General features: G+C 38.0%; 1 protein-coding gene across 1 annotated transcript; it reads right to left on the reverse strand.

The window, feature by feature from the left end:
* Window positions 1–11,090: 11,090 nt before the first annotated feature.
* Window positions 11,091–103,552, reverse strand: LOC131067542 (uncharacterized). Its single transcript, XM_058002599.2, has 7 exons — window positions 103,314–103,552; window positions 103,114–103,230; window positions 98,196–98,410; window positions 97,592–97,735; window positions 33,685–33,902; window positions 33,309–33,567; window positions 11,091–11,569 (listed from the first exon to the last, which is right to left on the reverse strand). The coding sequence occupies exons 1-7, from the start codon at window positions 103,396–103,398 to the stop codon at window positions 11,438–11,440; spliced, it is 1,170 nt and encodes a 389-aa protein (XP_057858582.2). The 5' UTR covers window positions 103,399–103,552; the 3' UTR covers window positions 11,091–11,437.
* Window positions 103,553–144,179: the final 40,627 nt, after the last annotated feature.

Here is a 144,179-nt window from a genome sequence, read left to right on the forward strand (position 1 = left end):
TGGGGTTGCGTGATATATCCAGCATATCTATAAATGATCGGCTGTCCTGGCTCCCTGCTATCTGTCACTATCGACCGACACACGGGAAGGTGCTCCCAAGCCCACACCTGCAAAATGTACACCCCAGCAGCCATGCTCTGCCCCTCTCTATAAACAATCTCATGCATCTCTCGATACATGTGGGCCAGTAAGCAAGAACCCCAGCCAAGTCTCTGAGGGGACTCTATCAATCGCTCAAGCATCCGGCCCCATCCGCTTTGGAAACCCTGCTGCCCTCGGTCTGGCATCAAAAAGCACCCAATAAACCTTGCTAAGACACATGCCAACGGATACTCCTCACTGTACCTACTCATCAGTATATCCCAACTCATGGAATGAGTCAAGATATCTGGATCCCTGAATACATTCCTCAGTGCCTGCAGTCCAGGTAACAATGCGGTATCATAGTCCACCTTATCCCCAACAAAAGGGATACGAAGAATCCTGTACATATTCTTAGGAGTGATGGTCAACTCCCCAACTGGCAAATGAAAGGTATTATGCTCCGAATGAAATCATTCTACTAACGCCATGAGTATCCCGTGGTTCACACGGATATCAAGTAACCTCATCAAATGAGCCAAGCCGCATAAATCAACATGAGCCTGCTCAACCTCAGAAAAATCCCGAACTAAAGCCATCGTGGGCGGATATACACATCTGAAGAGCACAGGAGGTAAAGAAACCTACAAAACCCAACAACGAACATCAGAAAACATTCCAAATTAGCCTACAAGAGAAATTAAACATCACGCAAATCCAAATAAGTTAAATACAAAACCAAAATTTCATGTTTACACTGTCAAAAATTGTCACTATTTTCCAAACGACAAAACATAGTTAAACAGAATCTCGTACGAGTCAGAAATGGCTATTGTACGAGAAAACAGCCTCAAACGACAAATTTTTATACATCGCACGACAAAATGGTCTTTTAACCGGCCTATCGTACGAAACAAGGGTTGCTTTCGTACAATAATTCTTATGGGTTGAAACGATAAAACACAATTTGCCAATTCCTCATACGAGACAGGATCCTATCTCGCACGATAAACCGAGAAACCCGACTTCAAACCCGTCAAAAATGTGAAAAATACACAAAAAAATTCAAATTTGGAAACATACAGAGGCTAAAAATTGATCACTTACCACTGGCTCGTAGTTTTGGGGTCGATTATGTCGTCTCTGCCGCTCGAATCGATGCTGACGAGTAGGGACCACCATTTTTCTTCGTAGAAGGTTTTTTGAATTTTCAAACTTGGAGGGTTAAAATGAATTGAAAATGACACTTTTGTCCTATATATAGCCTAAAACCTAATTTTTCAACTTGCTCCGATGGACACGAAAATTGTACCCTTGGCTAATGTGCTGCTCTGATTCCATTTTCGGGATCGAAATCGAACTTCGAGATCGTCTTGCTAGTCAATTTCACAATTTTGACCACTTAGCGCTTTTTTTCATTAATGCTCATTCTTTCTTCAAATTGTGCTCAATTTCAACGCTGAATCTTAATTCAATTTCAATTCTACACATCCACATTTCAATTCTACCTATCAACTCTATGCTCAATTTCTCATCAATCATTGCCAAATCTTCAGAAAAATCCTCAAAATCAATTTGTGCTTAAATCACTTATTTTCGCCAAACAATTGCCTATAATCAACTACCCTCGCTATCTTTTGATTTCACTCCCGAGGGGGCATACTTATGACCTTATGACTTTACAGTCGAGAATTTTTTTTCAAATCTTCATCAAAAGTCGAGCAAAATCTTTCTAATTAAAATCCTTATCGTTAAGGGGCATCTCAACTTCATCGCTTCACATCAAGTTGAAATCTCTCGATCATCTGAATCAATCAATCGCTAGGGGCATATCAGTTTCATCGCTTCAAATCAAGCTGATATTTGTCTTTCATCTGAATTAATCTCTTAACATTAATCAGTTTCATCGCTTCAAATCAAACTGATTATTCGTTTAAACTCAATCAAAAGTTTAAAGAGTTTCTTTGGTCATTCTAAATCTAAGCGGGTGTTCAGTATTCGTTTCTTGATCAAGCTGGACGGTTTATTCTTCGCTCATCGTGTCTTGATCAATCAAGTTCAAGATCGATTTTTATCATTATTCACTGTATCTAAGATCAATCAAGTTCTAGATCAGTAAGATCTGCTTCTTGATCAATCAAGTTCAAGTTCGGTATCTTTGTTTTCTATCGTTCCTCAGTTCAATCAAGCTCGAGATCGGTATCACTTTAGTCAGACCTCATTTAGCTTTGTCACTTCGAATCAAGCTAACACCTCGCTTTTTATCTAGTTCGTGATCAATCAAGTTCAGAACTGGCATCTCCTGGACATCACACATTCTTTGAATCAAAGCACTGCTCGCACATTAATTCAAAGAGGGGCAAATGTAATACCCTAAAATTGGTCATCTAAACCATGGGCCCCTAATCTCGACAACATCACCAAGGTCTTAACCAAAGGCAATTAAATCAATCTTGAGCACATTATTAATTCCTTAATTATCAAAAATCACATGGCAAATCAACCACTCAATATTAATTAAATATTTATTTAATTAATTGAATTATTTCAAGAATAATCATTTTGATCAATTATCCCATTTTAATTTATTAAATATCTTTGCATATTTAATTAATTAATAAATTTGCCATTCAATCATGCGAAAGGATTAATTTATTACAAAGAGTTGAATTGAAACAAAACAAAAGTCAAAAAAAAAAAAAAGAATTGAAGAGAGAGAAATCAAACTTGAGATATTATTTCTTTTTCTAAATTTAGAACTTGAAATCAGAAAAGCAATTTAATTAAATTGTTGAATTATTCTCTAAAATTGGAACTCAAATCTTTTCAAAAAAAGAAGTTCAGTTGCATTAAGGAAACTCTTTTCTTAATTAAATTGAAGAATTATCTATTTTTATCAGATGTGCATGGAATTAATTTATTATTATGCAACTTGGACTTCTAATTTGAATGTATTTCAATTAAACTTATAATTGGAATCTATCTCAAGGTTAACTCAACCTGATTTCTCAATTATTTTTCAATTAATCCTAAATTGAGCTTTTTGTAATTCTCTATAAATTCAGTCTTCAGCTCTCATTCCAATTCACCCTAGAGATTTTGGAGAACACGCTTGGAAATTATTATCACGCTAATTTCACTCTAGAGTCATTGAAATCATTGTGCTTTTTTAGATTACTTGCATCCATTTTACATTCATTATTGCTTGCATGCATTGTTGCTTGAATTTGCTTGAATTACTCATCCATCTTGCATCCATATAGCTTAATATCATATAGATTAAATCCTTCGTCTTGGTGTAGTCTAGTCACTGGTATTGCTTATAAAAATCTGAGAGCAATTTTATACTCGTATCTTTTAGAAGGCAATTAGTCGCTTTGCTATGGTTTATTTCTTATTGCTTATTGATTACTAACCATGCATATAATGACTTAATTGAAGTATTGTGCTTGCAGCTACAGGTTCACTTTTTCACACACACATTTCTTAGCCCACAACTTGGTACCCTGTCAGCTCACACAGCTTTGTCACCCCCTAAAGGGCGCCCGTGTTTTTGCCTTTGTGAGAGCTAGTGGAGTCTCGTTATGAGCCTAGCAATAAGGTCTCAAAAGGGGAGTTTGCACATACGCTCAAGAGGGACATATGGTGAGTATCTTAAGGAGAGATTCTTCCCCCTCCATGCACTAAGAATTTAATAATGTTCGGAGGTAAACCGGGTAGCTTCTAATTTACTTGGAACTAGTAAGGGATCCATTCGGTGCGTCGGGGTATAAACTCAATTAAGAGGTCTCCCAGCCTTGAAAACCAAGGTTTGATATACCCAAAGGTACGGAGGAGAGCTATTCCCGAGCACTGTCGTTGCTTTGATTTTTATCAAAAACATTTATTTTATAGTGGGTTGGAGTACTTGGCGTTAGCCGTTCCCACTTAGGTCGTTCCCCTCTCACCGGCCTTAAGGGCTAAGAGTTAATAACTCTTCGAGAGGGCAGGCCTACTAAAGAAATGCACTATTGAAAGCAAAGGATGAGTCTAGTTTTCTGATCACCTAAGAAAGGTGAGAGCATACTCGCCTATCATCAAAACACATAAGACACGTTTGTTCATTTCCATTGTAATTTGTCTATGTGCCTAATTTAACAAATATAAGTGCAAAATCTTGCGACTGCAAACAAAGTTAGTAGTTTGTGTTGCATTCTTTGATGGCGAAATAGTTTATGACTCTGGTCTTTCACAGCGAAATAAGTACCTGCAAAACCAACAATCTACGAATTAGGTTCAGGAAAATGATAGTCCAGAAGTAGAAATGAGGAATGCAACATACAATATTTGCATAATTAATAAAAAACTGAAAACACCATCAAATTGACCAAGAACGCCATCATATATGCCAAGAACGCTGCTCTGCACACCTGAAACGCTGAACTGCACACCTGAAACGTTGTTCTGCACACCAGAAACGTTGTTAAATAGACTGAAAACGCTGACAAGTGTACCAAAAACGCCACCATACATACCAAAAAATGCTAAAGTACAGACTGAAAGTGCTAAAGTACAACAAAACATAAAAATAGAGTTGAGGAATCTCCCATAAAATCCATTTGAGGTGTCAAAACGCCACAATAGAGACCAAGAACGCGACTCAAGAGGCCAAGAGAGCTAATCTACACTTTGAAAAAGCTAATCAACCTGTCAATGAAATTTCCTGCAAGCAAACTTGTTAAAGATCAAAGGGGCTAGGCCCCACAGTGGGCGCCAATTAATGTGATGCTAAAAATGTGGTATATAAGAGGCATACACATATAATGAGACAATAAAAACACAATTGAAAAGCTTAATTGAAAACTAGATTAGAAATGCAAACCATAAGCCTTCCTTGAAATGTCCCATTTTCCTCTATTCTTGAAGACCTTGAAGGTGTTGGATTGATGGGCTCTCAGCGGAGCAATGACCTCCAAAATGACAACTCAAGAGTTGAGTAGCTATTTGATCATGATTGACTATGGAGATGATATGAAATGCATGATTTAAGAAACTAGATTAACATGTTATGATTAATCCAAAATCTAATTACTAGATAATTGAAATGCAAATTGCCTATAGTAATGATGCCTAAATTGATATGAGATGGGATCCATATTGCTCCAAAATGAGGGATATTTATAGGAATTCCAAGGCCAAAGCTGAGGTGACAGGAATCGATGGTCCAGATTTGATCTGAAGATATCAAGGGCCAAGATTGAGGAAGTTGGAGAAGAGGATGGAGGAAGAGACACTTGTCATCTATGTGGTGACAAGTGTCGAGGAGCTTTGCTCACGAGAGGGCAAGTGTCCAAGGGAGGAGACATGTGGCAAAAGTGTCATGTGTCTCAAGGAGAGAATATCCACACCATGGGAGGTTAGGATAAGGAGGTTAGAATGTGCAAGATTGGATAGGGTTAGTTAGACCCAAGATTAGATTGAATGGGTTAAGTTAGGGGATTGTTAGGTTGGGTGGTTAAAGTTAGGAGCCATGTGCTCATTTGAATTTGGAAATTCAAATAATTGGAAAATGACAATTAATCTCAACAAACTTGAGTTTGTTAATCTTAATTAGGGATTAGAAGAATTGATTAATATGGAGAGACATTAATTAATTTAGAATTAATTAACCAAAGGGGGATATGAGATGAACTATATAAATAAATCATTTAGATTTATTTACTAGTAGATGAATAGAGAAATTAATTAAATTGCTTGTGAATTCAATTAATTAGGAAGGGGAATTAATCAAATAATTGTGTATTTAATTAACTATTTTCAGACCATTTTTAGGTGTATACAGTCTCCTTATTCTATTACTTATTTTCAACAATTGTCTAATGCTTTCATTAAACAATTTCAAAATAATATTGGTCCTAAGATTGCCTTGACTGATTTGATTCATTGTAAGCAAGGATTTAAAGAAAAAGTGACTGATTTTATTAGTAGGTATAAACATTTGCATTCACAAATTGCTTATCATGTCCCTGATTATGATGTTCAAAGAATTTTTATTGTTGATTTACAAAAAGATATTAGAGATAAGCTCTATTTTCAAAGTTTACTTCTTTTATGCAATTGTGTGTAGTATTCATAATTATCAACTTCAAGTGAGTCAATTTGAATCATCATCTTCAGTGGCTTTGGTTGATAAGAATGAGAGTGCTCAACAATCGTTATGAAGTTCAAACAAAACAAAAATTTCATCAAGATAAATGACAACATCAACACTCAAGTGGCAACAACAGCATCGGGTGTGATCCCTTTATCCAAATACTTTAGAAAAGAAATAACTCCTCGTTTTGAGTCTTTGCATAGTATAATGATGATGTTGATTAATGCTAATGTGAAGCAACTTCCTCCCATCAAACCAATTGATGATTCTAAACCATTGTCAGCTTACCATGATCCTAAAGCTTTTTGTCAATATCATCATTAACCTAGTCATGAAACTAAGAAATGATACGAGTTGAGATATAAGATCCAATACTTTATTGATAACAATACTATATATTGTAGCTAGTGTTAATGACAAAGGGAATGAATTTGTAGCTCCTCCTAATCAAAACCTCCAAATCTTTACCAATCCATTTTCTTCTCATTCTACCAATGTTGTTGAGCATGAGTCTCTTGCTTTTTCTCCTAATGACCTTGGCATAGAATCTAATAATGTTGTGAATCTTGTTGACAAACCTAAATCTCCAAAAGACCTATGCATTACTTTTGATCCTAGTGAGACTATTGTTGCACTTGATGACCCATTATATGTTACCGCAAAGATCAAAGACAAACTCTCACGAGGAGTGATCATTGATCTAGTGTGTATGGTGAATGTGATTACTAAAGAACATCTTTATACTCAACAATTGCATCAAGTAACATATGAAAAATCTGATGTTATGGTTAAGGTGTATGATGGTTTCTCATGCCCTACTATTGGTTCTATCACCCTTCTTGTTGAGGTTGGTACTAAGTGCTTAGATATCACCTTTGCTATTATTCCTATATCGGATCAATTTCGTGTGAAGGTGGGACATCCTTGGCTCTCTTCCATGAAATCTATCCCTGTTACAATTCATAAATGTTTTAAATTCCCTAATAATTGCATTATTATAACAATTAATCATATCCTTTACCAACCCACTACGAAGCATGCAAATTTAACTCTTGATTACTTTTGGCTTAAACAACTTGAGCCTTTTAAGCCTCAAAATGACATCCTTTTCTTATCATTTGAAAAATGGAAAAATGAGATGACCATGGTCTTGAGTAAATCTAGAGACGCTACACCCATGGATATTCCTCCTCATAATGGACTTGGTATTCTTCCTACTCCTATTCCTCTTATATATGCCGTAGTCTTGCCTCCTACATCCTACAATGGAAAGTGCTTGGCATCAAGTATCTCTCAACCTATTGGGGTTTCTTTCGTTCCTCCTCCTATAAGAGAAGAAAAGACGCCTATGTCCATTGATCCTAAACTTTCACAAGTCTCGCCTAAAACTAAAAGGAATCATTGTGCGAGAGAACGTCGATGAAGACGTCATGTTAGGGCTCACGAGCTTGCTTTGCAAACCATTTCCTCCCTGAAGACACCAAATGTTGACTTGGTCCCGTTTGTCCAACCTTCGCCTATCCCTAAGGAGGAAGTTCAACTCAAATCACCTAAATTAAAAATGCTTAAGAAAAATGATGGTTCAACTTCTTTTCATGTTATGTATCCTATTTATATTAATCTAGATTATGATATGGATGATGATAATGTTGTTTATGCTAACAATGTTGATTCTAATGATTCTAATGATATGTATGAGCTTGTTGAAATTAATCATAAGTTATCTTCACATTTTTTTAAAGCATTAATCCTAGCTCCTAGTGACAAACAAAGTGCTTCATCCTTAGAGCATGGTCCTTGTTTGGAGCTTGCAGTTGCTCCATCTATTGTGATCAAAATGGCTCCTCTTGCATCTTGTCCGCCGTCTCTAGATGATGTTAAGCAAGATTAGGAGGCGAATGATTTGCTTGACTAGCTTCATTCATGTTATGGATTGTTTTTTTATGTGTTTGATGGTTTGTAATGTGCCTCCCCCGTGATATGATGCTTGACATGTTTTTGTGGTATGTTAGGTTCTCTTTGGACGACCCTTATTACACCATCAAGACAATAAGGAGCTCAAATCTATTGTGACATTCCTCTATTTGTATCTCAGTTCTTCTATATGTTGTATCTATGTTATGTTGTTCATGTGCTAGTGTTTGTAAATGTGTCTTGTGTTGTCTACTTGAGGACAATGCAAAGCGTTGAGATCTTATTTTTGGTCTCTTCCATGTTGACTCAAAAAGACATTTGTTTTCTATTTATTTTGCTCTTCTTCCATTGCATTCGTAGTTCCACTACCTTTGGGAGATGAGGTCAATTCAATACGAAAAATTCTTGATATGCATTATATATCATAAGAGCATACTAACCCCAGTTAGTGGATCCCTTATGTGCTTTTTCCTATATGTTTTGTGGCCATTTTCCTTTGATTTGTCATTTCTTGGGAGGATCTCATTGTGATAACATGCTTGTCTTTCGGATGCATGCCACCTTAAAGCAATTGCTCCCGATAAGGCATATGCAATCGCTTTAACGTAGGGGTATACACTTCGCTTAATGTTACACTTTATGTACACACCATGACATGTTTTTGATACTCAAGTTATTTTGCAAACTGAGTCTTTTGCTTTGTAATTTAGTATTTTTCTTTTTCATGGTTCATAATAAGCAAATCTTACTAGGCCAGCATAGTCATGCTCTCTATTTCCTTATCATGTGTTGTCCCTTTTATCTTGATATTAGAGTAGTAAGATCCTAAAGTCCCTAGGAGCTTGGTTTGTCTTGTCTCTTTGATATCTTGGTGAATTTTTTTCAATGCGGCTTTATACTTTACAGTGAGAATGTTTAGTCTCATACTCTCGCTAAAGTGGAGGCTAAATGTAGCATCATACATTGTATCCACACACAATTTCATCCTCACCTAGACCTCACCTTGGTGCTTCATCTTTCGATGCCCGATGTTTTTTTTAATTCTACTCACACCACCTTACAAACCTGCAATGTCACCATCTTCCCTACCTTCTCCCCAAATCTGAAACCTAAAATCTCAAGACTAAGGCACCCAGCACCCTAGTCCTCTCAATCAAACAAAAATTTGGTCCTCACAATGTTCAGATCAAGTGAGAAAAAAATTGGATCTCGTGTCAACCTATTTAGAAAATTCAAATAATTTTCGAGCAGTCAAATATAAAAAGAGGTATACCCCTCTCATTTTAAGACCTAACCTAATCTAATTTAAGAGCTTCTAAGAGTCTCATTCAAGATTTGAAATTCAAGTGAGCAAGCAATCGAACATTCATCAAGCATTCGAGAAGAAGTAAAGTCAAATTCAAGCATTCAAAATGCCATCTATAATCAACTTTCTATAGACATTCTACAAAACATCCTAAAACCCTTGCATGAATTTTCAAGCAAACCTCATCAAGATATACATTTCAATTACAAGCATTTCATTTGAGATCCAACATTTCCCTTAAAAAGAAAGCATGTTGTTGCAATTTTCCATTAAAATTATCGTTCCAATTTCAAAATTAATTCCCAAACCAAGGTTTGGCCCAACACAAACCCCTATCCACAACATTTTTCCTCTCTATGTGCAAGGAATTGACTCGAGAGCTATACTCAACGATTCCAACAAAGTTAACGATAACGAACAGGTTCAACTTTTTACAGAGCGAAAATTAGAGGACCAAGGCAAATCTCTACTACCTGGTCTTGAAAAATCAACCCAATTTTTCAAGAGCAAGTTCTAATTCTCTTCTTTTGCCCAGATCCCTATCTATGACTCTATTGGATATCTACAATATCTTGTTTTCATCAATTTACTTCAATAGTTTCCCTAGATTCTACTATACAAATTCAATTGCATTTTCAACTCAAACAAATGAGGAACAAAACTTCAATCAACATTCAACCGTCTTCCTAATAGAATTGAAGTTGAATCTATTGTGTTTATCCTCTTTTTAATGTTATGCATGTTAAAGTTAGTTCATTTCCTAGTTTACAAAACATAACTTGTGAAACCCTAATTTTCCATCCAACACACCACCATAAATTAAGCCAGAATAAGTGTGAGTTTGAAAATTGATGGAAAGCATTAAACATTGTAAAATAAATATAAGAAATCAAGGAGGAGAAATTTAAAAAAAGTCTCCTTTACAAAGATATGTTTTAAGCATAAACAAAGATGAACTCCTCCCATCTCATCAAAAGTAGAGAATATACAATCCATGTTAAAATGTGAATTAAAGATGCTCACATATGACTTGGACATTCAAACACTGATAGATATTTTACAAAACACCATTTACATATCAAAGAGGATATAGCTCATAAATTTAAATTATACAGTCAAGTAGAACTAGATTGATAAAAACTGGAAGCTAAGTTTTTATTAGGGAGTCCAACCTATCCTAAAAAATATTAAATTTGCTTTTTGATTTTATGCAGTGCCAATTTTTTATTTATTATAAAAACAACAATTATTTTGCAAAGAATGGAAAGTTTCTCAAAACACAGTAAGGGAGTTAAATACATTTCTCATTAGTTGCCCAGCCTAGCTGAATATCTGATCAAATCTTTACACTTCAAATATTTCCAAACTCTTTACTTTTGAGTATCAAAGAATACTTGGAAACCTTCTTTCTGGCCTCTTCAGTAGCAAAAATATAATGATAAACATTGGTGATCTAAATAATTCATAATTGGCATTATCAGTGGTCCTAAAACCTCCCTTTCTTGTAAGTGCAGATTTGAAAGGAAAATACCTTGGCAATCTTATGCTTGCATCTTATAAAGTTTGATCAATAATGAAATTCAACGCAGAAGAGTAGACCAAAAAGAATGTTTGTAAAAAGCCAACTTGTACCCCTCGTAAGTTGCAAATTCATAATTGAAATAAAAGTGCAATTTTACTTTTAGCATTTGTTACACCTTAACATAAGTATTACAAATTGTATTATTGTTATAGGACATGCAACTTCTATAGAATCAAGCCATTTTTCATCATTTCTATAATATCCATAACAAGATTCGAAGGACTCATTTCCAATTATTATAAAAAGAATTTGAAGGACTTGGATTCCATATGCTTCAACAAGATATACATATTACATATAGATCAATGCATGGAATGGACTCCTTAATTCTTTCATCTGTTTTGATCAAGACAATTAATAAATCAACTGTAGCTTCTATATGAAGAAGACCATTGTCAAGGCTCAAACAATTATTAGCTAATTAGAAATCATACTTTGTCCTTCCACTTTTTAAAATCAGACACATCATGTCTGAAAAATCAACAGGATGAGACTTGAAAAAATTCCAGGATTCTAACATAAGTCGTTTCCTTGATCCCTTGAAATGGATAACCTGCAAGAACATCTGAAATGATCAAATTGATAAACTCACTTTAAATCTTGACCAAAAAAAATGCAAATTTGATGAAAGAATAACAGATCCTCTTTTTTGGAGAATGTCTTCAATCTGCAGAAGTTGATGAAAGTGAAATGGACAAGTAAATAACTGACAAAAAAATATACTAAAAAGATCTGCCAAAAATGGAAGTTCTAACTAATAAATAAGTCATTTCAAACAAGTTGACAGGATTCGCAAAGGGGAATTATTGCTATGATCAATTTTCTGGCTACAAAGTTTGGTTGTTTAAGCAACCACATGCATAACTGTTTTCTAGCTACTAGGCTTCAATATTTGAGCAACCACTGAGTATTTAAAAGAGATGTCATCTCTTTTCATTTTCTTCATTATCATATTTTGTTCTATTCAATACTTGAACATTGCTTGTTTAGTTTTGCTTCTGAAATCAATCACATTCAATAAGTCTTTGCCAAATTTCCACTTCTTGTAAAGATGCTTGCCTTGCCAATATAAAAAGTCGTATAATAGAACATAGTTCAGGTATCTGTTAGCACAAAAAATTGTAACTTGAAACCCTTATAAAACTTGTGATCTGGAATTGATATTTTAGATTTTTACAAATTTATAATAAATTGCACAAAACCTCTCATTTTTTTATCACCGAGATCCTGATGTGAGGTGAGAGCATATAGTGACTGGGTCACTAACTACATAGCTTTAACATGAATGCAATTGTTTGATATGAAATAGATAAACAATTGTCAAAGCGGCATAGCCATCAAGATTTACATATTCAAACTAATCTAATGATGAACCACACAAATGGTTACAATATTGAAAGATAAACAATTATTACTCTTCAATAATCAGATCCAAGAATTATGACAAAAAATTGAACAACACTTCAAAAGTAAAAATTTTGTCCAACAGTTGGAATGTAAATAGAAAACATGAAAACACAATTAATATTCAGCATATGAAGCAAGGCCAATGTAGATGTAGCAACTTCAAAGTTGATCACCAACAATCCTAGCAAACTCTTCAACTAGTAAAAAGTTGGAAACATCTGACAATAAAGATAATAAATCCCTGACTTCTGATATGGTTGTGGCTGATACAGATATAATAAATCAGCATACTAGATAAAATTATTAAATTATTCCCTCAAATACTGTGACTCACTGTGTTTCCTCTTGAATATAACATTCAAAAAATGATAGTATTGTTGTGGTTGTGCCTGATAAAGATTTAATAAATCAGCATACTAGATAAACTATTCCCTCAAAGACTGCAACTCACTGTTTCCTCTAGAATATAATATTAAAAAAAGTAAACATTGCGTCGAACAGTAGGAAAACTTGGAATGTAATTTGAAAACATGAAAACACAAATCAATATTTGGCATAAGAAGCAAGGCCAATGTAGATGTAGCAACTTCAAAGTTGATCACCAACAATCCTAGCAAACTCTTCAACTAGAAAAAGTTGGACACATCTGACAATAAAGATAATACCCCGACTTCTGATATGGTTGTGGCTCATACAGATATAATAAATCAGCTCACTAGATAAATTATTCCCTCAAAGACTGCGACTCATTGTGTTTCCTCTTGAATATAATATTCAAAAATGATAAAATTGTAGCCTCTTGTAGCTGAGTTGATTGGCACGGTAGGCTGACTTACAGACATTGAATCTCTATAAGCTGCAATTGGACAGCAGCATACTTTCTTGGGTTCCGTTCCACTTAAACTAGCTGTCACTACTGGCAGCTATTCCAAATACCATAAAATAACTATAATTACAGCAGCCAAAGAATTGGGCTTCTTTCCATGCTATGGCCTCTCCTCAAAAAGGTACGATAACTTCAAAATAATATTAATTCTTACATTCACCAAAATACATAGTGGTCAAACATACCGATATCAATATTTTATTTGTCTCCAAAGTGAACCGGCTGACCAACTTTGTCTTGGAATGTCATTGCAATCAACAAGCTCCGGCATAGGTAATCAATCACAACAAATAGCTGCTAACGAAAATTATTGATAAACATACCTTCAATGATTTTTAGGTGTGGGTTACTCCCACATAATAAAGCTACTCCAAAGGTACAGATTAAATAAATAAAGAATATACAGCTATCCACAAGATATGTGATATGGGAACCTTGGACCAAGAATCGCCCACCAAACTAGTTGACAAAGTTCACAAACTGGCTGCAACTCAGACATAATCAACTTGTAATATTTATCGATATTAAATATAAACAATCAGCATGAAATGGTCAAGATATTATCTTCCAGTATCTCATAACAGCAAAAATTGTTTGGGGGAAGCAAACCAAAAGTATAAGATTTTTAGAAAAAATGGGAAAAAATTTGGAAAAATATCAGATTTAGAAAAAACGTAAAAATTTGTAGAAAAAGGACAAAAACTACCTTTTTAAAAAATTTAAGGGCATTTCTATAGCATAGAGATATAGAGAGCAAATAAAATAGAGAGTTTAACCCATGAATTGAAGAAAATAGGATTTTGTTGTTTATATTCATACTGCTGATTACACTGCATTGCACAAAGCATATTTCATAGAGCGTAAATAATAACTAGATGGTTACAATTGACAAAATTTAAATTACCATATAGTTTGTACTTACATCATAAATTACAAAACAAAACTACTAGTTCATATTTGTGATTTAATAGTACTTGCAATTTCTAGAACAGTGTGAAAGAGAACTATATTAAGAGTGTGAAAGGGAAATTATATGACAAAGGAAGCAATTACAAAGTAGGTTCTGAATGAAATAACTCAGGATAGAGTAATAGAAAATGCTTTCCAAACAGAATTGTACATCTCAAAAGACAAGAAATGATATTGAAATGTTCTCATTGATAACTATTTTAGCAGATTTGTAAAACAGTAAAAGTGTTAAATATTTTGGTTCTGTTTGTTAGATATTGAGTTTGAAGATTTATTGGCATTGAGAATAAAGTCGGGTCTCTGAATATTCAAATCGTGGTTTTGTTAGCCGATTTATTCTTCTATCTTGAAATATTATATTAGCGTGGTTTTCTATTTTTCATTTGGCTGATTCTTTTAAAGTTGGTGTATGAAGTCTTTTTAATACAAATAATATTGCCATAGTTTTCTTTTGAGCATGACTTCCACTATCGTGAGTTTTTTAATTTGGTGTGGCTTCCAAATTTGAGGGACGAACTCCCTATATGCATAGTCAGGGTACAATTGTATTTGGCATTAGACTCAATAAATGACTGATAAATAAAATGGGTATCCAAATTTCTTTTTGTCGCAAGATTCAAAAAGGTTTGTTCTTAATCTTCTTCAAAGACAACAAGATGCAAGTCTTTGTTACTAATAAACAGTATTGGAATATCGGAAATTGTATTTTAGAGCCCTAAAATGGACTCTCGACAATGTTAGTGATGAAGTCATGGCTTTATCTTGCGCTAGATAGATTGTAGTAAAAAATGTTCCCCCATTCCTTTGGGCTTTTTTGCCACAAATGCTTGCTTCTTTGGGAAGAATCGTGAGATAGGATGAGGCAAAGGTTACCCTTCCTCATTTGGATGCTAGGGTTTTTTAATCTCTCAACCAATTTCTATTGAAATTAATATCAATAACAAGATCTTTACTTGCAATATTGGAGTTTTTGAAGGCATTAACGCTTGTTATCTTTGCAGGAAGGGCATATTCAAAGAAATTGCCCTGTCATCTCTAGTAAATCTGGTATGCCAGTAATAAACCTAAGTGGGATTCTGCTAAAGATCCCTCTCCGACCGATGCTGTTATCACAACAATGGTTTCCAAACCTAACCCTAGCCAGCCAAACTTGGGTAATGACCAGTTCAATGATAATTGAACTAGAGGGGATAAGAGTAGCATTGTTGTTAACCTTGGTTCTTTTACCAATGCCATTCGCCAGGCCTTGAAAGGCCCAGTGGATAAACCAGGCTCTAGAGTCTCTGGAATGGGCAAATTCAATGCTGATCTTCTTCCATATTTTGCCATCTTTGTGTCTCTTTCCTAGATTCGAGAACCCTCGAAAGCAAAAATGAGTTGTATGGCCTTAAGGACTATGCCAAACACAATAGGCCCAGAAGAAAAATGCTCAACAAATTGTTCTAGACAAGATTAAAAATAATATTGAGCTAAAGAAGGTTGATATAAAAGATAATATGGAGTCATATACTCCATCTGATGATGACAATACTAAGGAGATGTTTAACACTAAGGAGGGTCAACTTATTAAAACATGATCTCTGGTTATGTCCATTGTGTTGGAATTAGAAAGCAAAAGCCAATCTGGCTTGAGTTTGTAGAAACATTGTAGTCTATTACCCTCCAAGACACTATATGACTTGAGTTTGTCCAATAGGTTTAATATCCTCTCTGACCAAGTGGCTAATGAGGCCATAAATGGTGAGGAAAGTTCTGCTAATGGCTTCCCTATTGGGCAGCGCTCTGAGGTTTCTCATGTCTGTGAGGATGGCCAGACTACCATGCTTGTGCAAACCCCAAACCAATAGTCTTTAGGCTGTTCTATTTTGAGCAATGGAGGGAGTGACAAGCCCCTCTCTGAGACAGAAGCTAAGGAGGATCTTCTCATGAACAAGGCAGGAGATGGGGTACTAAAGGATCCCAACAACCAGATTGAGAACTCCCTTAACCCTAACTGTCAAGCTTTGATTCCATATGATAGTGCCCCTAGCATTAGGCCTAGTGGGAATACTAGTGTGGATCCTGTCGGGACAACCACTAAGAACCCTAGCCTAGAAGGCATTAATAGGAAGAAGAAATTCAGACCAAAGGATGAATCCAACAATAAGTTGATACCAGCAGGATATGGCTTTTTCAATGTGGTAAAACATAAAAGAAAGAACAGGAGCAAAGAGCCTACTTCTCCCATTCATAAAAGAAAAGAAACAGATAATAGATTACCTAAGTGTTTTGAGGGCTTTAGGAAGCCAATGGACACCCTTGAATAAGTTATCATATGAATATAAACTGCATATCATGGAATGTAAGGGGGTTGGAATCCCCACATAGAAAATATGTAGTGAAGATATTCCTTAACTTAGTCAAGAATAAAGATGCAGATTTCTTCAAGAGGTCAAGGCCACACAATTTACACTTGATGTAAATCTGACATGTTGGAAGGATGCCACACAATTTACTACTAAGAATGATAGAGGTAACGGTGGAGCAGTCATCCTATTGTCCAATAAATGGATCAACTATGTCATTGATCATGGATCATCCCCATGTAATAGAGCTGCATGGATTATCATTGAAAAATATGACAAGAAAATGGAACTGTGTTCTGTATACGCCCCTAATGAGTACAAAAACATAATAGAACTTTGGAAGTGGGTGTATACCTTGCCTAATGTGCATTGGATTGTAGGTGGGGATATCAATATGGCAAAACACTAGGAGGACAAAAGTGGTGGTAAAAAATTTGAATGGAAGAGCAATGAGAAACACTTTTGGTCAAAGTTGAAAGACAAGCCAAAGTTGTTTGACCCACTGTATGGAAGGAAACAAGAGCATAAGACTATCTAGTATACATGGTGTAATTTTTAGTAAGGTAAGAGAAAAATCTACTGCAGACTTGACAGATTCTATGTGAACAAAGTTATGTTCAGTTTCAATAAAGATGAGCATGGGAGTAGCATTAAGTTCTTCCCTTATACCCTCTCTGATCATCACCCTATCCAAGCTGAAATAGTGTATAAAGATGACTTGAGGACCTTGAAGAGTAGAGATTGCAACTTTCTCCTCAATACTAATATGCTAAAAGATGAAGATTGCAATTGTGCCATATAGACAATTAAACAAATGGAGTATTAAGGACAAGATGGCTATAGATAGATGGGGACAAAACATCAATAGTTGGAAAACCCTATTCCAGACTATTGGTCAAAAGAAAGCAAGAGATTATGTGAGGATTGAGGATCAACTCAATGAGGAGCTCTTCCTTGCAAAGGCTCGAGATACGGGATAACCCCCAACAAAAGGATCTAAATGATAAATTAACCATGGTTAAAAATGATCTCAGAAGAGTACAGTCTAGAGGAATCCAAGGACTAAGAGTTAGATCCAAAATGAATTGGTTACAGAATGGAGATAAAGGGTCTAATTTTTTCTTCAAAATGTTAAAACAAAAAGAATTTAGGGAAAGAACAGACAAAATTTGGGAAAATGGCCGAACCATACTAGAGCAAGAGGATATCAAAAAGGTATTGTTCCAATTTTATAAAGGGCTGTTAGCTACAGAAACCAACAACAGTAAGTGTCAAGAGGCTAGGGAAATATGTAAGAATCTCATTCCTAGAAATTTTTTTGATTTTGATGGGGATAGTCAAATGCTGGATAAAGAAATCACACTTGAAGAAGTCTAGATGGCAATCAATGTCCTAAATAATGACAAATCACCTAGGCCTCATGGATTACCCATTGAATTCTACAAGCAAAACAGCAAATGAATATGTGAAGATTTACTACAAGTATACAGGGAAGCCTTCTCTAGGGATAGAAATTAATAGAGTAATCAAAATCCTTCCAAAGGTCCTAAATGTTTCGTATAAGATCCTAGATAAAATCATTGCTCTAAGGCTAGTGGACATATTACCCAAGTTTGTGAGTAATACTCAAATTGGTTTTATCAAAGGAAGATATATCTTGGAAAACTTGTTAACAAGCTATAAAGCTATGAATTGGGCTAAGGAGACCAACCAAAATACAACAATTTTTCTCTTGGATTTTGAGAAAGCCTATGACAATTGAATGGCCTTTTCTTTTAATTGTGCTGGAAGCCTTTGGGTTTCCTAATTCATTTTGCCATCTAGTACAAACTCTGATGAAAGATGCTTCTGCTCAAGTACATATTAATGGTTCACCAAAAAAGAGTTTCCCTTTGGAGAGATCAATTAGGCAGAGATGCTCTTTGGCCCCTGCCTTATTTGTCATTGCTTCATATGCTCTCTATTGTTTACTCAGAGAACCATTCATGTCTCCTAGGGTAAAAGGTATTATTTTAATGTCCCCACTTTGAAATAGAATTTAATAATAAATAATAATATTAAAATTAAATTAAAAAAAAATTAAAAAAAAATTAAATTAAAATAAAAAAAAATATAATTAAAGATAATTAAAATTTGATTAAAATTAATGAATGGTCAAAAGGCATGAAATGATAAGTTGTGACTCCCCCAAATATGAGATATAAAAGGGAGAAGAGAACCTCATTTAAGAGGAGGATAATTTGGGAATCGGAAGTACAGATCTTATTTAAATAAGAAGTGCAGATCTGATCATGAAAGGTTGTGTCCCTTTCAAAGGGCAGATATGATGACTGCCAAAGGGCATACATGATGAAGAGGTGTGACCTCTCCCTCACATTGAGAGACAAACAAAAGGAATCAAAGCATCTAGTGAATCACCATCGATCAGATCAGATCAAATCTGTTATTAAGTTACAGGCTATAACATCCTTGTTCTTGGTGGTATGCATGTGGATGTGCTGAATATGTATGCTTAATATATCAAGCCTAATAATGTTCTTTGTAATGTCCCCTTTCTAGCACATGTTGTTTGAGGTTGTCGTTAGCCTATTTCTCCATGGTCCCGTAGGCCAACCAAGACATTTAAGGGATATTGAGGATATTTGGCCTAGGCAGTTTTAGTTGCAAGCGATTCTGAGGTGTTTGATGTGTTTTGGGGATACTTAATAATTATAGTAAATCAGTTGGGCCAGGTCAGGATCATCAGTGGTTCATGAATAATATCCCGTCAATGGTTATTGATGATATGGAATTGAGATTTTAATAATCATTTGCGATTATTAATTTATCAATAAAGTTAAGTTAAAAACTTAAACTAAAATATTTAACTTTATTGATGTGGGAACTGAAATTAAAAGGGAAAGTAATTCAAATATTAAGAGTTCCCTTTATTAAAGTATGTGGAGACATGAATGTTAAAGGGAAAGGGTATATCTTTTATCCCACATTGGCTGAAAAGTGTGTGAGCTCTCCTAGGAAAGTTATAAAAGGTTCTTAAGAGCTCATTTATGGAAACCCTTGAGCTTGGAGGCAGTGCACAGAAACCCATTGTCAGTTGGAGATATTATCCGAGTATCTCACTTGTGTTTCATATTTCTGGAAATAAAGGTGCTGCTGTTGTAGGGTACTTTTTATGTTTCTACTAATCATTTTGCTAGGGTTTGAATATTGTGGAGTTTGGTTGCCAGATTCATTGAGCTGCATGTTGGACATTGCTGGTTGCTACAATGACATGAAGAGTGCATGAACAGTGACATGGATGTGTGCTTTATTATAAGACTAATTAGTAAACTCTTGGTGCTCAGCGTGATTGTAGCTGACTGCTATGCATGGAGATCTTTAGTCTCCTAAATGTAGCTATTATGCTGGGCAAAGAGAACAATACATTTCCGGTGCTTATTCCTTGGCTTAATACTTGGATGTGGGCAGAAGTAGCAGAGAATGTCTGAGATTAATAAGTTATTGCCGTATGAATGTTGGGTATTGCAATCTCATTGCAGATTGCAGATCGTTACATGTAATTTCTAAGCAATGTCTACGTTTTAGCAATCTGGTATTTGCAAATAAGGTATTTTTTGGTGTGAGCTTGCATATTCAAGGCAGAACTACAGTTTTGGTTACTTGCTGGGTCAATCTAGAGGGGCAGAGGAAGTCGTAGCAGATATAAAGAGGCCACAACAGTCCTCAGAAAAACAATTGTGTATCCTAAACATGACCTTGGAGGGTGTAAAGAAGTTACAGCAGTACTCAGAAAACAATTGCAGACCCTGAACATGTTCTTGAAGGGTGTAAAGAAGCCACATAAGTGCTCAGAAAACAATTGCAGGCCATGAATGTGACTTGGGAAGGTGTGAAGGGAATTGTGGAACTTGTAGAAGTAGTCTATATTGTTGAAAGATCAATATGAGTAACAATGCTAGCATATTGCCTGTGTTTTGGCTGCCTTAAGAGGTCAGAAATTCTCATTTACAGTTCGTAGTTTGCAAGTAATAAGAGTTCAGTCCCATATCCTTCAATATAAATGTTCTTCCTTTATACTCTGTGAGGGTCTTAGTGTTCACATGCAATTTGAAGTTTGTTGATAGTGGACAGCATAGTATTTATTTCTACTATGTAATGTTTGACATTGTTCATGTGCAATCCTACAATAAACCTCAAACAAACAAACATTGTCCTCTTGCAACTGAAAACAATAGCTAAATACACTTGCAAGCAAACTGTTTGATATAATGTCTTAATGCTGAGTGGTGATAGAAATGGGAAAAAAGAAAATTAATATCAAAACAGGGGTAGCCTCTTACATTCTTATACAGAATTTAGTAGTAATATTAATATAGACTACAATATGTATGACAGCCATAATTTCATATTTAACCATGATACATGAGAAGTTAGTATACTCATAGCCTAATCCTTGCTTTTCTGCTAATGCCTACGCTAGGATTGGATGTGGAATTGTTAGGGAAAAGCGGTATCAATACCTTGCAAGGTAGATAAGACCTGCAGTGGAATGGGCATGTGCTACATCATACAAAGGCAATGGATAAGGCCTGCGATGGAATGGGCATATGTTACATCATACAAAGGCACTACTTGTGGAGGAAGGTTTGCTGGCGCCCTAACAAAGATACTTCCCAATCTCCACTAAGATTTATTAGGGATTAGACTTGGCTATGTTGATTATCCCTTGTACGATGTACTCTAATTGTTCCCTAGAGTTAACAAACAAATAATAAAATATAATAAGTATGATGAGATGTGTTTAACTATTGGAAAATAAACTATCTCCTAATAGGGGACATTACAATTGGTATCAAAGCTTTGATCCTACCATCCTGCAGGGTAAACACAAATCAATGAATCATTCTAGTCAATAAGGAATCTAACAATACATGTATTTGTGTGTATGATCCGTGTTTGCATATATCCATATGCATGCTCAATGTTTTTATGTGTATGCTCCATGTTTGGTTCATGCCTGATATGCTTCCAGCATGTTTATTGCATGTGTATTTACAATGGGAGTCATGTTGAACACTTCATGATCATTGCTTGAGGACCAGCAATCTTGGGTGGGGCGGATTGTAATGTCCTCACTTTGAAATAGAATTTAATAATAAATAATAATAAAATTAAAATACAAAAGAATACAAATAAAAATTTGAAATATAAAAAAATATAATTGAATATAATTAAAATTTGATTAAAGTTAATGAATGGTCAAAATGCATGAAATGATAAGTTGTGACTCCCCTAAACATGAGATATAAAAGGGAGAAGAGAACCTCATATAAGGGGGGGGCGGGAATTTGGGAATCGAAAGTGTAGATCTGATATAAATAAGAAGTGCAGATCTCATCATGAAAGGTTGTGTCCCTTTCAAAGGGCAGATATAATAAAGAGATGCACACTTTTAAAGAGTGCTAACGGTGGAAAGGGTGTGTCTCTTGCCAAAGGGCATACATGATGAAGAGGTGTGACCTCTCCCTCACATTGAGAGATATAAAGGAAAGGAATCAAAGCATCCAGTGAATCGCCATCAATCAGATCAGATCAGATCTGTTATCAAGTTACAAGCAATAACATCCTTGTTCTTGGTCGTATGCATGGGGATGTGCTGAATATGTATGCTTAATATATGAAGCCTGATAATGTTCTTATGCAGAATTTAGTAGTAATATTAATATAGACTGCAATATGTATGACAGTCATACTTAATTTCATATATATTCATTATACATGAGAAGTTAGTATACTCATGGCCTAATCCATGCTTTTCTGCTATTGCCTACGCTAGGATTGGAGGTGGAATTGTTAGGGAAAGGCGATATTAATACCTTGCAAGGTAGATAAGACCTGCGGTGGAATGGACATGTGCTACATCATACAAAGACAATGGATAAGGCTTGCGGTGGAATGGGCATGTGCTACATCATACAAAGGCAATGGATAAGGCCTGCAGTGGAAGCAGAATTTAGTAGTAATATTAATATAGACTGCAATATGTATGACAGTCATACTTAATTTCATATATATTCATTATACATGAGACGTTAGTATACTCATAGCCTAATCCATTCTTTTCTGCTATTGCCTACACTAGGATTGGATGTGGAATCGTTAGGGAAAGGCGATATTAATACCTTGCAAGGTAGATATGACCTGCGGTGGAATGGACGTGCTACATCATACAAAGACAATGGATAAGGCTTGCAGTGGAATGGGCATGTGCTACATCATACAAAGGCAATGGATAAGGCCTGCAGTGGAATGGCATATGTTACATCATACAAAGGCCTTAACAAAGATACTTCCCACTCTCCGCTAAGATTGATCATTAGGATTGATTAGGGATTAGACCCGGCTATGTTGATTATCTCTTGTATGATGCATTCTAATTGTTCCCTAGAGCTAACAAATGCATAATAAAATATAATAAGTATGATGAGATGTGTTTAACTATTGGAAAATAGGCTATCTCCTAATAGGGGACATTACAATTACCCTTCCTAACAAAGAGGATCTCCTAAATATTCGATTTGCAGATGATATTGTATTGTTTATTGTTATGGAAGAAAACAACATGTATTCACTCGTTAAAAAGCTTGATATATTTTGTGATGCTTCTAGTGCTAAAATCTCTAATACCAAATCTATTATGTTAGGAAGGGGGGAACATCCCCCACCCTGGTTTGCCAAATATGGTTTCCAATGGGGTGGTCCCACCAAATAGGTGAGATACCTTGGCATCCCATTTGCAATTAATCCTTATCTGAAGGAGATGTCATTATGGATCAAAGGTAAAATTGATAACAAACTTAATAGAAGGAACAAACAGTTTTTCTCCCTTACAGGCAAATTACAAATTTGCCAAAAAGTTCTATCATCTTACAATATTTATTACTCCTCTGTTTGGCTGTTTTGTTGTTACCAGATTAATGATATTCAAAAGCAAATTAGGAGGTTCCTGTGGTTAGATGGCAAAGGGAATAAGAAAGCTCACTTAGTTAAATGGCAATGGTGTTGTTTAGACAAGAAGAGAGGAGTCTTGGTCTGAAAGATCTCAAACTCCAAGGTGTTGCCTTGGCAGCAAAGTGGATCTTCAAAGCACTGGATGGAGAGGAACCATGGAAAGTGCCGATTAGGAATAATATCAGATTGTTTGCTCCCAAACAAGCCAAAGCTTGGAAACTTCTTTTTTTTCATGACCTCCTAGCTAGTAGTTTCCCTGTTGCCCCTGTAGGATCCATAGTATTTAAAACTATATGGAAAGCTTGGGAGAGTATTAGGGGCCTCATCACACATAATGGGGTCATTGCTGAAGATGGCAGTATATGTGGGGAAAGGTCTATCTGGTTGAATCTATTTCATAAAGATAAGCATCTTGCCCTTTCGCAATGGTACTCTACTAGGAAATGGTATTTTAAGGGCATTAGATGCTTTAAACAAATTCTTGTTGATAGAGAGCTTAAGTCCTGGGCCTTTTCAAATTTGGAATGACCTCCCTAGTTCAAGTTGGAGGACATATTCTGTCCTTAGGGAATCATGCACCCATTTTTGCCTTTCGAGGACCTGTTCTCGGGATAAGAAGAGGTTTTTGGACTATAGATGGATTGATGGTAATGCCTTAATGAAGACTAATGCTAAATTGATTTATAATGCACTATACAGTAATGTTGATCTTATTGAGCATCTTAATAATGCTTGGCAAGTTAATCTTACCAGCAAGGAATGGAATGATGTTTTTGTTAAGAATTGGAATACCGATGTTAAGCCTAAGAAAGCATGCTTTAAATGGTTGTTCCTTCTGTAGAAACTACCTTATAAGGATTTTGTAAACATTAATGATCTATGTTCTGTATGGAAGGAACCAGAGAGTATTAAGCATATATTTCTTGATTGTTTTGTTCCCAAAGAAATTTGGAAACTTTTTTTTGCTAACATGAAAGGATGGAATGATAATATTATTTATTCTGAAATTGTTTTTGGATATATTAATAATATGAAAAAGGAGTTTAATTTCTTCTTGATCCTTCTTTTTATTGAAATATTATGGCAAATCTAGAAAAAAAGGAATGAGGATAAGTTTCAAGGGGTTAGACAGGCACTTACTAATTCTTACAAGAGACTCATCACATTCAATGCTGCATTGCAGGTATCTGTTACATTGAATATCTCAAAGTTCAAGTTTGAAGAGCTGTTGGAGGATGGTATAATAAGGGTTAACATATCTGAGGTGTCATATAGACATACATGGGTGAACACCAAAGAAGATTCCAGGCCATTTGTGAAGGAGCTCCAAGAATTTCTCAAAGAATATAATGAGGAACTTAAGAACAAGGAGAAGGCCAAAGGAAAGGAACCAAGAAACATATTCCTATTGCAGATTTATTTGGTGAAGGAGCTCCAAGAAACATGGGTGATAAAAGGGATCTGATGTAATGTCCCCTTCCGAGGAGTAGTAGATAATACCACTTGGCCTACTAAAGTCTGGCAATGTTTTTATTTAAATTAATTATTTAATGTTATCCTATAAAGTACATTTTAAGGGTAATGTTATTTAATTAATTTGATAAAGTGACTAAAGTGCAAAATAAAAAGAAATATTAAAAAGGGTCACTTTGTTATTGGAGCTTAATGAAATAATAAAAGGCAGTAATTTGAAAAGTCTTTCGAGAAGTTTCCTGGGGTTACCATAAAAGGTGATTTTGGAGCTCATTTCTTAATGCTTGATTTTCTTTCATCTATTTGGAATTTGGATAGCTTCATAAGGAGCAAAAACCAAAAGGGATACTTGAGGCCTGGAATCAACCGATGGCTCTGGCTTACGGGCAGCTTGGTACATCTCCAAGGACTAGTCTCGCCTCAGCTCGCCCCATAATGCGAAACCTGTATCTCTGGGCTGAGTCGCAGGGATACCCTGGACTAACAAAAAACAATAAACCAAAAGGGATACTGATTTTAGTAGTAAAAAATTCTACCATAGCTGGTTGCAGGAGAGATCACTCAGATTTCTCGCTTGGGATTCAACAATTATGGTTTATAGAAATTTATGGAATCTTTGACAAAGACAGATTTCAGAGTTTAATGTTATTTGGAGACTTGGACACCACTATTATTCATTGCATTTGCTGGGCAGTTAAGAATATATGCTAGTCATGGGATTTTCTAAGAGTTTTGAAAGCATTTACATCCCTCATTCTAGCTGGGTGATTAGTCTTCTGTAGCTGCCGTGGACTTTAAGATATCATTGGTTTGTGTCTGGCACCAAAATTGCTGCCTGAGATTGGGTGACTTCATCCAAACAATTGGACACCATTGTTGTAGGAGTAATTTCTGTGATAAAGTGATTTTGTCCATGGTCATGGACATGCATTAGGATTTGAAGCTGCTGGTTGTCATTGCTGGGGGGAGTTCGAACTGATCTGTGGTTAGATAATCATTCAAGAAGGGTCAATTGGCACTGTTGAGGGTTCACTTAGCCATATTGTATTTATCTGGCAGATATCTGGGTGTCAGACTTGATGTTAAAGACTAAAGGAAATAATTTCTGGTCGTTTTGCTTCAGCAGAGGTCTAAGGTCAGAAATTGGACCTTCAGTTAATTATTACAGACTTCTAAAGCTTCCAGGCAGCTGCAAATTGTCTCAGACATATAATAGGAAGTAAGAACTCTGCAAACAATTGTTATGAGTCTAGGACTGCACATAAAGGTCAGAAATCAGATTACTTCTGTAATTTGTTATGACGGTTATTCCAGTAAAAACATCTTGAATCTGGTTTTTATCAGCAGTATTTCCTATTGTTAGTTGTTATCTATCAAATGCAATTACTGTATTATTTCATCCTATGCTTCAATGCTGTTACAAACTTGAAAACATAACCTGCAAGCAAAACTCAAAACTCACCAAAGCATACAAACTGTTTGATAAAATGGGCATTGGGAAAGGTACATGCTTTTGGTGAAAAAAAATGAGGGGATTTTACATCTGAATGAAGGTAGCACAAAGCAAATTTTGAATGATCTTGCTAGGGGACAGCAGCAGTCAGTGCAGTTGATGACACAAATGATGCAGAATATGAAAATAAATCAAAATAATGGATGTAATAATAGTAATCAAGGAAACAATGGTGAGGCTAATAACACAAATATACCAACTAACAATCAGTCTAGCGCAACTACTAGAGAAACATCTAGACCCCTGATGCCCACATTTCTTCAGAATGAACTACAATAGGAGAAAATCATCAAAATGAAGAAGAGGGATATGTGGATTGGTTACATGAATACCAATCATTAGGTGATGAATTCCATGCAGCCATGTCTACCAGATATTTTTTAGCTTAAGTTGAGGAATAGACCTAGGAGAAATAGAGGTCCCCGAAGCTAGGATTTACAGAGGAGGTTGGGTGAGATGTCTATTCCCACTTTTGATGGTTCGAGCAAATGCACCACCAGATTGAGGATCCAGAAATTGGATACCTACCTGTCTTTATATCCCATGTTCGAGAACAAAGCCATCGAGTATGCCACATTGCACTTGGAAGTAGAGGCTCATGAATGGTGGTATCCCAATCTAATGACACTGGAACATAATCTCATTAACTCCTATTCTGAGTTCAGCCAAAAACTCAGACAAATTTGATAAAAAAATCCAAAGATGCATTTTTGGGAGTTAGCATAGCTAACATAGAGCGGCACCATTGATGTATGCATTTCAGAGTTCTAGAGACTAGTTGTTATGGTTCCGGATGTATCTAAGAGGAGGTTGATATTTCTCTTCGTTGAGGAAAACTGGTCAAGGAACTAGCACATATAACCAAGAATGGGGAACAAGAACCCCAAAGAGCAAACATTGAGGAAAACTGGAAAGTTTTCACGACATTTTTCAATTCTTATACCATTGTTTTGGCATTATATCAGCAATTTTAAAAATCAATATCAGCATATGAGATGGTCATATAGGAGTTTCCAGAATTATAAGTCTTCGTGGTTTTTCATTCATCACAAGAACAAATCATCAGGAGATATCATTCCTTTACCATTCATAAAAAGTGTTTAACGGTTAATTGTTTCATTTTCAGAAAGGAGTGTAACACTATTTTGCCCTAAGTATAAAAATGAAGAGATTTAAATTATCGAAATTAGAATCAAATTTGTAGCTATATCAATATAGATGTAAATAGTCAATTTAAATTACAACATCAATTCAATAAATTTTCATTAAAAAAATGAATATCAATATTATAAAACAAATTAAAAACTTTTTTCCAAAGAATTCAACTAGACTAACTCAACTCACATACATACATATACACGCACACAAACATACCCCTATCCATAGTTAGCATACATATACACGCACGCACACATACCCCTATCCATAGTTAGTGCTCGAGAGGATCATTACTCAAAAAAGGATAGAGAGCATTTCCTACCTATAACCTATCTAATTATTATCACTGAGAATTTAATGTCTATCAATCTTTCTCTATTCCTTCTGGTGGGGCCTTGTCCTAGGCATAGGAGAGTGGGACCTTGCCTTACACATTAAACTAATTCCTAGAATACCATAAGTACATTACGATTAGTACCAAGCCCACAATGTCGGTTAAATGCATTTACTCGCCCTATTGATGGAAATTTCATAAACCCCTAGTGTGTACACTCTATTTGAAACTAATTGAACTAACTTGTGAATTTATTGGACTTGACAGGGATGTATACGTGAGTTATGCAAGTTCAGAAAATGTGTGGGTGAAAAATGGCACGGAATGACAAGAATGTGTTTGGGAAAACAAACTATATATTATTATGAATATCTTTCAATAACAATATTTCAAATAAATCAAATCACTGGAATGACTACTTCCACCCAAAAGGATCTTAGTGGTCTTAGCTCTCTTCACTATAGCACATTCAAGAAGGAAACTATTCAATTCGGAACATTGCATGTAAAATATGCAGAGTAGAACAATCACTCAACACAAAGCCCTAGCTAGAACAATCCTAGTTGTAACTTCAACCTTGTTCTCTGTTGGCCATACCTTGTAAACAAAGTTGTTGCCTTGTGTTCTTTCAAAAAACTCATATATTTCATCACATGAAAGTCATAGGAAGTTAGGAACAATCTATCACTATATACTTTCCTTTCTTCAATGCATAGATCAAGACCCTTTTGAATTTACTTGACATTAATGTCCTGCATGCTTACTATCACATTGGCTTTTTCCTTTTCTATTGCTTGAATATCTTCCTTGCTACAAAAACTTGAGAAGAGGGAAATTTGAATTTGACCACTTTGTGCAGGTCTTGAAGTGGGTGGGTCTCTATTAGCTTTGTTTGCACATCCACTTCATAATCAGCAGGTTCCACCTAGGGCACGCAGTGAAAGAAAAGAAAAATCCTCTGGTGTCCAAAGCATAATTGGTTTTTATTAAAAACCTGATTTTTTTCTATATGATTTTACAACGAATTAAAACAATTTTAAAAAAAAATTAAGTTTCTCTGATTTCAACTTTTTTTGTTTGAAGTTTGGTGAACCTCGTGAAATGGTTTATATCTATACATGTGGTTGTACCTAGCCATGCCAAATCTAGGAAAACATAACCTACCATATCCAAACCCTTACCCAAACTCAAGTTGGTAACTTAGCCCTTTAATGAAGAGTGAAAGAAATGATAAAACTCTCAGTCTTATGTTTTTCTCTTGCAGTGACTGAAACTCCATTTAGATTGAGATCTGCCAGAAATGAAGAAAAATGATGGAAAATAGAGGCCAAAGAACAACATGTAATACTGAACCTACAACAAACCAATGGACGAGCCCTCTCCTATAACTTCTTGCAAACTAAGACTGCTGAAAGACCTCTTCCTGATAAAACTTGAAGACCCTGCTGTTTATGACTAAAACTTGGCAAAGTTGTTAAAGACAAAGGTCATCGATGAGGCAATCTTCAAAGACTTTTCTGTTTTGGATGACAAGGGAATGCTGAAAGACCTGTAAAGAAGTTTAAAACCTCTTGCAACTGCTCATAATAAAAGTATGAAATGAGAAGATGCATCAAACAAGCTTGTATCGAATGCAAGCCCCCACTTTGTACTTTCCTATTTTTTCTAAAAACGTGATCAAACACTGCTGGGCACACACCCAGGATGGACATGTCATTTTTTTTGTCTCCAAATCTTGTTCATGCATTTAAATTTAACCAAAATCCTGCTAAACGCATTTAGGGTAATCTTGGCCTTTTAGCTTGTTTGTACTCATGGGCAAAGTGATAAAACATGCACACTCAGCTATTGGATCTTCCTTTCTTTTTCAGCGTTATAAATTATCCAAAGCAAAACCCCTTTATGGCACATGCCTGGGGTATTTTGCCCACTTTTTCAACTTTTGAAAAAAAATTCTCATACAGTTGCTTAGTGCATGCTCTGGGTCGTTCTGGCATTTTTCACTTTATGGAATTTTGGACAGACACTATACTGTTGTGCACTTGAAGACTCGGAATTTGTTTTTTTTTTCTGAAACTTCAAGTTATGGCAGCATACCTTATCACGCATGCTCAGCAGTATTAGGTCCAATTTCTTGCCTGAGTGGGCTCTTCACAAAAAGAGAACCACTTTTTCCTCCTACAAACTTTGACCACATTCATCTTAGCATGCTTAGCTTAGCAGTCGCTTTTCATTTAATAACTACTTTTCATACTTTATCACAAACTCAACAATGATATGACTGAGCGCATGCCTCAATACTTTTTTTCTCCTTTTTGAATGTTAAAAAACCAGACATCCTTTAAAAAGCACTTCAAGGGTATGGAGTGTCATTTCAACATTTTAAAACTGTATTTCCTTGTGTCAAAGCACTTTAGGGCATTGCTCTAGCCACCTTGAAATTTTTGACAAACTTTGGGCCAATCTTTGAATAAGAATGCTCCACTGGACCAATAATACCCTTCATGTATGTTTTTATCAGTGTTCCACAAGGACACCTCCCCCCCAAAAAACCCACGTTTCTAAGACAAGGACATCTCTAAGATGCGGGAATTCGGCAGAAACATTCCCCAGCTGCACCACCAACCCTACTCAACTCTCAGGGGCATTTCCAAGACGTCCCCTAGTTTGGGGACTCCAAGACATCCCAAAGAGATTTGGGAGACTTCAAGGAGTCTCCCAATTATCCCACGAACTGCCCCTTGACCCCAAAACTCCACCCACAATTGTTAATGTTCAATGCAATCATTGCCATGTTTTTAAAATTTATTATATTAAATTTTACGTAGTATACCAAAGTTTCATTTTCTATTCTTATACTTATTCCTAATTTGCCCCCAAACCTATACCCACCATTGTTAATGTTCAGTGCAATCATTGCCATGTTTTTGATGTTTATTAATTTAAACTTAGTATGCCAAAGTTTCATTTGCAATTATTATACTTATTCCTTAAACGTCTTATTATGACTAATTTATCAAGTAATATATGTATTTACACCACCCCCCACCTTGCCTTGCCGCCATCCCCCAACCTAGGCCCTTGGTTCCACTTCCCCAAAACCAATCCCCCCACCCCTCTATCAGTAAACTCTGTGGCACTATGGCTTTTACTTTTTACACAATTTTGTGCCTCTTCACATTGGCACATGCCAAGAGTCTTCAAGGTTAATTTTGTGTTTGATAGCTTTCAACATGTCTCTCTCCTAAGCTCCATTCATCACCTCATCTGCTGGGTTCAAAGGGTCTGACATTACCCATTACAACTCATAATCACGAGTGACAAAGATTCATCAATGACTCACTAAGTTGTAAACAATAGTGTTTTGGCTTGAAAATGACTCCATATGAAAAAACTTGTATCTGTACAACATCTACAAAAGACCACAATATGATACTCTCATTTCACAACTGTTTTACATGGTCTCTCATCTATTAAAGCACAAAATGGGCTTACAAAACGTAATCTTCTGTCTACAAGACACATGGTTTCCCTCAATTGTTGGACTTCAACATGGTCTTCAAGCCATGGTCTAACATTTCATGAGACCATAGAATTCTCTCATATGCTACAACACAAGTTTTCATGTGAAAACGAGAACTTTTTTCATTCTGAGCCATTCCAGAACAAATCTAGGCTGTGAAAGCATGCTCTACATGTTAATCTACAGGATCACGTTGCTCTGCCAAGGATGCTCCTGCATCAAAAACAATGTCCTCAAACGTCTAATTCTACTAATGGTACATTTTGTTGGATTAAATTGCCATTGATGTCAAAGGTTTTCTGTCTACATGGGCCGACCCATGTTAAGAATGTTAAGTGGAGAAAATGTGAAATATCACGTAGTTGCCGTTTAGGCCAACTTCCTTAGGCAAGCAAAACAAGATTAATAAATATCACATACTTGCCGTTTGGGCCGACTTCTTTAGGCAAGGAAATAAATTAAACAAAAATAAATATTTGCCTAAGAAGGCCAACCTCCTTGAAAAAATATGACAGTTGGCGAATGGGCATCTAAATTAATTGGTGCCCCCTCCTATTGGGATTTCATAGGGTGAAGCCCCTAGGTTTGGGCAAAGAGAATTAATTAATGAAAATATATGCTGCTGGCCAGCCTTGTTAAGGAAAATAAATATTAATGCTGGCCAACCTAATCAAAGGGAGGTGACCATTGGATAAAGAGGCATGTTTGAGGGGTATGTAAAAATGTCTTTTGGTGGGCATTAGAACAACCATTCGTTGAATATCATTCCTAATTTCAGAGCAGATTAAAACTAGAGAAGAGCAGGTTTATGTGAGCAGAATTTATGAGATCAATTAGTCACATGTTTGTGAAGTCTCTATGGTGAAATTATGCAAGATTCATAAATATATGTTATGAAGATTTGGAGCAGATATCATGCAGAATTGTGTGACGATATACTTCAGATTTGAGAGCAACCATTGAAAATCTTATTGCAAATCTGAGTGGAGGTGTATTGCAGATTTAAGAGCAAATTTTATTGATGTCATGAGCAGATTTTGAAGATCATCTAGAGCAGATCCAAAAGACAATTATTACTTTGCATCTCGAAGACTAGTGCCTTCTACTTTGTGAGATCAAGAGGTTGGAGCCTCTAACTCAAGAGATTGGTATCTCTAGCTGAGTTAGTGCTCAGTGGAGGGGATTGATGTCTCTTGTGGGTTGGTGCCTACAAAGATTGTAAGAAATTTCATATATAAGCAATATTTTGCTGTGATTTTCTCCTGCAAGGTTTGCCACGTAAATCATGTGTCCACAAATGTTCTTACTTGTTCTTACTTGCATGTGTGGTTGATTAAGCTTTTTGGAGTATTGCCATTGCATCTAATCAATTTTTCAAAAATAAAAGTTTGTTGATAGACTCATTCACCCCCCCTCTCTCAGTATAATTGTGTGCTCTTCACATTCTCTGTAAATGGATTGTCACTGTGAAATCTTTTTTCAGCTCGTGACTAGGACTCTATACCAGAAAAAATTGGACCCCAGCAAATGTCTACTCCTCAAAAAGCACCCAAGACATATATAGAGGAACATCTCTAATGCTGTAATGCTATGGAATCACCATAACCATCAGTTACCTGGATTTGGCATGTCAAAAAACTCATGTACACAAAAAAAAATAACCATGAACTTACCTTCACATCCTCAGGCATGCCATGAAATTGTCCTGCACCTTCAGGAGGAGTCCAGTTGAAGATAGAACATGGTAAAAATAAGACTCGAGTCCTATGAACTTCAGCAACAAAAGCTTTAGGAGCCCTAAACCTTTTGACATCAAATAGAGGCTGGCTTTTAACAATCCAATTCAAAGCCAGCTGATCTCCCAACATACGAGCAGCTTTCATGAACATAGATTTGTAAGCTTCCAAAACTTCCTCCAAAAATGCTTTTGCTCTGTGACAGATGTAGAATTTAATGGAAATTAAATCTGAAGAAATCGGGTTAAAAGAACTAAATACAAAATAGTAAAACATAAAGCAGAATAAACATTCAAAAAATGATTATACGGACTTTGAAACACCTTCCACAGTTCCTCTAACAAAGATCACGCCTGAGTTTAGAGGCTGATGCTTATTATTTCGAAAAGTGAGAGCTATGTGAAAGTCTCGGTAGTCTTCATAGATATGGCTAAGATCATCAACCACTGCTATGTCTGAATCAGTGAAAATGAAATGTTCAACCTGATTTTGCTTCCATATATTCCCTGATAACCTTGCTTCCAAGAAGTCCTGCAATCATCAAAGATTAGATTTCTAAGAATCCAGATCATTAAAAAATCTGAACATCATTAATACTGAAAATAGGCCCCTTTCATCTGGGGTAAGTATTATGCAGCAATGTTGATAAATGATGCATAAAAAATCAAAATAGTGCAGCCCTCTACAAAATGCTAACTGAATGCAAGGTTACACCACATCAAATATGTCTGATTCTTAACAAATTGCAATGCATGAAACCGTTAATGAGTCTAGCTTAAAATCCTCATAAGGAAACAGACAAATAAGTTATATACTAGTATTTCTTCATAAATTTTCAGATGTAAAAAAACCTAAAGCTGCAGGATTGAGCATGGGATGAAACAAAACACAGTGACTCCAAGAATCACTCATTTGATAACATACACTACCTGCGATTAATTAAGTACTACTAATGAAATGAGCTTGCTCTAGCTAGCATGCATAAAAATTAATCACTTCAAACAAATTTTGTATATGTGTTCCTATAAACTGAAACCTGAGAAGATATATGATTTGAAAACAGGAAATGTCAGATGCCAAATATCTAAAACTGTAGCTGCTGGACAAACTGAAAGAACTGAAATCTTTGAAAGCTAAACTACAGGAAACAGCTGTAGGGCTACAGATATGAGAACCAAAACATGCAATTGTTTAAATTGCCATGCATCTGAACATAGCTGCTGAAAAATATGTATCAAAATTCATTTTTCTTTCCCTCTAAAGCTGCAAATTTGCAAACAAAGGATGGGTACCAGAAACTAACTGATGTTGAATAGTACTTCAATATGCTGATACTGGAAATGAAACCAAGATGACGATATTACTAAACAAAGATGAGGAGGCACAGGAAATAGAAGAAAAACTTTCCTCAAAAGGTGTGTGTCATGACCCCTTCTCAAGAATGAAGGAATTAAATGAACACTCATAGCCTATTTTTATTTCCCATAGGCTAAGAGCCAAAATAAGGGAAAAAAATTGATTATAGCATTTTAAGTTGGACCCAATCATCTTTTCAAAAGGACAAGTTAAGTAACATTATTAGAGCAGCTGTTCAAATGAGACAATATAAGGTCTATGTAATACTTTATTTTAAAAGCATTTTTTTAAACAGAGGGAAAAAGCGAAATTAATAAGGGGCCCAAAAAGGGTACCTATAAAGGAAAGACAAGTGCTCTAAGCAAATTCTCCAATTGCCATTGTATTGAATTCTATTTTCAAATTTGGGCATTCAAGAATGAAAACCCTCGATGTGTGAGATTTGAAGGATGGAAACTCTCTTAGTTTTCACTGTGGATTTGAAAAGGAAAACCCTCTTGTCCAAGTGGAAACAATTCTATTTGAGGATTGTATTTGAGCCTATTGTTGCAATTTATTCTAGCTAGAACAATTCATATTTGCAAGCAAATCATCAATATTGTTGAGGATTTAAGGTCTTCTATAGTTATGCCTTGTTTGTGGAAAAATTAAGCAAAACCCTTCCAGTACAAAACCCCTAATTTTCTACTGTAGCTTTCATTGGAGGTTTGCACAAAGCTTTACATTATCGGCCCTTAGAGTGGTTCTCCGAACCGTTTCGGGGGCCGTCAGTGGTTCCAAAACCACTTCCAAATGTTGAAAGTATTCTTCGCTTTTCTTTTAATTTTGATGAGTGTACAACATGGTGTCAGAGATATAGAGAGGTTTTAGAACCTCTTTTGGGTTCCACAATGAGTTCCACAACTTTAAGAAAAACTGATGTCTTTACCTTCTCTCTCCTTTACATGCAAAAATAACACGTCGGCTCCTTGGGTGGTTATGGAAACCAAGGCAGGTGCAGATGGAAGTTATCGAACCTTCTGCAAACTCCAACACCAATATTTATTCTTTCTTTCTTTAGCTTTTTCATAGGCTGTCAGGAAAATTGAAGGTTGTGACAACCTTGTCGAGATTTGACAAGGTTGTCACAACATCATCGGAATCCAACACCGAAGGCATAACTTTATGCAACTTCAAAATCTTTTTTGTTGGCGGTAATATTGTACGGGAATAAAATAGTAGTTAATTAAGTAGTACTTGTCTTTGTTAGTATGGTAACCAAGGGATGGTAGTTACGAGTGCGACGGTTGTCCCTCGCACCCCCTCGGTTCCTTTATATACCTTGGAAGGTCACTTGTAAAGAGACGCATGATTATGAAAGGAATAATATCTCTTATGTTTGCTTGATCTTATCTGGTATCTATGGCATTATTGTTTTGCATGGAGTATTCTATTTGTATCTTCTGCAGTAGCACAGACAGCCACACCTCCACCTCTCTCAGTTGTGCCAGCAGCAGCCACACGACCCTTGGGTGAGCTACCCGAGCAGACGATGTCAGCAAGTACCACTCGGCCTCTTTCTGGAGCGGCATTATTGGCAGTGCCGGTTCTTGGTTTTGGGCAGGGCAGGACACCCGTGATTATGGCCCCCCCACAGGCAGTTGCGACATTGGTCGCCTTACCAGAGCATCACGTGGTCGATGACAGGAGTCCCACGGTAGCAGTAGAGGTTGGGGACAGTAGCGAGAAGGTAGATAGGGAGGCCATACGAGCAGAGCAACTTGGAGGGAGTGGTACGCCTTCCAAATGGATACGCCTTCCCAGATATATATGCCTTCCCAGATGGACATGAGTGTGTAGCTGAGTCGGTACAAAATGACGCCACTAGCACCCGTTGGAGTAGCGGTCCTCTCCCCACGGCGGGAGCCGAGCCCGCACAAGATTGTGGACTTGGTCGGAGACAGTCCACCAAAGACAGCACGGATTGTGCAGAGCGACCACTCACCCATTTGTGAGTTGGTGCTGAGTCCCAGACAAGAGGAGGAGTTGATTTCGAGCCCCCCGCACGACGAGCCATTCCAGAGTCCTCACAGAGATGGTGTCCCAGCATCTCCGAGAGTGGAGGGCGATAGGGAGTTGGAGCAGTTCCTTGCTGATATGGCTGTGGAAGCCTGACGGATGGTAGCCTCTGCGCGGTCTCAAGGAGATGCTCGAACAGAGGAGGAGCTGGAGCAGCTACTCGGGTTTATGAGGGGAAGGTGCACAGCACACTTTGCGTAGTGTTTTGAGTCTGGTGGATGGCCTGCTACGGAAACCTTACAGATGTTGGAGGATTGGGGCCTTCACGAATAGGTTGGTGAGACCAGTAGACAGTCCTTGTTGCGGAGGATAGAGCAGGTTTTCTGAGAGACCTACTATGAGTTGTGGAGGACGCAGTTTATTGCTGAGAGTACCGAGACCCAGCGCCAAGAGACTTTGTTGGCACGAGACGAGTTGGTTGCTCGACTCCAACAGATGGAGGAGTCGCATAGAGAGCAATTGGCTCGGGAGAAGGCCTCATGGGATGCAGAGTGCGCTACCTTGAACTCAGTGTTAGCCGAGGAGAGGTCGGCGAAGGGTGCCTTGAAGGTAGAGTTGGCGGACGCCCACGAGGACAGGGCTACGTTGGAGAGTCGCTTGGGTAGTACCTTGGAGATGGTAGAGCAGAAAGATAAAGAGGTCTTGGAGGCGGCAATGATGGTGAAGATAGCGATGGAGCGCCAGATGGTTGCGGAGCGAGACCTCAAGCTGCGGACTGAGCAGGTCTATGAGTTACGGGCTCACTTGGCGGCCGCACCCCACGCATCGGCACCCTCTTCATCAGGGACGCCCTTTGCACCCCCTTAGTTTTTGCTTTTGGGTTCGGTTGTAGCAATGCATTCCCCATTTTGTTTGTAAGTCGTCCGAAGATGACCTTGTTTTTTGGGGGGGATGATGTTGGCGGTAATATTGTATGGGAATAAAACAGTAGTTAAATTAAGTAGTACTTGTCTTTGTTAGTATGGTAACCGAGGGATGGTAGTTATGGGTGCGACGATTGTCCCTTGCACCCCCTCAGTTCCTTTATATACCATGGAAGGTCACTTGTAAAGAGATGCATGATTATGAATGGAATAGTATCTCTTATATTTGCTTGATCTTATCTGGTATCTATGGCATTATTGTTTTGCATGGAGTATTCTATCTGTATGTTCTAAACTGTTCCCCCGGAGGGTAAACATTTTTAATTTTTGAAATGCCAATATAATTTTTAAGGACTTAAATGACCTTTAGAATTCGGTCCAAGAAATTTCAAATTGGCCAAGTTAAAAAATAGGACAACAATGTGACACCCAAATAATGAAGTGACTGTAAGGAAATAGACAAAGCTATTGAAAGAGGGTTTAGTGATGAAAGACATGGTTTAGTAAAGGACAGATTCCTCCTATGTGACAATGCTAAAGACAAGTCAAAGATGCAAGACAATGATGTGATGGAGACAAAGACCTGTCCATGAAGGGTTAGTGAAAAGTATGTGACAGGGCTAAACAATCATGGTCTTGTGGCGAATGCATGTTCTCATATCAAAAGGTGTCAAGTACTCATAAACAGACCACTGATCTCCCTTTCACATGTATCTTGCATGAAACTTGTAAAAACTTTGTTACTGTCAATTTTTGCTTAAACCCTATTAGGATTGTTAAAGCCCTTGTCAAAAGCAATCTATGAAGTGTCAAGTTGTGAAGCTCCTATATGTTGTTTGCCCTCTCGGGTGAATAACTTAAAGCACACAGATAAAACACGTAATGCAGAATAATAATGCCATAGAGATCAGATGCAATATAAGAGATGTTATTCCATTCATCAGTGTCCTACACAAGTTACATTCGGAAGTATATAAAGATGTCGAGGGGGTGCAAGCGCCAGCCGTCGCACCGCAACTACCACCCCTTGGTTGCCAACTAACCAACACAATTACAACTTAATTAACTAGTTTTATTTCCGTGTACAATATTGCCGCCAACATCATCCCCCCCAAAAGAAAAGTCGTCTCTAGGCGACGGACAACAAAATGGAGAATACAAAACCCAAAATCAGAAAAAAAAAAAACTAAGGGGGTGCAGAGGGCGTCCCTGATGAAGAAGGCGCTGGTGGTGGTGTAGCGGTGGACGCCAAGCGCCCACGGAGCTCATACACTTGCTCCGTCCTCCTCTTTAGATCCCGTTCCGCTACCATCTGCCGCTCCATAGCGGTCTTTACCATATAGGCTGCCTCCAGCACCTCCTTATCCTTCTTGTCCACACTCTCCAGTGCACTGACCAATCGAGTCTCCAACAGCTCTGTGGATGCCCTTTCCTCTTCTAACTGTATCAGCAAGGCAGACTTCTCTGCTACTAAAGTGTCCATCGTTGTCTAGGTCTGTGCCATGGTAGCCTCCAGCTCCCGAAACCTGATAGTCAACTCCTCCCGAGCTGACACTGCTGCTACGCGCAAGGCTTCAACTGTGGTTGTCGTCTGTTGTGTCCTCCGAAGCTCAAGATAACCTTCGCAGAAGGTCTGCTCCACCTCCCGCAACAACGACAGCAGCCGAGTCTCGCCAACCCCTTCGGTGAGGCTCCAAGCCTCCAGCATTGCTTGGTTCTCTCTCTTAGGCCACCCAGCACACTCAAAACACCTCTCGAACTCCTCTCTGCATCTGGTGCGGGCAAAGTTCAACAGCCCATCGATCCGCTCAACCATGGCGGCATCCGCCTGGAGTGTGGCAAATGAAACAAGCCGCTGTGCTCTCAGAGTCATCTCGCCAATGAACTGCTCCAACTCTCCTGTACCCTACTGTACTCCCCCAGGCACCTCCTCTCTGTAGGGACTGGTGACTACAACTGCAGGGGGTGACGCAACCCTCTGAAGCGCCCTACTGCTCGGAGAACTCCCTTCCTCCAGATCAATGATATCCAAGGACTGCATGGTCCTGCTTGGAGATAGAGCGGCCTCTCCTGCTGGTGCCACAGGTGTAAGCTGGTAGCGGCTCAACCAGGCAGCGAGGTCATCATGAAGAGCGCCTGCTTCCGTCATTGCCTCCTGCATATAGCCCGGCAACCTTGGCACATCCTGTCCTGTCACATCCGGCACATCATGCACCCTGGAAGCCTCTGGCACATCGTGCACCATGGAAGCCTCTGCACTCGCCAAGGTCTCCACCCGTGGTGGTGTCATCGCTATCATCACCTGAGGCTGCCCAAAACTAGGAACTGGCACTGTGGTGACTACGCTCACTGTCCCGAATGACCGCGGTACCACCAGATAACAAGTCTCCGGTAAGCGGGTTGGTGTAAAGTGGACCTGCACCTGCGATGCTAAAACAGACCCTTTTGTACCCGTCGATTCCACTACTTCCTCTTCAGGCCACTGGTCACCTCTTCTTCCTGCCAATCGGAAGCTCCCTCAACTCACCTGGGAGGTGTCTGCAGATTCCTCCTTGCCGCTATCGGCATGCTCCTCTGCATCGGACTCATCTGTGTCAGACATGGCGGCCTTCTTTCTTTTTGTGCCCAGACGTGCCTCAGTGCCATGTGCCAAGACGTCTAAGTGAGACCAATAGAAGATGGGCGGCTAGTCTGGTGCAACCCTTCCTTGCAGCTCCAATGGCTATGAGCCCAGGGTGATTAGTGTGCGAACTGCATCCAGGAATAACCCAATGGCGTGGTGCGGCATGTAGAACTTCTTGTATTGCAGCGTCATGAACTCGTCCATCCTATCCGCCAATAGAGATGCCCAATCATACACCACCCCGTTATGCAGCCCATTCATCAACGCTATCTGTGCGATGGCTATGTTCGACGAGCAGCTGGCACCTGTGAGGCTACTCTTCACCACGGATAACAGGCATCGCCATACTCCCTTGGCGAAAAATGTTTTCTTTACCCCTCGACTCTTACCTGCACTCTTGAGGCTATCTTTTTCTCCCTGGGTTAGGTTATCGTGCAATATCAACTGCAGCAATGTGGCACGATTTTCTGGAGATATTTTCTGTGAAGTGTCTATTTTTTTCCCTTTCACCCCCGGTATGCCAAACACCCTAGTGAACTCGCCTGCCGTGAATGACACCGTTATCCTCTGGTGTTGATAATCAAATACCGACTGGTGGCGATGTCTGTCATAGCTACCAATCATGGCACGCAAAACCACCTCAAAGTCCTTTATACAAAAAACTGGCATCTGAACGGCCCAGTGTACCTTGTGCCTGGCGAAGGTTTTTCTTTATCAGATCATCGTGAGGTGTCTTCGCCCACCAGTTCCGACAGTCTATTCCATTCAGACCTTCGAACATAATATTATCTGCTGTTACTTCATCCCTGTCCTTTGTCGCCAAGGGTTTGGGACGATGCTTCTTGTTTTTTTGACTGCTGCTCATCCCGAGGCTGCCTGCAATACGCACCCCATATGGCAAAACCCGTTTGCCTATGTCTACACTCGCTTCTTTTTGCCCTCCCTGCAACTTGTCTTCTAATGGCTGCAACCGTTTTCGCCAATCTGCCTTGTTCTTATTTGTGTCCATTAGTCTCAAATTAATTCTTTAATTCTGCTTTTATAACCTTTTAAAAACCAAAACCCGTCTGCCACTTTTCTAAAAAGAATAGGGTTAAATTAATAACCACGTGCCTCTTTCCCGGATTGCTGTAGGCGTACGGTGTTACCATACGGTGCTTCCTTGTGCGGTTGTCTGCTATGCTGGGTCGGGCTGCGTGTGTGGACTGGGCCAGGCTGCGTGGTTTTCCTTATGCTGGTGCAGGGTTGTGCGGCTTGTGCGGGGCTGTGCGGGGCTTTGTTTTTATTTCTTTTTTTTTACTTTGTGCGGCCTTGTGCGGCTTTAACCCGCGGCGGTGTCCACCGCATGACGGTGGTGTCCACCGTTGGTGTTGCCACCGCACGGTGGTCCCACCGCCGGTGGTCGCACCGTCGGTGTTACCACCGCACGGTGGTTCCACCGCCGGTGGTCGCACCGTCGGTGTTGCCACCGTACGGTGGTTCCGCCGTGACTTTTAACTTTCTTTTTTTTTTCTTTTTTTCTTTGTTTTTTTTTTTACCGTACGGTCCGCTGTACGACCGTACTTTTTTCTTTTCTTTTTTTTTTTTCTAATAGACTGTCAAACATCCTGACTAGAGGGTCTTGGTTCCCTCCGTTCGTGATAAACCTTTAATTTTGACCCATTGACGGCGTCTGGTATCTCCTTCCCGTCCAGCGTCCACAACTTGATCGCCCCGTTGGCATTGACCTGGTGTACCTTGAAGGGCCCTAGCCATCGCACTTTAAATTTTCCTGGTTTGATTTCGTTCTTCTCGTTGAATTTCAACACTAATTGCCTAGGAGTAAACTTCATTCGTCGAAGATCCTTGTCGTACCAGACCTTCCGTCTTTGCTGGGCTACCTCTGTGGCCCATTGTGCCATCATTCTTTTTTTGTCCAACTTGCTTAAGGCATACAGTCTCTCCCTCAGGCTCTCCATATCCCCGAGTCTGTTCTCTACCGCAATGCAAAGGCTTGGCACCATGAATTCCGCTGGCACCACAGCTTCCTGCCCGTACATGAGTTGGAACGGAGTCTGACCCGTGGTCACCTTGTAAGTCGTTCTGTAGGCCCATAGTACAAAGGGTAACTTCTCCTCCCAATCTTCCTTTTCTACTCCGCAGGACTTGTAAATTACCGATACCAATATTTTGTTTGTGGCCTCGGCCTGGCCATTTGCACGTGGGTAGTACGGGCTCGATAATGAGTGAAAAATCTTGAACTCTGAGGTCAATAGCCGTATGACATGGTTCACAAAGTGGCCCCCCCGGTCACTGGTCAACTGAATAGGTATACCATATCGCGTAATGATTTGTTCGTAAATAAATTTAGCCGTGCTTACTGCAGAGTTATCCGAGAGAGCCCTCGCCTCCACCCACTTAGTCAAGTATTTCGTCGCAACCACAATGTACCGGCACCGTCGTGTGCGGCTAGCCTTAAGAGGCCCTACAAAGTCGAGTCCCCATCGTTCGAAGAGTTCCTATGCGTGCGACGGGTTGAGGGGCATGAAGTCCCACTTCAGAGGTTTGCCTGCCCGTTGGCAAGTGTCGCACCCCACGACCCACTCCCTGGCGTCGTGATGTACGGTTGGCCACCACAGTCCTGCCAGAAGCACCTTGCGGGCTATAGTGTCTGGGCCCATATGTCCACCTGCAGGTCCTTCGTGTGCCTCCCTTAATACGTTCGAGACTTCTTCCTCCATGACACAACGCCTTAATACCTGGTCCGGCCCCATTTTGTAGAGTAACTCGTTGATGAGAAAAAAAGTCTTGCTCCTTAATACGAGCTTTCTCCGTTACCCTGGAGGCATACCCTCCGGAAATCGGGACGTCAACAGGTACTCTCCAATCTTCTTGTACCACGAAGGAAGTACTGCTATTTGGAACAAGTGCGCATCCGGAAAATCATCATTTACTCCCTTTGGAGGTTCCCCCGACTTAATCCCGGACAGTTGATCGGCTATGACATGACTTCGCCCTGGTCTTACCACAATTAAAAATGTGAACTCCTATAGTAGCAATAGCCAACGGCTTATCCTCCAAGGATAATAGGCTTCTTTACCAAGTACATGAGTGCCTAATGGTCTACGTAAAATGTGAATGGTGTCACCAGTAGGTAATGACGGAATTTCTGTACGCAATAGACCATGCCAAGGGCTTCGCGTTCTGTGGTACTGTAGTTATTTTCAGCCTTCGAGAGCAACCTGCTAGCAAAATAAATGAGGTGGTCCAACCCGTGTCCTCCTACCTGGGCTAATGTAGCCCCGATGGCATAGTTTGAGGCATCCACGTGAACGTGGAATTCCTTATCCCAATTCGGGTATGCCAGTATGGGTGCTCCCATCAATCTTGTCTTCAGCTCTTCAAAGGCCTTGCTTTGTGGCTCTGTCCAGATGTATGGTTCCCCTTTCTGTGTCAACTTATCCAACGGGTGGGACACCTGAGCGAAGTTCTTGATGAACCTCCTCTAGTACCCCACATGAACAAGGAAGGACTTTATCCCCGTGACGTCCGTAGGAGGTTCCATTTCTAAAATTACCCGAATCTTGTCCGGGTTCGTTTTCAATCCTTCTTTACACACAATGTGTCCAAGCAATCTTCCCTATGGTACCATGAATCTACATTTCTTCGGATTGAGGGCCAACCATGCCCTCCGACATCTCTCTAGGCACTCCCCGAGGGTTTTTAGGTGGATGTCTTGTCCGCTGTAAATAGACCAATCGTCCAGGAAGGCTTTGAAGTTCCTCACCGACATCTTGTCGAAGATGTGCAAGTGATGCGCTGAAAGGTGGCAGGTGCATTGCATAGACCGAAGGGCATTCGGTTGTATGCATACACACCGTCCTCCACCACGAAGGTTGTTTTCAACTTATCTTCCTCCGCGATGGATATCTGGTTGTACCCAGAGAACCCATCCATGAAGGAATAGATTTCATGTCCAGCTACTTCCTCCAAGATGCTGTCGGTGAAGGGTATGGGAAACGAGTCTTTAATAATGACAGTGTTCAGACACTGGAAGTCTACACAGATCTGAATCTGATTGGCCTCTTTCTTGAGGGAAATCACAATGGGAGACACCCATTCGCTTGTCTGAACTTTGAAGATTATGCCCGCTTCCAACATCCGCTCAATTTCGTTGTTCACCCGTGCAGCATAATTCTTGTTCATACGGTAAGGCCGCTTCCTTACCGGCTGGGCTCCTGGTACCAATGTTATTCGGTGTACACATAACTCTGGGGGCACGCCCTTCAGGTCCTTGTACGTCCATGCAAAGACATCCTTGTATTCCAGGAAAATTTTGAAGGCTGCCGCTTTCAGCACTGGATTCCAATCATCTCTGACAAGGATGATCTTGGGGTCACTCGTCCCCCCGAGATTTGTCTCCTTTAAATTGGCTTCCTCATATTTAATGGGCTCCCCCTTCGGGAATTGGTGTGCCGGCGTCTCATTCACCGAGGCCTCCCCTTCCTTGTACTCGCCATATTCTGGGGGAAATATATCTGGTTCTTCCTCGATGCTCAATACATTGCACGAGGGTGTAAATAATTCATTATCTCCCATTTGCCAATGGAAGAGGCCATTCAAGGAGTCCCCGTCGTCCCCTGAGCATGCCTCCAGTTCTAACACCCCTTCGTCACTAGGCTCCATGCGACATCCGTCTCCGCCCTCCCCCAACTGGTCTCCCTCAGATTCCGAGTCGGAGGAGGATGCCAACTCATCACTCACCATCTGCGTACGGAGATCGATCACATACTTCCTCCCCACCTTTTCCAAGGAAAGAGTATTCCGCTTCCAGTTATGGTTTGCTTTTGCTGCAATGAGCCACCCACGCCTGAGAATGGCGTCATACCCTTTCTGCTTCAAGGGAATTACTACAAAATCCAGCACGAATGGCTGCGTGCCAATCATCACTTGCTGGCCCATGAGGGTACCAAGGGGTTTAATCCCATGTTGATCTGCCCCTAGTAGGTTGAACGTGGGGGGCCACAACGTAGGCTTTCCCAATTTTTTCCATGTGGCTTCTAGGAGCACATTTACTCTTGACCCTCCGTCCACAATAGTGTCTGTCAAGGTAGTCCCCAGTATGCCCATTTCTACCACCGTCAGTTGGCGTCCGCTGTTGACTACCAACAACATGGGGTCGACCATGGGGCTTAGGACCTCCCTTAACGCAGGGTCGGCTGTGGGGCTCACGACCTCCCTCATTTTCACTTGTGAGGGTACAGAGTTTAAGATAGCCGTTTTTAACTGCGGCATGGTCTCCAAGAGGTCTTGTATTCTCACGAGTACCTCCATCTGCAATATTTGCCGTAAGATTTCCTCTTCTCCCCTCGTTCGTGGCGGATTTGAGGTCTGGTGGCTATTCTGTCCTTGTGTGGCCATTTCCTTTGTGATCTCTTCTCTTGCTTCCCTCACTCTCGCTGTCTCCGTGTGGGGATTTGGGTATGCACCCTTTTTGGCATGCGCCCTTGTGATTGCCAACACTTCTACTTTCGTGGGTTCTATGTTTAGGAGGTTTACACCAGGTTTCGGGCAATTTGCGTCCTCATGGTTGCTTGGCCCGCACCATCAGCAGAGGTGCTGAGGGTTGGCTTCCTTTGTGCAATCGCGGGCAAAGTGTCCCCACTGATTGCAGGCCCTACACTGGATCATTGGCCGGCCCTTGGCGTCATACTGGATCCGGTTTCTGTTATTGTTATTGTTGTTATTTCTTTCGCCGCCGCGTCTGTTATCCCGGTATCCTCCAGATGATGCCGTTGTGTTAGTTTGTTGGCCCGTACCTGCTGGTGTGGATGTCGTGGCCTGCTCCGTGAACAGCACCTGGTTCATTTGTGTACTTTGGGTTTTCATGTTGTATGGGCACTCCTTGGTGGAGTGTCCCATCACTTGGCAAATCTCGCAGAATGCTTTCTTCGGGCAAGTACCCTTTGTATGCCCCTCCTCTTTGCACTCAGTGCACCATATGTCCCCTTCAGTCCGACCGGTGCTTCTCATTGTTTTGAACTCCCTCCTCATTCGCTCCATGTCTTTTTGGAGTGTTTGCACCCGCTTGCCAACCTCGCCATCGCTGCTGCTTTCCTGTGAAGAGTCATCCTCCTCGGACGAGCTATCCTCCTTTTTTTTCTTCGATGTCTTGGTCTCGCTCTCGAGATACATCGCTCTATTGTATGCGTCTTCGTACGATGTCGATGGGACAATTTTCATCTTGTTTCGGAGGGAGTGTTTCAGTCCCTCCACAAACCATCTCTTTTTCAACCCATCCGCTGGTTGACTCTCCATTTTTCCCAACAGTTCCTTCAGCCGCCGACTATAGGCTCGGACAATCTCGTTCTTGTTTTGCTTTGTTCCATAGATTTCGGCAACTATTTCGTTGTCATCTCTCAGGAGGAGGAACTCTATCCCAAACTCCTTCTTCAAGTCGAACCATGTGCTGACTTTGGCCTTATCCATATCTGAGTACCAGTCTATGGCCACTCCCCTCAAGGTTGCTAGAATTATGTTACCCATTCGTCTTGATCGGTAACACTGTTTGCTAACCATATGGTTTCGCACGTTCGACAATGGCGGACGGGATCTTCCTTCCCGTCGCCGTTGAACTTCGGTAGTTTCTGTTTGCTCGCCATTGATGGGGGTCGTCTCCCCTGAGGTGGCTGTGGCTATGTCTGAGCCCCTGCGCCGCTCCCTCCGACGCTGGTGGTGTGTCCTACGTGGGTGAATGGGGGTACAGTGTTTTGCCTGCCGTGTGTAGCACCTACAACCATACGGTTGTCTTCCCCTTCATTCTCACCCGCGCCACTCCTAGCTCACTTTGGTGATCCTCACTCTGTGGTGTAAGGGATAAGTTTCTAAACTGATCCCGAGTCTCCTCGACTAGATTCCGCCATAACCTTGTTTCCTCCAGAAACTCTTCGTGGCTCCGCACCCTACAGTGTTTTGGCAACGCGTAGAAATTTCCGTCGGCTTCTGCACCCTCTGTGACACCTCCTTGGTTCCCCTCGGGCCACCCTTCGGTAGGTCATCCTTCGGCAAGTTGCCTCAGCCTCCGTCTACGTTCTACTTGCTGCTCCAGAATCAAGGCCCTCTGCACGGCCTCCCACTCGTCCATTTCTGCTTTTTTATTTCTATCTTTATTCAATAGGTTGGGCATTAAGTGTCGTACATTTCCATAATTCACAATACATAAACCAAAACACGTCTTTATTAATTCATTTCGTCAAATACAACTTGTGTCAATGACACTTTTATTTGAATATAGAAGATTCAAGGTTCAATTCCTTCCCGGTCTGGCGCCATCCTGTTCTGCTTCCCGTCGGCTACTATCTTCGTACTGCTAAAGGATCTGTTGGCGTCGCTCTTCCTGGGCAATCTCCTCCAGGCGAGCTTGTTGTGCCAGCAATGCCTGTGCAAGCAACTGGGGAAGATGGTTCATCAACCAGTTTACTGTCGGGCTCACCTCCAACGCTGTACACACAGCACTTGGTGGGATTTCCGCCTCCGTCGCCTCTCGTCGGATGTAGGTCTGGATGGCTACCTGGAGCAGAATTGAAAATTCTCTTGTTGCGGTGTCTTCTCCTGTGTAAAGTTTTGTTCACGCGTCGTCGGCCTCTGGGTTTATCTCACCAACGGGTAGGCCCATCGTGTCCGTGCGCCATCCGCGTCTTCCGTTCCCGAGTATGTCTAGGCAACGGCGCCAAATGTTTGCCCTCTCGGGTGAATAACTTAAAGCACACAGATAAAACACGTAATGCAGAATAATAATGCCATAGATATCATATGCAATATAAGAGATGTTAATCCATTCATCAGTGTCCTACACAAGTTACATTCGGAAGTATATAAAGCTGCCGAGGGGGTGCGAGCGCCAACCGTCACACCACAACTGCCACCCCTCGGTTGCCAACTAACCAACACAATTACAACTTAATTAACTAGTTTTATTTCCATGTACAATATTGCCGCCAACATATGTTGCCCGTGAAATTGATTGAGAATTAAAGGTTTGTCTTATTACTGTTTTCAAAGGTAAATGTTGCTTGAAAACTTTGTAAAAAAAAAATGGAAAAGGGAAAAAGGAAGTTCATTACACCCTCATCATAGTCCAAATATGCAACGAAGACTTTGAATGTGACAACGAGCAGGGTGTAGAAGAACAGGGTACAGTGCTTTGACAAAGTGAGGGGACAAGATGCATGACTGTAATGAAGGATGAAGACAATGCAAAAGGCAGTCCGTGATATGGCAACGCTTTGAGGAACATAAAATGAACAAGGTCATGAAGATTGAAAGGACAGGGATAACAAAAGGATGAATATTTGGATGTCGCTAGATTGAAGGCCATAAAATGAACATGTTCCTTTCATTAGAAGCAAATCAATAACATCAATGAGAAAAAGACAATCAAGAAAATAATACTGATGATTCACTATTGGAGTTAGGTGTATGGCAGTTTAGTAAGATGATAGTTGAGAAGACAGTGGGAATGATAGTGCACAATCACATGGAAAGACCATGACAGTCATCAAGCTGAGTAGACAGTGATGTTGTAGAGAAAATAGAGCATGATAAGAATACAATGAAAGTGATGTTTACTATCATGAAAAGGCATCTAATGACTAAGTTGCAGACCTTCATGACAGAGAATACAGTGCTAAGACATTCCTAACAATCTCAAGGTATTCAAAGTGAAGAAGGAGAGGACAATTGGATATTTATACAGCAAGGAAAAGAAAGTTGGTTACTGTCAAGAAGTATTGAGCAAAGTGGAAAGAGGAAGATTAAGAGGGTTGTGGTAAGAGAATGCACTCAGAAAACAAATTGTTGTCAAAAGAACATGGTATCACAAACTTCCAAAACTGTCCAAACAGAGTTGAAAGGGAAGACATGGTCAGGATAGTAGAGGGTATGACACGATGAGACAAATACAGGTTATGAAATCATGCATGGATGATGAAGAGACCAAGTGACCATTCCTGTGAGTGTTCACAAGAAAGTAAGTATGAATATAGGCATAAGACTAAAGGCAGGAAAAAAGACAGTCTCAGCATCAAGAGGTCAGTATCAATCAGAAGGTGAAATGAGTCATGAGTATACAGTCCATAAAAGGTAGAAATGAAGGACAGGATACAGAACAGGGAGGGATGAAGTCTGTAAATGACATAAGACAGATGATAGTTATATAATTGTTGGCAGTCTAATTTTTCAAGAACAGAGCCTATAAGTCTTTTTTGAAAGCACAAGAAACCATTTTAAGTACACTTAAACCAGGCAACCTTCTCAATGTTACCCATAAGACAGCTATGGAAGCAATTCAAGGAGATGGCCCTGAACTTTTGCTTCATCTTATGAAGCACACAGGAGGATAGGGGTAATAAGAGATTTGAATCAATGCTAGCATACAATATCAAGAATGAGTCATGAACTGTGATAATGGAAAAGATATGATTATGACAGAAATAAGAAAAACTGAGAGTAGAAGTGACATTTGAAATCTCAAAGAAAAATCCAGTGAGCATCATTAGACAGTGATGCCAAACATAGTTGGACTGACGGGGTAGATTATGGAGTTGGTTCTTTAAGCATGCTTGAAGAAGACAGTGCTCCATAGTGATGACAAAGGGCAGCATTGCCCCAGTGATACTTAAAAAGCTTCAAGAAAAGACATCAAAGCCCCAAACTTAAGTGGTTAGTTACAGTATCTTAAAGGCTCAGAAGGATGTAAGGCAGTTCCAAAGGCATACGTGGCAGGCAGGCTTGTTAGGAGGATGAGCATTGCAGTTGAATAGAAAACTGTGTTGATAACTTGATAGTGAGATTAAAAGAGGACAGCAATGACTAGGAACAGCAACAAATAAAGATATATGACAGTCACCTCGCATGAAATGCATAAGATATGGTCATATGGAGTTAAAGAATGATAGAGATAGTAAAGGTTCTCCATCTGCTAGTGGTAAATCAATAGAAAAAACAGTCCCTTTAATGGAGGAGTGAAACAAAGGCAATATGCAGCATGCTAAAGATGATAGTTATCAGAGCATCATCAGCTATAAGGACAGTCGTGGCAGATTTGAAGAAACAAGTTCCTTGAGACAATGCAAACACAGCAAGAGGCATTTTGAGTTGTGCAAAGGTCACCCAGAGGTAGTAAATGCATGAGGAGGAAGTTTCAAGCAGTTTATGGGGTCTTTAAAGGCCTATTTTAGTTTCATCCAACCCAAGGCATTATCCACTCAACAAGGCATGAAATAGTCACATATCCTATAACTTTGGGAATCTGGTTGAGCAGTTGAATGAGGTAGAGCAGGAATATAGAGCACAAAGGGAAGATGTAGGGCAGTTTTGGGAGATTTTTTATTCAGTTCAACTGTTCAAGCATCACTCAAGCATCTAGGAGGCAGTTGGCAATAGTTGAAGTTCCAAGCATCTAGGGACACCTACAACCAAGAGGAGCCAAAGTAATCAAATTCAAACCAATACCATCATGGAGCAAGCAGCTGGACACCCAAGGATAGTGCTGACCAGCTCAACAAGGCAAGACACATGTATTTCTCTCTTTATTGCACATGCTGCAAACATTTAGGAAGTCACTGTATGGTAAAAAGGGTTGCCTAGGTCAGTTTTGAGTTAGTTCTTGCAGACTTTGCTAAGTTTTAATTTCAAAAATTCTTCCAGCAAAGACAATATTGCCTTGTAGGTCCAAAATCGATCACTTTTATGACTGACCAGCAGATATAATACCGTTTTTTTCAGAAAACATCAAGCATTTTCAAACTATTTTATTGTAGGAACATCTTTCTATCAATAAAATTCAGTGTTAATGCATTCAAAAGTTCTTTCCTTTGTGTGTTATGTAATGTTTGATGACTACTTTCTGTGATTTTATGAAATCCTTTTGCACTACCTTAGAACAAGAAAACACATGCATTCATGCAGATTGCTAGTTGTGTAGTGAATGTAATCAGCCTTTAGTTATGAAAAACTACCATTTTCCTTCTCAAGACTATGGAAATTCAAAAACTTCATGCAAAATACTGATGTATGAACACATGTAATGCTCAAATTGTGCAGAAAAACTGCTGTATAATTGAGAAACTGTATGTCAAAACAGTGATGTTGGCCTTAATGATAATTTGGTACACCGCCTTAGTAGTTCTAGGTCTTATTTCAAGTTATTTATTTCCCTTTTTCTCAGCAAATAGTGCTGACCAGCTCAACAAGGCAAGAAACATGTCTTTCTCTCTTTATTGCACATGCTGCATTTAGGAAGTCACTGTACACTAAAAAGGGACGCCTAGGTCAGTTTTGAGTTAGTTCTTGCAAATTTTGCTAAAATTTTAATTTCAAAAATTCTTCCAGCAAAGACAACATTGCATTGTAAGTCAAAAATCGGTCACTTTTATGACTGACCAGCAGATATAATGCCGTTTTTTCCAGAAAACATCAAGCATTTTCAAACTATTTTATTGTAGGAACATCTTTCTATCAATAAAATTCAGTGTTATTGCATTCAAAAGTTCTTTCCTTTGTGTGTTATGTAATGTTTGATGAATACTTTCTGTGATTTTACGAAATCCTCAAGTAAACATCTTATTTGCAGTACCTCAGAACAAGAAAACACATGCATTCATGCAGATTGCTAGTTCTGTAGTGAATGTAATCAGCCTTTAGTTGTGAAAAACTACCATTTTCCTTCTTATGACTCTGGAAATTCAAAAAATTCATGCAAAATACTGATGTATGAACACTTGTAATGCTCAAATTGTGCAGAAAAATGGCTGAATAATTGAGAAACTGTATGTCAAAACAGTGATATGGGCCTTAATGATAATTTGGCGCATCACCTTAGTAGTTCTAGGTCTTATTTCAAGTTATTTATTTCCCTTTTTCTCAGCAAAGTCATTAGGTGAGGTATTAAAAGGAACCAGCCTTCTCTGGAGGTTCATTTTCATGAAAGGTAGCCCACAACCTGAAAATGATCAAATGTTTCGCTAGGTTGCTAATTGGTAGCTTAGTGAATGGTGCAAGCTTTAGTGACAAAAGGACCTCCAGTCATCATCAAAGAATTTTTGTTTCACACTTCTTGGAGAAGCCAAGACACCTAGGAAATGTCCGCTCCCTATCCCCTTTCTTTGCAGAGAATAGGAAACATTTCCGGACATCCTTGAATGTGTAGGGGACATCAAGGAACGACTAGTCGTCCCCGAGATGGCAAGTCATCCCCTATGGCACAATGCATTTTAAGTTGATTTTTTTAAAACATATTTTTAAATTTAAAAAAAAACAGATAGGTGGAACCACGAGGAACCCCACCACACCCCTTCAAAAAACAAGCCTAATTCACCCATCACAACAGCAAAAAAGAAAAAAACTCTCACATTTTAACATTTGCAAACTTGCGTAGGTGGACCCATGAGGAACCCCACCGCACCCCTTCAAAAAACAAGCCTAATTCACCCATCACAACAGCAAAAAAGAAAAAAACTCTCACATTTTAACATTTGCAAACTTGCGTTGAAGAGCAGCAAGAGAAGAGCAATAGTTGAAAAATGAGAGGACAACAATTGAAAGAAAAGACTAGGGCATCAAATCCACTACATTAGAGGTAAGTTGCATAGTTCCTCTGCTACTAAGAAGAATTGGCCCATATATAACTTCATCCAATCAATCAAGAGGAGCAACCTTACCTCTAGGCTGTCAAAGAAGTTGGTGGCCATACATAGTGCCCAGTGGCTACAGGATCGACATACCCCTGAGTATCATCAAACTCCAGCCTTATGTCAAGATGTTGATATTGAAGATGCTATACATACATACATAAATATATATATATATATGTGTGTGTGTGTGTGTGTGTGTGTGTGTGTGTGTGGAGACACAAGAGAGATTGATTGGGCTTATTGGCAATGAATGACGGACTAAAGCTTCGATTTTGATACAATCCTACAAATTGCATCTGCTGGTTAGGGACAGCCATATACTTTCTATGTTTTTGTCATTTTATAGTTGAAACTTGCAGCCTTTGGGAATTCTGTTATAATTCTTATATAATATGTATGCAAATTGACAATGAAAGCATTTAATTTTGTTAATTTGTTTGTCAAATTTCATGTGAACTTTCAATTCAAGTCTAATGTTATGTATTAAGCTTCTATCATGTCTATGATGAATGCTTTATCAATGTGTCGATATGAATATTTGAAATTTCTCTATATATGTAAACATTTCCCATATTTTTTAACAGTCATCCATTGCTATCCTCTGAAAAAAATAGCCAAAAGGTACTACCACACCAGAAACATGTCCTATCATCCCCTACTATCCCCAATTGTCCCTATAAATTGGTGAAGAATAGGGAAAAAGAGATGCCCTTGGACATAATCTTGAGGAAACTAGACAATAGAATAGTGTAAGTGGTTATAGAATCCTCTCTCAATCAACAAAAAACAAATTATTTAATTGTTGGACAATGGTTTTTGGAAGCATTGGTTGGGGCTAGAAGTTCCACCCATTAATGGAACTTTTAGAGTTGATTCTTCTACAAATCCCAAGAGTAGAGTCAAATGAAACCCACCATCAAATGAATGGTTTAAGCTCAACTTTGATGGAGCATCTAAAGGAAATTTTGGCCCCTCTAGTGCTAGCTAACTTGATTAGAGATTCAAAGTGGAAACTAGAGGGAGTTGCATCCAAAAAATCTCATGAAAGGAACCAACAATGAAGCCAAAGTACATGCTCTATTGCTTGGTTTACAGGTGTGTTCTCACTACAGTCTCAAGAAGGTGGAAATTGAAGGGGATTACGTGGTGATAATAAAACCCATAAGAAACAGTGGCTCACCTTCTTGAAAAATCTGTAGGTAAGTGTTGTAACGTTTTCACACATCGCCCCATTGCAAATGGGGACCCTTGCTTTTTTTGCTTTTTAGGGTTTGTTTTTGAGTCTTTTAGGGTTTTGTTAGTTGGCTTTTGCATTTTTTAGTGCTGTCAGGGAGATCAATAGGATAGCAGGTCCTGTTGGAGTGAAGTCCTGATCCTGAAAATTTGGCTGAGTCTGAAAGTTCTGATCTTGAAAATTTGGCTAAGTCTGAAAGTCCTGATCCTGAAATTTGGCTAAGTCTGAAAGTCCTGATCCTGAAATTTGACTAAGTCTGGAAACTGAAAAACCTCAAAAAACTAGATTTTGCAATATAACTCCTGGAGGTCTGAAACCACTCTCAAACATCCTGAAAGTATATATGGAATATAACTTAAAGTATAAGATACTTAAATGTTATATTCCATAAAAATTATCCTGATAAAGAGTTCAAAAAGTCAAATTTCGCTCGTCCTTCACTGAGGATCCAGAGCGAATTTCGCTCCTGTCCCTCTCCAAGGGACCAAGGCAAAGCGCTCCTGTCCCTCACCAAGGGTCCAGGGCGAAAAAGCTTATTTGAGTCATTCCTAACCTTGTTTGGTCAAATTGAGACATCAAAGGCATGGTGGAGGACGAAATGAACGTGATAGAGCATCCAGACTTGATCAAAGACAATGAAATGATGGAGTATTTGTCTAGAAGGTAAAATTCGCTCCTGTCCCTCACCAAGGGACCAGAGCGATTTTCTTTATATACACATTTTTAGACCTTTCTTGGACTTGAACTCTTATTCATGGCATTTAACAAGATGATATCTTCCTTAGCCAAGACATTTCATGGTGAAAATTGAAGCATTTTGGCCTAGAAGACAAAATTCGCCCCTGTCCCTCACTGGAGGACCGGAGCTTGAATTCCAAATATGCATTACCCTTGCAAGATTTAAGTGATTTTACGATTTGAACAGGCCAAGGGAAGTGTGTTCTGCCCGTTGAATATAACTTGAGTGGGCCACGAAGGAGAAAATCAACTCAAAAGATAATAGGCGCTCCTGTCCCTCTCCAAGGGACCAGAGCGAAGTTATCAAAATTCATTATTTTTTTGGCCTTATTTTAGCAAATCGCACTAGATGCCAAGTTCGCCCAAAAACTTTGAAATATTTTTAAAAATTCTAATTAAATTGGCATTTAATGAAAAGCGCATAGCATTTAATAATTAATTTTGAGCCTTGGGAAATCGTTTTTTTTATTATTAATTGAGGCATTTCGAAATTAATTATTATTAAATTAAAATTTAAAAAGAAGAGCGCTTGAGGTATCATTTTTTATTGCTTAATTAAGTCGGCCTTCTCCTTTTATTAATCTTTGTTTATTTTTTCCACCAAGTCGGCCTATGGGAAAATGAAGTGGTGAGCGCCTATATAATAGAGGTGTGTTGAGCGATTTTAATCAAACCATTCAATCATCCTTTCAAGTGCGAAATTGGAGAGCAATTTGAGGAGCAAAATCCAGAGAAGTGGAGCGAATTTCTACTAAGTGTGGAGAAGCTAGTGGAGGGCGAAATTCATCTTGAAGGCTATTGGAGAGGCGTATTTCTTGCTAGTTTGGAGGATAAATTCCAGATGTTTTGAAGGTATTTGAAGGCGGATTTCCAGATTTTTGAAGAGGAAGGTGGAGTTCTTTTCCAAGCTAAAGGAGGTGCATTTTATCCAAGGGAGAGCTTTGATCTACACTTTGCCTAGCAAAATTCATCTATTTTTACATCATTTCTTAGAGTTAATTCTCAAGAGGAGGTATGGCGTAATCACCTTGGCACCATTTTTGAAGATTTAAATTTTGCTTTGAAAATCCTAAATTAGGAAATGATAACTCAAGATTTATCATGAAGTTTCCTAAATTAGAATCTTGAATCTTCCTTTTAAAGTTTAATTTTTAGATTTCAAGATATATTACTAATTGTGAAATGTTGTGTAGGTATCAAGATGGCGACTCCCAAGCTCGAAGGATCTACAAGTCGGCAGGTTCTCATCAAGGACGATCAAGCAAGGACAAAGATGACCTTCTTCGATCCAGCCTAGCATCGACAAGGGCGACCTCCTCCAGCCTAGCATCGACAAGGGCGACCTCCTCCAACCTAGCATCGACAAGGATGACCTTCTTCGATCCAGCATCATCAAGATAAGGGCGACCTCTTCCAATCCAGTATTCCAAGGCGAGGTACATCATCATCCTGCAAATCAAGGACACAAGAAGTCAGAGAAAAGGGTTCGTTGAAGAAGCAGATAATTTCAGAAGAGTTAATTAAAGATAGCTTCTCAACAACATCAAGTTGAATATCTACCAAGTTACAAGTGTCAGATGAGGTGGCATCCCAGTCATCACTCCTCCAGTCAGTATGGTCCACCTCAGCATGTCCAAATTCAATGTACCTAACTCATGGAAGGTGGCACAAACTTCTATGTACCTACCCGGGCTATCCATTGGTTGAATTTTCCAGAGAGGACATGTGTCCAAGCAATACAATTTTATCATTGGTCAAGCATTAAATGTTATGTAATGGTTGTAACAAACCCTAATTAGGGTTTTCATTGTTGAATCTTGGCCATTGATCTCGAATTGATCTAAGCCATCGAATTGTATTGAGGGCACTATATAAGCCCTGGCATTTCATTTTGTAAAGGGAGTTAGAATAGAATAGTTGGAAGCAGTTAGAAGACAGATAGAGAGTAGTTAGAAGGTGATTAGCTAGTTGATAGAATAGCAATTAAAGTAGAGTAGAGAGAGAAGGCAAAGATTGTTGCCAAGATGTTGTTGTAAAAGACTTGTAACTTCATTGAAGAAATGGTGAAATTTATGGGTCGATTCGACAATTTGCATGGTCTTTATACTTCTCATATTTGATTTCATGTTATTAGATGAATGGAAGAAATGTGCTTGATTGATGGTGAAATTCGTATATCCATACTACTAGCAGTTTGTTGATTGCAGACTTGCCTTGCGTAGTCAACTGGAATCGTTCAGCTTAAGCCTAACTTCAATTATCGCTTCTTCATTGATATGCATCAGCGTGATGGTGTCTATGCCTGCAGTGATGATTTGAACATCATAAAGCTTTCCTTCGAAGATCGCACTAGCCTTGTGGAGATGGTCCAGCGATGTCAAAACAAGACTTACTTAGAATTTCATCGAAGATCAATCATTGCTCCTACATTCCTTAGTATTAGGATTAGATCCTCTCCTCGCCCTCGTCTTTTTTCCTTTTTTCAAATCAAAGCTAGCAAGAGCCTGTGTTCCAGCAATATTCAAAGCAGATCAGACGTTCAATCATCAAATGTAAGTCCCCTTGTGATTCCAGCAAATCACATCATACCACAAAGAGCTTATCCACACGTAGAGACCCTACATCAAAGAACCTTGGAGTCATCTTGATTGATCCTTTTTCGCGACATCTTCAACAATCAGAGGCTTTATTCAAGAGAGGATAAGGTACCCTTGGGTATTTTATTCTGTGTTTGATAGTGTACAAAATACACGTCAACAGTAAGCTAATAAGGCTACAAATTTCCTTGCGAACCATGGAATAGAAAGGCATGAAGAACAAATTATAAGTGATTTACTTGGTTCATGAGAAGCTCTTCGAAGGCTGATATGATAGGATTTTCTTCCTTAAGGAGATTTTGCAAACCACATGCTTTGTTGATGGCAACGCGCCAAATTTCCATTCGGCCCTACTTACCATTATGGCAAAGATGGGTTGAGGATCCCCAAGCATGCAAAATTTATCATCCCATGCCTCATCGATGTAATATCCCTACTTTGAAATAGAATTTAATAATAAATGATAATAATATCCCCACTTTGAAATAGAATTTAATAATAAATGATAATAATATCCCCACTTTGAAATAGAATTTAATAATAAATGATAATAATATCCCCACTTTGAAATAGAATTTAATAATAAATGATAATAATAATAAAATTAATATATAAAATGATATAATTAAATATGATTAATAAAAAATTAATTAAGTTAATGAAAAGTCAAAAGACATGAAAGGAAAAGTTGTGACTCCCTCAACAATGATATATAAAAGGGAGAAGAAAACCTCATTTGAGAGGGGGGATAATTTGGTGATGAGAAGTGCAGATTTGATTTAAATAATAAGTGCAAATCTGATTATGAAAGGTTGTGTCCCTTTCAAATGGTAGAAATAATGAAGAGTTACACTCTTTCAAAGGGTGCTAATGGTGAAAGGGTATGTCTCTTGCCAAAGGGCATACATGATGAAAAGGTGTGACCTCTCCCTCAAATTGAGAGATATAAAGGGAAGGAATCAAAAGCATCTAGTGACATCACCATTGATAAGATCAGATCGGAATTGTTATCAAGTTACAGGAAGTAACATTTGTGTTCTTTATGGTATGCCTCCCAATCTGCAGGCGACATCTACAGTGCGAACTCCAACCGCAGGCTACAATCTGCGTACAGGTAAGAGGGGTTAAGAAGTCTTAAGGTATATATGTGTGTGGACGTGTGTGCCACACACACACATATGCATTTTTATGAATACATATATCTCTAATGATTACTTATATGAATGTAGCAATAAAGATAGGAATCTATGTAGAATATGTATGTATATTTAGGATCATTAGAAAGATTAAAGAATATGTAAATGAAGACGTAAATTATGGAATGGAAAACAGTAATGAATTAAAAAATGTAATATTAATGTGATTATATGATGAAGGTTATAGGGAAGAAATTCCCTTAGCCTAATGGAGGGATTATGATAATCCCTGGAGGGCAGTATATACTGAATATCTATATGCATATATATGGCTTGGTTGACTAAGTTCATCCAAGAAGAGACGGATCTAGCCGGTCCCTTCTGAGGACTTGGATGATGGGATGCATCATCCAAGACAAGGAATTGACATAGGGTCTTCCTTGGATGGCTTGGGTGTAAGAGGTTACACCCAAGACAAGAATCGAATTAACCTTCGATTTCCTGGAGGGCTTGGATGTAAGAAATTACATTCAAGACAGGAGTCGAATTAACCTTCGATTTCTTGGAGGGCTTGGATGTAAGAAATTACATTCAAGATAGGAGTCGAATTCACCTTCGACTTCCTGGAGGGCTTGGAACCAAGATGGGTTCCAAGAAGGCGAGCTTCACGGCCGCCTAAGGACATACTTTCGTATGGCAGTCGTATCCTTTTTATTAGATAAAAGTTGTGATTATGTTAAGTAAGTATTTTAAAGTTAGATTGCAATTTAGATTACTTCTATATATATATATATATGTTTGTTGTATTCTAACAATCTATTTTGTAGGTTAATGATCTCTACCTATTAGGGACATTACAATCGAGTACAAAGAAAGTCCTATCAATAATTATGGAAAGGACTTCCAAATCTATCGAAGGATATAAATTGATGAATCTTGGCTTTTGGATCATTCATTCCCAATTCCTACCACGGACACAGATGTTCTGTTGGTGGCAAAGAAAGAGATTAGCAGCCTTCATATGCATTATTTTTGACCTACGACTCAAGAAGATGTTTAAAACCAGCTTTATATTTGTTTTGCATGCCATCAAGCTAGTTTTAGATGAGCCGTTTTTTGTCACAAACCATAGGTACAGACGCTATTGACATTTCTTCCATGTTCATCGAAGATCTCATGGATACGATGGGAACAAAGGAGATCATTAGGTCAATGGATTTGGCACTAAACAAATGGAGATAGCATTTGGGAATGAAAATGATCCTAGACTCAACAATAAAAGTAGGACTTCCTCCATGAGAAGGCACATGGCTAGTGAATGGAAATATCATCATTGGATCATGGCTTCCTTTCATCATCCCTTTTGTAGATTACAACAAGAACCTTCATAGCTACCAAGCTAGGTATCTGATTAATTTCCTCCAATGTGCCATAAATGTTGCTCCTTTAGAAGGAACTAATTGGTCTTATGCGTTCCTAGAGGATATATTAATGAGGACAATGATATGGAGTTACATGCCAATGTTAGGGAGATGTTTTGGTCTTCTATCATGCATATAGTTAATAGCAATATGTAATTTGTGCCAGCGTTTTGTTTACTCTAGTTAGATGTTTACGATCTCTTTAGAAAAACACTAAAATGTATCAAGATAGTTATAATTTTCCTTTGTGTATGGTGGTTAAGCTACATATTTTGCAAGCCCTCCTTTTGGAGCAGATCTTCTATACATTTCTAAGATTTTAATATTTGGATCTTGCACCCTAGGCCATTTTCACTAATCAAAAATGAAATTAATATTTTAATAAATTATTAATGAAAATTGCTATTATCAACATTAATTTCCATTAAAACTATCTAAATAATAGTTATTTTAAAATTATTGATTATTTATACAATTACATGAAGCTTCCTAACGAGGGACCAAGGGCCAAAGTTTAGGGATGGTAGGGGGATGGCAAAAGGACAACAACTAGGCAACAGGGTGATGGGAGAAGCACAAATACATATCATACTTGAAGAATTAGCTATAAAAAGATGCATAAGAAATAAGTATAACAATTAAAAATGAAACTTTGGCAAACTAGTAAACACATAGCAATGGTTGCCTTAAGCATTTGAATTTTGAAGTGAACATTAGCAATGAAAATGTCAAATTTGAAATTTATATTATATCCAAAACTTCATAATGATGATTAGAATTGCAAATGTCCAAAATAACAAAATGGCCTGAAGTTGGCCTCTAATCATCCCCAAACTCATCACTAGAACTATTGGACTCCACATGCTCAAGCACCTCCAAACCAACACCAACCAGCCCTATCTATGTAGCATCATCCTCAACCTATGTTGGCTGCTTTACCTATACAGCCCATCATGATGTTGGACTCTCCTTGTACATAAGTGTGCTATAGTCAATGAGACGCAAGGCACCATGTATAGCCACAAGCTTCTTTGTCCTGCAAGAGATAAGCATGTTCCTCTTAATAGAGTGGATGAAGTTATAAGTACACAAGTTCTTCCCAGTACTACAAGAATTAGAAACATGGGTTAGTAAACAAATGGGAAGAGAGGTAGTCAAAGAAGTAGACTCATGCATAGTCCACCACAAAATTGGGTCCTAATGTGCCATAGTCTACCTAACTATCTTGGCCTCCTCAAAATAACCCTTGAGAGTAGCAAATTTGTCCACTCAGTACAAAATTCAAATGATATCTGCATCTGAAGAATCATACATCTTTTGGATAGCCTTCATGGACCCTACCTTCACCTCAACATCTTGTATGGATGTAATTCTACTAGGACTTTGCACGTAATATTTTGGGTTAAATGCATAGGCAGCCAATGTTTACTGCTATATCTAATAAATTAAATATAAGAGTAAAAAATACCAATGCATACCAAATAAGGAGTAAAATATATCTTTATTTACACATGAAATTATTACAGAGAAGACGACCTAAGATGGTCGGCCAAGGACTACAGTTGATCCAACAAGTTCGTACCATTTTCCTTGACGATATACAATGTATTTAAAGGACCCGACAATTTCCAAGAGGTACACAACCATCAACCAACCAATGTTTATAACTACCCGACAGTGACAAACAACTTAATATGAACAGTTAATACATTGTTGGATAACCAATATTATCAAGCATAACATCATCTTTTAGACGACAAGTAAACATCAAGTCATATTCAGGAAGACTAATGACAAGAGCTAGGATGTCTAGTTCGCTGCCTCTAGCCCCTGGTTCTGGTCCGGTTCGACCTAGGTCTTGATCTGGGGCCGATTCGAATGTGGGTCTGGCCAGGGTCCGTGACCATAGGGCCTGGTTCGAACTAGTCAGACTAGGTTCGAACATGAGCAGACCGAGACGAATTTCGGTGGACCATGAGCGAACCAAGCGGAAAAGTTTGTAGAAAAAGCGTTGTTTTTTTTTTGCAAATTTAATAATTTTTTGACATCCACAACCCTAAAAAGTGCTTTTATAATAACTTAGGTTGGATTTTATGTCTCATTTGGTGTGCAAATAGATTGTTTTCTCTTGAGCTAGAGCAAATAGGTGATTGAACAAAAGTTTGGTTCAGCAAGATGGAGTTGGAAGATCGATTGTGAAGCTTGATCAAGTGTTTGTGCTTCATTCCTACTCCTTTGCAAGCTTCTATTGGGTGAAAGAGGTAAGTATTTTTTTCATTTTATTTTGTTTTTGTTTAATTTCTTTAATTTTTTTCATTCCCTATTTTTCATTTTATTTTGTATTTGTTTAATTTTCTACCTATTTTTCTTTCCATTCTCTTGTTTTTATATTTGTTTGATATTTCTTCCCATACGAATACAATGGCATCTACCTCTTCCTCCATAGGCAATGCCAGTAATGAACAACAACCAAATTTTGATTCTCCTTTGTGGAAGTATGTTGATATCATAAGACCCCTTTCAGGAGGTGGGGATTTCGTTGGAAATGTCGGCGTTGTGATAAAGAAAGGAATAGTTCATATTTTAGGGTGGCAGGCCATTTGTGTGGAATACCAAATAGAGTCAAGAAATAAACTGGGAAAAAAAAATGCTCCTATACCAAATGAGACAGTATTAAAATATATCATAGAGCATGAAGAGGCAGAAGAGAGAGAAGCACGTAGACAAAACATGCCCATTAAAAAAAATCAAAGGAAATGCTGCCACCATCTTCAAATATTGTGATAGAAGACCACCCCTTTTTTATTACCGTAGCTGAGCCTGACACTGAAACTCAAGCACCCATTCCACGCAAAAGAAAGGGACCTTTGGAAATTTCATTTCAAAATGAGAGTCGAGACATTGTCGACCAAGATGTAGCAAGATGTATATATTCAAATGGGTTGCCTTTCTATGTTGTTCGCTCCCCATACTAGAAGAAGATGCTGAAAAGTGTCAATGAAGCTCCAAAAGGGTATAAGGGCCCCAGTTACAAGAAGATACGCAACACCTTGTTGGAAAGAGAGGTCAAGGGGGTGAGGCTGCATTGAACAGGATTCATGGATTGAGACAGGGGTATCCATTGTTTCAAATGGATGGAAAGATTCAAGAAACCGTCATTTGATCAATGTCATAGCGGTGTCCCCTAAAGGGGCAATGTTTTTGAAATCCGTTGATTGTGAAGGACAAGTAAAAGATGGGCAATTTATTGCTGATATTCTCATCGCTGCCATTGAGTCAATGGAACCTAGAAACATTGTTCAAGTCATAGCGTGCAACGCAAAAAGATTGTAGAGTTGCAGGTTTGTTGGTTGAAGAGCGATATTAGCATATCTTTTGGACACCTTGTGCGGTTCACTCGCTCAAACTTATGCTACAAAAGATTGGGAATAAAATTGATTGAATCAAAAATGTGTATGCAGAGGCTGAGGACATCCAAATGTTCATCACGAACCACCACATGTCTCAAGGAATTTTCAGATTATTCTCAAATTTGGAGCTATTGAAGGTAAATGAACTTGGACTTGAAGTGGTAATTTAATTAAAAAAATTAAAATTAGTATTTTATATTTTCTGATTTTCATAACTTGATTGTGTTATGTGTATTCTTTTTACATGTTTGTCTCTATTTAATTGTATTTTTTGCTTTAGTTTATATTACAAGTTGTTGAAACCCGTTTTCATCTAAATTAATCATCTTGAGACAACTTGTAAAAGTCAAAGGGGCACTTTGCAATATAGTGATCAGAAATAATTGGACTATATGGAAACAAAGCAACAGTGAGAGGGTAGCAAGAATTAGGGTAAGGATATTGAATGAGTCATGGTGGGAAAATGTGGAGCATCTCCTTTGCTTCACTGAGCCCATTATGGACTTGCTTCACTACACTGACATGGATAGGCCTTGCATAGAGAGGTGTATGATGGCATTGACTCGATGCTTGAGAAGATGAAGAAAATCATAAATGAGAAAGAGAAAGACCCTCAGGAGACCTTCTTCAAAAAATTGCAAGCAATTGTTGTAGAACGATGGAACAAGATGACCACTCCTCTACATCTTCTTACCTATGCATTGACACCAAAATATTATAGCAACCAATTTCTTGATATGCCGGGAAGGCTTCCACCATATAGAGATTTAGAAGTGTCAGATGGGCACAAGGCAGCATTTCTAAGACTCTTTCCTGATGATGATTTGCGTAATTTGATTTCAGATGAGTTCATAGAGTGAATGCAAGAAGTCTAAGTATTGACACTCTTCGTCATTAATTTAAGAAGGATGCCCATAGTTGGTGGTACCTCCATGGCCAACAATTCCAATTGCTGCAGCCCCTAGCAATCAAAATTATATCACAAGTAAGTTTTATTTAATAATTTTAATTTAGTTTGTCTTCATAGGTTGCTAGAGATTTTATAAATTTAAGTCTTTAATAATTTAGTTAAAATTGTTTACTTTGTCTTGTCTTCATAGGTTCCTAGTTCACCTGCATCAGAAAGAAATTGAAGCACATATTCTTTCATCCACTCAGTAAAGCACACTAGGTTGCAATCAAAAGGAGAGAACTTAGTATATGTGCATTCCAACTTGTGTCTCCTTTCACACAAGCAGAATGAATACAAAGAAGGGGATTCAAAGATGTGGGATATGAATGCAGAGCATAAGGACTTGGATGCTTCCACTTCCCAGCTTGTAGTTGCTTCATTGGACGACTTGGACAGCGAGAATGTTATTGGTGCAGCTGATCCCATTGGCCTTGGCAATATTAGTGAATCAACTAATGTCGTTGAAGAACAAGATTAGATGATTTAAACAATTTGAATTAAACTTAGTATAAAGTTCCATTTGTTGCAAGTTGAGTTTTTTAAAGATACCAACTAGGAATGGCACAATTCTGATTTGTATTGTTTCAAAAGCAATCTTTGACCGGCGAATTGAAGCTAGGAGTTTTCTTGAGGAAGTTTGAGTGTAATGTGTTTTTTGGGGTTTTTAGATGATAGAATGTATGATGCAATGTAGAAATGAAAGCAATAACAAATGACAACTACTGAAACTAAATTTCAGAATGTCTGATTTATTAACAGCAATTAACAAATGCAAAGAATAATTGAATTTCAACACTAACATGCCAAATTGGCCTATGAGGGGTCCAACGCCTTGCCTGGAGGGCTTCTTATTGACTTTATTGAAGGAAAATACTGCTAAAGGAGCTTCCAAAGTGCACCAACAGCTCCAATGAGTTTTATTCTTCTAAACAATAATTATCAAAAACAATTGAATGGATAGCTGGCAATTCTGAAGCTTATTCTGAAATCTTGCCAGGAGAGATCACCAAATTGACCCTATTTTCCCCTCTAATTTGCTGATATCATTCAAATGTGCCCTGAATTCATAGAAGAGATCATTGATCTGCCCTAGTGACCTCCCAACAATGATTTTCCAACCAATAGCTGCTGCTAAATTCCCTTTATTAATTTATTTGCATCCCACAGGCTGATTGGGATTGGTATGGCTGATCTAGGAGAGGTACGGCTGGCATGAATAAACAATAACTTGCTGAAAGTGTCAACCAAAGTGCTCAGATCTGATTATCAAATTGTAACCCTGCTGTAACTGCTAACAAATACTGGTTTTGGCCCTTATTGGCAAAATATGAACATTCCAAGCAAAATCGGTAGCTTAAATATGAGAGGGATTTCGTCCTCTCACCCAAATCTGAAGGTTTCCGTCTCCAAATTCAGTTCAGACACCTGCAATAGACGTTGTAGACCTACAAATACCAAATGGCTCTCAAAAATAATAATTTTCCAATCATAGATGTGCAAAATGAGCTCCCAAACACCTTTTAATTTCAGCCCAAACCTTAATTTCGAATTAGGGTTTCATTTGCCCCTTTTAATTAATGAAATAATTTTATTTTATTTGCAAGACAATCCCTTTAGAAGTTCGATTGGCTAGAGGGGTCAATTATTCATTGAATGGGGCCAAAATCACTTAAACCAACTCCTCCAAGTTTCCACGCCTAGGAAAGGTGTTATAGCTTTTATTTAATAATATAATAAGATAAGTGATTAATATAATCACCTTTTAGTTATTTTATTCATCAAGTGCTCAAATAAACTCAGAACTGTAAACTGATCGAAGCCACCTGCTTGTGGATAATGCCTGAGGCACATAAGCCAACTAGTAGTTTTCCCCTAAAAATCTAGGGATGCTCCTAAAAAGTAGGAGACTGGACTTGTCAACCTGAAACTGAATGAATCCCAATGGTCCTCCTCTGCTGTGTGTCTAGGGGTCTGTCAGTGAACTGGGTGTTCCTCCTAGAAAATAGGAAATGCACTCAAAGTCTCTAAAACGTTCCCAGAGGTCTCTGGATGCCCCATAGACCACTCCTAGTCAATCCCTAAAAAATACGAATCCTAAATTTTAGGAAACTGCCTGAAAGGCTCATGCATGACTCTCTAAGCCCCTGAGTTGGTTCCCTCCACGCTCTGCAAGCCTACGAGAACCAAATAATAGACCAACCCTGCTAGAAATGTTCTTACTAAGGAAGAGCAAAAATTGGGGACATGACAGTTTTGAAACAATGATACTTGAACTTGATATTATCATTTTAATATTTTGTTGTTGAACTTGAAGTATATGATGCTATGATTACAGGTTTATACTTTATGTTGTTTTTGTTGTTTATAAGATATTATGTGACATTCTAATCTTAATTCATGCTTATAGGCTGCATATATATATAGTACTAACGAACCCAAACCCCATTTCAAAATTTTGCCCTACCAGCGAACCAGTTCTTCGAACCCGAACCTAAACCGGCAACCCAGGACTAGAGTGTAGACAATGACTTGTACTGTGCAAACTCAAACTTATGTTATTGAAAAATCAAATAGGGGTCTAGGGGCAACGCCCCTAGTGGGGTCAAGGGGCAGCATCCCCAGTGGAATTGAGGGGCAATGCCCATCGCAGGGTCTAGGGTAACACACCCAATTTAAGACCTTAGAACCACATAGAACTCAACGGCGCACATCATTTTTGTGATTTTTTAAAATGCCAAAAGCAATTCTAATAAAGCCAAAAAATAGAGATTTCACAATGTTTGACCAACGTATGCAACAAGTTGTGAAGAATCCTCATTGCCATATTGTTAAGGAAAGATGTTGTCAAGTGGAGAAAGAATTTATCTTCTGCCAATGAGGTCATACGCTAAGAGATGCATCAAGGATGTGCCTTTGTTGAAAATGTTGTATGCACAAAAGTCATACTCTCCAGTGATATTTCAAAATTATCCACGGTACCTCTATATGCTCAGGTCATAAAGTGTGTTGAAACCACATGTTGTTGAGAATTTGTGAAGGGCGTACATAAATTTGAGTTTCAATCCATACGTTCAGCCTTATGCTATTTGTGACCAAACCATGTTGTATGCCGATGTGAAAAGATCATACGATAAGTTTTTGAAAGGACCATATGGCGAGTTTATATAAGTGACACACAACAAGTTTTTGAATCAGCCATACAAGGCGGTTTCTCAAATGTCATAGGTGGATGATGCTTGGATGTCGTACAATAGAAATGCGAGGAGGTCGTACACTAAATGTGAAATGTCATATGTTGTCAATGGCCTACCATATGGTTTAAATTTTTTGTTGTTGTACGATTGAGTGATTCCATATGATGAGTGTGAGAGGTTGTGTGATGAGCAAGTGCAACCGTACGGTTAGAAAATTTGAGTGTCGTTGTACAAGGAGAAAGTGAAGTCGTATGAGGAGTTTTTGATTAAGTCCTACACAGGTAATTATCATGCCAAGTCGTACGTCAGGAATGTGTCATACACTATGAAGGTGCATGAGCCATACGATAAGAGGGCTTTTCCATACAATGGGAGACTTCTCCTGCGAAAAATGAAAAAATGTTCCTCTCACCGAGACTAAATTATGATACTACCAAGGGTAAGAATATGCCCTTGCCTTTAATAATTTTTTAATTCTCACCATTATATTTTTAGCCTTCAATTGTCCCTTTATTTTTCCTTCATACTTTTTGAATTCGGCTCCCTTAATAATTTTTCTTCTTGGCACTTTCATAATCTTGCCTTAGAGTAGTTTAATATTTTCTAGCTACAATGTTTTACTAACTATCTCCCTTATTCTCCACTTCCCAAAAAAATTTCTTTTAATCGAGTTTCCCTCAACCGTAATATTTTAAAAACTTTGGTTTTCTCACTTGCCAAATCCCTTTTAGTTTTTTTAATTTTTTTCAACTCCATTATTTTTTGCTTTTTCTTTCCAATTTCCATTGCTCCTAATTTTCCCTTTCTTTTGCATGAAGCTGATTTCCCTTGACAATTATTTTTACACTCCACATTACATATTCTACTCTTCGTATTGTCAAAGGTATCATCCACAATGTTACATGCTTCCATCAATTACTCTTCACCAAGCATTGTAGCTTCAAGAAAATTACACATTAATGGAAATACCTCATAGTCCTTCATTTGCCAGTGAAATAGTCCATTTAGGGAACTCGTCTCATCTACAAAATAGTCTTCCATCTCAAGCACCCCTTCATTATTAGGTTCCATGCCTTTACTTCCTTCATCCATATTCAACTCTTCCTCGCTCACCACTTGATTTCTCAAGTCAATGACGTACTTCCTCCCTTCACTCTCAATCAAGAATGTGTTCCACTTCCAATTGTGATTTGCCTTGGCAATAATCAACCATCCCCTCCCAAGGAGTGCGATGGCTACAAAGTCAAAGAAAAATTGTTGTCCCCATCATTACTTTTTGTGCCATCAATGTTTTCAAAGGCGTAATGCCATTTTTTGTGCCATCAATGTTCCCAACAGCTTAATGCCATGTTGGTTGGCACCCACCAAATGGAAGGTTGGCAGCCAGAGTGTTGGCTTTCTAAGGCATTTCCACGTTTCCTTTGGCAACACATTGACTCCTAAACCTTCATCAACAATGATACTTGTTAGCTTCCTCCCCATTATTTCCATCTCAATGACAATCGACTACCACCCAATGCTCACTATTAGCAACAAAGGATCAATGACCTGGTTACCTTCACATGGTAGTTTCACCATCAATTACTCTTGTAGCTCACCTTGTTTCTAGCCAATTGTGTCTTCACCAACTATATTAGTAATAGCCATTCTTAATTGTGGCATGGTTTGTAGAAGGTTTGTTACCTTTACAAGTATTGTTGTTTCCAACACCTGTCGTACTATATTCTTCTGATACTCTGACCGTAGAGGAATACTAGCGGCTTCATTGAAGGATCTTCTCTCATTTGCCATTGCCATCGCCTGTTCCACATCGGCTTTGGCTTCTTGGAACTCTCCTTCGTACGAGGATCTAAGTACACTATCTTCTTTATCTATAACCTGGTGATCACCAAGACTTCCTTGTCAGGATCCTCCATAGCCAACATATTCACCCCTTTTTGCTTCAAACAATCAGTGTCTTCATGATTCTTCAGTCCACACCATTTGCACAATAATTGTACATTGTCTTTCTTATTCTGGTAGTCTCTCGCACAGTGTCCCTATTCACTACATTGTTGGCACTGTATGATAGGACGTCCTTTGGAGTTGTCCTATATTTGATTTTGCCCTCGTTGATTTCAAAACCGCCTGGCAATGCATTTTGTGGTTTCAATGGAGTGGACTCTCCTTGTGTGAAGAATACTTTTGTACTTCTAGTCTTCAAATTGTATGAGCACTCCTTTATTGAATGACCCATCACTTTGCAAATCTCACAAAACATCTTTCTATTACAATTACCTTTCATGTGGACCTCAATTTTATATTTAGTACACCATATTTCATTAATTTCTTTATTGGTTCCTTTCTTTGCCTTCAATTCTTTCATCATTCTCATCATATCCTGTCATAGGGCCTAAACCGTTTTGGATTATTCATCAGTGCTACCTTCGGTGCTCTTGTCATCGTTTGTCTTCATCTTCCCTCGAGAGGATGTTTTGTTTTCACTCTCAATGTCTATCGCTCGGTTGTAAGCATCAACATATGAGGATGAAGGCACTACTTTCATCTTCTTGTGCAATGAGGGGATCAGTCCCTCGATGAACCACCTCTTCTTCAACCCATCGATTGGCTTGTTCTCCATTTTATTTAACAACTCCTTGAGCCTACGATTGCACGCTTGTACATTCTCATGCTTCCCTCATTTTGTATTATATATTTCAACAATAATTTCATTATCATCTCATACGAGTTTAAACTCTGTTTGAAACACCTTCAACTTATCCCAAGATTATGTGTGTTCATTTTCTAGTTTTGAGAACCAGTCAATGGCTATTCCCTATAACGTTGCAGGAAATGCCCTCAACCAATAGTCTTTATCTAACTGACCGCTTGCCAACCAGATGGTTTCACACGTCTTGTAGTGCCTTGTAGGATCCTCTAACCCATTCCCCATAAGCTTCGGCAATTTCTATTGAGCCACATTCAGACTTGCTAGAGGAGTCACCATCTTTCTCGCCTAATTACTCCCTTGTGTGCCAAACCTAGGTGGATTGTTTTGACCGCTACATTCTGGTGCTTTCCTTTCACTCTCGGCCACATGTGTCTGCTCTACATGCCTGCCTCCAACGTGCCCAACACTCTGGATACTTTCAAGCTCTGACATGTTCATGTGCTCCCTCCATTCGAGAGTTTGCGGTTCAGATCCTCCAATTCTCGGTTCCCCTAAGATGGACAATTTCTCAATGCCGCGGAATATGTCTGTGAGTTCAAGATTTCCCTCTTCATACTCCTCGTCTAACATTGACTATATGGATGGATTGTTTGCCTAGTCAGCAAGGTTGAGATATGTTTATTCTAAAGTGGTAAGCGTCTGGCAATCTCCTCCCACTCACTCCACATACAATTTGTGCCTTCCTTGCTGGATGGTTTCCTTTCCTTCCGACTATGACACTTGACACTTCAGCTTTTACTTTCTTCTCGAGAAGGGCTCCTACTTGGGAATCATTTGACTGGATTTTCCTCGAATGTCTCATAATCTTCTTCTTTGTTCTCTTTATTCTACAATCCGTAAAGATCTATTGATCGCTTGGTCTTGACCACCTTGTGGCCTCTTCCCACCTTTATTGAGATCTAAGGGCATGAATCGCTCAAATGTTACCATGAATCACTCAAATGTGACCATGAATCACTCAAATGTAACTCGATTTCTTTTAAGGCAACGACATGAACTGTTTACTGCTATATCTGATAAATAAAATACAGGAAGTAAAAGATGCTAATGCATACCAAATTTTTAGTAAAGCATTTCTTTATTTGCACATGAATTATTATAGAGAAAAAGGACATAGATGATCGGCCAAGGATTACAGTTGATCCGACTAGTTTTGTAATGTCCCACCCTTATTCTGCCTTGAATTTTCAGTTTTGGTAGTTTGGCAATTCGACACACACTTGGCATGCAAACTTGTTGATGACTGATTTCAGAGTTTTGACTTGTCTTTGATGCTAGATTTTCAATGTCAACACATATAAGAATGCATAGAAAAGACAAATAATATTTGTATAAACTAATAACATAGATCACACAACCAACTTGCACTTTATTTGTAGTAAAACAAGTCTGAATCACTTGTTATCAGGTCTGATTCAGATCATATCAAACTGATAATACATATAGAATATGTATATAATAAGCACATCAACTTCAGATTTAGAATCTTTACATACCTGATTGCTTGCCTCCTTGTGTAAGCTCAATATGATGCCATATATTGCATGAACCACTCATGAAAATGTATGCAGACCCCACTGTACAGGTCTGAGGTAATTCTGATTACAATCTGAAGAAAATGACAGCCAATAACAAACCCTTGTCTCCTCCAATGAAGACAAATATGTTTAGAAATGGGGCAATGAAACCCTAGATGGATAATTTCAATTTGTCAATATAATGCCAATAATAACCTCCAAACCCTACGAACAGCAGACTGATATAGATTTGCAGAGATCTGATACAAAAATCTTACTATGAATGAATGATGCCAATCACAAAAGTATTCCCAAATCAAGCTAGTTTCTCCTCCAAACCCTAGCCGTATGTTTGATGATGAAAATATGTCCAATAAACCTTTAAAGTTTAATCCATTTGCCCTCAACCTGCAAATAAACTTCAAACGCTAGCCGATATGTGTTGATGAGGATATTTGCACTTCTATCAACACAGAATAAAATACAGAGTATATCCCATTCTCTCTTGAATAAGGTGATCTTATATGCCCTTAAATTGTCCAAACAAGATGACCTCAACGTTCTGAATGTCAGGTCTTGACTATGCTTAGGATAACTCAATGATGATGTGATTTGCTAGTAATCACAAAGGGACTTACGCATCTGACAAGCTAGTTTTCATCTGATATGGAAATCCGATTGATGCTTCACTTCTCAAACTAGTTAAAATAAAGAGCAAAGGGATAGGATTCAGAGAATCTAGGGACAATAATAGTAACAGTTGGTGCTACAGATAGACAGACCACATAAAACTGATTCCTGCTTAACCAGAGATAAACTCACTATGCCATAGCAATAGTGCAATCTCCAAAGGAAAATAAAAGATTTTCAAATCATAAACATACATTGAGTACCCAATTCTGGCGCAACTCAAATAAACATCCACAATTGAACCAATAGCAATAATAGGCTCAAACTAATTATGCACGGGAACTTACAATCAGCAAATCCTCAATTGTATGAACCAGAAATCGATCAAATATCCTCACACTTCACCATTAAAATCATTGAACTTTAACTAATTTGATAAAAGAAACCATGCAAATAGGAGAAGGCAAGTGGTAAAACACCATGCTTCAATGCTTTATTCATCTACTTCAACTGCTGGTACAACAATCTGTGTTCAACAACTCCTACTCTACTTCTAAACCTACTTGCTCCTTGTTGGTTACTGCTATTCTAATCTAATTCGAATCATTACAATGAGAGAAGCAATGGCCTTTTATAGATATTACAGTTTACATTAACGACCAGGACTATATCCATTCAATGATCCAGATCTTCCTTCTAGAAACCTTAAATAGCCTCATTTAATAAGTTACACTAAATCCTAACCATCCTCTAACAACCTACTACAAGACAAAAGTTACACGCTTCCAAAGGCAAAATAACAACTTTTTGTCACAAAAGGACAAAATTGCCAACTAGATAAATAACTAACCTTCTTGGAAGAATAATAATAGTTGGCTTTACAATATTGCTTTAATTTAGCCACAATATTATTTTACAATAAATTAATCCCCTTTTTACAAGAAATCATTCTCAACTCATATCCAATTGTTTCCTCTTAGTTTTTGTATGCTACCTATAGCATCTTTGTCGGATTGTTTTAGATTAAACACTATTTTATGGTATTCTAGAAATGATATCCTTTTGGAATCCTTCTAACTTTGTAGCACATCCCTTATTGGTAAGTATCGATTGATATCTCCAAATTGTTCCTCAGTAGAGCCATTTATGTCAGTATGTCACTCTTAGTCTTCTTTAGAAAGACATCATCTTCAGAATTTTGATCTTGTGCTTCTCCATTTTGTCTTGGTAATCATGTAGCATACCTGGAAACAATATCTTTAAGTCTTCAAATTATTGGCTTCTCTGAATGATTCATCTCCCTTAGCTCTCCTCTAATGTCGTTCGTCCTAGCTCCTTTTCTGGAAACTGTTCCTCATTGTGATCATATCTTCTATTTTCACTTCGAACCCCTCATCTTTTGACTCCCCTCCAATGGCATGAACCTGCATGTACAAGTAGCTTTGTTACTATCATTAATTATCTCAAGGGTTAATCACATTCATGAGACTTAATCACTCATCCCTCTCACTCTTTCTTTGAAGTTTTATAAATTTCCTCCAAGACCCTTAGTTGGCACTCCGATTTAAGCAGCAGATTACTAATTTACTCAACCTCGAACCTTGGACAAACTTTAGGATTGTCGATTCCAAAAAGACTTCAGACTTAGGAGAATTCCTTGGAACTTAATCACTTTAGCATTTAGAAATTTTGCTCAGATTTTGACTTTGGACCATCCTTGCAATCCTCCTTGAGTAGATGACTCTAAGGAACAAGATCTTAGGAAACCATTTTGGATTAGGAAATCTAGCATTTCAGACCTAGGATTGTCAAATTCGGACTGTTGAAGACAACTTGGAATATGGGAAACTTTGACCATGGATTATTAGGATTTTGACAAAAGCCTCCAAACTTAGACCTTGGATGCAAATTGGGAATTCTGATCAGAAACTCGACCAATTGAGCATGATATGGATTCCATTGTGTCAAACTCGGTGTCAAGAAACCCTTTTGGATTAAGGTCTTGGAGTGCTAAAACTCTTCAAACTCGGACCTAGGAAGTATTTTGGAAATTCGGACTTGGGAACCTTTTTAGGATTATTTGGCTTTCTTTCCTAGGCCCAAATTTCAGTCCAAAACAGGTTCTCTCAACCAAAACTCGATGTTGGGAATGTTTTTAGGATTATTGCCTTAATCCTGATTTTAGTGGACGTACCAAATTTGAGGTGTGAAAACTCAAATTTGGGTGGAAACTTGGTGATAATAAAACTTTTAGGAATAACACTTACTCCTATTTTGACTGTAATCGCCGAATTTGAGGATGGAGGAGCATGCTTAGGGTGAAAATTCGGTGCAAGGAGAAAAGTCTGAAATTGACTTATTCCTCTTTTGATGGCAAACACTGAATTTTAGAGAAAATCTTTCATTTTCAGGTGCAAACTCGGTGATAGGAAGGACTATAGGATTAAGGCATCATTCTAAACTTGATTGCTACCACTTAGGCTGAAACTCGGTACTAGGAAGACTTTTAGGATTGAAGGCTTAATCCTAATTTTGGTGCAAATACTGAATTTGGGGGAATATGGTCCAAAGTTTGGTGTTAGGTAGATCTTTAAGGTTAAAGGCTTATTTCTGATTTGTGTCCTAGCACTGAATTTCAGAATATGATGCATTTTTAGATGAGAATTAAAAAGGACTTTGGGAATTTCCCTAAACACTATTGTTGCCGAGTTTTCTAGGTACTTAGTGAGAATTAAGTCCTATGATAAGGTTTGAATTTTCCCATGCAAGTGTTTCATGGAATCCTCCTTTATGTTAACCTTGTCATGTGCTTAAGCTTGTTCCTTGCTGATGTCTTTTCTTCAATGAGCTTTCATGTATCCCATTTCCAAATTCGCTTAATTCAGGCTTGTAAATTTGTATCTGTACCTCTTTATGTTCTCTTGATTCCCTAAATCTTCTTGGATGAGTCCTCAATTCCATACTTCTTTGCTTGCTCTTCATTTACTTCGTTCTCCTCATGTTTAGACTTCACCTTATGCTCCATTCCCCATGTTCCCTTGTTCCTAGGGTGCAATGTAAGTTCAAACCCAATGAAAATTCTCAATGCTAGCTCAATGCCCAAATCCTAATGACCTCTGCAAGACTATTCCAATTGAAGCCCCTTTCAGATTCTTCCAAGAGTTAGACTCGGATGCAAGTCCTCTCTCTCTACTACCCTCAACAAGGCAGGATAAATACAAGCAAAGCAAGCAAAACGAAAGGGGTCCTTGTCGGAGACGAGGTGTGTGTGTGTGCAACACACCAATATGGTAAACTCTTTTCAAACCCTAGCTGAACGAAGCTCAAACAACACCATAAATCAACAAATAAGCTCAATGTGAATTCTGGAATGAATCCACCCAATAGACTGAATGGGTTTTCATCCACACAACCGAGAAACTCCAAAAGTTATCCTCAGATTTCCTGTGAATGAAAGCCAAAGCTCTCAAGCATCTTAGAGAGAAAATTAAATTACTTCAAATGACTTCCTCAAATCTCCTTTTATAATCATCTCATGAAGTTTCCGGAAATCCTATTTAAATTTCCCACTTTTAATATTCTAATATTTAACTTGCACATGGGAAATAATAATTGTTGTTTGTAACTAGGTAAAAACGGGTTCGGATTGCCTTAAGGCAACATCCGAACCCATATAGGACTGGGTCCTATCCTAAAGGGGTAACGTGCCCCCAAGTTGAGCCCAGCCCTATACCTCCACACCACCCTAAATACTCCACACCACAATAAATAAATTGGCACCAAAAGAGGGAGGCCAACTTGGATTTAATAAAGGCTAAGGACTCATATAAATAAAGGTTAAATTGCAAATGCAAATACAATTCAGTTATCCAAGAAATCAGCGAATTAGCTCTGCAAACAAGAGGTGCGAAATCACCAAAGAAGGTTGTGCGAATTTGTCCAAGGATTGGGCGAACTTATTCAAGAGGATATAGGGCATTTTGGTGCAGTCTTGAAGCATGCAAAAAGGGCAGATCTGATATATAAAGATCAGATTCAGAAAAGCAAGCTAAGTATTGTATTTGTGCAATAAGAGTGAATACATAATCTGACCTGTGGGTCTTTAATGCTGGGTTTTTCCTCCTTGGAGGTTTTCCCAGGGTATTTGTGTTTGTCTCTTGGTTCCTTGTTTCATTCTTGAATTTACTTGATTATAGTTTACTAAATTACAAATCTGATTAATAAACTAGGGCATGATTAAATGTTACAAATCTAATTACTGATCTAGGGCACGAATTTAACATGGTATCAGAGCTAAGGTTATACTAACCCTCAGATTTCAATAAGCTCTTACCTTCAGGTTGTTGTTCGTCTTTTATTAAGATAATGACAGGGGTGAAGTTAGAGGGCATCATCGGGTGCTCATCGAGGAGTCATTCTTTAATTCATTAAAGATTGTGGAGATTCGAGTGAAGAATCAAAGAAGGAAGTAACTGATATTTCTCCTTTCAAATTTTCAGATCTCTGGAATGCAAAGTGTATACTGTGGAGTTATTACCTTATTCAGACCTTCAGAGTTGTTGATTTTCAGAATTGGTCTAAACCCTAGATTGGTATATATTTCATGATTCTTAACCCTTGATGTGATCCGATCCAATTTTAACAATGATTGAATCTTTGATGGTATGGTAGATTTATTTTGCTACTAGACATGCAACTACTATTTTGTATTGCTAACAAAATCAGTTGTATTCCCACCAATCTTCAAACCCTAGCTGACTGTGCTAAGGCACATCAAGAGGAGATTGCGAATTATGGCCTTTTGAAGATAGACTGCAAAGATAGTTTCTTCTAGGGAAGCTTTCGGTTCCAGTGTCAGTGATATCTAAACATCAACAGGTGTATTTTTCTTAATTCTTTATTAACTTTGTGATGAGAGACTTTATGATAATTGAAGGTTAAGTATTCTTGTTGAATAACTTTGTCAATTTGTTTATATGGGGTTTCTTTGTCAAGTTGTAATAATAAAGGTTTCATTATCAATTTTTGCTTGTTATGGGTTTGTGCTTACTTAGTTTTGTAAAAACCCCTGTTGGGTTGTGTGAAAGGAAAATGATATTCTCTTTGAATTAACCCGTGTTGGGCCAATCATGTTTTGAGGTTCCCTGTGTCAGGTGTTTATCCTTGTAGGTCTACAAGCAAGTTTGTGCCTGTGTTATCCCAAGTTACCATCCTTATATCATCCCTGTTGCATTCAAGCTCATGTCATTAAATGTTGTGACAAATGCAGTTTTATTATGTGTCAGTTATCTGTTAAAATAACTGCATGACAGGTTGCTTTCAGTTAATTGGTTATGATGATGCTCTTTCCTACATAGTAGAAGTTAGAATGTATTGTTGTAAATAGCATATGTAGGAAGAGTGAAAGATGATCAAGCAGTGGTCTCCTTCTGTGATTAGCATTGAGATCTCTTCAGGCTGAGGTAAGCATTTTACTCATTAACTTCTTCTACTTCCACCAAAGCTGAATATAATTAGGATCTTGTTCAGCAAAGTATGAAGATTCTGTTCTACTTGATATTTATCAATCATATGTATGTAGTCATACTATATCTTGTGATTGGGTTTCTAAGAAATCTCAATTTCAGTTGTTCAGTTTGAAAGATGATTTGGCTTATGTATTTTGCTTGCTTGAATAAGTATATAAGGATCCTTTCAGGCATGGTTATTTGGATGGGAACTAGGTTGTATCTCAGCCTCTCGGGGTTAAAGATGAAGGTTTTCTGAAAATTCACCTTGCAGAAGGTGAAAGTAAGAGAAAAGCAAGTAGCATCTTCAGTGTTATATTATTTCTGATTCCTTTATTGATTCTTATTTGATTAAGGATTAAGAGGGAGTCCTATCTTCAATAAAGACTTAGTATTTAAAGAATTGACAATCATTTGTTAAGTTTAGGGTTTTGTAAAGTTCTAACTTTCTTTCTTAAAGTATTTTGGTTTTTGATGTGATAATTTAACTCTATTCTCACCATTGGAATATAAGGAATAATTAGCGCAAGGATCTAAATTTATTGTCTTCTAGGATTAGAAATATGTCAAGGATCTAACAAAATTATTCCAAGTCAAGTATACTTTTGATATTTAGAATAATGGATTGTAAACCTTTATGAAAAATAACATAAAGATTGAGGATGTCTGTAGCAAAGTCTGATTTTGCAAATTCATCTAAAGACAAGCAGCTGATTGGTGGATGCCTCAGCTAATTCATGATCAAGGTTGAAGCATGTTGTTGCTGCCAAGCATATCTTGTTGCATTTTGAAAATCTCAAATGATTGTGAGCAGAAGACTGTAATCACCTCAGAAGGCTAACTCAGATTCTGAAGTGTCTCAGATAAGGGAAGTCACTTCAATCTCTTGTTGTAACTTGGATACCCTATGATCTCTTAGGACTACAGCAAAACAGTCCTCAGTCACACTAAGTACTGCTGAAGCTGAATTCATTGGAGCATGAACTATATCAAGGAAATTGTGTGGTTTGTCAAATTCTTGTTGAATGCTTTCTTATAATTATTTATTATCAGAGTTGTATAGAGATACCTGAAAATTCAGTGTCTTATGGCAGGATAATCTTGTGTTGCAAATGTTCTCACCAAGTCTTTTGAAGCTTGAGTACTTCAGAAGATACACTTGGAGCTATGAAGAACACCGCCTTGATTGAGAAGGAGTCTCAACCTCAATGATGCATTGTGTTTCATCAACTACCCTCTGCGGCTAATGTAAGGTGGTAGTGTAATCTTCTCAAGGAGAAGAGTAATTGTTACCATCCTCTGCGGGCAATGTAAGATGGTAGAAAAGATGGATTTTCATCCTATGCTTGTGTGTTGGATGGAAAGTGTACTAGATAGAAGATTATGTTTATTCATTCTTTGCTTGTGTGCAAAATGGAGGACTATGGCTTATGTAACTTCATTCTATGCTTGTGAGCAAGATGAAAGATTATGATTTTCTGATGTTACATTTTTCTTTGGGAGAAGATTGAGGTAAAGGTAATGCATTCTTCTCTGGGAGAAGAGTAAGGAGAATACTCGTGTGCAAATAAAGTTGGTGCTGCAATCTTCTCTGAGAGAAGATTGAAATGGAAGCTCTTCATCATTCTTAGCAAGCAATGAATGGTGTATATGCGTGATAGATATCATGAAAAGAGTCCATGATGAGCATATATATACTTGTGTTTGTATTCATGTCTTGCAGGTGTACATGATAAAGTTCAGGATTCATCCTCTACAGGCAAGGCAAGATGAATATTATAAAAGGATCCATGATAAGTTACCATTATGTGATTTGGTTACTTATCACTTATGGTTACTGGCTACTTGTTGTGATCCTCTCTAAGGAGTGCTGGCTGAGTTTAGATTACAGATTGCACAATGAATGTATCAGGAAAAGTACTTCGGGTATCTGCTTCAACTTGGGCTCTGCAGTGATCTCTTGGGCATGTAGAAAGCAATCTTCCGTAGCATTGAACACTGCAGAAGCTGAGTACATTGCAGCATTTGTTGCATCCAGAGAAGCAGTGTGGCTTCGCAAACTCCTCGTTGGATTATTTGCTCAAGCTAGTGGTCCTACCACCATTCATTGTGATAATCAAAGATGTATAAAGATGTCAGTAAATTCTGTGTTCCATGACCGGTCCAAACATGTGGAAACACACTATCACTTCATTCGGGATATGGTGCAAAGAGGCGCCATTCAACTAAAGTACATTAGCACGGATGAACAGATTGCGGACATCCTTACCAAACCCTTATCCAGAGTGAAGTTCAAATACTTCAAAGATAGACTTGGTATTGTGGAAAACGGAACTCTGATTGAGAGGGACCTCCAATCTCAGTGACTCTATCTGCAGCACTTCGATCATTCTTTGCTTGTGTGCAAGAATGAATTGTGTCCAATCTATGCTTGTGTGCTAGATGGAAAATTGTAATTATGTAAAGACCCACTTGTGTATTACACTTTCTATGCTTGTGTGCTAGAACCATCCTATGCTTGTGTGCTAGGTGGAAGATGTAATTCTATGCTTGTGTGCTAGATCCATTCTATGCTTGTGTGCTAGATGGAACTCTAAAGGTTCAGATTATGTATTCTCTTCTTCCCTAGTTAAGAGGGAGTGTTGTTTGTAACTAGGTAAAAAAGGGTTTGGATTGTCTTAAGGCAACATCCGAACCCATATAGGACTGGGTCCTATCCTAAAGGGGTAATGTGCCCCCAAGTTGAGCCCAACCCTATACCTCCACGCCACAATAAATAAATTGGCGCCAAAAGAGGGAAGCCGACTTGGATTTAATAAAGGCTAAGGACTCATATAAATAAAGGTTAAATTGCAAATGCAAATACAATTCAGTTATCCATGAAATCAGCGAATTAGCTCTGCAAACAAGAGGTGCGAAATCACCAAAGAAGGTTGTGCGAATTTGTCCAAGGATTGGGCGAACTTATTCAAGAGGATATAGGGCATTTTGGTGCAGTCTTGAAGCATGCAAAAAGGGCAAATCTGATATATAAAGATCAGATTCAGAAAAGCAAGCTAAGTATTGTATTTGTGCAATAAGAGTGAATACATAATCTGACCTGTGGGTCTTTAATGCTGGGTTTTTCCTCCTTGGAGGTTTTCCCAGGGTATTTGTGTTTGTCTCTTGGTTCCTTGTTTCATTCTTGAATTTACTTGATTATAGTTTACTAAATTACAAATCTGATTAATAAACTAGGGCATGATTAAATGTTACAAATCTGATTACTGATCTAGGGCACGAATTTAACAATAATAAAGTGACCCCTCATATAATTTCTTCATTAATATAAAGTCACTTTGATATCCTTATACCTCCATATGTTGGTGGCCACTTTTGGCTTTAATAAATGATTTTTATATCATTAAATGAATATATGCATTTAATGCCCTTATAACACCATTTATTATAAAGTCACTTTTAAAATTTTATATTATTAAAGTCATTACTTTAATAATAATAAATAAATCATACCAATCAAAAAATAATAATAAAATAATCATAAACTCCAATTAAAGCCAATATAAAAACAATTAATTATTTCAGCCAACACCCCAAGGGTAACCATAGTGCCTACTTACCATCCAAATGATTTACTATAAATAGTAAGGTCCAACCCAACATCCATGTGACTTACTAAATATAGTAATTATGTACAGATGGAGCCAAAAACACCTCTGGAAGGTAATCCTCAAAGCTAACAATACACTTGCAAGGAGAACTCTAATAAATGACGCCCAAAATGTCAACTGCAGAAGCCTGAATGGTCTCCAAAACATCACATTAGCCTACAGAGACCCAATAGATAGGCTAATCTGTATTAAAACTGGAAGGCGTAAAAATGGGGACATTATAGTTCGCCCTCCCCAATATTGCTTGTCCCCAAGCAATCCACACTTGAACATCAAGACATAAATACAAGGATCCCAAATAAGTCAATAGAATACCCTGCTAAAAGTCCTCTTCCTCAACTTGATGGGAATGAAACTAAGCTTGGCAATCTCGTAGGCCACCCTCTAGACATAAAGCAATCTACCCATCATAGAAGATCCTAGATCCCTCAGCCAAACTGGAAGTCTACCGTACTCAACACCCACTGACCTCCACTGCGCCACTCTGATAAAACCATCATCACTACACTGAGAGTAGTGAAGCAACTCATCAGGATCCAAATGAAATGACGTACCAAGCGAGTCACCACCTAGATCCCATTAGCAAAATGGCCATCCACCTTCCCTAATATTTGAAAACTCCTGCTGCTCCACACTGGCTACAAGTAGAATGCCAAACTACCACAACACTACCTCCCTCTCCTATATCCCAAAATAGAGACCATCCAAGAGAAGCAAATTGGAAAGCCTACAAGATTTGGCCCCTTCCTCCACAGAAGGAAGCATCTCATACCACTCATTTATCCCACTCTTATTTGTCATTCAAAATATCAAGTCATCTATAGGTGGGCTGAATGAAAAAGAATGTGCATAGCCCACAATGTAATCACAGTGGAATCCATCCTCAATCTCCAATGGAAATCCTGAGTCAACACTAGGATTCCATCTCTCGTTGCCTACATCAACCCCTATCCTTTCCGCACTTATTTTTTCAGTTTGTGTGGTTTGACATTTTGTCAAATACTTGGCATGTATTCATCTTAGGACTGATTTCTGAGTTTTTTCTGGAGTTAATGGCTCTGACACCACTATAACATACACCCTTATACCTCCCTTATTTTTTGTGCTTGTTTGTAATGTTTGAATTGTGTTTTTGCAAATGGTTTTGATAATGAATTTCAATGTTTTTTCATAGCAATATATTGCAGCAAAATAGAAGATATTGCATTAATTTAAACTCAGTAAAATTTGAACATTACATAGGAAATACACTGCTGAAAATTCCAGTTTTTCTGCAAGCTTAAATATTCAATTTTTCAATAAAATTCTGACAAGCCAATTCATCAAATAACCCCTACTATCTAAATCCATCATGCCCAGAAAATGTAGCAATACTTTGGTTTGGGCTGCTCACAAAATTCACCCGAATAATCCTCTGAAAGACTAAAAATCTACAGAATCATTGTAGCAACGGCACCGAAACGAAGTATTGTAGCAACGGCACCGAAACGAAGTATTGTAGCAACGTCATTGTAGCACGGCACTATAGCAAACTCTTTTTTCTTTTTCTCCAAGAAGCTCACAGATTTACAATTGCCTGCAAATCTCAAATACCAAACTGTAGAATTAAACTCTTTGAAGCCCAAATAACTCCTCACACTGATCATTGAAGAACAATGTGAATTCTGAAATAAATCCATCAATAAATGGGATTGGGGTTTTCATCCAATCCAAAGAACCCAAGGGTTTCCGTCCTAGGGCATGAAACTGAAAGCTAGAAGCTCCCAAATTCTCCAAGAGAAAATAATAAACCAAGCATATCCAAAAAAGCATACAAATTGCCTTTCCCAGAGAGATCGATTCCTCTTGCCTGGCAAATGTGGGATAAATGAGATTCTTTTTTATTTTAATCTTTTAATCTCCTCTTTATGAGTGCCATGTACTTGAAGTGAAAGGGGGCATTTAATATTTATAACACATAACTTTATGTGTCCCACTAAAGTTATTAAATAACAATAAAGTTAATAACTTAATTTTAACTTTATAACTCAACTTTATTGTTAAATAATAAATATCACCAAATAACTATTAAATCTCCAGTCGGTATTAAACCATTACCACCGACATAATGTCGTCCAAGAATTCACTGGAAATATTGAATCACTGACCTAGCCACTAACTTACTATAAATAGTATCTCAAAAACACATCAAAACACGTCAAAATCGCTTGCAACTGAAACTGCCTAGGCCAAATATCCTCAAGATCCCTTTAATGTCCCGATTAGCCTATGGGACCATGGAAAAATAGGCTAACAACATCATATAGCGAGTGCTAGAAAGGGGACATTACAATTTAGAGAAAAGTTCATACCAAGCCCAGCAGAATCACACTCATCATGTTCCACCCTTTTGTTATCTCCATGTGTAATCTCAGTGACAGTGGAGCTACTACTCCCACCGGATATATCATCACTTCCAACATCATTAACTCCATTAATTTGTTCAATCTTTATAGCTCTAGAAGTAGCTTCTTGTGCCTCTTTCCCTACAAATGCTCTATATAGCTGCCTTGCAAACATGATGGCACGGTCTTTACCTAAAAGCAATTGCAAGTAATATTATTTTATCACTTCAAGTGCACGTCTAAGTGTTTGCAAACTTGATGATGAGACTACATCCCTAGGCCCATTTCGTCTCTCATCAAAGTGAACTATCCAAATGAGGTATTCAATGGATTTATCTGCAATATTAAAACAAGCTAAGGTTTGCGCAACTTCTTCCTCCACTCGGTACTCACCCTCAAGAGCTTCTCCAAGAGGAGTAACCTGCTGAAAATCATATGTATTCGCTGCCTTTTCCTCATGGCTAAAAGTTGCACTTTCCAGTGAATCTTTCTCCTCCACTTTCAATAGTTCAAACTCTTGATGTGCTTCCCCGTCATTATTGCCAATGAGATATGAGTTTTTTCCTCCACGGCTGATTTACAATCAGCATAATGCTCACCTGCCATATTTGTTAAGGCAACAATCTCATGGCTGCAATAATAATCTTCATGTACTAACTCTACCACATGAAGTTCATCCACTACTCCTGTCACCTATTGGTCCTCGTCATTTGTTGCATCTTAGTTGATGACGCCATAGAAGATAGGATTTCAGATTGAGCTGAAGAAGAATGTGACAAAACCAATTCTATACCAAGCTCATCTACCTGATTTTTAGCTTCACGTAGTGCCACTTGGGTAGTCTCTAGGGTGTCCTTAGTGTTCAAGACTTCAATAAGGGTGTTTACTTCTTCTTCCTTCTTCTGCAATGCCTCTAAATAAATCTCTGCAAGATTGAGGAGATGATCTCGATCCGAAAGAAGACGTAGATAATCTGATTTCATCGTTTTCATCCCTCCCTTGATCACCTGCAAATGTGAAAATTCCTCTTCGAGTGTAGACAGCAATTATGTTGTCACTAAATAAAACATGGCTTGTTATGTTAACTTGGCATGTAATGGGTAATTAGTTCCCGTAGGTAATTGGTAGTTCTGGCAATTGGCACCTCCACCAAAGGACCGAGTGGTATATATTCTGGCAAATTATTTGGGAACGGGAGGGATGGTTGAACAGATATTTCTGATGTGATTGTACTATCCATTACTGAGCAATAAAGTTATATCATTCTGCCTATGTTACTACATAATGTTGTTTATGTTCTGCGCATACTTGAATTCTATGTTTAATCCGTGAAGTTAGAACATATTCACCGTAGGGAGTAAACATTTTAGCGCCATTGCCGATACGAATTCCGGAGATCAAGATGGCGGCAGGTGGTAAACACTAATGGGCCGACCATTCGAGCAGCAGTTGATAATTACTGAAAGTGATACACATGAAGAGGTCATGTAGGAAGAAGCACGGGAGGATCAACTAACGGAGAATTTGGTGGCTCTGTGAGAGGTCTTGGTCACCCAATACGTGCAGAGGGAAGCTCGGGAGAGAGTGGTCCCTGAAGGTACGGTACGTGGCAAACTCACAGACAATCTTGTCGTATTTGCTCTTCTTGGGAACATTCCGAGGTTGTTGGCACATAATCTCATAGAATGGCAAGACCGGAGGGAAGAAACTAGTCGTGAACGTCGTCAGCAACAAATACTGCAGCAGTACGAAGAACGGAACCGTAGAGAAGAGGAAGAGAGGGATATGAGCAAACGTCATACCCTTAGCAATTAATGCCCCTACGTCCGAACAAAGACCGACGGCGTACTATGTAATGTCCCCTTCTCCGCAGTGATCAGTTTAGTTGGCCGTTAGCCTATTTCGGAGGCCCATAGGCTAGTCGAGAGCAAAAATTAGGGTTTCCTATTTTCTAGGAGGATTCTTTGGTGTTTTCAAGGGGTGTATGTGGGAGTTTGACAGTTTGGATTCTGGATTCCTTCTGGGTTTTCAGAGAGCTTCAAGATGGTTCGACATGCATCTGCATCAGGTGACTTTTTTCGGACTTACTATTTTTAGTAAGTGCGATAGCTACTCAGAATGTGGTTAAAATCCCTTTGAAAACACTTACTATTTTTAGCAGTATGCTATTTTTAGTAAGTACTATGTTTAGCAGTTCTATTTTTAGCAGGATGTCAGCAAGCCTGTTCAGATGGCTATTTCCAACAGGTCAATTTGAGCAGTTGGTCTTCCAAGCATTTTTTGGTACTATTCTTGGCAAGGGTTCTTCAGCTCAGTTCAGTGACTATTTCTGGCAGGGCAATTCTCTCAGCTTGTTTCCCCATATCCTTGGAGCTTGTTTTGGCAGGTTCAGTATTTGATGAAAATGGTGTTTTAAATTAAATTATAACTTAAGGCAAAGGTTGGACGATTTATTTTAAAGAGATTGCTTAAGTTATATTGATATCTAAGTCATTTCCTTAATTATTTATTGGGCAATTTATTGTTGAGGAAAAATACTTTATAAAGTGAAATATTAATAAGGCAAGATGGACGCCTTATGGAGAAATAAGTTAATTTTATAATATATTTCACTTATCTACCTTGGATGCCACATTATGAATTTATTGTCATTTTTATAAAGTATATTTGCTCCTATGAGAAGGTCGATTTGGAGAAAGGAGAAATGAAATGTAATTTCAAAATAATGTGAAGTGAATGTTCATTTGGGTTTGGCATTCATTTGGAGGGAATGTGAATTTGAATTTGGAGACACAAAGTCTATAAATAAGAGTGTTGGGCTCTTGTTTTTAGTATCCAAGAATTTTTTATAATGAAATGTTGTCGAAATGCAGAGTGAAAGCTTCGGGGAACGCTTACCTCCTAGCCATAGCTTGATTTCTTGCTTCCAATACAGCAACTAGTCAAGCCAGAGGCTGCTCTTCATTCAAAGGAGTGGATTGAAGATAATGTCGCAGATTTATATATTAGATTTCTGATTTTTGGGAGTGCTATAGTGTGTTCTTGTTGCTAGTCGCGGAGTGTGCTGAAGTGGATTTTGGGTCGCAGGTCTCAATGTGTCATTCTCCTCATTCTGAGTATTTCATCTATCTTTCTTTATGCTTTAGGCGATTCATTTTGCAAGTTTATAGACCTTAAAATGGTGTTTTGGATTTTATTTTTGCAAAATCGTACTTTAGCTAGTCGTACCAAGTGGCTGAGTGCTTTGGAATGCGTGCATAAATTATTGGGGTCGGTTTGCCATGTTTTGTTGTCCTAGGAATGATCGTCTACCTCCTAGTGATCATTTGCTTTCAGTTTTGTGTCATTTGGTTAAGAATTGGGTGAGTTGTGAGTGTTTTAGTGGGATTTGGTGTTGCTGGTCTATGTGTTTTCAGCGTGCTGAGAATATATCAGAATTAGAGTTTTTGGTGTTTGGAGTTGGTTTTGAGGTGTGTGAGTTCATTGGCGTGAAGAGAAAGGACTTGGTTTCATTTGGAGCTGTTGTTCATGTTATTGCACTTGGTTCATCACTCTTATATGGTATGATTCATATTGTAATGATGGTAGTAGTACTAACAACAGTTTCTATTCTTCTTTCTTGTCTCACTGCATAAGTGGAAGAGGCTGGCCTTGCCGCCTATCTTTGGAATAGTGATTTCCCTTAAATTGTAATCCATATTATGCATTGTAAAGCTGGTTAGTAGTACTAACAGCTATCTAATTGGATTATTGCTCTTAGTCCCACTGCATAAGTGGAAGAGGCTGGCTTTGCCACCTATTTTTTAATATTGTAATACTGTCCTCCCGCTGCATAAGCGGTAGAGTTGATTGTAATTTCATTTCTAGTCCTCCCGCTAAACAAGCGGTTGAGTGATTGCATTCTTCAGCTCTTTAGCTTGTCCTTGGCTGGTTTACCGCCAAGTGATTGCATTGTTTTCATTATCCCGCTGTATAAGCGGAAGGGGCTGGCTTGCCGCCTGAAGATTGTAATCATTTTCAGTTATTGGCATCTAACGATCACCTCGACACTGTATGCTCTCACCCTCCCAGATTGGGCTCTCGGTGATCAGAAAGTGGAGGGTTACTTTCAGCAGGATTTGGTTTTCATTTGTTAACCATAACAAGTGTTGTGTTGAATGTAATTGTGAAAAAAATTTGGGAAAAATTAAGGGGGATATTACATACTAGTACCAACTAAGAGGTAGGCGAAGGATCGGTACGAAGGTCCCTACGTATCAAAGAACAAAGTGAGCAAAGACGACGGCTAAGGGAGATTGTTGAAGGCCCGAAGAGTCCGGAAAGGCAAAGAAAGAGTTGGAGTGTGAGTTGGAGCCGTAGTCGGGAGAGGCAGAAACCATGTACATGGAACCAATTGGTAGAGGTTGCGAGGAACCTACCACTTCCAGACATAACGGAGAAAGATCTCGCCAACCAGGCCACTCATGTTGGTCTTACCCTTACGATGTTGTCCTTGATGTTTGTCGCTCCAATGAGTTTCATTTGGCATATGGTTATTAAGATGACAGGTTGGATGGTTGACTCTTTGGTTTATGTGCAGATCCTACGTGATGACTCTTTGTCCACGGGTCATTTTGTTGAGTATATTCAGCTATGATGTGATACACTTGGCAATTATGACTTAAGTCATGATGTTGTCGAGTTGTCCCACTTGGCAGTTGGTTTTTTACGAAAGTTACTTTGATAAATGTCATTTCACTTGGCACGTGGGCAGTTTATGATGTTCGTAGAACAGGTTTTAATCACTGCTTTGTTGGCACTTGATATTCTTCGGATTTGAAATATTATGTTATTCTCTTTGGGGCTCGCATAAAGGCTATAGTATCATATTTCAGTTTTCTTTTGAAAGCAACATTGAACCCTAGCCGCCATATATCATTCGCAGCTTCTATCAGACAGTTTTTCGTTGGTACTATTGATATGGTTTGTTATATTTTCGTTTAAAAAGATGCACAAGTGAATAGTGGACTTCGAGCTGAAGATGAACATGTGCCATACAGGTTTTTCAGTCTTTTTATTTGACTTTTGGCCAGCATTATCAGGTATTTTCGTGTTAACAAGTTAGGCCAAGATTCAGATTATTGTTCATTGAAAAGCTTAACAAGTTTGAGGTGGTTAACAAAAATCAGTTATTATACCAGTTCTTTCCGTTATGAATATTGAGCTTTTGACAAGGAATTTTTTAGAGTTTTGTAAAATGCATATTCATATAAAATGGTAAATGATAAAAAAGTGTTATGAGATGTATCTCTGTCGTTTTTCCTTGGGCCGAATATGAAAACAGAGATGAGGGTCTGAAGGAAGTTTGAACAGATTATTGTTAACGTTCTTTAAAGGAGTTTTTTTGGTCTTTGAGTAGTCACAAGCTATTGTGGTATTTTAATATTGAGGTTTGACAGTTTATGATATTGATCAACGGTATATTTTACACCTGGTTTAATTGAAAATGTTTCCTGTTAGTTGCTATCAATCATGATTTTGGAACTGCAGTTACAATGCAATTGTAGGGTCAGTGTTGAGAGCAACTACTCACAGGGTTTTAAGTTTGTAAGGTGTTGAGCACAGACTCCACCGGGGTTCATTATTTTTGAAGTTGTTTGAACTATGGTTGACATTTACAATAAGGTGTTGAGCAGAGACTTCACCATTGTGATAAGTTGATGTTTTGAGATGGAATAAAATTGGCAGGTTACGAGTGGGTTTTTATACCCCATGAGGGTTTTTCCACTCATGAAATTCTTGTGTTGTGTATTGTTATCTGTGAATCTTTGGTCATTATTTTGTGTTCATTCAATTGGTCGGGCTCTGATACATAATGTCAGTCATTTATCTGCAAATTATTGTCAGTAAAATCTGTTATGTTCTTTGCATGTGAAATTTTTGTTTCAACTGTCAGCTGCAATAAAAGATATGTCATATAGAGCATATGTAGATCGTTCAGTAAAATTAAATTGAACTATCTTACTTTGATTTTGAAAGGATTGAATACTTTCAGGATTAGCAGTTCTCTAATTATTCAACTTAATGCAAACCTTTTACTATGTTAGAAAATCTTAAAAAGATCTTTCAAGTTTGCCTAGGTTTTAGAGTTGAAATTTATTGCACTCTGATTCACCCCCCCCCCCCTCAGAGTGAATCCACTTCCAACAACTCACTTGACATCTAGTGACAAGTCTGGAACCAAGTTTGAGAACAACCCGTCGGAGCACTCCGAACGTGACGAAGAGGTAATACGAGACCTTGAGGGTGAGGATGTTGAAATCTTTGAAACCAATCTGTATAGAATTGGGAATCTATCTCTGGTTGAGCAATCAAAAATAGGAGGGTCGGAGCCGAAGACATGTTGTGACCTATTTCAAACATCACCCCATTGCAAATGGGGACCCCCTGTTTTTGCTTTTTAGGGTTTTGCGTTGGCATCGCAACTGCTAATCACTAGTCTTTTGGCAATGAGGAGTTAGAGTTTTTGAGAAATCATCTCGACCCAAATAGAGAATTCATGGTCAAATCAGTGTTTGAACGTTGTCAAAGTGCTTAGAAGGTCTAAAGGATGAGGATCGCAATTGCTTTGGGTCATTTCTGACATCTTTCTATTTTTAGGAATTTCTACTTTTTTGTTTTTTTCTAAATTTAGAAAGGTTTGTTTTTGGCACTTTGAGCACAATCCGGGAAGTAGCTTTTTTGGCTTGCTTTTTGCTTTTTTATGCTTTTTTGAAAGTAGAACCTAGGTTTTGTACCTCAGGTCATTTGGTCAATGCCCATGTCTTCAAATTCGAAAAATTTTGCATCTAAGTACAAAAAGCAAGGTTATGTTTTTTTGCTTTTTTGTGGAATTAGGGTTTTGATCCTCAGGCCATATCATTTCAGAATTGAAAATTTTGGTCTTTAAGGGTAAAAAGCAAGGTAAAAACACTAATTAGGGTTTTGTTCCAGAAGATCATTCCTCGGACCATATGATCAGTACCCATGTCCTCAGAATTGAAAAATTATGTCTTCAAGTACAAAAAGCAAGTTAAAAGCTCTGCTAGGGTTTTGTTCCAGAAGATCAAAGCTTCAACATGGCAGATCAAGACTTAAGCATGGCAATAGAAGAAAGGAGGAGAGCATAGTAAAGAAGAAACTCAATGTCCAATGATGCTGAAAATCCGCCTAGGTAAGGTGGAAGATATGTTTAAGCAGCTGCAAACTCCAATCAGCATGGTGAAAGGTATAGCACAAAGCACATCAAAGTCCGACCTACACTAAGGAAGGATGTACAATAGCAAGGAAGTTTTGAACTCCGATCTGCACAATGGAAAGGAAGGTATGAAGAATGCTTACGGAAGGTGGAAGTCTACCTTATGGTGGACTGTCCAAGGCTCTTCAAAGTCCGCTCAGCCAAGGAAAAAGGATGTCCAAGCATGTGCCAAGTCCGCCTTGGCAAGGAGGTCTCCAAGTCCGTCATGTCTGAATCAAGGGTTAAGTCCGCCCAAGAAGTAAGATTGGAAGATTGTCTAATGAGACTCCAAGTCCGCCTTCTCAACACTGTCCATCATGATGCAAATTCCGACTTAGGCAAGAGAGGAATGGCAAAAGGTTAGCAAAGTCTGCCATATCTAAGGTAAGTTGAAGTCCGCCCTTGGTCTAGCACTCTCCAACTCCGCCCATGCACAAAAACAAATTGGCCAACAAGTAGCAAACTCCTACCTACAGTTAAGCAAGGATGGCAAAGGTTAAGTAAACTCCGATCTGTAGTTAAGTCAAAACCATGAAGAATGTCCACACTGGTGCCAAGTCCACCTAGCATGATGAAATTACGGCTAAGACTATCTAAAGTCCGCCTAGGCATAAAGAATATGCCAAAGAAGTCTAAAGGTCGCCCATGGCAAGACTCCATCCAAGTCCGCCTAGGCACATGTGAAGATGGGCAAACAAACTCCTAACTCCGCCCAAGCTTGGAAAAGCACATTAAAGACATGGCATGGAACTAATAAAGTCCGCCTTGGCCTATGAAGCTCCAAGTCCGCCCAAGATGAAAGGCATGAAGCAAAGATGAACATGGCAAGCACACATCAAAGTCTGCCATGTCCAAGGGCATTCAAAGTCTGCCTAAGCATGCAAGAGGTTTTGATGGCAAAAGATTTGTAAAGTCTGCCAAGAGAAAGCATGATGGCAAGACTTCATCCAACTCCGCCTAGGCAAGGAAAGGTGGAGAATTTTCGCATGACAAAAGAAAATAAAATTTGCTAAGGTAAATTGCATAAAACACAAGTTGACTAGGCATAAATGGAATATGTGATGATGCCTAAGCAAGACATTAAAATTCGCCTATGGCTCAAGGGTAAGGCATGAAGACAATCGACTTGCCATGTTGAAGAGAGAAAATGGCTAAAGGGAAAAACAAATTTAAAAACAAATTTAACAAAGTAGCACATGAAATCAAGGGTCAAACAAACGAACGGGTTGGAAAATAAAAATTTGACACATGAAAAATGCCTGGGTGGAATTTTCCACAAAAAAAGAATCAAATTTTGACTGTGTTGGAGAGGAAACAAGAAGAAAGAAGAAGAACAAAGAAGAAAATAAAGAGGAGATGAATAAAATTCTTGTCCAAAGGTGGAGTTTGTTCTATTTAGCACAAGCCAGATTCAGAATTGAGGGCAAAACCACAGACAAAGTTCTTTCAAGCATAGAAATAGCCAAAATCTTGGCTAGGTGTTGAAGGATCCACATGAAGATGCCACAAAATACAATTGACTAGCCAAAATTTCGCTAAGTATGGGAAAAGCTTCACAGAAAAGTTCCAATTTCCTTCATTGTGGCGAAGGCACAAATTGGAGAATCAGATTGTTCCAAGTCAACATGTCCAGGTTCAACGAACCTGACTTATCCAAAAGCTTCTAGAAGGCACACTTCACAATGTAACAACCTTTTATTTTATTATTGGTTTATATTTAGCAAGAAGAACAAGTGTCCTCGATTGTAATTTTCTCATTGGTTGAGGGGTAGTTAGTTGTAACAAACCCTAATTAGGGTTTCATTTTGTAATCTCGACCGTTGATTTGAAATCAATCCTAGCCATTGAAGTGTAATTGAGGAGCCTATAAATTGAGCTCACCCCTCATTTGTAAAGCATGGGAGCATATTGCAAAAATGTTGAGATAAGTAATTGTTGCTTACAACTGCCAAAGTAGTAAGTAATGCATTGTTCGAATTGATGGTGATTACCTCTCTTATTTTGGAGTTGGCATGGTTCTTATCCCTCATCATAGTTTAGATTTTATTCCATGTATGTTAGATGAATGAAAGATTTGATAGTTTAGATTGGTGAAACTTTTTGCTCATACTTTTGTTGGATGGATGATTTTCATTCAATTGTAAAGTTAGCCTAAGCTTTTGATGTGGATACTTAATTTCTACTTTGAGTAATATTGTTCAATTGTTGGTATTATTCATGTGTGAAAATCTTGAGCACAACCTTAGAAGATTGCACATGCTTTGCATAGTTGTCCTAAGTGTGGCGAAACAAAGTGTTGTTATTAGTTTCACCCAGTCTTTACCGTCTCTTGAATTCTTCGGAATAGATTAGAATTTCTAAACCTTTATCTCCTCTTCAGTTTTCTTGAAATCCATGATCCAAAACTCAAACAATAAATCTCCATTGTGAATTGAACGAGCCAAGCGTAAGTCCCCCTTTTATTTCAGCATACATAACCAAGGTAGCTATCCAACACAAAGTCACCTGTTCGCACATATAGACCTTGGAGTCGCCTTGTGGTCTTGCTCGCAATCTTGGCACAAGTAGTGATTTTGTTCAAGAGAGGATAGAGTATCCTTGGATATTTTAATCTAATGTTCGGTAAATGATAAAACAAACACCAACAAGACCCCAAGGAGGGATTATAGAAATGAAGGTGACCAAGGTGCAGACGACGCAGAAGGTGGACGCATGGAGAGCTCCCGTGTGGCTGAGGATGCAACAGAAGCACTGAAACGCGTAGAGCAGAACGGTCCAATCTGGTCAAACACATACAGTACCTTCCAGGCAGCACACGGTACCTCCCAGGCGAGAAAAATAGCGTACAATCAAAACATCCCGGACAGACAAAAGCTTCCAAGATTCATGGGAGACGAGTCAGAGGACCCCGTACGGCACTGCAAAACATGTATAACCATTTGGGAGGCAAATGACCAAGACGACCAGGATTACTGGTTGAAGGCATTCCCGACCACCCTTCAGGGGATCGCCTTTGACTGGTACACAAACCTCGACGCCCAACACAAGACGAGATGGAGCAATCTAAACAAGGCGTTCCAGGAGGAATTCAAACTCCTGAGGGATGATAATGAGATCGTGGACGAGTTATACAATACAAAGTAAGGTAAGGCCGAGAGCGTACAGGCATACAATTGACGACTGAAGGAATTACTGAACAAGATGGAAAACCAGCCAGCTGATGGACTGAAGAAGCGGTGGTTTGTCAAGGGATTGATTCCCTACCTCAGAAAGAAAATGAAAGTTGTCCCTCCATCCTCGTACGCTGACACCTACAATCGAGCGATGGACATTGAAAGTGAGAGAAAAACATCCAAGGGGAAGAAAAAGCTTAGCGACAATGATAGTACGGAGGAGAGCAGTGATGGACAATCCAAAACCGTACAAGCCCTCCATAGAGATATGATGCGGATGATAGAGTTGAAGGCAGAGAAGGATAGTGGCAAAGAGGGTAAAGAACTTTGGTGCACTAAAAGCAAAGCATAAGGTCATACCAAGGGAACATGCCCAAGGAGGTCTTGAACTTCCATTTTGATCGCCTGAATATCCTTCATAAGAAATTGGAGGAAAATACGACGATTTCTTCCGGGAAATCCCCAGTGAAAAAGGCATACAACTCCTTTTTCATCAAACTTATTAGTTTTCAGTTGGTTTCAAGCAGTTAATTCCAAGATTGCATTAGCGTTGCTTGTGGACAAGCAATCTTTGGGAAGGGTGGACTGTAATGTCCCCATTTTCGGGTTCTCTAGCAATGCAGTTGTCGGTGACTTACTGGGTTTGTGTCAGCTTGTTCAAGGAAGTAATTTGATGTTACCAGAGACCTCAGATGGTTTAGAGGAGTCATATAACGCTTTCAAATGTTATTTCCAACTTCCGGTTTGGGCTCCAAGATTCTTGGAGGGAGCATCTATTTATAGCAAGTCACCCGATTGGCTTCATTTGTGATTATTCTTCATCGGGGTCACTCCAGTGTGATCAGATTTCAATTTCGATGCTTTTCGACACATTAATAGCTTATTTTTTAAATATTTTACTAAGGTCACAAAAATTAATTAAAAAATTTATAATGCACCTAAGTGTGATAGCTCATCGGAACCAGGGGAAGGATTTTTAAATCTTGGAAGCATAAAACAGGGACCTTGCATGTCAAATTTTCATTATTTTGATGAAGAGGTCATTTTCAAAGCTAAAAAGGAGTTAAATTTATAAAGTGACTTTATAAAGGGGTACTTGGGAGACATAAGTTAACGTTTCTTTATATTTATTAAAAGTGTCTCTTAAGTTGATGACTAAAGTGGGGAAATAAAATAAAGTAAAACTTTTTATCCCACATTGCCTGGAGAGAGGGATCAACTCCCTTTGAGAAGCTATAAAGGCAAGGGTGAGTGTCTCATTTGGTATGCTGAATATGATATATGAATTTAATGGTCTTCTGGAGAAGATAGTTCTTGCTGGTTTGTGAGGATGAAATCCCTCATGAGCAACACTTCCTACGTTATTGAAAGACATAGTCGGGGAAGTTCAGAGTGTTTCCATACAGGCAACACCATTGAGCTTACGTTTGTGGTGCAGACTTAGAGACTATTGTTAATACATTATCTGGAGTCTGAAGAAGATGATTTGGAAAGATTTATTCTGAGTTTATCCAATATTCATGCTTGCTGACCCATACTGCAGTATCATTTGAGTCGTGCCTTGCTGTTGAAGCCGCGCCAATGAGCAAAATTCATCACTAGTCTGGGCGGTGGAGTTTGGGAAGGAGGCGACTGGGTTTTAGAGGGCCAAACAATGCATATTAGCTGCTCCTCGTGACTGGGTTGTAATCATTGTCCAATGTCTAATGCTGGCCGCACCATATAAAGGTATCATTCACTATATTGAGGCCAAACACACTGCATATCACAACGGGTATCTTGGGGAGGAGAATCATGCATCAAAGTGAGACATTCAGGACTGGAACAATACGTTGCTGCACCTCTTTCATAATCTGAGTACTGAAATTGTATTTTTGCCATCATTTGGAGGAGCTTTTGGCGTTGGACATACTTGTGAGTACTAATTTGTAACCTCCAGATTTTCTAGGTATCATTGGCCTAGAAATAGACTGGATTTTTCTGAACTGGGTTGTCAAAATATTGTATTAAATCTGAATATATTGGCAGTAGGAAAAATCTGGAATTTTCATTGGAAAAAACATTGTATTTTGCCAGCTATTCCAATCTATAGAATTCTTTTTCAGTCTTCGTTGCAAGTTCTTTTTCATTTGGTAATTCTTGAACATTGCAAAATTAAGCACATTCAAACCGTGCAAACAAACTCCAAATTATATAAGGGTGGACATACTATGGTATCAGAGAATGCATGCAAACTGTTTGACAAAATTCCATTGAATGTAAGGTCAAAGAATTAGACCAGAACAGGGGGTGCCATTACATACACCACGAGGGACGCTAAAGGGACTCCTAGGAGTCACTTGGACGTCTCAAGGACATCCCAGCATCCTCCAAAAGTCCCAAAAAAAGGAAGGATGTCTCCTAAAAATCCCTAGAAAAGGGTGCATCCTAGAAACATCTCTGGGATGGCTGGTGTGGTGGTGGAGTGGTAGGGGACATCCCCTCCAAGTCCCCATGTCTCGGGGATAGCCCCATCCAACGAATGTGGGGATTTTTTGGGGGGCGGGATGTGTCTGAATGATACACTAATTATTTATTAAAAATTAAAATTAAAATTAAAATTAAAATTAAAATACAAACATTGGCTACTCAACTCGAGGGGGAGGAGGATTGATAAAATGTACATTTTTTTTACTACAACACAATTTTGACACACAAGGAAGAAGTTTTATGTCACACTATAAAATTTCAAATTGGGTACAACACAAATAGACCGTTATCTATGATGATTTTATTATTTGGTCTACAGCCATGGAAATAATAACCTTTTAAATACACTATGTTGAAACTGCAGTTTCAAATTCAATGGCAATATGCCAAAACTCGTCCTCAGCATGATATATCTAGTAAGTTTAATAATACTCAATAGCATACAGAGAGTATTTCCAGAATCTTCCTTCGGAAAAGAATTAAAATCAAATTATGAATTTGAATCTAGTTAATCATCAATCTAATGAAATATATCATAATTGAAGTGTATAGCTCACAAACATGATGTTATTCTATGGCATGAAAAGGTGATCAATGACAAATTATCACATGTCTAAATTATTTGAGATTTGTAAATGACGGCCAGCTTACAATGTAAGATTTGATCCTCTGAAGCATCAAGTTATTCCGTGAGTAGTTTCCTGGAATATGCATCACAGCAGCATTGCTAGGAACAGCTGGAAAATTGCTGGTGGCATCAGTCAAAATGAAGATATTACTTTTAGGCATTGATACCTGTAACAATCTAAACATAAATAATTGATGTAAGTATGTGCTTTGCATAAACGTGGTATCCATTACTCTTCTCAAGAAAAATGTCAAAACAATTAAAGATTCTGTCACTGCAACATCTTGTCCTGTATACCTTACCTTAACAAGACACCAAAGCTTCATTACTCTTAAACAGAATACAAAATTAAAGCATGTTTCAAGTGCCATGCCTTAACACATTGATCAGAATGTTATACACTTCAATTTGGAAAAAAAAAGGATAAAATCCACACCAATCTTGTGCAGTTCATTTTTCAAATATCAAAGTTTCTATGGACACTGCGGTAGGAAATCAAGAATAATTAAAGTTCTGTCCATGATAATCTACCAGGATTACCCCTTGGAATCAACAACGATACATTTTCCTTTCAAGTACAGAAATGTATTTCCCTCTAAGGAGCAATTCTCTATAAGATCCAAGTACCTTGATGAAATTTGCAAACACATTCAAAATTTCCATAGACCTTCCTATCTTGTCAAATGTAGTGTTCCCCACTGTCACATTTGTTGATGCTCTCTGCACAGAAGTCTGTAGAGACTGGTTGTAGATAGCAAAGACAGAGACAAAGGAAATTTTTCTATTCACAAGAGTCAAGCCAGATAATGATGGCAGTGGCCGCTTTTTTATGGCATTAAGACCTGCACAAATGGAAATGATAACTATTATGGATTTGGTCGCCCCAATCAATAACAACAAAATATACAAGTTCCCATTACAATAGCATGTTCTGTGCATGGTCAGTCACACTTTCAATATTGGATTCCAAATTAATTAATTAGCTAAAAAATTATGGATTTATCATTTCAAGCAATTGTTGATATAATTCGAAAGATTGGTAATTCTATTGATCTTGTCAGTTTTAGAACAAATTCTCTAAGATAAGAGTAAAATAGATGAGAATAATCTAACCATTTGACTATTTTGGGGAAATATATGATTGATGGTCAAGGACTATTACTGCTCTGCCATCAAAATCCTAGACGTGTTAATATGAATTTCCTTACCAAAAAATGTCTGCTTTAGTTATCTCGATTTTAATAAGGTGTGGGTAAATATTAAATTGCACTTGTGACAACTGTCAAAACTATAACTTTTATGCAGCTGTGATTGTCAGCTGCCAAATTGCTAGTGTATAAATTGTATCAATTGACTGTACATCAAAGAAATCTTCTATATACCTAATTAAAATGCCACTGCAAGTACAACTCCAAGTGCTCATTTAGCATAGAATAAAAATAGAACTGCTATCAACCAGATATTACCACAGTAAACAGAACTAAGAACTAGCACTAGACATATGCGTAAGTTGGAATCAACATTCCCTTCTTCAACACTCTTGTTTTCTCTTTCCTATCAGTCCATCAGTTAGCCACTAAAATTTTGATTTTTAGCTTAGCATGAACATTGAATGCATCGTGCTTGAAAATGCATAATTATGCACATGTGAGAGGGAGGGCACTTGCAAGGAATATCAGGCAGGCATGGAACATTTGTGCAGGAAACATGGGTGCAAGGAACAACAATGTTTTTAGTACCCTATGAAATTGCTTTCAGCTAGTAACCATTTCATTCTTGCCGTGTTATCAATGCCAACCAAGTTTTCCTTCTTGTCTAATTGCAAATTCATAATGTAATGGTCTATTTGTTCAATTAGCATGTTTGTAGATTGCTCAAGGATGAGGTATGCTGAATAAAGATGATAAATCTTCTGATAATTTGATGGCTCTAGCACAGAAAAAAGAAGTATGCAATGTTGAAGATTTGACACTGAATGCAAGATTGGCAATTGTCAAAGAGAATTTCCCTAACATGCCATCTGAGGGGCAATATCAGCACAAAGTCAGCGCAAGGCAAACGAAGACGAGTCAGAAGAAGCCCACTTTTCTAGTGGCTTAGTTGTTTCAAAGTTCTGCCTAAGTATGAGAAAAGATAGCAAAATCATGAGAGAAGTGTGCCTGAGAGTAAAAGATATCCAAATTGAACTAGGCCCAGTGCAAGGCAAATGAAGACGAGTCAGAAGAAGCCCACTTTCTAGTGGCTTAGTCGTTTCAAAGTTCTGCCTAAGTATGAACAAAGGCAGCAAATTCATGAGAGAAGTGTGCCTGAGAGTAAAAGGTGTCCAAATTGAACTAGGCCCATGATCTAATAAGTAGTGAACTCAAGTCAAAATCACGCCCTGGCAAGATGAAGAGCAAATCTATAGTGTTGCAAGTTTGTGTTGGCACAACAGTAACAAAAGCAGGCCCATTGCTTCAAAAGTGGCAAAGATGGGTGAAAATTTGGCACACCAGATTAATTTGAGATAAATATCATAATGGCAGGATTTTACAGCAGCCAAACCAGCATGAAATATAGCACTCAAAGTGGCCAAGTCATAAAGAAACCACACTCAAGTAAAGAACGCATGAAAAAAAAAATTGAAGGTGTGTGTTTGGTGTGGCTTTTCTACCAACATAGTCTGCCCAACTTTATAAAATATTACAAGCTCATGTAAAATCACACCCAGCCACCAATGACAAAAATTGAAAACATAATAGGCACACTGTTATCAGTTCTTTGCCACCCATTTATTGCCCAAGAGCGATTTTGTTATAGCAAGCTTAAAGACAAGACTAATCATTTAGGCGTGCTTTTTGGTGGCATTGCCACTCTTAGACTCAGTTTTCAGCACCCATGTTTGAAGTTATAAGGAAAACATCAGATGCAGGCCCTTCTAAGTCAGTCAGTTTAAAAGCATAAAACTGAACTATAAATGCATGCAAATGCCTTTATGAAGGTAGCTATTCACTGTTCAAATTCACCATGCAATTCATTGCTGCTGTTCACTGCAGAAACAAAAGGCTTTCACTCTTATGTATGCATGTCAGCAAAAGGTCTTCAGAAACAACAGTAATATTTCAAGGGTTTTAAGTTCTCATCGCAAACAAAGTATTCAAATGGTTGTTGAAAGTATTCAAATACAGAAGGTTGGAACTCTATCAAACCTAGGGATTTATTGAGATCCTTGAAAAGGTTGAAATTTTCCAAGGTAGAGGGTTCCAAATTCAGAAAGACTGACCTATCAATATTCCATGGTCAAGGTTCCAATTTTAGAACGTAAGTTCGTTGGCAAGGTTTTTCTCTAATTCATTTTTCGTTAAGTTTCAATGACTTCTAGGAAAAACTTTACCAAGTTTAGAGGATTCAGTCAAATTTACAAGTCACAGTCATTCTAGACTTTCAAAGATGACTCAAGTGACAAAAGTTGCCATTTTTCATAAAGGATGGATTTGAGCCTATTATTAGGATTTCATTTTAATCATTTTTTTTAGAATTAGTTTGTTTTAAAAGAGCTGTATTTCCCGTTTCCTACAAATTGAGATCAGGTTGCTTTAAAGTGGAGCTTGACTGGAATAATTTAATATCATTTTATCCTTCAAAGATTATTGTTGGGAGCTTCTAAATAAGTGCTTTGAGCACAAATTGTAATGAGAATTCATGTCAAACTTATGATGAAAAACTTTTGTTCAGTTGTTATTCAGTAATTGTTAAATCTATGTTTCTAATTTTCTGAAGTAAACTGAAAGTAGATTTTTTGGGTCAAACTTCATATTGGCAAAATTTGTCTATTTATATTGTAGTTTTAAATGCATTTAACTATTTCTTTATGAATTAATGTGTTTCTTGTTTAATTTTTTTTCTGTTGGTAGAGATTTACTGGCTTCTAGTTTAGTCAATTAGTATTCATTTGTGTTTTTCCTTCAATTATGTATTACAATCGGATATTCTCTCTACTTTAGCCAATTTGAAGTTGAGTTGTTCATTTATGCTTGATAGTTTATCCTCCTTTAAATCTGAAAACGGAGCATGACTACTAAGGATTGTGTGCTTGCATCTGCAGCAAAAACATTGTCAATAATTTTCATTTGATGCAAAACGCCATCGAAAGCTTGTAAAATGTGCATACTTATAAATTCTATTTATATTTTTAGGTTTTAAGTTTAGAAAGTCTCAGGGAGTTTCCCATTGTAATTGAAGAACTGTTCGACAGTATGTGCTGTTATGTTTTGTATTTAACAACAGATTAATTAAAATGCTAACAAGTGTGAGGAAACATAGCAGTAACACACGAGAACATTGCAGATCTGATATCAATGACCAAGATACCCTTTACGAATCATGGACAGTCAGCATGGCTGTTTGTAACAGCCTTGAGTCCTGGTTTATATAGAATACATACCTCATTATAAAAGAGCTTTTTGGTGTTGATAACTTGACCATATTCAGGATTATCATGTCGGATGTAGTTGGAAGGGCTATTTTGGCACTCCTAGTTACGGCTATTGCTTCTTTTGAAGCAAAAGATGAGTAGTTAGTTCTCTTTGATGTCTATGCTTACCATTTGTGCATAATGCTACGTTCATAGTTGCTGAAAAGTATGTACAATATTCATGCCTTACATCGTACAGGTAAAAGATGTACCTTTCTACTTATGCAAGCTAGTGTTTTAAATGCTTCTATGGTTAGCATTAGTGCGAGGATGCTCAGTGCTCTTGTATGGTGCCTCAGGTGAGCACTACTCGAATACGAGTAGGCAATATATTGGCAGACCTTTTTTTCGTGGGCTATGAATGTCTACGAGGAACTTGGACTTAAACTGGTCGAACCCAACATAAGCGATTGCAGATCTCAGCCATTCCATGGTATTACCTAAATTCTCCAACAGTGCTCCTAGAACTTCCTCCTCTGGTAGCGCAATTTCAGACTTGAAGCTATCTTCTCCGAGTAACTACGTATAAATCCATGGATGTCATCTACCCACAAGTCCCAATAAGTGGCTCTCATGCCATTGTTGTGATCTTAGACAGATCACTGTTGTGACCGTGTAACATTCTGAGTTGGGACTGAAAAACTGAGGGGAAAGAAAAGAGAATTCTGCAGACACAAAAAACCAGTCTCCTGCAATTGGAACTGTAGCTACTGAAAAACTGAAATAGTTTAATAGTTTCACAACACAAACTCTTAGAAAAAAATGAAATCTGAACATCTGGGAGATTAATGAAACTACTGAAAACAGGAAAACTTATGCTTTTATCTGAACTTCCTTGTTGGTTTTGATTTAAACATCTTCTGCTTAGCACGGAGGTTATGGTGAAATTATGTGAACAATAAATGAATGAGAAAAGTCGTATACATATGTAGTATGAGTGATACAATGAGTCCTTGAGATAAACTACCTAAACCATCCAGGAAAATAAAGAAAAATGACTCTAAACTAAGCATTTGAATCCTGATGAACCATTATATATACATTAAAATCCTTATTGAAAGTGTGGAAGGCGAAGGAAAGAGAGATTGTGACCTTGACATTGGATGCGATTAGGTAAGCCCTGTCCGGCAGCAGGGCCTAACGCAAGATAATGGAATTTCTGCTGCCTTCCTCCGCTCTTTGAATTCCCTATCCGCGAGAGCTCAAAACCTGCAATCAATAACATATAAGGATGAGACTCGGATAATTACAAAATGCATGATATAGCAGAAGGGAAAGTGGGCGATGAATACCTGAAAAAAGTAGTGTCATTATAAAGATCAAGGCAAGATATCTCATACACTTCCATTTCCATTTGCCTTTCCCAGGGTAAGCCATTGCTGCCCGCAACTACCTCGGCTGCTCCTGTCACTTCAAATTTTCCAGGCATAGAACGGGTATCATTTTCAAGGCTTAAAACCGAAGTTCAAAACAAATTCAAATATACATTTGTGTACAGGTGAAAAGCTTGACATGGATTACTTCACATCAATGAAATATTATAATTCAATAAATTATGAAATAGAAATACTATCTTTATAAAATTAGTGTGCTTTTGAATTCAATTATGTATTTTTTTTAACATTTAGGATCACATTGAATGATTATTCTAGGGAGAGGAAAGTTTGAAGTATAATGGTGATGGGTAGAATTAATAAGGCATTTCGAAAAGCTTATGTGGTTTATTCTTAAGTGATTCATAAATGATTTTAAATAATTTGGATTTGTCTTTTTTATATATGAATCTAATATCATAATAGAAGATATCTATAATTCAGTGTAATCTTTAAAATATGAAATTATATAAGGATAATAATATTTAAAGATATCTTTAGGAAACCTACTAGATCAGTTTGACCAAGTTATCCTACGTTAAACTCTTAAATAGGTTAGTTTTATAAGTTGGAGTAAGGAATCAAAGGGAACATTCTCATCGATGTAGATGGTCTATATGTAGATGTGTTAATTGACCCTTAGAAAGCCATACTATGTTTTAATGGTTTATCCTTGTAGTCAACTATGAATTGATTACACATTTAATGTTTTGAAATATCAAAACAAAATGCAGTGTCAAACAAATTTGTACAAAATCCATCCATAATAGCTAATAAAAAATGGTAGAAACTTGAAACTTCAAATTTTAAATTTTGTTGAATGTACAGAAATAAGAGTAAATGGATAAAAAATGGGGACAAATAAGGATTGAAATGAGTCATGTTAGCACAAGAGTGTGTCACTTGTCAATATGTAAATGTATTAATTCATTTCATCGAAAGAAGTATGAAACTAAATGGGAATCAGCATGGTTATGCAAAAATTACCATAACATATTTCCCCCACTTTGAGTGTGTGCAACTATAGCATGAACATGTATTTTAAAGTATATAGACATCCTCAACCAACATGAAAACTAAATATTTAGACATAAAATTATATGAGGTCCATATAAAATTATGGACCAATATTGAATTCTCTATGTATTCCTCTCTTTGATATGAGTGATCTATAAGAACTTCTAAAACAAAGAAAAGATACACAATGAGTCATGCAAATAAAAAAAAGCACTACTACAAATCATGTATCTATGAAAATAATAAGTAGAGAGAGGAGGTTATAAATTACACGTATATAATATGGTCTACTTAATGTTGGTGATATGGTGATGCAAGAGCATATTAGGGTTATGCTATAAGTATCAACCAAAACTATATTTATTATAATTTTGGATTTGTGTGGCGTAACACTTGTGTTTCCAAGTGTAGGGGGCAATTTATCCTCTTACAATATTTAAATTCAATTCTTTTCTTTTCCATTTGGATGGAATCCTTGGAGATCACATTTGTCATTGATTCACTTGTTTATGACACTTAGTGGAAGTCAAAGAGTTGCAATATCTCATAAGGGTACTTGGGATGGTGGATCTTATAAATGTCATTATTATTTAATATAATGTTTATCCTTATCTATGTTTATATGTCTATATTGAGGTACCTACCTATTGAGAAATTGTCTCGTTTAGAGCATATTGCATAGTCTTTGATGACTATGTCAAATTACAAGTTAACTGCCTAGTTACATTGGTTTATTGTTGAATGGTATCATAAATGGAGGGGGTTAGAGGAGAGTTTATTGTTGACTCCTTAAATTATACCCTTAAACACCATGAAGAGAGGAAATCATATAAGGATAGATAAAGTATCTGGGAGTTACATTCTTGGTTAATTGACTAGAATCTTCAAGCTAAGAACCATGTTTAAAGAAATTATAAAAGGGAGAGTCGAGAAAAAAAATGGGATAACTTATTAATTATTTTCCTACTATTTTGGGGAGTTGGGATCTCAAGGTTAAAGATTGACTTGAGTTAAGATCATAGTTGCTTGTCTAGGAAGACAAGTTTTTCTTATGGGAAGCTAGTGTATGACTCCATTTCCAATTTGGGTTTTATTAGAGTTATATATGTCCATTTTGTAAGGGATAAGTCTATTAATTTTTTCTTCTAAATCTAATCTAATTTTATTTTAACTATGAAATGTAAATCCTAAGGTTTCTCTTATGTATGCTCATCTTGTGAGGCTCAAAATTGGCAAAAAGAGAAGATTTAATTTATGTTATAGATATAATTTTTATACCACACTTGGAGGGTCTTAAAATAAGTGAAAATTTGATTATAAATTAATAATATCAATTTCAAAATTATCATTTAAATCTATTCCAAGTTGTGGTTTAATTGGTTGTTATTTGAGTGACTAGCATTAATAATTTTTTCCTTCCATGTGTTAAGTTCTTAATGTCGTTTTGTAAATTAGATTGTATTTGTGATTTGGAACCCTTTATGAGGGTCTTGGTGAAGCGTTTCAAGGTAAAGGTTGTCATTATCTTTTGATTATCTACCCTTGATTGTATTATATAGTATGCTTATGGTAAGGATATGATCAAGAATTGTCTAGGTATGGTAATATATCTTTCTCTAGCATTAGGCATTCTCCAAAATATCAACATAGGAATGTTAGTGATAGTATGCCCCCATCTAATTGGTTTCATACAAAGTATGAAAGGAATTGGAGGATATGGAAAATGATGCATGAAAATTATGGTAAGCCAATTAAATGCAAGCACATAGATTATGCAAAGTAATTGATTTCACATATAGAATTGTGTGACAAAAAGTAGTAAAATGTCAAATCAAAGGAACATTTGACACATAAAATAGAGTAATCATCATGGTACATAAGGTTGCACCCAATATAGGAAAATTTCAAGATAACTATGATATAACATACTAGTTGATCTGTGTTGATCTATCTTTTGATCTTTGTAAAAGGTTTCGGGTCCTTAAAACCTGTATTTCTAATTAATCAAAACATACAGGCACATATGAAATACACATCAAGGCACGTGATATAAGGTCACCCCCATCATAGGAAGATAATGAAGTAAGGATGGACCTAAAGGATAGATAGGGAATATGTAAGTATGTATAGAAAATAGAAGGCGTGGTTTCCCCAAAGTAAGAAGATAATTCATAAAACATGATAATATATTTGACCACAAATTGATATGCCAAAGATGTCCCTGATGTAATAAGATTAGATCTAGACATAGTACAGTACATGTAACTACAAAATGGTATGGGGATATGCATGACTCCTCTAATATAATAAGATGACTATAGAAGCTGATAAGGATTGTAAGAATGTTATGAAGATCATAAGTTATGGACCATATAACCATAAGAAAACATGAAAGAAAAATGTGGATCATGTAACAATGAAGTATAAACTTGAAAACATAGGTGGATAGAATAAGGATCATAATAAAAAAATTGTTATGACAAATAGAAGCATGCATATATACATATATATATATATATATATATATATATATATATATATATATATATATATATATATATATATATATATATATATATATATATATATATATATATATATATATATATATAAGGTAACAATAATATTTAAATTATGAAATGATGTAGATAAAAAAATCAAGGTACTAAACATGAGCAAGCACATGAGTGAAGTAAGGTATACAAGAGAAAAAGAAGTAAGCAATGAATCTGCAAGCATGCATACAAGCTAATCATGACAAGTAAGATAAGAAAGGTTCCCTTCATGTGATGTAAATAAAAGTGTAATTCATAATCTATAAGGTCAAATGAGAATTATAAAGGTAAAACAAATCAAGCATATAAAGGGGCCAAACTATAAGGGCATTGAAGGTGAATAAATGATAAATAAATGAACAAACAAGGAGATCCATTTTATGGAAATGTGAGTTAATTTATATTCAATCATACAAGGAAACGTGTCACAAATTATATCATTATTACAAACATTGATACACTTTTCTATCATTCATTAATGCTAAGAGCACAAAAATAGAACTGGCTATGATAACTCTTCATCCTTTTTGAGCCAAGACTTGTATTTGATCCATGAGATTTTATGGAGAAAACAATAAGGCTAGCCTATTCACACATTCCAAGTCTTATAAAAATTTAGGCTTATTCTAACCATAAGCACAAAATTCATAAGAGATTTTTTCAAGCTCGTGATTCTTTATATTTAAGATTTTGTTAAAAATAAAGAAGTATTAGATGTTGAACACTAGATGTCACTGAGAGGGGGGGTGAATCAGTATTTTCCAAACTTTTCCCTTTTCTATCCAATGTGTGTATATCAGTTGATAGATCTAACATAAAGCAGACATACTAGTTAGATGGGAGACTCACACAAATACAACCACACATAAAAGGGACATCACATAACACCAGATGTACGAGGAAAACCCAAGATGGGAAAAACCTCAGTGAGAAGTGTTGTTGGAGACTACTGCTCCAATCCAGCCTCACAATGAAAACATCGGTTACAACATTTAGAGCACCAACACAAGGAGTACCACTCCCGATTTAGGGCACCAACCCCGGATTTAGGGCACCAACCCAAGGAGCACCAACCCCTACACCGAGCTCCAACTCAGTGATTATAAAATCATATTTTCAATACAAAAGTTATCTTCTTGTTACAAAAGAACTTTGTAACTCTCATGTATGTCTCTCCACTGGTTCTCCTCTCTTATATCCTCAGTCGGTTCTCTCATCTCTTCTCACTACAGCAACCTTGTCTCTTGCTGCAATCCACTCTCTATTGCACCCTTACTGGTTCAATCTCTTCTTCTTCTTTGTCAGTTTTGTTCTCTAACTGTTCTGTTCTCTGTCGATTCTCTTTTCTCTCTGCCACACTACTAGTATCCACCACTGGTTTTGATAACTTAGTCAGATGCCTACCATATGATTCTTGTCGGTTCTCAGCTTGCCTTCTTTGCAATCATCTGCAACTCTACTCTGTTAGTTTAGTCACCACCAATTTACTCCTCTATCAGACTCAAAGGCCGACTATCGGTTGCCTCATTGTTGTCGGTTGAACTCTTCAACTCGTTTCTTAATTGCATACTCAATCTCTTCTCTGATTCTCATTGAGTACTTGGTTGATTTGCTCTCGCGTGCAACAACAATACTTTCTCATTCAACAACACCAACAATATCTTTGACTCGCATACATATATCCATATTTTCCCACCAAGACATGAGTTTGAACATTTGCATGCTAGGGTTTCCGCCATGCACTAAATATGCATCTGATATGATCTATGATCACCATGACATTTCATATCCAATCTGATATCATGTCCTTGATTGATGTTCAACACTCAATCAATGAGCATCGCCCATCTATTTACCTTGTGAACCGCGTCTTCTCTCTGTTTGTCGTCTATAGCATGTTTTTCGGCCTTTTGTCTGATCGATCACGTGTGTGATGTGGTTTCCCTCTTCCTCTTTGATTTGCAAGATCATTTTGTACTGGATCTTCGTTGTTTCCTTCATCTCGAGCTGCAATCCTCTACTTTTCTTCCTCAAGCTTCGCAGTTGCCATTAAATGTTGGACCAGTCGCCAACGACCTCACTGAAAAATCACACCGACCTGTGCATGCATGCCACTTCACCTCCACGCGGCCCCTTTGTCGACATCCACCTTTTCTAAGTCTTATATGTTGGTCTAGATAAGATCACTGACCAACCACTCAATCGAGTTCATCTATCGGTTCACAGACCCTGTCAGTTATACCCTAATTGGTTTGCCTTCACCCTTGCACTATGCTTCTCTTCGGTGGAGCACCTAAACCGGTCAGCACACATGCCAACCTACCTCATGCACATCTTCATCAGATGGGAGGCTTCTGCATCTTTACTTTGTCAGCATTACTGGTGGACATACTTACCAGTAAACACCTTGATGATAGCATGTCATCAATATTCAACATGCTCCATTTATTTGCAACTGCTCAACCTTGCATGCTTCATTCAATAGACCAATTATGCTATTAACATGTTTGTCAAAGTGACAAACATATCCTTCCTTCTCTGTACCGGCAACTTAACATGTCTATCCAGCTAATCTGGTGCATATCTCTGATCTCTTTCACCTAAGGCAACTTAGAGTTTCACCAGTTGATCTGGTGTGAGCCTTCAAATACTTGCCTTTAACTCTTTTATCTTATCTCTGAGAACTATGATGCATTCCATGCATAATAGGAGATAAGCTCCACTTACCAGTGGGAGTGGATCCTTGTCATCTGCATCCTACATTGCACCAATGTGGCTTTCATGTTTGAGCAGCATATCTTCAAACAGACACATATGATCCAGTTGTGCACATTCACTAACAATCATCTCTGCAAATGGTGGCTACAACTTTATCTGGTGGGAGTCCTTTTGTTTGACATCCACACAGTATACCAGTGGCCTGCACATACTTCACATCTAGTGTTGATGTGATTTAGGTAACATTCCCCCTCTTCATTACAATAAACCGCCCAACATCTTGCTCTCTTGTTGGTTGGCCATAGTGCATTGCCAACATGTCACTTATTAGTTTGCAGTCCTTATGTCTTCAACACAAGTCAACACTAACTTGTGTACTAGTGACTCCAATGGCCATTATGCTAGATGACCTTCTCTTCTTTACTGGTGACCTGCTATGCTAGGTGACATCAAAGACATCACATCCACATAGCATACCAGTTGCCACCCTATATCGGTTGACATCAATGACAGCACAATGCCAACAATCTCCCCCTTTGGCATTAATGTCAACACATGTAGTATCTGGCATACTACAAATTTTCTTTCTCCCCCTTTGTGTGATCCATGTTTTCTCACACATGTAATATGTGACATACTACATAATCTTTCTCCCCCTTTGACAACAATGGCAAAGGGCACTGACAAGGTTTCTCTCCTCCTTGTGTCTACCGCGTATTGAGAGAATTTTCTCTCCACTTTTTCTCGATCAGATGCTTCTCCTCCTTCGACCATCATACATGTCATCCTCTCAATTCTCAACATATGAGATGGAGGGCTCCACCACCAACTGACACCAATTTCTCAGCAACCAAGTGTATATGCAAACTGGAAACACATGCATATACAAGTCTGAAACCAATTGAAGGTGCATGTGTCAGTGAATACAACATACCTGTCGATCAGACTGCATCATCTCCCTTTGATATGCAGAAGCCATTCTGACCCCATAATGTTGATATCAAGTGTTGAGGCTAACACTGATGCCAATTGTATCTTCTCTGATACCAAAAGCATGTTCACTTGTGCAGGTAACTCTCCCTCTTTGCAAGCAACACTCTCGATGATCCAGTTGTGATTTCATTTGGATAGGCATTGAAATATTTCACAACCCCAAACACTTCCATAAACACAATCATACTGATACAACCATAGAGACTTGCACACCCTCTATGTCCAGCAAGTCTGATACTAGTCAAAAAACATGGTTGTCAACTCCCCCTGAGTCATGCATCTCAGGTCCTCATTGTCGGTCAGGTCCAAAACTGGAGCCGAACTTCCCCTTATAATGGTTGAGTTGTGCATATGTGATCAATCTAATGATCTATCAACTCCATTATATCTACCACAACATATGACATGATCCTGGATATATCATCATGTCATAAATCAAACCGATTAGTCCATAAAGGATGCATGCATACATAATCAACAACCGAGCCAACATCTGTCATTCAGGTCTTCATCACCAACACCTGAGACAAAAAATCCTCATTCCATGTTACCAAAGCTAATGCAATGATTCTCAACTTCATTTTCTTACATAACCTGCAAGTACTTGTTAGTATACATGTTGATAACATACTGCCATACCGGTTTCCTGCACTGGTCCATCATCACTACCAGAGCACCTTCCTCTAACTCTTGTCCTCTTGTGTCAAGTGCCTCTGATTCCAAATACAATTTAGCCATCCATTGACACATGCAGAAGCAATCTATCTCTCATCTGTAGGTGTGTAGCCAAGGCAGCCACTGCATGCATTTACCATCTCATTTTCTTCCTTCATACCGGCAGCAACTTGTTCTTTCATGTGTCCTCTTTCACTGAGGGGGCGAATGATATGGTTAGTGTGCTACTCCCCCTAAGGTCCTGCATATCCTTTAAGCCTTAGGAGATATCACTTGTGCTTTGAATGCACATTGTCGGTCCATGGTTGCATCTTCTTGCTTCTTCCTCCATACTCGCTTGATCTCATTCTTCTTCCCATTTTCTGTCTTGGGAGCAGGTGTTACCTTCTTTTGCTGATGGGTCCTTTCTCTATCGGATTTTGCATCATGACCGGAAACATTGTTGTAGAAGCAAACAGTGTTCATGCCAGATGCATGATTGGGGGACCTTCTATTAGACCGGTTAGACCATCTTCTTCTGGTCATGCCATTGTAACCTTCTTCCGAAACCAGTGGACCACTTGATCTTGTAGGAACAAAAACTATTCTACTTTTGCTCCATGCAACATTTTGTCTCTCATATGCTCTATATCCATTTCCATGTTGAGCATAGCTGCTACAGCAGTTGTCATGTGACTGCAAGTTCATCCTTCTGGAGTTATGACTTTTATGGCCAAAGCCATTACACCTCGAACAAATGACATTATTGTTTCTAGGAAGAACATATTGTTTATTCCTAGACTTCATTTTGCATTTGTCTTCCCTATGGCCATATTCTTTGCATGCAAAATAGTAACCGGAGAAAGGGGGCACATAACTTACAAATTTATTTTGCCATGCTTGTGGAGATCTTACCGATTTAGTATTTCTATTTCTGCTTCTTTGGGGATGGATCTTGGATTGTCCACGCTCTGCAACTCTTCCATATGATCTCTTCTTTTCCCACACTTGCTTTGTCTTGTGGGTGCTATCATTTCCTTGTCTTTTGTCGGTAGGGGGTCTTCTTTGTTGTCTCCTTTTGTTCTTGCTTCCGATGAAGTTGCCTTCTCCCATCTTCCTTTTTCCTTTGGGATTTGTATTGTTCCTCCCCCTTGCAGCACCGGTCTTCATCCTTTGCTTCATTTCTTCACTAGTTGTGGTTAGATCAACCTTCTTCCAGGGAGCATCTCTAATTGTGAATGTCTAACCCTTGTTATCTCCATTTGAGGAGACAAACAAAATGTCATTGTGGGGGATCTCCTTGCTTGTAGAGCACTCACTGGTACCACATCCTAATCCACTGGTATCCTTGGAATGCTTTTGCTTCTTCAACATTTTGTCCAAGGCATCACTACTGCCATCAAACCAGATTCTTACCTTGAGCTCATCCTGACATTTCTCAAGGTCATTTTGGAGAGTCTCCATTTCTCCTTCTAGTTGTTGATATTTTTTTATCATTTTCCTCTAGCTCAGATGTTATATCTTTACGCCAACACTCCTTGGTGTCTTATTGTTGAATCTTCAACTCTGAGATACATTTATTAGATTCTTCAAGGCATCTGAGCAACCGGATTTGCTCCACAACTACAACATTCTTGAATAACTTGTATTCATTCCTCACTCTACTAAGTTCTTCAAGTACACTTACAAGTTCCCCTTCAAGATCAACTTCTGCTTGTTCTTCTTCTTCACCTTCACTATCGCTACCAAACACATCTCGTCAGTAGGAGTGATCTGCATGATCATTCTCAGATGTGTGTCTCTCATCTTCTGATTCTTAAGCCATGAAGAGGTGGGTTCCTTCTTCATCATTGTTGTGGCTGCTAATAGATATGCCTTCATCATCTGCAGATACATGAGTTGCATTTCTCATCTTTTCTTCACAAACCAGTTCTGCAGTTGTAGGCTCATTTCCATGGAGCTTCTTCAATCTGTCCCATAGTCTTTTTGTCGATCTGCATTTGTCCACCCGTGAGGAGACATCATCTGATAACCCACAGAGTATAGCCTTCATTTCTATGTCATTACACCTATTTCTTCTTTCTGCATCTGAATCGGTGGGAGGACTCACTTTACTGGGGCAACCATTTACAACCAGCATCCACACATCAAACCCTAAAGAGGATAGGTAGACTTCCATCCTACAACTCCAGACAGAGAAATTTGAACCATCAAATACAGGAGTAGGGATTGACACAAAACAAACCATTGTGTTCAAATACCAGAATCTACCCAAGCTAGAGAAAGCTTATCAATAGGGAACCTAGGCTCTAATACCAATTGTTGAATAGTAGATGTCACTGAGAGGGGGGGGGGGGGGGTGAATCAGTGATTTCCAAACTTTTCCCTTTTCTATCCTATGTGTATACCGGTTAACAGATCTAACATAAAGCAGACATACCAGTTAGATGAGAGACTCACACAAATACAACCACATATAAAAGGGACATCACATAACACCAGATGTACAAGGAAAACCCAAGATGGGAAAAACCTCAGGGAGAAGTGTTATTGGAGACTACTGCTCCAATCCAACCTCATAATGAAAACCTCGGTTACAATATTTAGGGCACCAACCCAAGGAGTACCACTCTCACTTTAGGGCACCAACCCAAGGAGCACCAACCCCTGATTTAGGGCACCAACCCAAGGAGTGCCAAACCCTAATTTAGGGCACCAACCCAAGGAGCGCCAACCCTTGCACCGAGCTCCAACTTAGTGATTACAAAATCATATTTTCAATACAAAAATTATCTTCTTGTTACAAAAGAACTTTGTAACTCTCATGTGTGTCTCTCCACCGGTTCTCCTCTCTTCTATCCTCTATTAGTTATCTCCTCTCTTCTCACTATAGCAACCTTGTCTCTTGTTGCAATCCACTCTTTGTTGCACCTTGCTCTTTGCTGCACCCTTACTGGTTCAGTCTCTTCTTCTTCTCTGTCGGTTTTGTTCTCTGCCAAATCTTTTCTCTACCAGTTCTCTTTTCTCTCTACCACACTATTGGTATCCACCACTAGTCTTGATAACTTAGTCATATTTCTACCATCTAATTCTTGTCGGTTCTTAGCTTGCCTTCTTTGCAATCTTCTGCAACTCTACTCTATTGGTTTAGTCACCACCGGTTTACTTCTTTGTCAGACTCAAAGGCCAACTACTGGTTGCCTCACTGTTGTCGAATGAACTCTTCAACCCGTTTCTTACTTGCATACTCAATCTCTTCTCTGATTCTCATTGAGTACTTGGTTGATTTTCTCTCACATGCAGCAACAATACTCTCTCATTCAGTAGCACCAACAATATCTTTGGCTCACATACTTATATCCAGATTTTCCTGCCAAGACGTGAGTTTGAACATTTGCATGCTAGGGTTTCCACCATGCACTGAATCTGCATCTAATTTGATCTCTGATCACTGTGACATATCATATCCAATATGATATTGTGTCCTTGATCGATGTTCAACACTCAATCAATGAGCATCACCCATCTGTATACCTTGCGAACCACGTCTTCTCTGTGTTTGCCGTCTGTAGCATGTTTTTTGGCCTTTTGTCTAATTGATCACATGAGTGATATGGTTTCCCTCTTCCTCTTTGATTTGCGAGATCATTATGTACTGGATCTTTGTTGTTTCCTTCATCTCAAGCCACAATCCTCTACTTTTCTTCCTCGAGCTTCATAGTCACCATTAAATGTTGGACCAGTCGCCAACAACCTCGCCGACAAATCACACCGACTTTTGCATGAATGCCACTTCACCTCCACATGGCCCCTTCATCAGCATCCACCTTTTCTAAGTCTTCTATGTTAGTCTAGATAAGATCACCGACCAACCACTCAACCAGGTTCGTCTACCGATTCATAGACCCTGTCGGTTATACCCTAACCGGTCTGCCTTCACCCTTGCACTTTGCTTCTCTTCCGGTGGAGCACCTAAACCGGTCAGGACACATGCCAACCTACCTCATGCACATCTTCATCAAATGGGAGCCTTCTACATCTTCACTTTGTCAGCATTACTGGTGGACATACTTATCGGTAAACACCTTGATGATAACATGGCATCAATCTTCAACATGCTCCATCTATCTGCAACTGCTCAACCTTTCTTGCTTCATTCGATAGACCAATCTTGCTATTAACATGTTTGTCAAAGTGACAAACATATCCTTCCTTCTCGGTATCGATAACTTAACATGTCTATCCGGTTGATCTGATGCATATCTCTAATCTGTTGCACCTAAGGCAACTTAGAGTTTCACCAGTTGATTTGGTGCAAGCCTTCAAACACTTTCCTTTAACTCTTTTATCTTATCTCTGAGAACTATGATGCATTCCATGCATAATAGGAGATAATCTCCACTTACTAGTGGGAGTGGATCTTTGTCATCTGCTTCCTTCATTGCACCAATGTGGCTTCTTTGTTTGAGTAGCATATCTTCAAACAGTCACATATGATCTGGTTGGCAACACTCACTGACAGTCATATCTGCAAATGGTGACTACAACTTTATCTGGTGGGAGTCCTTATGTTTGACATCCACATAGTATATCGGTGGCCCGCACAGACTTCACCTCTAGTGTTGATGTGATTTAGGTAACATTTCCCCTCTTCATCACAATCAACCACCCAACATCTTGCTCTCTTGTTGGTTGGCCACAGTGCATTTCCAACATGTCACTTACTGGTCTGCAGTCCTTATGTCTTCAACACAAGTCAACACTAACTTGTGTACCGGTGACTCCAATGGCCATTATGCTAGATGACCTTCTCTTCCTTACCGGTGACCTGCTATGCTAGGTGACATCAAAGACATCACATCCACACAGCATACCGGTTGCCACCCTATACCAGTTGACATCAATGACAACACAATGCCAACATTAGATAATGGCAATATTTTAGATCTAGAATATGAAGCTCAACAAATTTTAGATAAATCCATCTCGAGGATTAATTGGTCATTATTAGAATATAAATTAGTCTAGGATAGGACATCAAAAGGATTTTGATATGGTTAGGAGAGAAGATCAAGGAGGAAAATAAAATACAGCTACTCAAAAAAGAAGAAAAAGATAAAAGAGCTCATTATGTAGAAGAAAATTTCTTCCATCTCTAAAATTGATTTTCTCAAGTAGATTTAGATAAAGAGAATAATGTTGAATATTCAAAACATGAATCATTTGATGATATAAAATATTGATAAGAAAGTGTTACCCAATAATTTAAATTTTTGGTCTCCATCCCAAACACTCAAAGTCATAATCTAAAAATGATACTTATCCTAGGTAATTCTCCCATTTTCACTAAGTATTAATTGGCACTCAGTCTTTGTCCCTTTCACATACCTAATCAGTAAAGTTTCAAGTTTTTGTACCTAATGTTTATAGTCCAAAAGTTCATGTTTTCATCGATTGCTTGACTACTCTAAGTTCTTTATTTCCTTTCCACTTGTTATTTAGGCCTTTCTTATCGGCATATTGGGCCTTCCTTGAACCTTTGTACCTTTGGTCTATTGGTTCATAAGTTCATAAAACTGTCAATTCCTCAACTACTCGGTGAAAGTGTCTTAAGTCATATTCAAGTCTTTGTTATCAGTAAGTCGGGCATTTTTCGAACCCCTTTGTACTTCCCCCATGGTGGTTCAAAATTTTAAAAAGTACCTGAGCTCCCAACTATGAAAGATGTCCCATCTTTTGTGGGGTAGTCTTTTTAGAGAAAGCTGGCAATTACCAAACATTAAGTACTCCCTTAGGTGGCCGAAGACACACAAGCATATTGACACAAATTTTGAATGTACATTGCCACTGAAATAAGTTGAATTAAATGACTCCATTTTTAAAGGTGGCATGATTCAAAATTTGCTTTCATCGTGAGAAGCCCACGGAAGGAAACTCTAAGTGTCTAGACAACAAAGAAGTGCAAGTACATGCATAATTCAAGTCAGGCTTGAGACTTCTTATTGTTTCTATTATTTTAGTATAAATTGAATTGTTTCAAAGAGGTTATTCAAGCTAAGAAGTAGGATTTTATCCACCCATGAGTTTACTCGGCAAGCCATCTATAAATTTCTTGATTCTTATTCCCTGCCAACTTGAATAGTCTAGTCTCATGTCCTTTATTTCTTGCATTGTCATCTTCAAACCCTAGTTTCCGTCATGCCCATTGCTATAGATGATGGCCTGGAAGACATCTTCAATATTGATGTAGGAGATGAAAGTGTTCCTGAAATCCTTAGCAGGTTAAGGGAAAATTCCACTTCTCCCATAGTAAAGAAAATAGTGCAGAGTGGTCTTCTCGAATCTAGAGATTTTCCCAAAGAAACCCCCTGTCATGAGCTAATAGTATCCTATGTTAATCATTATCACCAAGAGTCTCATGAGATTAGAGTGTATGATAGCTCAGTGGTTGCTAGAGTTAACTCATAGATTGTATCCCATGGACTCAAGCTAGCAAACTGGGAAGAATTTATTGATGGATCACTTAGTGGCGGTTGGGATTATTTCTCCAACATGGATCTTGATGGCTAGATCTATCTTGGCAAGTCATGGTGTTTGGGTAGAATTGCCATAGCTTGGTTCAAGGTCAAATTGAAAGGTAAGTCATGGATTCCCACCATCCTAAGAAGAGGGCTCTTTGTGAAAGAAATTGAGGATGTGGTTGTTTTGTTGCACTAAATTGTTGGGAGTGTGCAGGCAGAAGAATCTGTACATTGGATGTGTCAATAATCATTTGCAGTGATAACCAGTATATGGATTGGAGAAAGATAATTATCCACCATTTGCATGAGAAATTGTCCAAATTTAGGTGAAACAATTCCTTTCATATTTTCTATCTATTGGTTTACATATTGGCGAGTAGTGAGGCTACCTAGTCGGGCCTATGAACCTTGGATTCTCCCACTCCGGACACACTTGGTTATGAGCTTTTTTCGTAGCTACAAAAGAGGTAAGGAAGAAAAATTATTACATTGTCAATGATTCTTTATTGTGGATCATGATCAAAAGACTTGAAGGGTCACCAGAGGAGAATTTCCACAGAAGTTGCAACACTCATAATTCATTATGGTAGCTTTTTCATTGAATTTGGTAGTTTTTATTACCTTAGAATTAGAGGCTTGAATCATAATCCCTATAAATTTCCTAGATATGTGTCTGATTGTTTTGTATTCTTGGAGGTTTGTTAGCAAATGGTAGGAGTCAATATTAGATATCTTGGCAAGATGAAGAAAAAGGGATATTATTTCCATGTTTCCTTATCATATTTTTCTTGTAAAAGCAATGATATTGTTGGAACTGCAGAAAGGCTTCTATCAAAGTTCAACTTCCAATCTCTATCTCCAAGGTCTTATTATGACAATAAAGGTTTTATACATGCCAATTTTTATGGGGGTCAGTCTTATTTGCATAATACTTAGATATAATATTACTGGGAAGATTGTTCAGACATGAGATAAGTGCAAAGAAAAGATCGGATGAGAATGACCCTTGACCAAGTCAGATATTTTGGATTGTCTATGCCTATACTTGAAGAGTTGGTTGAGGGTGGATTGAAAATGATTGAAGATGCTTATCAGAATTTCATTATGTCATCTCCTCAATTTCTCACATGGCATGATAAGAATGATGTGGATATCAAGAAAAGGATTGCTCATATAGTGGAAAGGATAAGAAAATGGATTATAAAAAAACAAAGAATGTTATGGTTCTTCTGCTCCTAAGGAGTCAGCATGTTCAAAATAGAGTGCATCACAAGGTCCCTGTCCCATAGTGTTCAGATTGCTCATCTTTGTAACCCCAAGAGACCTTTCTCAATTAGTAGAATATGGGGAATAACCAAAATAGAGAAGAAAATTGAAGTCTGGGTGTGAGGGAGATGTGCCATCTGTTGGCATTGTGTTGTCATTGATGTCAACTAGTATGGGATGACTACCTACAAAAGAGATGTATGTGCAACACTGTAATGAAGGAGTACAGGATGTGATATATTGGATATCACCTTGTGTTGCAGAACACCGGTAAGGTAATAAAGAGTGACCACTGGAGTCACCGGTACACAAGTTAGTGCCTGACTTGTGTGGATAAGATGGATAGGTTACTGGCATAGTGTATCCCCAATAAGGAAAGGATGGGCAAGCAGGATGAGAAGGATGCCTGGATGGTGTTTGTGATGAAGAGGAAGAATGTTACCTGAATCATATCAACACCAGAGGAGAAGGAGGAATAGGTCACCGGTATGCTGTGTAGTTGCAGAACAACGGGACTCCCACCGAATGAAGATGTAGTCACCAAGGGAATAGATGACTGACAGTGAATGTGCCAACACCAGATCACACATGTGCCTGTTTGAAGAGATGTTGCATAAACAGGAAAGTCACATGAGTGCATTGCAGGATGCAAAAGACAAGGTGTCACTCCATCGGTAAGTGGAGCATCACAGTTTGTTGAGATATGGTATGAGCTGATTAGGGAGAAGGCAAGGCTGAACAGATGTAGTCAAAGTAGAATGTGGCCTGATTGAAGATGAAGTATGATGAAGATTGATGATAGGGTGTCATCAAGAGTGATTACCAGTATGTATGTTCACCGGTAATATAGACAAGGTGTAGATGAAGAAGACTTCCCACTTTGTGGGAATGAGCATACTTTGGATGGACATGTCTGATGACTAGTCAAGGAGTTCCATCGACAATTCAAGATGAGGGCAGACATGATGAGGTAACCGGTACAGTGAGTGAGACCGACTAGGTTAGCAAACCAACAGAGAAGAGGAACCGGTAGGGTGGTTTGTCAGTGATCCTATCTGGACCAACTCAAAGAGCCAAGTTAATAGTTGGTTGATGTGGATGCCACATGGAGTCAAGGTGGCAATCTCACAGAGGTTGGTGAAGTGTCGTGTAGAGTTAGGTATCTCTACAGGTGTGCATTGAATACGGATCCTGTGATTTGTGGATCGGGTCAGAAGTGTGTGGCTCGAGGAAGAATGAACAATGAAGGAAGATCAACAAGTTGTTGGTGCCTGGATCAAAGCAAGAAGATCAGATTGTTGGAAGACATCAAGAAGGAAACAAAAGAGGCATTAATGATGGTTTGAAAGATGCTAGTCGAGATTAAATGATCGTGTTTCCTATATTTGGAAAATGCATATTGGAAGGCCCGACAATGGTGGAGATGAGCAGTTGGCTACCAAGGAGATCAGATCGAGCAAGATCTGATTGGTTTTGGTTTTCCTCAAGGATGGTGAGGAAACCCTAACCGCCTAGATTTTGAAGTGGCCTTTGGCGGGAAAACCTAGCTATAAATATGAAGGCCAAAGACATAGTTAGTTGTTGCTGAAGAGAAGAAAGATTTTGTGCTATTGCGAAGTGATTAAGTGTTGCTTCTGCATGTGAGAGCAAATCAGCCAAGTACTCAAAGAGTACTTGAGACAAGAGGGAGAGTGAAGAGCAGAATCGGTAGTGGTTATACCGGCAGAGAAGGAGGGAAGAGAGCTGCAGACGAGACAGATAGTGGACTGATAGAGTTTAGCATTGGTAAAGTGTAGAGTAGTGAGGATGAGCTCTTGTAGAAAAGAAGAGCAGAAGAGGTGTACTGGTAGGGCTTATTGGCAGAGAAGCAATAGGTGAAGAGCAACAAGAGAAGTGAGTCGGTGTTGCAGAGAAGGTACCTCACCGGCAAAGAAAGACATATGAAATGGTTGCAAGATCCACTTGTAACAAGACAACTACTTTTGTTATCGAAGTTATCATTGTGATCACTGAGTTGTAGCTCGGTGCAGGGGTTGGTGCTCCTTGGGTAGGTGCCCTAAAGTTAGGGGTTGGTGCTCCTTGGGTTGGTGCCCTAAACATTGTAACGGTTTTCATTGTGAGGTTGGATTGGAGTAGTAGACTCCAACAACATTGCTCACCGAGGTTTTTCCCATCTTGGGTTTTCCTCATATATGCTGGTGTTATGTGATCTCCCCTTGTATGATTGCATTTGTGTTGGTCTCCCCACTAACCGGTAAGTCTGCATTGAATTAGATCCATTAACCGGTATGCTCACATAGGATTGCTAAAGGGAAAAGGTTGAGAACCACTTATTCACCCCCCTCTCAGTGGTGCATTGTGTCTAACAATTGGTATCAAAGCCTAGTTTCGCAATCAGATGAGCTTTCTCCAGCTTGGGTAGATTCTAGCTTAAGGACACAATGGTTTGTTTAGTGTCAATCCCCACTCCAGTGTTTAATGGGTCTAACTATGCCATTTGGAGTTACAAAATGGAAGTCTACCTGTCCTCTCTAGGTTATGATGTATGGATGGCAGTTGTTAATGGTTTCCCTAGGAATGTATGTCCCCCCACCGACACTGAAGAAGAAAGAAGATGTTTATGTAATGAAGAATCCATGAAGGCTATATTCAGTGGGCTCACCAGTGATGTCTCCTCATAGGTGGACAGATGCAAAACAACAAAGAGTCTATGGGATAGACTGAAGATGCTTTATGGAAATGAGCCATGCACTGCTGAATCGGATTGTGGAAGCATGAAGGAGAACAATGTAGACACATGTGGAAGTGTTGACAACAGATCAGTCAGCTACTGCAATTTTGATGAAGAGGAAACTCATCTCTTCATGGAACAAGAGACAAAAAGTGATGCACACACATTAGAGTGTGACAAGGCAGATAGATCTAGCCATCAAGATCTAATTGAAGGTGAAGGAGGAGAAGAAGATGAAGCTGAGATTGATCTTGAAGGAGAGCTTGTAAATGCACTTGAAGAACTCAATAGAGTTAGAAGGGAATACAATCTATTCAAGAATGTTGCTATAGTAGAGCAGAACCGGCTGATAAGATGCCTTGAAGAATCTGAGAAATGCATCTAAGAGTTGAAGTCTCAGGTAGAAGACACCAAGGAATGTCGGTGTGAAAATCTAGCATCAAGGCTAGAAGTAAAAAGTGAAGAATATGAACAGCTGCTTGGAGAAATGGACATTCTTTGAAATGACCTTGAGAAGTGTCAAGATGAACTCAAGGTAAGAATCTGGTTTGATGGCAATAGTGATGCCTTGAACAAGATGTTGAAGAAGCAAAAGCATTCCAAGGACACTAAAGGTTTAGGTAGTGGTGCCGGTGAATGCTCCACCAACAGGAATATCCCCTACAATGATATTCAATTTGTCTCCTCCAATGGAGAAAACAAAGGCCAAACCTTCATAGTCAGAGATGCTCCCTGGAAGAAGGTTGATCTAGATACAACTAGTAAGGACTTGTAGATAAGAAAGAAGGTCGGTGCTGCAAGAAGAAGGAGCAATGCAGATTCCAAAGGAAAAGGGAAGATGGGAGAAGACAACTTCATCGGAAGCAGGAAGATGGGAAAGCAGCAAAGAGGACAGAAAAATGCTACCACCCATAGGGGAAAGCAAATGTGGGAGAAGAAGAGACTAGATGGAAGAGATGGACAAAATGGACAACCAAGGATCCATTCTCAAAGAAACAAAAATGGAGATGCTAAACCAATAAGATCTCCCCATACATGGAAAAACAAATTTGTAAGTCATATGCCATCATTTACTGGTTACTGCTTTGCATGCAATGCTTATGGCCATAGGGCAGGGGAATGTAGAAAGAGATCTAGAAAGGATAATGTAGGATCTCATAGAAATAATGCAGATGAGAAAAATGTATCCAGGACTAGATACATGCATGTCCCCTCTCCTGGTTATGCAAATGTTATTTGTCATAACTGCAATGGCGTTGGCCATAAAGAGTTTGAATGCAGGAAAAGTAACCTGTAGTTACATAGAGGCCGATATAACAACTATGCTCTACAAAAAAGTGGATGTAGAGCATATGGTAGTCAGAGGCTTGTATGGAACGAAAAGAGAAATGTCCTTGTAGGAGCAAGAGGCCCACCGCTTTTGGTTGCCAGTCACAACAACATAACCAGAAGAAGATGGTCAAACCGGTATGTCAAGAGATTCCCCAAACATGAAGTTGGGATGGGTGTTGTGTGCTACTATAGCACTAGTTATCGTTGTGAAGGAGAAATAGGAAATGGAAGGAATCATCAGCATAAGAAGGAAAGACCTGCTCCCAAGCCTGAAAATGGGAAGAAGAATGAGACCAGGCAGGTATGGAGGAAGAAAACCATGGACCGACACTGTACACCCATTGCATAGGTGATATCTCCTAAGGCCTAAAGGAGATGTAGGATCTCAGGGGGAGTAGCATATTGAATTTATCATTCACTCCCTCAGTGAAGAAGGCAACATGGAAGAGTATGTTGTTGTCGATGTAAAAGAATGAAAAGATATTTATGTGTAGAGGCTTCTCTGACTACACACCTACATATGAATGCTAGATCACTATTGCATATGTCAATGAGTGGAGGTTGACAATTGGAATCAAATACATGATGACACAAAATGTCACGAGTCACATGAAGGTGCATCGGTAGTGACAGTGGACCAGTACAGGAAACTGGTATGTGCAGAGTGTTACCTATATGACTACTAACAGGTACTTGCAGGTTATGTAAGACAATGAGGTTGGAAATCATTTCAATAGCCCTCATAGCATGAAGTGAAGTTATGTCTTAGGTGGTATTGGAAAAGACCTGAATGACATATGTTGGCCCGATTGTTGATCATGCAGGCATGCAGGTTTTTTTTTTGGGCTAACCGGTTTGATTCTTGGCATGATGAAAACATTGTCTGGTATTGTGTAGATCCAGGATCATGTCATAAGTTGTGGTGGATACAATGGATTTGAAGGATCATCAGATGATCTCATATGCATAGCTAAACTAGTATATGTAGGAGATTGGAGTCCCTGTATTATACTTGACCAGAGATAAGAACCTAAGATGTATGACTCGGAGGGAGTTCAAGTGCTCATGATGTAGAGCCGACATGCTTGAACTTGTAAGAATGTTGACTTCCCAAACTGCAGGAGATGGAAATTGCAGAGGTGTTGTAGGTTGACCGGTAGGTGAGTAGCATTCACTGACACATCAACAATTCGTATCAGTCCTTCTGAAATTAAGTGCTCTATCAAGTAGTATCAAACTTGCATACTCAATTGGTGTCAGTTGATGGTTAAAACCCCCATCTCAAGTGTTGTGACTTGAGAAGATGTAACAATTGGTGACAAGATAACAAGTAGCATCAAAGGAGGAGTTGCATCCAATGAAGACAAAGGGGGAGAAAGAATTAAGTCAGTGATTGGTAAATAAAAGGAGGAATATAATCTTGACAGTGCCCTTTGCCATTGTTGTCAAAGGGGGAGAAGGATTCTGTAGTATGTTGCATACTACATGTGTGAGAATCCATGGATCACAGTAAGGGGGAGAAAAACTATGTAGTATGTCAGATACTACATGAGTTGACATCAATGCCAAAGGGGAAGATTGTTGGCATTATGTTGTCATTGATGTCAACCAGTATGGGATGACTACCGATAGAAGAGATGTATGTGCAACATTGTCATGAAGGAGTATAGGATGTGATATCTTGGATATCACCTTGTGTTGCAGAACACCGGTAAGGTAATAAAGAGTGACCACTGGAGTCACCGGTACACAAGTTAGTGCCTGACTTGTGTGGATAAGATGGATAGGTTACTGGCATAGTGTATCCCCTATAAGGAAAGGATGGGCAAGCAGGATGAGAAGGATGCCTGGATGGTGTTTGTGATGAAGAGGAAGAATGTTATCTGAATCACATCAACACCGGAGGAGAAGGAGGAATAGGTCACCGGTATGCTGTGTAGTTTCAGAACAACAGGACTCCCACCAAATCAAGATGCAGTCAATAAGGGAAGAGATGACTGATATTGAATGTGCCAACACCGGATCACACATGTGCCTTTTTGAAGAGATGCTGCATAAACAGGAAAGTCACATGAGTGCATTGCAGGATGCAAAAGACAAGGTGTCACTCCATCGGTAAGTGGAGTATCACAGTTTGTTGAGATATGGTATGAGCTAATCAAGGAGAAGGCAAGGCTGAGCAGATGCAGTCAGAGTAGAATGTGGCTTGACTGAAGATGAAGTCTGATGAAGATTGATGACAGGGTTTCATCAAGAGTGATTACCAGTATGTATGTTCATCGGTAATATAGACAAGGTGCAGATGAAGAAGACTTCCCACTTTGTGGGAATGAGCATGCTTTGGATGGACATGTCTGATAACTGGTCAAGGAGTTCCATTGACAATTCAAGATGAGGGCAGACATGATGAGGTAACCGGTATAGTGAATGAGATCGACTAGGTTAGCAAACCGACAGAGAAGAGGAACCGGTAGGGTGGTTTGTCAGTGATCCTATTTGGACCAACTCAAAGAGCCAAGTTAATAGTTGGTTGATGTGGATGCCACATGGAGTCAAGGTGGCAATCTCACAGAGGTTGGTGAAGTGTCGTGTAGAGTTAGGTATCTCTACAGGTGTGCATTGAATACGGATCTTGTGATTTGTGGATCGGGTCAGAAGGGTGTGGCTCGAGGAAGAATGAACAATGAAGGAAGATCAACAAGTTGTTGGTGCTTGGATCAAAGCAAGAAGATCAGATTGTTGGAAGATGTCAAGAAGGAAACAAAAGAGGCATTAATGATGGTTTGAAAGATGCCAGTCGAGATTAAATGATCATGTTTCCTATATTTGGAAAATGCATATTGGAAGGCGCGACAATGGCGGAGATGAACAATTGGCTACCAGGGAGATCAGATCGAGCAAGATCTGATTGGTTTTGGTTTTCCTCGAGGATGGTGAGGAAACCCTAACTGCCTAGATTTTGAAGTGGCCTTTGGTGGGAAAACCTAGCTATAAATATGAAGGCCAAAGACATAGTTAGTTGTTGTTGAAGAGAAGAAAGATTTTGTGCTATTGCGAAGTGATTAAGTGTTGCTTCTGCAAAATCAGCCAAGTACTCAGAGAGTATCTAAGACAAGAGGGAGAGTGAAGAGAAGAACCTGTAGTGGTTATACCGGCAGAGCAAGATGGAAGAGAGCTGCAAAGAAGACAGACAATGGACCGACAGAGTTTAGCACTAGTAAAGTGCAGAGCAGTGAGGAGGAGATCCTACAGAAAAGAAGAGCAGAAGAGGTGTACTGGTAGGGCTTACCGACAAAGAAGCAACAGGTGAAGAGTAGCAAGAGAAGTGAGTCGGTGTTGCAGAGAAGGTATCTCAACGACAGAGAAAGACATATGAAATGGTTGCAAGATCCACTTGTAACAAGACAACTAATTTTGTTATCGAAGTTATCATTGTGATCACTGAGTTGTAGCTCGGTGCAAGGGTTGGTGCTCCTTGGGTAGGTTCCCTAAAGTCAGGGGTTGGTGCTCCTTGGGTTGGTGCCCTAAATTAGGTGTTGGTGCTCCTTGGGGTTGGTTCCCTAAATCAAGGGTTGGTGCTCCTTGGGTTGGTGCCCTAAACATTGTAACAATTTTCATTGTGAGGCTGGATTGGAGCAGTAGACTCCAGCAGCATTGCTCACCGAGGTTTTTCCCATCTTGGGTTTTCCTCGTATATGCTAGTGTTATGTGATGTCCCCTTTTGTGATTGCATTTGTGTTTCTCTCCCCACTAACCGGTAAGTCTGCATTGAATTAGATCCTTTAACCGATATGCTCAAATAGGATTGCTAAAGGGAAAAGGTTGAGAACCACTGATTCACCCCCCTCTCAGTGGTGCATTGTGTCTAACACAATCATCTTCAAAGAAGGAAATAGACAAAGGAACCTCTACCCTCGTTTCCCTAATCAATATTGACTTGATAGATGTTACTAGTAATGCCCAAGAGAATGATTGTCTCATCTTCCACCAAATTGGAGAAGATGATATTTCAAACACAATTTTTGATAGTTAAGACTTCATTGTACTCAACAAATCCAACTCTTCCAACTTTGCAACACCACAACCAGGCAATGTCATTGCTAATGTCCCTAGATCTACTATGATCATTCCTTCTCCTTGGTTGAAGAAGGTCATTGAAAAGAAAAGGAGGTATATCTCTATGATATAAATTGAAGTGGACATTATAGCTAAGTTATTGCAAGGAACCCCCAAGCCAAAACGAGCCACAATGATGTCTAGGGTGGTAATTGACCCAAATATTGATCATTGATTCCTGGATATAGTTGACCCCGTTGGTGACAAGAATGAACATGAGGTGAAGAGTAGGATTTTACCTTGAGTAGGGTAGATAAAGATCCACCTACTACCAAGGGATGTATATACCATGCTAAAAATTCTGTAGGTGCATTGGCAAAAAGAGTTAAGGATGAAGAACATAAAAAAATATTATTGCAAAAATAGGTAAGTACTTTGATCTCTTTCATACAATCGATCCTGCAAATAGAGGATAAGCCTATTGAGAAAAATATACCTATTCATATTGAAGGGTTAGATCCTAATAAATTGAAACAAATTAAATGATCCTAGAATGTCACCCTCGCAATAGATAAATGGGTAGAGAAACTTATTTTTTATGGACTCGTGTTTATTGAGGAATATATAAAGATGTATACCTAGGTATCTGATAAAATAAAAGTATGGAGTAATGATCTACAAAATATAAAGAAGGAACAAAATTCTTTATTAGTAATTCTTTATGGACTACAAGATATTTCAAAGATGCCTCCCACAATCTCAATCAGTGAAGGGATAATAAATAGCCCGGATGACTCTAAATTCATAATGTTGATGGATATGTTGGAATTGAAATTGCCACACTTAAAGAATTGGACAACACAATAAGAGGAGCCTTAGTTCAGTTCAAGCGTGACCTCCAATATATTAGAGGTCACCTCTTAATTCTAGAAATGGACATGTTTGATGAAGGAGAAGATAAGTTAAGAAAAAGTGTTGAGTTAGGCCGAGTGTTCAAGGCAAAGGTGGAGGAAAGCCTGTCTGCAAAAAAAGTAAATGAAGAGATGATGGATACCCTGAGGCATTTGGGGAATAATATTCTAACTTTAAATAGGAAGTTGATGATCTACATTCCAAGGTTGTTGAAATGGAATGACAATTGGCCAAATACAAAGTGATGGTAAGCATAACAAGGAACCCGAGTTCTAAGCCACTACTTACAGCCATTTCAAAATATCAAGTTTATAAAGTGAAGATACAGGCCCAGGGAGCATAGGTAGGAGGCATGTGTGGATCAAGGAGTTGAGCATTGAAGAGTTGGAGATGGAGAGGTGATTGTGATCAATTGTTATTTCTTTATGTTTGGGTAACTAAAAACTATTGGCTCTAGTGAGTCATTATCTTTTTTATATATTTATTAAGACTCTCACTGATCTTTGGGACAATTATCTTCAAGAAACCATTGGTTACCAAATTTAGTTAGAAACTGAAAGTATTTATGTGGTTTTGTTGGTTTTATTGAGGGTTAAAAAAAAATTAGAGACTTTGTTGATATACGATTCTTTATGAAGTTAATGAAAAACATTTGAAAGTGGTTTTTGTGGATCATAAACTTTATGTTGTGATTTATGAATTATTCATTCATCCTATGCTGAATATGCTGCATTTTAGATGATTTTCTCTTAATGTCTATCGAATGGTTTATGGATGTGGAAATCTATACTATTAGTTAAAGATTTGCTTTGAAAGCGATGAGACAGTGGTATTTAAATACTTCATGATGTACATATATGTAGCAGAGATTCTTTGTATTCTTATTTAATCCTATTTATATTTAGAATTTCTTCCCTTTAAAGCTTTCTGGTCAAAAGCTTCGCCCTACTTGCTTTCTGGTTAAAAGCATATGTGTTTTTATTTTCTAGTTTTAATCATAAGAAGGTAGTTGCACCTTCAAAATAAGCAAAGAGTAGGTGTAGAAGATCATCACACCTAACTCAACTAATAGTTTAGATTGCCACTTGTTGGGCAGATAATATATTAAGAGTTAAGTGGCAAAATGTGTAAACTAACATAAAGAAAACACCAAAATTAAAATTAGGTTTTGTGGTAGCATGCGAGAGAGTAATTATGTCTAAAATTCAATTTATTCTTCTTCATATCCACAAAATTCAACTTCACATCATCCTCAAAAAACTTCATCTTTTGATGATAAACTCTCTTCTCCTCCCATGATTTTCTCATATGTGCAAAAATTCACTTCTCCTACAAAGGATTCTCCTCCTTTTTTAATGAAACTATCCCCTTCTAACAATCCACCTCCTTATAATCATCTTATCCACCTTAAAAATCTCCAAAAATAACTCCTTCCCAGATATCCTTGTGTATGTTGAATATTAAACCTATTTGTAAACCCTAATCTACCCAACCACAAGCCTAGAATCTACCCTAACATCCAACAAACCCAATGGAGAAGTAAATCATGAAATACAAAAAAAAAAAAAACTTTATGCCTCACATTCATGAAATGATTGACTCCATTGTTCTCCTATCCTCCAAGATCTTGTGAAAAAATGGTGTGATTGCTCTCAACATTAAGCACTAGCACAAGATGACATGAAATGAATGGAATGTAATTGCTTGGTGAAGTAAGCTATTAAGATGATGCAATTTAGAAAGATTTTAGCATAATTCAAGTACATTAGTGATTGATTGATCAAAATGAAAGGGAGGAAGCCTCTTTTATAAAAATCTCCAAGAGAAACAAGGTCTTAGATTAAGAGGTTAAAAGATGAATGGTCATGATCACATAGTTAGAAGATAGTAAATAGGATTAAGAAGTGCTAATGAGATGGAGGAACAAGATTGAGTGGTAGGTGAGAGTGAATAAGGTTAAGAGGTTAATTTGAAAGAAGGGCTAAGATTGAGTGGTAGGTGAGAGTAAGGTAGATGCGCTTTCATGTGAAGAGGAGGGAAGTGAAAATGATAATAAAGAGGAATGAGACACTTTTCACATGTCTAAAAATTTAGATTATGATCCATGTGAAGAAGATGGAGGGCTAGGATTTGAGAGAAGAGGATAATGAATTAATTAAATAAATAAGAATATTTATTTAAAATTGATAGAGAAAAAGGTGGGGTTAAGATAATTAAATATTTAATTTTTAGAAAAAAATACTAATGAATTAATTAAATAAATAAAAATATTTATTTAATTAATAAAGGAAATTATGGTAAATAATTAAATAAACAATAAATATTTATTTAATTAAGTCAGGACAGTCTCAGGTGTCTACATTTTGCCTCTGTTTGAGACAATGTAGCTTATCATATTGTTCCAAAAAAGATTAAAGTAGAGTAGGTGGGAAAGGGATAAGGACTAGAAGCATGATGTCCCAATCGTGAGAAGGATAAGGAAGGATGATGAGCTAGAAGGATGATGCCCCCTCGAGAGGACATATGGGTTAGGAGAACACATCTCTGCTCCTAATAAAAGATAATGCCATAAGTTGATTAAGCAATAGGATCATCAGGTGTGCTAAGTCTTGATCTCATCAAAAGACGATTTTGTTAAAGCCAAATGTGTTTTTTTTTTGTTTGAAAATGCCCGACCCCGAGAATTAGATGTTTTTATTGCAAAGAATGACGAAAAGTTTATTGCAGTCATGTGGTATAAGTGAGATTTTTATGGATTGTGAGCATGCGAGAAGGTGGAAAGTGAATTTCATCTTAACATGTGGCACCGAGTAATCACCAAGCTTGAGGAGACACCCCCAATCAAGGATAGGACACGTTTATTATGAGTGAAGTAAGTATGGTGAAGGTTTTATTATGAACACATAGGAGAAAGACGCCAAATAGTACAACATTAGCCAACCATGATAGGAAATGTTAGGTTTATTATGAGGTGAAAAATTTACTATCGATATCATTAGTTTAAATTTTTTTCATTGAACTTTATATTATTTTGTCTCATACAAATGACAAATGTAACTACCAGTTGAGTCAAATATAATGATACTTCATATATGCTCTTTTCTTATTTTACAAGTTGCAACTACCTTCTAATAATATACAATGAATAACAATAACGTATGCTTTTAACTAGAAAGAAAATAAGGCAAAGCTTTTGACCAGAAATATTTTAAAAGGTGATCAAAATTGAATTATAAGGATAAAAAAGGTAAGGATCACAAGTTTCAGTCTTTTTTTGGGATACAAGGCCAAGGCTACTTGTGCATCTTTGATTTGATCTACAATAGGAACTTGAGTGGAGTTCATAGAATAACACTTTCCATGAGAAGAGGTAATTGTCAAACCTAGGGCTTTGGCTACTTGTGTAGGCATGACATTATCAAAATCTCCCAAGTCTATTACACAATTACTCAACTTATACCTTTTTATGTATAAGGAAACAAAGAAAGGTTCCGATTTTTCTAAAGATTTTGGGGATCATGAGACTTCGAATAATAAGTTGAACAATTTTGTTCTTCAATAGTGATAGGAATTTCATTAGACACTTGCGCATTGATAGCAAGATTCCAAGGTTTTTGTTTGATGAACTTAACAAGCCTATCCAATATGGAAGGATTGAGTCTAAGATATTCAACTTGAGATATGTGAATTTTAGTAGTTTCACTATTGGATATTGTTGGGATATTGTTGGATGTTTGCTACAAATATGTGCTTTAATGATATCTGAGAGATGTGTTGTCATTGATGTCAACATATTTCTTTGTTTGATGCAATGTTGCAGTAGTGTATAATTAGCTAGTTTGTTCTGCATATTGATGATTAGTGCTTGTGGATTCAAGAGTTTGCATGAAGATTTGATTGAATTATGAGTATCTTTGTTGTGGCTAGTTCTTATGTTGTTCAGTGATGCCAATATGTTAGTATTTTGATATGCATTGCTCTGCATTATAATATCTTGATCTATGGATTTTGAATTATGTTTGGGATGTTGATGCGTGTCTTCAATTCAATTAGTTTGTGGTTTGGAGCTCCACCAGTGAATCTTTCAGGTTGATAGTTAGTTCAGTTAATGTCCTTGAGGTCTAGTATGATGATAACGATGATAATAGTAATTTGAGATGGTGTTGATGTTGTTGTTGTAATTCATGATGCTTGTGGATGTTTCTAGACCGAGTGCTATTCGTGTTGGTGGTCCATATTGATCGATGATCGTATTATTGATGATTTTCTTTGGTTTGGTGGTGTTCTTCATGTTCTTGGCTGACATGATGTTTGTAGCGTATTGCGGATGTTTGAGACTTAATTCTTGGAGGTGTTTCATATTCGAGGTGGTGATTTAGGTCCATGCTATGTCTTAGCCAACATTGTTTTGGTTTGCATGTGATATTGTAGCGTGTATGGTTATATTTTTGTAATTAGGTGATATGTGGTGAGCCGACCTTGATGATATTGATCCAAGTTTGATGTCATGTATAAATAAATGTAATAATAATTGTGATATGTGTGTGGAGTGTGTGAATGATGTATTATTAATTTAGAAGTAGAGAATAAGTGTGAGAAGAGGATGAAAGTTGTGTGCTTAACTGAAATTGTGACCAAGCATTGAGGATGCTATTTCTCAGTTCATGATTTTCTGGAAGTGATCTGAATCTGTTTGTAAGGCAGTGAGCCTTAAGAGGGTTGTTTCCCTTTGTTGTTTTTGAGAAGTGAGCTTTAGGAAGTGTGCCTGAATGCATGTGCATTCCCCATTGCAATATTTCATATACTTCTAATAGAGTATCATCATAATGTGGGTAGGTTCTCATTGTGGTTTTTCCCTTGACCAGGTTTTCCATGTCAAAAATATTGGTGTTATGTGTGTTTATGTTGTGTTATTGATTTATGCTTTCATTTTTAATTATCAGATATGAGATTAATGTAAGTTGTTGTAATTTTTGGTGACAATTGATTTTTTGGACATTGTTGTTGCTGGGATATGTTGTTGTCATTGATGTCAACATATTCTTGCTCTGATGATTGTAGATTGGTTCATTGTGATTATGGTTTGGTGTATGGAGTATCTTTAGTATCATTATATTCTTCTGTACTAGTTTTGGTGATCTGGGAAGCTTAATTGATCATATCATATGATCTAGTTTTGCAGTTTGATTATTTGATCAGTGCTTTGTAGAGTTCAGTATTTTCTTTGGTATATTCCGATGTGATTAGATCTTGATCTAAGGATTTGGGATATTGTTTGGGATGGTCTTGTGTATCTTCATTTAAGATGGTTTGTGATTTGGTGCTCTGCAGGTTATTTTTCTTTGTGACAATTGTTGTTGTTTGAGTGTTCTTGAGTTCCAGACGTTGATAGATGAAGATTTGATAAGTGGTGTTGGTGCAGCCGTTATTGATTATTCTAATGTTCTTGCTGGTGTTTCCTAATCATGTCCTATTTGTTCTAATGATCTGCATTGATTGTTATGTGATTTTTTGGTGATTTTGTTGAACCGGTGATGTTCTTCGTGTCATGCGGTTTCTCCTGGTGGTGTAGCATGTTGCAATTAATCTTGGCATGATTTCCGGTGGTGTTGCATGTTTGAGCATTTTGATTTAGGTCCATGTTATGTCATGTAACCCATTATATTAGACCGGTGGTTGATCTTTGTATCATGTGATGTAATTTTATAATTGTGAGTTGAGGGTTTAGCTGACCTTATTGTCAAGGTTGATGGATTGTATAAATAGGTGATATTGTCATGTAATTTGTGTATCAAGGTTGTGTCTGCATTATTAGAGAGTGGTTTATGTGCGAGCAAGGATTCATCTTTTAGTGTAGTGCATTGAGGAGAGATTGGTGTTGCAGAGCAAACAATTGTGCTTAACTAGAACTATCATTAGGCATTTGGAGATGCTATTATTGCAGTTCATTCTTACTGGATTGTAGTCTGAATCTTGTTCTAAGTCGGTGAGACTTCCCTGAGGGTTGTAGCCTTCTGGGTCTTTATATTTTGAGCAGTGAGCTCTAGGTAGTGTGCCTAAATGCATGTGCATTCCTCATTGTAATATTTTTGCATACTACTGTAGAGTATCATCTTATTGTGGGTAGGTTCCCACCGTGGTTTTTCCCTTAACTGGGTTTTGCCATGTCAAAATCTTAGTGTTGTGTGTTGTGCTATCAATTTTCTTATCTCAGTTATTGCTACAGTTTATCAGATCTGTTTTTGTGGTTAAGTTCATAGATCCAGTTTTCCTCCATTATTGTTGCTAACAATTGGTATCAGAGCTAGATCCTTTGAAAGAAGCTTAATCGCTTGAGGAGATCCAGGATGGCAACTGGAACTGGAGGTGTTATCTTTAAGAAGGAGAGTTCGAGATTTGATGGTAGTAACTATACTATATGGAAGAACCAGATGGAAGTGCACTTGAGATGTCTCAGAGATGATTACTGGAAGATTACAAAGAATGCCTATTATGCTCCTTCGAATGGACCAATTACTGCTAATGAGATCAAGGAAGCTGAACATAACATTAGAGCAAAGGAATCATTGTTGAGTGCCCTGACTGATTCAAAAATGACAAATGTAATGGGACTTCAGATCACACGTGAGATCTGGGAGAAGCTTGAGACCTTGTATGAAGGAGATAAACAAGTCAAAGTTGCTAAGTTGCAGAGTTTGAAAGGGAAATATGAGATGCTGAAGATGGGAGAAGATGAGAACATAAATACCTTTATGGCTAAGGTGAATGACCTTTTCCTAGGTATTAGATGTGGCAGTGGAGCCCTTGAAGAAGGTGAAATTATTGCTAAGGTGCCGAGATCTTTGCCTCTTGCTTATAAACATAAAGTAGCTGCCATTGATGAGATCCAGAGTGTGACTACTGTGACAAGAGATATGTTGGTTGGGAAGATGGTTCCATTTGAGCTGAGCGAATTTGGTGAATCACATGGAAAGTCTAAGAAAACATTTAGAGCATTTGTATCTGGTAAGTAGAAGTATGAACCTGAAGAATACAAAATATCCAGATATGAAAGAGAAAGGAGAGAGATGGAAGAGCAAGAAAGAGAACTTCATGAGCTTGAAGCATTGATTGCTTAGAGATTGCCTAAGGGAGCCGGTAAGTATAATGGAAAATTTTCTTTCAAATTTTTCTCTTGTAATAAGGTAGGACATTTTTCTTCTAGGTGCCTAGAGAGAATGGATAAATATGATAGGCATGAAAAATTTGATAATCATGACATAAATTATGGATATGAGAAGCATGAGAAGTATGATAAGCCTTGCAAGTCTAACTGGAAGTATAGGAATCATAAGAACTGCTATTATGCTACTGATGAAGGTGTAACAGATGAAAAATTATAAGGAGATGAAGTTGTATTTCTTTTCATTAAGGAAGATGGACCGATACTTGTTGATCCCACTAGCTGCACTATTGAGGAGAAGTCTTTAGCTTCTAAAGTTAAGGAAAGAGATGAATGGGTAATAGACAGTGGTTGTTCACATCATATGACCAATGATAAAAGAAAATTTGTGAGTATGGAAAGGTATGATGGTGGAATAGTTAGATTTGGAGATGACAAAGCCTGTGTGATACATGGTAGAGGTTCTATATCCTTTGACGGTAAGCATAATATTGATGATGTTCTATATGTTGAAGGTTTGAAGCATAATATTTTGAGTGTTGGATAGATGGTTGATAAAGGTTATGATTTACAATTCAATAATGGTAAATTCAAGATCCTAAATGCCTCCAGTATAGAGTTACATCTAGGACTAAGAGTGAAGGTAATATTTTTCATTTGAATGTTGGTGAGAAAAGTTGTTTGATTGCTCAGATTGATGAAGGTTGGTTGTGGCATAGGAGAATGTGTCATGTTAACTTTGATTCAATGGTTAAGATCAGTTCTATTCAAGTTGTTAGAGATCTTCCTAAAATTGTTAAGCTTGCTAATCTGATATGTAAAGAATGTTAATTGGGTAAGCAAACAAGAATTTCTTTCAAGAGAAAACAATATACATTTGATGGATTGCTAGATCTTCTACATACTGACCTATGTGGACCTAAAAATGTTAGAAGTGTGCAGGGAGATAGATATTGTATGTTTCTAATTGATGATTATTCTAGGATGATGTGGGTTGTCTTTTTGAAGGAAAAATTTGAAGCATTAGATAAATTCAAGAAATTCAAAGCAAAGGTTGAGACTGAGTTAGGATTGAAGGTGAAATGTCTGAGATCTGACAGAGGTGGAGATTTTTGTTCTAGTGAGTTTGATTCATTATGTGATAAGCATGAGATTAGAAGGCAATTATCTACTCCTAGAACCCCTCATCAAAATGGAGTTGTTGAAAGGAAGAACAAGATTGTTTTGGATGCTGCAAGGACTATGCTGATTGAAGGGAATATTCTGAAGATCTATTGGAGAGAATCTATTAGCACTGTTGTTTACACATTCAACCGAGTTCACATCAAAGGTGATACCGGTAAGACTCCTTATGAGTTATGGTTTGGTCATGTTCCTACTATGAGATATTTGGTAGCAAATCATATATCAAGAGAGATGACAACATAGGAAAGTTTGATGCAAGAAGTGATGAAGGAATTTTCTTGGGATATTCAACAAAGAGAAAATCCTACCGATGATACAATAAGAGATAGATAAAGATAGTGAAAAATGCAAATTTGAAGGTGGATGAGAACCTTGGGAAAGAGATCAGAGCATGTGGATATGATGATGGTCAACATATTGTTTTGAATCCTATTTAGACCGAAGAACCAAAGCAGACTAATCTGGTAAAAATAGTTTATCCAGATGTTGTTGTTGTCGGTGGAGAGGTGTAAGAACCAGAAAATCAGAAGATTTAGAGGACTCCAAGGTATGTAAGACTGAATCATTCAAAAAATCAGATTATTGGAGATAAAAATAAAGGTGTGATGACTAGAAGAAGGCTAGTTGCTGAAGAGGTATGCTTGATTTCTAAAGTTGAACCTAAAGATGTTGTTGAAGCTTTCAAAGATGAAAATTAGATGAGAGCTATGAAAGACGAATTAGATCAGACTGAGAAGAATAACACATGGGAGCTTGTGCCTAGACCTAAATATAAGAATGTGATTTGTACTAAATGGGTATTCAAGAATAAATTAAATGAAGTTGAAGTTGTCAGAAATAAAGCAAGATTGGTATGCAAAGGATATTCAAAGAAAGAAGGAATTGATTATGAGGAGACTTTTGTTCCGGTGGCCAAACTTGAAGCTATTAGACTGTTGCTTGTATATGTTGCCTATAAATATTTCAAGGTATATCAGACGGATGTCAAATCTGCCTTTCTAAACGGTGATCTTGAAGAAGAAGTCTACATTGAGCAACCTGATGGATTTTCATTATCAGATGATGGAGACATGGTATGTAAACTAAAGAAAGCTCTTTATGGATTTAAACAAGCCCCTAGAGCCTGGTATGCTAGATTGTATAAGTACTTGTTGAAATTGAGATTTAATAAAGGAACTTTTGATAGTAATATGTACTTTAAGATTGAAAATGATAACATCTTAATTGTTGAAGTCTTTGTTGATGATATTATCTTTAGATGTGATGATGACTTGAGCATGAAGTTTATTGGTGATATGCAGAAGGAATTTGAGATGTCTATAATAGGTGAGATGAAATTTTTCTTAGGATTGCATATTTCACAAACTGGAAAAATGTATCTTTATATCTCAAACTAACTATTTGAAGGAATTGTTGAAGAAGTTTGGGTTAGATGACTCCAAACCGGTTGGAACTCCTATGGTGACTAACTGCAAATTATCTAAGAATGATGAATCTTCAAAAGCTAATCAGAGCTTGTATAGGTCTATGGTTGGTGGACTGTTATATCTTACTCAGACTAGGCCAGACATTATGCATACTATGTGCATGGCTGCTAGATATCAAGTTGATTCGAAAGAGAGTCATGTCACTATTGTTAAAAGAATATTCAGATACTTGAAGGGAACTGTGGATTATGGTTTGTGATATCCGAGGAATGATGATTTCATGTTATGTGCTTACACTGATGCTGATTGGGCTGGTGATGTTGATGACCAAAAGAGTACATCTAGTGGTGCTTTCTTTTTGGGTAAGAAATTGGTTTCATGGGCTAGTAAGAAACAATATTTTATGTCCTTATCTACTTCTGAAGCTGAGTACATTGTTGTTGTTGGTAGCTGCACTTAGGTGGTTTGGATGAAGCAAATGTTGAAGGATATTAGAGTTATCTATGATGAGCCTACTGTCGTATACTGTGATAATTCCAATGCTAACAACATGTCAAAGAATCTGGTGCAACACTCAAAGACTAAACATGTGTTAATCAAATATCATTACTTGAGGGAGAAAGTCAATGAAGAGGAAGTGAAGTTGGAGTATGTGTCTACAAAGGAACAGATTGCTGATATTTTCACTATGCCTTTGCCTACATATACATTTGTTTATTTGATAGACAAGTTAGGGGTATCCACCCCTCCTGATGAGAACTAGATGTATTGAGTTGCATCAATCCAATGGACTTCACAATCTTATGCCTTTATCCGGATTGATGAGTTGGTATTACTCCTCTCGTGGAGTAGTCTGGTTATGTGTTTAAGGGGGAGTGATTCTTGATTTGTTTATCTATGATGGAGAGTTTGGTTTTCTATTTTAAGATCTTTGACATTGATGTCAAAGGGGGAGAGATGCATGTGAAAAATTGTTTTATCTGCTTGATCTTAGGGAGAGTTTTTTGGAGATATTTTGTTCTTTGCATTGATTTTTTTCACATTCATATGTTGCCATCAATGCCAAAGTGGGAGATTGTTGGACATTGTTGCTTCTAGGATATGTTGTTGTCATTGATGTCAACATATTCTTGCTCTGGTGATTGCAGATTGGTTCATTGTGATTATGATTTATTGTATGGAGTATCTTTAGTATCATTTTATTTTTCTGTACTAGTGTTGGTGATCCGAGAAGCTTAATTGATCATATCATATGATCCAGTTTTGCAATTTGATTATCTGATCAGTGCTTTGCAGAGTTTAGTATTTTCTTCGGTATATTTCAGTGTGATCAGATCTTGATTCGAGGAATTGGGATATTGTTTGGGATGGTCTTATGTATCTTTATTTTAGATGGTTCATGATTTGGTGCTCCACAAGTTATCTTTCTTCATGACAATTGTTGTTGTTTGAGTGTTCTTGAGTTCCAGACGTTGACAAAAGAAGATTTGATTAGTGGTGTTTGTGCAACTGTTACTCATGATTATAACATGCTTGCTAGTGTTTCCTAATCATTTCCTATTTGTTCTGATGATCCACATTGATCGTTGTGTGAGTTTTTGGTGATTTTGCTGAATCGGTGATGTTCTTCGTGTTATGCGGTTTCTCTTGGTGGTGTAGCATGTTGCAGTTGATCTTGGCATGATTTCTGGTGGTGTTGCATGTTTGAGCATTTGATTTAGGTCTATGTCATGTAAATCATTATATTGGTCCGGTGGTCAATCTTTGTATCGTGTGATGTAATTTTGTAATTGTGAGTGGAGGGTTTAGCTATTCTTGTTGTCACGGTTGATGGATTGTATAAATAGGTGATATTGTCATGTAATTTGTGTATCAAGGTTGTGTTTGCATTATCAAAAAGTGGTGTATGTTCAAGCATGGATTCATCTGTCGGTGTAGTGGATTGAGGAGAGATTGGTGTTGTACAACAGACAATTGTTCTTAACCGGAACTGTCATTTGACATTTAGAGATGCTATTATTGCAGTTCTTCATGCTGGATCATAGTCCAAATCTTGTTGTAAGTCAATGAGACTTCCCTGAGGGTTGTAGCCTTCCAGGTCATTATCTTTTGAGCAGTGAGCTCTTGGTAGTGTGCATAAATGCATGTGCATTCCCCATTGTAATATTTTCACATACTATTGTAGAGTATCATCTTATTGTGGGTAGGTTCCCATCGTGGTTTTTCCCTTAACCAGGTTTTCCACGTCAAAAACTTAGTGTTGTGTATTGTGCTATCAATTTGCTTATCTCTATTACTGTTGTAGTTTATCAGATCTATTTTTGTGGTTAAGTTCATAGATTCAGTGAAAACTGATTCACCCCCCCTCTCATTTTTCCTCCATTGTTTCTACTAACATGATTCATCCCCCTCTTAGTTGTCTGCCCTATTTTCATTATTCCCTAGATTCAACAATATCAAAATAAATAGGGATATTATCAGCAAGGGAATGGGAAAATACCTCTAGAGAAATTGCTTTTGGGGCATTTGTTTCTCCCTTTTTATGATTGAAGTTGGTGCTCGTTGACAAGATAAACTTGGGATTAGATGAAACACCACTATTCTGCTCCTTAGACTCTTGGTCTTTTTTTGTGTGTATGTTGTCCTCTAGAGAACCTACTCAATTGGGACTATCTATCTAAGTGTATATATATTCTCCTCTATTGGAATCCGATTCATAATCAAGATAGTTAATTCCAACATCTCCTGAGTAAGAAGGTTCTTCTTCAACTTGATATTCTCGTCCTTATTCATTAGTAGAAATCATTTGCATTGACCTTTTCATCTCAGGACAAGATGGACTGTCATGGTATGTAGTAAGGTGAAAATTGTATATTATGGGGTTTCCATTGTTCACTAGAGGAGGTCCTTCAATGGCCAATCTTTGAGAGGGACTAGTTATAGATAATTGTTTTGAATAATTCCCCTATTGGTCATGATCCTTTCTTGACACATCTGGATACAAAGGTTGACTATAATTTTTAGGCATTTGACTTTTCTAAGTGATTATGTAGCGTCCTAAATTGTACTCGCCTACAATATCATGTCCTCACTTAGGCCTCACTTTGGTGTTCCATCCTCCAAGGCTTGATTGCAATAATTATTATCCTCACACCACTCATTTACCTCACATTTTCACCAAATTTCCAACTTATCCCTCAAGTTGGAAGTCCTGATTTGTAGGACCAAGATGTACCACACCTTGGTCCCAAATTAGGACCATGGCATACCATTCCCTAGTCCTAAATAAAGACCAAGGCGTATATGCCCTAGGCCTCTTAAATTGGCCCCAAATTGGCCCCTTCTAACAATCACCTTTTATGAGTGAGAAATTTAGCCCCGTGTCGGTCTGTTGCTGAAATTCAATTAGATTTTTGAAAAGAAAGAACAAAACGGGTCTACCCCCTCTCATTTTAAACATAACGAACTTCATTCAAGATCTTAACTACACTCTATCAAATTAAACTAAGCAATCAATCAATCTTCCATCAAGCATAGGAGCAGAAGTGAAGTCAAGATTCAAGCATTAGAGATGGCATTCATGTTCTACGTTTTATGAAGACAACCTACATGAAACCATAATTCCTTTGTGGAGATAAACAAAAATTCGTTAATTAATAGGTACAAATATATAATCAAGAGGATCGGTAGGATTCACAAAGATGAATAGGCTCAAATTTTAACAGTGAGAAATTGGAGGACCATTTTTGAATTGATACTACTTGGTCTCGAAAAATCATGATGAACTACTGGGAATAGATCTGAAATATATTCTTCTTCTCAGATATAGGCCAGTGGCTTCATACGACATCTGTAGCTTATTATTTCTATCAGAATGCTTCAATAGTTCATTATCTTGCCTTAATCTTCACCAATTCAATTCAATTCAATTCGAGGAGGAGAAATCCCTATCTAAGGAGCCTAGAATTTGATCAAAATCTTGGTCTATTAAGGTTAGATCTATGATATTCCTCTCCTCCCTAATGTGAAATTTGATTAGGACATTTAGTGTTTTTATTATCTTAATTTAACCCTAACCCTAATTTCCACCATCACATTTTGGTGAACCTCACTCATTGCACCTTAATTTTTGTTTTTTGACTCATATTTGAATATTTATGCATTTTCAAATTCAAATTTATATTCATAAGTTTTATTTTCTATTGAATTGCTTAAATTTAGAGGTTAATTCACAAAAATCCTAATTTATAATTCTATTTTTTTTAGTCTGCAGGAATTTGGTATAGCATCCCCTATAAGTTGTAGTACTCTGGGTAAACTTTTCAACGTGACCGATGACGCATAATTCTAAACTTAAAATTGTGGGTTGCATAATTTTAATTCATTGTCTCAAATCTAATTGTTTACACATTTTAAAATTCAAATTTGCATTGATAAGTTTCATTTTCAATTGAATTATATAAATTTAGAGGTTAAATTCACAAAAACACTAATTTACAATTCTAAAATTAACTTGTGGGTATGCATAACTTTTCGAGTCTATTTCAAGATATGATCTTTATGACATGTTATGCTATGATTTAGAGGCATTTATCTTTAAAATCCATAATTCAAATTGCTTAATTAATTGGTTTATCAATCATTTTTACAAAAATGTGCATTGCTTAATCATAATTTTCAATTGGTGCTTTCAAATTTGCCTCCTTTGTGCATGAGTTTTGTTACCATTAGTCTTACCTACAATATTCCCATGAGAAGAAGTTGTACAATTAAGGCTTCCCAAGGTTTAATTACTAAGGATATGGAGCCTAATTTAGATAACTTAATTCATAAGAATGTTGTCGCTTCCTCAAACCCAACAAATGATGTCATTTATCCTCATTCTCTTCATAATTCTCATGATGAGAATGAATCATTAACTAGGGTTACCATTAACCAATTGGAGAAAATTGAAAATGAATTTGAAAATCTTCAACAATGGATGAGTCAACATTACTTGGAAAGTGAGGCAATCCCATTGATTGAAGGATTAAAAAGAATGGTGCAAATTGGTGTTGATTTGTTGTGTGGCCTTGATCATATTGTTGACTATATCATGCTAATCAAAATTTGTGTTGAATTTCTTGGTTATTCCCAACCCACTAGTCAAGTCAATCATTCTATTCTTACTTCTATCATGACTAATTCCACACAAAATATTAGTCCTACATATGTTAGTCACGAGGACAATCTCTTTAATCAATACTCTTACCTACCTCCTTCCGAGTCTTCCATTTGTATCCCAATCATCTCCCATACCCACATATCTTACACCTACATGCAAAATTGTGACTCCTCCATCACAATCCAATATATCTAAATTCAATCTATCCACCAAAGCAACCATTAATAACCTTGCCCAAACTGTTACATCCATACAACAACAATTGGCTTCCATTACCTAATCCGAGTTTAATGTACTCACATTTGATGTAGTGAGCCCATCATCTAATGACACTATATATGGAATTCCTTCAATTGGAGTTGTACAATGGAAAAGGTGACCCCTTAACTCATTTGAAAACATTTCAAACTTTGTGTAATGATTTTGCTCATGACCAAAAACTTATGAATAATTTTTTTACTCGAACCTTTAAGGATAAAGATTTGCAATGGTATTGTTCTTTGTCTCCTCATTCTATTACATCATTTTAATAATTATCTAATGCTTTCATTCAACAATTTCATAACAATATTGATCCTAAAATTACTTTGACTGATTTGATTCATTGTAAACAAGGAGTTAAAGAGAAAGTGACTAATTTCATTGGTAGATATAAACATTTGTATTCTCAAATTGCTTATGCTATGCCTAATCACGATGTTCAAAGAATTTTTATTGCTAATTTACAAAAAGACGTTAGGGATAAGCTTCTATTTTTTGAGTTTACTTCCTTTACACAATTGTGTGTAGTGCTTCATATTTATCAGCTTCAAGTGAGTCAATTTGAATTTTCTCCTTTAATGGCTCTGGTTGATAAGAATGAGAGTGCTCAAAAATATTTTGTGAAGTTTAAATTAAACAAAGGATTCATCAAGATAAATGAAAACATCAATACTCATGTGGAAACCACAACATCAAGTGTGAACCCTTTATCCAAATACTTTAGAAAAGAATTTACTCCTCTTTTTGAGTCTTTGCTTAGTATAATGTCGAGATTGATAAATACTAATGTGTTGAAACTTCCTCCCGTCAAGCCAATTGGTGCCTCAAAAC

This window comes from Cryptomeria japonica, chromosome 10 (genome assembly GCF_030272615.1).
Source record: "Cryptomeria japonica chromosome 10, Sugi_1.0, whole genome shotgun sequence".
NCBI classification, from domain to species: Eukaryota; Viridiplantae; Streptophyta; class Pinopsida; order Cupressales; family Cupressaceae; genus Cryptomeria; species Cryptomeria japonica.

What these genes read in the sequence shown, in the direction of transcription:
- LOC131067542 (XM_058002599.2), bottom strand. Translation starts at nt 103,398, where the DNA reads ATGGCTTACCCTGGGAAAGGCAAATGGAAATGGAAGTGTATGAGATAT. An exon ending in TAATCGCATCCAATGTCAAG is followed by an intron (nt 98,411 to 103,113) that starts GTCACAATCTCT and finishes CCATTTGTGCAG; the next exon opens with GTCTTAATGCCATAAAAAAG. An exon ending in GCATGCCTGAGGATGTGAAG is followed by an intron (nt 11,570 to 33,308) that starts GTAAGTTCATGG and finishes ATGTTCTTGCAG; the next exon opens with GTTATCCATTTCAAGGGATC.